At 46.8% G+C, this 144,179-nt stretch overlaps 1 protein-coding gene across 1 annotated transcript; it reads left to right on the top strand.

Moving 5' to 3' along the window:
* The first annotated feature begins 16,248 nt into the window (after positions 1–16,248).
* Positions 16,249–117,908, top strand: LOC142803770 (uncharacterized). The gene is made up of 8 exons (XM_075889731.1): positions 16,249–16,408; positions 23,926–24,006; positions 32,814–32,864; positions 37,566–37,616; positions 57,917–57,967; positions 85,946–86,010; positions 97,231–97,308; positions 117,577–117,908. Exons 1-8 carry the CDS (start codon positions 16,327–16,329, stop codon positions 117,847–117,849), a joined length of 732 nt encoding a protein of 243 aa, XP_075745846.1. The 5' UTR covers positions 16,249–16,326; the 3' UTR covers positions 117,850–117,908.
* The last annotated feature ends 26,271 nt before the right edge of the window (positions 117,909–144,179 follow it).

The raw sequence follows: 144,179 nt of genomic DNA on the forward strand, positions 1-144,179 counted from the left end.
ACGTCCCAAAACCACCGCTATGAATATGAGAGACGCCGTAGTGGAGGGCTCCGGAAATTTCGACCACCTGGGGCTCTTTAACGTGCACTCAAATCTGAGCACACGGGCCTACAACATTTCGGCCTTCATCGCCGTATGTTTCCGTAAGATAAAATATGGCTTCTGTAAGGTAACATGTGCAATTATCGGAACGGCATACGGAACGTTTCAATGGGATACTAGAAATAAAATAATCTGTCTATAATAGGCCTAGCGTGTATGTATTGAACAGGTTTTGTGGTAACGTGCCTCTAATATAGTGAAAACCCCACTACTCTCCTCTGGCACACCGAACGGTATGAGCAAAGACTAGCAACGAATGAGCATTTTCATACCATCAGCTCAGCAGTTAAACCAGCTTTCGTGACATTGAGTGAAGCTGCCTATTTATATTACCTTATTGCTTTGTCATTAATTCAGACAAGTTCTAAGCTGAGTGCACCTGCATATAGATAATCCGGAATACAGAAAGCTGTTGCTAGAGCAACAGTAAAATATTTTCCTGGGCAACAAGTAGGCCCCCAACACGAAAACAGCCCGCTTTTCTTTTTCCCTCGAAAAAAGTTTCACACACACTCTATTTCTAGCCAGCGGCTAAGTGAGAACTTCCAAGCGTTGAAGCGTATTTTCACTTGAGACTACTGAGTTTCACCGTTAAAATAGCCGCAAGACCAATACAATTTCAAGTGGAAAATATAATTGAAAACGAAGAGTACAATTTCATTTTGCGGTGCATCTTTATTTTTGTATGTTAATACAAGACACCATACACTGAGAGCTAGCAAACATAGCGAACAGCATCTGAAACACGTAATACAAGGATTAGCCTATATACAGCTGCAATGAACTACCACGCGCACCACCCCGCTTTGGGGGAGAGAAGTTGCTACACGACAGTAAAGGTTATTTTGAATGAACCCAAGTTACGCTTAATTTTTTGCGGTTGCTGCCAAAAACAGTCAAAACTACCTAGTAAGTTTGTGTCAGAATAGAAGTTCAATATACTGTCTTAAACCATCAAGCCAATCTCATATGTTCGTCGTGATGGTATTCTAAAAAAGTCAATTTGGTGCGAAGTAGACACCGACGGCAATCATGCGCAAATCTTTGATGTGACGCTTTATACCACAACGCTTTGCGATCCGAATTACCTCGTGCATTCTGAACAATATCGGCTTTCATAACTACAGCTCGTTTACTCATTGCTTATTTATTCGACATTTAGAGTCCATCTCCCTGGAGCAGCAACACATCGAATTTCCCTATCGTGATTTCTTTCACATATTCAACAACAAAAAATATCGCGACTTTGTATGTGACCTAAGCTGAGGTATAATCCGCTGCTCTGCAATCAGCCCAAATTCCTTTGTTAGACTTTTGAGAAACCATCGCAAATGTCAAAACTAATGTCAAGGCATCAAAACTGACAAAACCTAGCGAGAAATAAGCGAAACAAAGCATAGGAGAGATTATTTGTGGTCTTTTGACTGTGTTGCAATCGTTCTCACTTAAACTGAAGGAAAATAATGTTTACGAAAATCATCCTTTCCATCGGTGGGATTCCAACCCACAGTTTTGGAATTGGAAGGTTGTTGGTCCCACCGGCACAAAATGGAATTTTTGTACACTACGATTTCTTTCAAATTAGGCAGTATTGATGACAACACAGTGAAAAACCACATATATTGTTACTTATGATATTTTCTTCTGAATGGTTGTTCGGTTTTAATGTGTTTGATACAGAGAAACGAATCCATCTAACAGTTTCCTAACTTTTGTACTGTAAACGTCCGGTTAGTTGCAAATTTATATATTAAAATTGCTTAATCTAGATGCTCTACTATAAGAAGTTTCCCGAACGAAAGCATATGTTTTTGGTGCAGCGACGAACGTCTAAGCTTGGTGCTCCTACTTTTGCATAACTTCGTCATTTTCGGCAATATTTCAAATGAAACCACGTGGCCTAAATTAAAATTTTGCTTCCTAGAATTTTTCATCTCATTGTAACAAACTTTCCTTTTTCTATTTAAACAGCTGCAGAAAGGAAAAGGCATGCAACCGAATAAAAACAGCAATGGAGCCACAGGAACGTGTGTGGATGGAAAATGCATTACAACATAATTTTGAAACTGTAATGCTTCATACAGGCATTGGTAGCCTAATCCATTACTACGAATGCCAAATTTCATGTACGACAATTTTTCTGAAAAGGAGAAGCTAGAAATATAGAATGAATGATTACTGCTGATTACGAAATAAATTAAAATAAATGAGGGTGGCTCCTACAACAAAAAGGCCATAAATTGTCTGGCGCTATTTATGAAACTTGGCATGTGCTGCAACTCACATCAGCAGTACGTATTTTTGCGAGCTCTTGAAACTCTACTTTAGATAATGATATAGTGTAATGGGCATCACACAGAGTACAACCTATCAATCCAAATACAAGCGCTGATTGTCCTGAAAATACTACGTCGACTTGTCTATGCTATATTACCTAGGCGAAAGCATGTTGCACGAAAGCTTGCGCAGACTTGAAGTGTCGTCTTCACTGAAGTAAGTATGGCAAAGCAGAGGTTGCTTCGTGAAAAAGAGTGAAAGACCATCTGAAGTCATAAAAATTGACGTGTTCTTAGAAAATGACTGCATATGAGTTTATTTGCTAAATATCTGCTCTGTCAAATTGAAATTACGGTGCATGAGAATCGAAGGACGATGGCTATTGTATCTCGTCAACGTTTATCAGTGAAATGTGCTTCTGGGGATGTGAGTGCACGCCTAAGAAGATCGTAGTAGCAGGAAAAAAAAACAAAGATTCACGAAACAAGTGTCAGTTCAAACATTCGGCACCATTTTCATGGATCATATGTCACGAGCTAATGAAAGCTAATGCCTATAAGCTATTCGAATAAAACGCATCAATGACAGATTTTTATGGTTGTCACATCAGCCGCTGCAATAAAGCGCGTTGCAACTGCTCGGGAACATGTTAGCGATGGCGATGCAGTTGCTATACTTGCTTACGCCACCGAAAAATGCTCGTAAGTGGATTCACGAAGCAAATGTTTGCTAAGAACAGCATGGCTAAAAGAAAGTCTTAAGAGTGGTCCGGACCACTCTTAGGGAACAATTTGGCTATTTAGAACTTGCTGCCACGGCAGTATACTTTGGTGCCCTGGCTGGTTTTGAGTTAATTCACGCCCATGTAAGGCTGCCTGATGACTGCTGGTGCGTTTTCATTTATTTCGGCGTTTTGAGTTTCGTGTGTTGTTTCCTTTGTACGCAATGTACGGTATTGGCAACCACCGTCATCCAACAAGTTCGAAGTCGCAGTAATTGAACAATCCTATTGGTCGTCAATGGCGTAAAGTTAGCATGTAAAGATTTGTGGTTGGATGAAAACTGATGTGCTACGTGAATGGTCGGTGCATTCGAATGCGGTACAACATATGATCAACCTTATTAGTTATGTTGTTGTGTTGCACCCCATCTCATCCAATTAAAAGTACGAATTGAGATCCTTGCCTCATTTGTGGAAGTTGCCGCCAAGGAGATTGATAGGAGCACATTCCTTGCTATTGAAAATCTAATTGGAAATCAAAATGAGAGGAACTTTTCAGTTAGTGGTTCATAAAGCTTGTGCTCTGATGTATTTCGATTGGCTCTAACTGTCCAGTGGGTGCGATCTCTAAAATACAGCTGTCGATGCGCTTTGGGACGATCTGGAACTGCGCGTACTTTGTAAACCGAAGCGTATTAGGGGTGTGCCTGATTACGCAGGAAACTACAAACAAATCGAGCATTTTCACCTTCACTGTTCAAAAACCGATATGGACCGTGATAATATGGTAAGCAGTCGAGATAAAATGACCTTAGTAACTGTAAATGACACCGTAAATATGCAAACCCTCATGATTCTGAAACGAACGTTGGCCGAATTTGTCCCTGCGACAATTACCAGCAGTTTCACTTGGCGCACGAATATCATTCAAAGGTAGAGCGAGCCACTGACATGTATTTTGTACGACGCAGCGTCCACTTGACTTGGGAATAATTGCGTTGCGAAGGTGAATCTCCCGTCGAATGCTCTGATCGAAGCACACAACAAACGCGAGCAGACGATGGCTTGGCCGACAGGCGCAGCTTGTGATTGGTTGTAAAGCAATACCCTCAACATCAGCTCACTCCGTGAGGTTGCCAAAACGCTTCTTTCATCTGACACATCTATAGGGTTCATCATATCATGCCCCTCGCACATTAAAGCAAATTTAATGACAAGATTCAGTTTGGCAATGAAAACATTGTTGCCAGACTTGAAAAGTCAGTGTTGCCAAACTGCCGCCAAACTTGGCGGAAAAATTTGCTCCTGTAGTTGTGACTTCTCCATTAGGGTTTGGTGTCGTCCGCGGTGCATTTCGCGAGTGCATGAGCGCAGCCGGCTGTTTTAATTAATGGAATGAACCGCGCCTTGCAGACGCTGGGACGCGTTCTCTCGCTGTGTGTGCTGCTGTGCAATAAAGAAGCCGTTTTAATTAGCGTAATGAGCCATGCCTTGCAGAAGTATGGGCGCGTTACCTTGCTGTGTGCGCAGCTGTGCAATTAGGAGACCGCGTCTCAGTATTAGGGACGATGGGGAAAACTGATAGAGTCGCAGCAGGTGGTGCGTTGCCCTCCGCCCCCCCCCCTAGCTTGGGGAAGCGAAGCGTCCCCGTCGTGGCGCACCGACCGCTGTGAAAAAAAAAGTGGGGGGGGGGGGCAGTGCAACACCTGCTGCGACTCTATCCAGTTTTCCCCGTCGTCTTTAACACTGAGATGCGATCTCTTAATTGCACAACTGCAGACACAGCAAGAGAACGCACCCAAATTCTGCAAGGTGGGTTTTATTCCGTTAATAAAAACGGCCAGCGCCGCTCATGCACTCGCGAACAAGTTCATCGCACACGCACTCGCGAAATGCACGGTGGACGAGACGTCATTGCTTCCCTAACTCAGAGACACAATCTCTTCATTGCACGGAAGCACACACAGCTGCAAGGCGCAGTTCAATTCGTTAATTAAAACGGCCAGCGTCGATTGCCGGGTTCGGCAAGGGTCGCTCATGCACTCGCGAAATGCACCGCGGACGACACCAAACGCTCACAGAGCAGTCACAACTACAGGGATAACTTTCTTTGTCAAATTTGGCGACAATCTGGCAACAGCCATCGTGAAGTCTGGCAACGAGCTTATGCAACGCCAAACGGAACCTTGCCATTTAGTGGCAAGGTGAAAATGCGCAAGTACTTTCTAAGAGCTATTTTACAGTTTTTCCTTACTCCATGTTTTCTTACGTGCTGCGCAGCTGTCGAAAACAACATGGCGTGTAAGCAGCATGTCGGTTAATGCGAATTTGAAGAATCACCTCTCGCTCGAGAGTTACTTCAGCATTAGACTAAATGTGTTGTGGTTACCGCTGCTTTTTCGGAGCTACTAGGCGGTGTGAGAATCAGTGGCAGTGTATTGGTGTACGGTAACGCGTAGCAAAGCCTGTGCTCGGTGGGTTTATCAATCAATATCAGCGCCTGTGCATCAACGACAACACTCGAGAAGGCTGTAATGTGTGTTTGTGCACTGGTAACAGTTCGGTCGCTTCACTTTCCAGTCTCTCAGTTGGGTGCTGTGCGACATTTCAGATTTACAGTGTTTTGGCACGTTACTTGAGTGACCCCAGGTACGTACGGACACGTATGAACTACGCACAGTGTTCGGTTCTTGCTTCGCCACTGGTTAGCCCGTACACTTCTATTTTCTTGGAGCAATCTAGTGTTCGGGAGTGAAACGATGTTCGTTGTGAACGGTGGTGCTGCGTTGACGTAGCCAAGACTTGTGGAGAGGCTGTGCTCATGTGACCGAAAATTGAAAGACAGCGTTGATAACTGTTTTGCCCTGCAAAAATGCGGCGGTAGAGCTTGACTCTTTTGTTTGTTAACTCGTCACTTCTCCTTTTTGTGAAACCATAGCCCAAGCGCCGTGACGTGGCGAACCGTAGCTGCGAGATGCTACATTCTGTTGTAAATCGTGTTACTTTGGCAGCACGCCTAGACAGGTCTTCGGTAAGAACTTGAGAGTTATATGTGCCAGCGAGAGCCCGTGAACGTCAAGCTTCCCTCCGTTCCGTAGACAGAGCCCGTATTTCACCGGTGCCTTGCTTTGGATAAAGTTGTAGGCCAGTACCGGCTAACTACAGGTTTTAAAGTTCGTCTGTCTATTGTTTATAACGGCTCTAGAGCCTTGGCAACAGTGGCTCGTAGCCAGTTCCCACACTTTAGCAATGAACGTGCACACCTGGCCAGCCTCCAATGCTATGTCATCGGCAGCTTCGAGTCTGCAGATGTTCTTTGCCTGTTGGCCCCAGAGCACACTTGGTCCCTGATGACACTGAAGGCTACTAAATGCTGCCATTGGTGAGTTGACCTTGCGGAACTAAATTTGTTGTTATTCACGTAGTACTATAACGTGTTCAGATTTTTCAGCTCAGTAGACGTCATGTTTTCCTATGTGAAGTTTAATCATGAAAAATTTACTACTACTGTTATATACTACTACTCTTATACACGCAATATATTATAAAGAGGGTGGCAAGTACATCAACAGTTTTTGTGGTTTTATATAGGCGAGCTCTTGTTTGATTATTAAGACGGGCCTGTCTATTTACCACTTATGATAGTTGGAACGTTAATGAGAATGTGTTTTCCAGGAGCCAGGTGGCACTTGAGGAATTCATGTTATTTTGAAAAATTAGTTCCATAGACGATTACCGCTGTAGTAGCACTATACTTCACTAGGACATATATACTGCGGTATGTAAATCCTACATGGGGCTTCAGTTTGTTTCAAAATGATTATAGCAGATTTGATCATTTTGACGAAGTGATAGCTAGGTTTGTCACATAAGTTTTACAAGGGGGTGTTTTTAATGATTGTTTTTAAATATCTCGTTTTATGTCCTTCACGGATCGCAGAGGTTAGTTTGTTAAGGTTCTGTGATGTATCGATTGTACGCACTCACATTTCAAGCCTCCTCATGACCTGAAGCTCCTGTACAAAAATGTGAAGGACACGTGCTCCCTAAATATGCAAGCCTATGTCACTGCTGGGACTGTTATCATTCAGTGGACCTGGAAGTTGCCTGGAAGCATGCATGAAAGCCTCATCTGGAAGGACTGTGATCTGCCTGGTAGCTTCGAGGGCACAAAACTGCCTAACGGCTGGTTGCTAGGTTAGTTTTCTTTTAAATACGTATGATTAAGTAAACACCACTTACTGTGCACAAATTGAAAACTAAAGCATTGTTGCTTGCAGTGGATACCTGTATTATTCTCACACATAATGCTTATTCAACATTATTAGCAGTAAATTGTGAGGTAACTGATAATGTTGAAAGTGGAAAGCCTGCAGCTTATGAATGCAACTCCAATCATCCGAGGCTGAAAACTCGTGCTTTTGAACGAGCAAAAATCTTTGATTCCTCATTGAGCTCTCGAGCTTGAGACTCGCTCTGTGGATCAAGTGCTTTGGAGGGAAACAGCAAGTGGGTTAAAATCGCCTGGCTGTTCAAAACTAGCAAGGAGAAAGACCTATTGAACAAGCCTCAGACGACATAGGACCAGTAACTGCATCTTTTACTTCGTGCAGCTTTTTCTCTCTCAGTGCTGTGGCATGTCGTGTTTCAGCCGAACGTGTTCACCACGATTGCATAGTGATATATTTTTTGTACAAATTGTACCTTAACTAAGTATACATTGTTGATCTCTAAAGGTGACACTCGGTGTGTCTCAAAGTCATGGCTCCTCATCTCCCTGTTTGTGGCTTGCCTACTTCAACAGCAGTGCGATGCAGCCAGCACCCATGCAAGCAAGCTAAGTGATGGAGTTCTCCTTTGGTGTTCTGCGCAGGACACAGCATATGCACCCGGCAAGACACTGACATTATTAATAATAGTAAGCGTTGGTGGCCCCTGTAGGAGCCCGTTCTGTTTATTGTGTATGATTATTCCCCCCAATAAAGTGCACTTTTGAAATCTTTTCTTCGTTTTGAATAACAGATGCGACTACAAGCACACTAATAATCCACAAGTGCTCTGTGTCTTCAAGACTGCCCATTCGCTTCTCTATGCTGTATTATGAGCTGGCTATGCTAGGTAGCTTTCAAGTTATGAACATTAGCTGTTGTCTTGTAACGCAATCTAACTTGCATTCCCTAGTGAACCTATTTGTGGTCGGCTTTTCGCAGCAAGTGTAAAGTCGAAGTAGAAGATACTTTATTGGCTTATTATGCCTGGCAATAGTTTCATGCCTTCATCTATAACATTGTAGTTTTGTTCTTGTATCATAATAAAATATATTTTCAGTCTTCACTGTTTGCGTGTGTGTTGAGACTTCTTTTCTTATTATTATTTCTGCATACTTGTCATCGGGAGTGTGGCAGCTTGGGCTAGTTTGTATGACATGACGATAGTTATAGCGCGAGAACAGAATGACGACAGAAAGTGTCCTTCTTGTCTCTGTGTCGTCATTCTGTTCTCGCGCTATAACTATCGTCTTGTCATCGGCTTCTGAAAATACATCTGAAAATATTAGCACATATTTAACAACTGTTTCATCATTGATGAATAAGTTTGGCAATGAGTTGGCTGAATTTCTTTCTAGTTCTTTTTCTTCTTAGCCGTTATACACTTCAAATTGTTTTTACTGCATCGAAATAAACTTAACCTTACACAAACTATGTGCATTTGAAGAAGTTGTTTCATTTGCCAACGTACAGTCATGAGCGAAAAATTGGGTGACATGGAACCAACAAGCTAATATTAGTTTAGAGCATAGTAACTCTACATGGCATAGTTTGTACACATTGCGTTGGTCGAATAGGTCGATTTCAAAATATCACTTTTAATCAAAATAAGTAAGCTATCACCCATAGTAGTATATGTGTGTGATATTTGTGCATAATATAATACCGGTATACTATTAAGGTGACAAGCCTAGTCAAGCGGAATGCACGAATTTCCTCCATGCACCTTTCATCTGTACTGGAACTGTTGTTAATAAAAGTAAGCCTTAGTCTGAAATTTATTGTAGTAACCAAAAGAAAAGTATCTCTATATGACACAAATAAAATTGTCATTGTTCTGTTCCGCTCTGGACAATAGGAGATCCTCTGAGCAGAACTCAATTAGCTGCTATAGTTTATTTTAACCACTGACAGCTATATTACAACAAAGCGCTCATTACACTAAAGAAGACACAAAATAATCACACTGTTTGTATCTTCTCTAATTGTCCGTGCTCTTTTGCCTTTCTGGATGTAATTATACTTACCAAATTAGCATGAAAACGTATCTCGACAAAGGCAGTTAGCTTGGTCGCAAGCAATTAGCTCACTGCATGTCTAGATTTTCTTCAAAACATCGTGATGACTGATCGCTGGTCGAATATCCAAACACGTGAAAAGTAACATACCAGGTATGATATTGGTGTTTTAGCACTGGGCACTTTTGCGATAGCAGAGAATGGAGGGGGAATTTATGAATCCTGAATTATGTAATTTATGAAGGAGCATGGAACAGTAATTTTGGGTCAAAAGGAGAGTGAAAGAAGAGAGCGCGAAAGCCACCTTCTCAAGAAACTAGTACCCGTCACCACGCATAATCTCAGGTCGGGCAACCTCTTCAAAAAGTGCTCGGTGACACTGCGAATCGAACCCAGTACCTCCTATATTGTAGCTAAGCGCTGTAACCGCTCGTCCACTGCAGAAGGGCTTGCAGTCACCCTATTGCTTATATATCGTCAATGCTTCGAATGACTTAAAATGCACAATGTCCGGTGAAACTTGGTCAAAAATATAAAAAATAATTATAACGGGTTCGCCCAAGGTTACTAGAAGACAGACACCACCACGTGTGGCTGTATATCCGTGCACTATTTATCTTGTACATTACTGCCATGACGTTGGGATAGCCGGCTCTAACGTAGCCTACCTTCCCATAGTTTCCCAAATATAAATAAAAAAGAAGAAAAATATTAGTTTATGACAACGCTAATCAACTATTATGAATTAACTGTCACTAGTTTCACTTTCTTTGGATGAATACTCAGCTTGTTTCTATTAGAGTTATTTAGGGAAGATTTCGCTCATTAACTCACAACTCTCCTCATTAGCATTGATTCTCACATCTAAAGACAGTCACACTTCATCTCGCTTTCTGTGTTGCGGTCGCTCCCATAAAACGCGTACTTCACTTTTTTATACTTTTCAAGCATCCGGAGGTGCTTTGCGGAAACCTTCCCTGATTTCTACTGGGCCAGAAAATTGTCGTTATTATCTATCAATTTCAGGCTATCGTGGAGACGAAACGAGAGTCTCTCCGTCTCTTTTTTCGTTCTTCTCGCACGTGTGATTACGTCTCGACTTCAAGACACGTATACACGTCCCTTGCTTTGTTTGCTCTCTCAAACAACGCTGGACGAAATATTTGCACCATGTTTTGTGAAAAGCATTAGCACTGAAACACCTCCCAATGAGTCTCTTTCGTTTTACGTAGACACATATCTAAGCGTAAGCGTATGCACGTCCTCGCAGTCCGGCTTTATAGAAATGCTGCGGTGCATGGAACCTGCTAAATTCCGCCCATAATTTCATTTGATTACTGCTGTTCTATATATCTGCACAATTCGTACACAGGTACGAAAGTCACTCCTATGTTTTGTAACAGGAATATTGTAAGAAAGGCTACCTTTTACGTGTAGTTACCAAACACCATTACGTTCACCAAAATACCGTGCTCATTTACACCAGATTAGTTGAGTAGCAACGCACCTTCATTCAAATGTAAGGTAACTGGTCGCGTGATACAGGGGAAGACAATTTAAGCATATTTTGAAACGTGGCATGCATCGCTTTATGCGTGGTTTCAATGATGTGGTGCACCTGGGGTGTTGTTTACTTGTACTTTGCGAGATAGTGCATGGATAATTGCTTAAGGCCATCGACCAATTTCTTTTTCAGCTACAGTCATCGATGAAACGCGAGTGCTTCGCTTTGCACAGCACACCAAGACGTCTATTACAACGTACGCTGTACACCAAGACATCTAATATCCCGTAAGTGCCGTATATAGTAGTCGCTCGCGGAACTGAATCTTAGATGCAGTAAATCATTGGCTATTATCGTATACTTTCGATGCTAGAAGCTTTGCGTGCTACCTTGATAATATAGGCACATACTTCTTTCTTTCCTTGTTGTTTCATCGGCTATCGTGTGTCCTCCTCACCCACTTAAGTGCCGAATAAGGTAAATTTGTACCCGCGCTATAGTAATTCCTCGAGATAAGAGAATTCTTGGCTAAGAAAATGCATAGCCAGGAGAAAGCTTTGTGAATTCGGCCACTGTTTATTGTTATTTTTCCAATTTTTATTCTGTCTTAAGAAGCGCACTTATACCCAACTTATCGCCAATCTCGCCCGCTGGCGAAGTATTCCCCCAAAACTTGGGCTCAAGTGAGGTGCCGTATTCGGTGGCAGTATTACATTCGATTAGCCATCTTCCCATCCCAGATGCGAGCGCGTCCACTGCGGGAATGTGTTGCGCCCTAGCTCATATTCTATATTCGCGGCAGGTGGGAACTATGACTCACTCACTGCCCCTGATTGCCTCAAAATTTTAAAGGTAAACTAAAATCTAAGTAATATCCTATTGCGAAAAAACATCATACTGAATATTATAATTTATTGATTTGCATTTTTCAGCGCAGCTGCTAGGTGTCCTCATCACGATCAGTGCACAAAGAAGCACAAAGAAAAACACAAGACAGTACACGACACAAGTGGTGTCTAACAACCGAAAGTTTATTGCAAGAAACCTGCCATATATATGCGAACAAGAAGGCATAAAAAAATATTGACAACCACTAACAAGCACGTAATGAAATACAAGAAGGCATAAAAAATATTGACCACCACCAACAAGCACGTAATCAAATATTCCGTAAGTGTCCGATGCTGCGTTGAGCTGCATTGCCGTTATTGGCGTACCTGTGATAGAGTGAACGAGGACGAAGGAGAGAGAAACAAAGACAGCCCCAAAAAGTTTTCTTCTATGAAGGCCAGTGAGCCGCTCTTTTAGTGTCTGAAATACCTCCTTCTTGCTCACGACTCTTTGCACAGTGGAACGCATGCCTCTCGGGCACGAGAAATATAGTTGACCCTGCGAGATCTTATACAGATGAGAAAACTTGAGTCGGACGAAGCGGCACTACAGCGCAACATACTACAGCGCAGCGTTTGCGTCAGCCAGAGGAGGAAAAAATTGGCTAGGCCAGGTTCACCACGTTGCGTTCACATGAAAACCGAGCACCCTGCAGCGTATCCCACTCGCGCCACACCACGTTGTCTTAGTATGCACATCAGTTCAGCTTATCGCGAAATCAAAACACCTAAGCCACTGCTCTCAGAATTCGTAATCGTTGACGTTTCACAGCACATACTCCAATCTACCTCCTAATGAATTCCCACTCTCTCTATCTCAGCAGCTAATAGTAATAATTGGATAATCGAAGATCCTAATATCCGGGTGCCAGAGATGTTCCATTTTCAATAAGGATAATCAGCTCTCAGACTCGAAGCATATGGGCCATTTGTTATCACTTGTATCCAATACGAGAAATCAAATATAATTTTCGCGTTGCAACCGGAACTGAGAAAGTAAGCCGGCTCGTGCACCTTCGTAGTGCCTTTAACGAAAGTGATGTTAAGCAGCAATACGTAGTATGGTTAGACTAATTGGTGTTTGTTGCCCAGTCGAGAAGCGAGTACAAATGGGTGCACCACGTTTAAAGTTGGATAAGCAATACACGGTGCGTGACAAGTCTAAAGCACACACGACCGCTGAAAGAGATAGCCGGACATGTTTTCTTACAGATATAAGATTTTCTGTTCACAAATTTGTGCGCTATTCATGAACAGATGGATGGCAGTTTTTACCTTTGACCAAATCTTCTTCCATCTTGCGACCATCAGCAGAATCGATTTGCCATTTATGAAATATGTATCCGCTTGGACAACCTAGCTCTGTGCAGTAACAAAGGCCGAGCTGAGCATGAAGAAAACTTGTGCACTTCATGACACAGCAGCTGCTAGCTCTGTCAAAGGTGTCATTGGGCAATCGTTTACCGCTACTTGACACGTTCCATCAAATATTTCTCGCTTGCGACTCTTTGGGTATAAGGAGTGCATGCTGATATGCATGAGAACGTATGTTTTCTGCCTCCTTCTTCCTTTCTCTTTTTTTTTCAACAGCGAAGACGTTCTTACTCGGTGTAAAATGAATGTCGTGACCCAACACTGTCATCATGAACTGGCTCGAGCTTTCTTCCTATTATTTTAATCGTGGGCTTTGGCTCCAGAACGCGCGCATCCATTTGTGAAGCGTATAGCAGGGAGGTCCGAAATTCAGACAAAGAAAGTAAGAGAGAAAGTAAAGAAAAGAAAGGAGGCAAGACACTGGTGAAAGGCATTCACTCGTGGAGGCGGGATTCGAACGTGCGCTTCCACGAACAGAAGGCAATCGACATAACCACTCGGCCATCTGGGCTAGCATGCAAAACATAGTGTACAGACACTCGTACAATATCATAAAGCAAAGGGGTAGAAAAGGTAGGTGAGGGGGAGGAGGAGAGGAGAAGAGGAGAAAGTTGAGCATATTAAAAAAATCAGAAAGTGAAATATACAGAGAAAAAGCGGGAGAGAGAGAAAAATAAAAAATCAACGAAGACAAAAGTTGAGAACAGACAGAGAGAAGCATTCGATAGAGGCGGAAATGCTGTATGCCCATGTGCTCAGATTTGGGTGCACGTTAGAGAACCCCAGGTGGTCGAAATTTCCGGAGTCCTTCACTACGGCGTCTCTCATAATCATGTGGTGTGTTTGGGACGTTGAACCCTACATACCAATGAATCAGACAGAAAGAAGCAAGGAAAAGAAAGAAAAACGGGAAGAAAATAGGAAAGAAAAAACTAAACGGAAACAACAAAACACAAGCCTAGTTACAACGTACCAATGTCTACGTACAACATGGCAAAACATAACAATATTCAGTAATAGCAACCACCCACGTTAGCTTAAAGACTTGAAGATCAACCACTTCGCTGTGCCAAGATTTTCGCGACCATTGCATACTTTTATAATTTTTCTTCTTATCGTTCTTTCTCTAGCTTAAGCTAGCCAGCCTCGTACAACCTTATTAGCCACTGTGCCTCTTCCTTAGCCTTTGTCTTGTTCTTTCTCTCGCTGCATCAAAGGCAACGCGATAGCCTCGCGTCGTACAGGAGAACTGGAGAAAGTGCCCATAAAAGTATGACATATAGCGTGTTCTGCAGGAAAACTTACAATATTATAAACAATGGTTTTCATTGCCCATTGACTTCTGTTATATGGGCATTCAATTGTCAAATTTGGTCACTTCTACGTACAACATCCACTCCCAAAGTTGGAATGAATGAATAAATTTTATTTAAAGTCCGGCAGTTTTTTTCGGGAATGGCGGGAGGAACAGGTATTACCCACTGTCTTGTATCACCCTCTGTCAATGACGATATTTAGCTAAATCATTTGAACAGTTTGAAGCCCATCATCGATGTAATGTAGACTAGAAAAAAATGTTTAGTTAAAGAGATGTTCCTATAAGAACTGCGGGAATAGACAATCTACATTAAGAAGATTGACTTAAAGCGAAATTATATGCCGCGCGCGTATTATGAAGGCTGCAGAATAAACCCCCGATAACAAACTAATTATTCGTTTTTAATATTTTAGATGATGACTATTGCGATTCTAAGAAAGAAGTTCACATTACGCGGCACATATTTTCTTGGACTTCACTATCATGCTTTCCACATCCTTCACTTCAAACCAACCCGTGAATATCTGCTCCTGCCTTTGACTTCCAAGCATCCATCCCGAAAGAATGATCATTGTGACACATCGAAATCTCCGAAGATAAACAGCGCGAAAAGCACGGCCACAAAAAATAAAACAGGACACGGGCTATGGATGGTTGTTTATCGTGGCCGTGTTTTAGGGGCGAAGCTTCTTAGAGTGTGGGTCTGTCCATCCTCCGTAGGTGTATGTAACCACTAGTGGCACATACCCGTTCTAAAACGCGTATCTGCCACAGGGGATGCGAGTAGAGAGATGGCGGTTCTTGTAGTGTTCACTAGATGGACGCATGGATGGATGGACCGACAGACTAGCAGACGGACGAGCGGATGGATGGACGCGCGGAGTGGATATGTGCCACAGGGGATGCGAGATTCGAGGTGGCGGTACATGGAGTGTTCACTAAATGGACGCACGGATGGACGGACAGACAGACTAGAAGACGGACGAACAGATGGAGGGACGCACGGACGTATGGATGCACGAACAGATGGACGGACTGATGGATAGACACACGCACGGAGAGAGAAACAGACGGACGCACGGACAGACGCATGTACAAACAGATGGACGCACGGATGGTCGCACGGATGGTCGCGCGGACGGACGGAAGTAAGAATGAACGGACGGATGGAAGCACGGATGGGCTGACGGACGCTTCGCCTCACTCATAATAATTCACTCCGTGGATAGGCCGTGATTTTTTTTGCATTTGTTTTTTGCGCTGCGTCATTTCGGTGTCAGTAACCTACTTACCCAGTGAACTACACTAATAAAAAATATCAGTGCAAAAGCGAGTAAGGAACTTGCTTGTCTGCTTAGTTTTATGTACAGTGTTGCTGTTTTTTCAGCCTACCCTATCAGTGACGCTTTAAAGTCTCGTCGTAAGTGCGACAATTAATTTAGTTCGTAGAAGTGCAAGCCAATGTTTATTCACAATCACGACGTCATAAGGGCTAAACAACCTACATGCACCTTTTCCCGTGCACTAAAGCTACTTACATTTTGATTTTTTACGGACGTTGGCCTAATCAACATCTGATGCGCTAAAATGCCATTAGAAGAAGTTTTTCTTCCAGTAGTTTGACATTTCCGGAACGAACAGTCTTGAAATGTTGCAAATGCACATTAAGACCAAAGCTATCCGTATTGAGACAGGCTGTCAGCTATGGTTATGAAAATACGTCACTCCTTCACCTTCAAAGATCCTAGCCAATCACCGTTGTCGGCCTTTTCTGAAGCAATGTATAGGGGCTGAAAACTGAACAGAATTCACTCAGATTTGTTGGGATACCAGTAGTAGGAGTCGCAAGTCACCATGATCAAACACTGGTCGCGAACGCTTTGGTTGTTGGCTTTGTGCGCGGTATTGTGTGCGACATTGACGGCTGCCAGACCAGGTAAGCTATAATCTACTGAAAGACTGACTCTAAGCAGAACTATATGCATAATATTTCATCAAAAGATCAATTTCGATACATAGCTGTTCGTATAGATATGAACATGCTGAAGCTATTTTCTCTCACATTAATGACGAACAAGTTGCGTACCAACTCTATGCGGCTTAGAATAACATGAATTTATTACACCATCTTAAACTTTCGATAATGTTAATAAAGAGGCATATCGCATCGATATAATCTATTTTTATGTAACTTTCACACGTAATAGATAAAATATATGGATGAGTAGAACAGGCGACAGTGCCACACTTGTGTTTTTTTTTCTTTTGGATTCTAGGTATAAGAGCTATATCACTGATGTGAATAGATTAAACGTTCTTTACTTTATTGTTATTAATAATGGTTAGAGTATAACGAAATAGAATCAAGAGAGCCGACACATACCACCAACTTATTGTTGCTAATAGAAACGTGTGAAAAATGTATTGTGCAAGAATGACGTTAACTATATGTGGGGTGGCCCAGCGAACTTGAATGGAGCTATATAATCGAATGAAAAAGCTCTTAATGCATACCACAGGACCTACAGCGCATCTTTCTAGAGGCTACCTTAAGCGATCTGGAAAAATTTGGGGTTACCAATGTTCTAGCAATCAGGAGACATAATAATGTTTGCAGTCGTAATTACGTTATTTTGCACGTGAAATGTTGTGTCATGTACAAGCCACTGCGTGGCCTCAGTGGTTACGCTGCTCGGCGATTGACCTAAAAAGTGCGTGTTCGAGCATTTTGATGGAGCATAAATACCCGAGCCCTGTACACCATGCGATACCACTGTACTTCAACAAACTCATGTGACTAATTTATCAGAAGCCCCCCGCTACGCTACCTTTCATAGCATCCCTGCACTTTGGAACGTTCAGCCCGATAAACGAAACTGTTCATGACATTCGAAAGCATCACGCACACAATTTGCAGCAGGGACGTAAGCAGAAGGTGTCTCAGTCAGAGCATTCCTAAAGATTCTCGGCACACAATTTTCGAGATCCACTTTCAGACCCATTTTCTTTTCCAGTCGTACTCTTTTGTAAACACCACAGTAAACGAAACAAGTAGTCCTTTGTTTTTTTTAAGAAAAACAATTACCAGGATAATGTTTGCGCGCAGGCCCACATGCTTTTTATCTCTTTGCTGGTGAGATGTAACACCCCCTAAAGGTATTCATGGCTTTGCTGTTGCTTTCCAAAGTCAAGCATGCCTCCTCAATACCTTTTGAACATTTCACAGTGATGGCCCCAACCACGAACAAATTAGCGAAGTGAGTGCGCGGCTGCATGCTAATAAAAGTTGTTATGAAATAAAGAACTTACCTGCAATCTAGCTAATGTGCAATCAGCAGAAACAGGAGAGCTACGATTCTCCTGTGCTGTTTGTTCTTGTGGTTTTCTGCGATGTTTTGTTACTTTCGATAGATGTATCACGTTATCATTCTTCACGTTAGATACGCATTCGAAAGGGTGCGTAACAGCTCTTGTCTTGTCCTTGCTTTATCCGTGCCTGATATAGTGACTTTAAGGCCCATTCATGCTCGAAACGCTCTACCCCACGACCAAGGCAGTTACGCCATCTATGGGTGTGTTTGCAAAGTGAAGCATGATATGCAACGCGGACATCATCTGTCGTCAGGCCCACTTCATGCAGAACCACTTCATATATAGAGCTGACTGTGCTCTCTGGCTTAGCTGGCAACCTCAAGGCAGTTGCTCCGCTATTCGTTACTACTATACGAGTAAAGCGTGGAAAGCCCAAGCGTGGAAAAATTAAGGCAGCTTCGTTCTAGTGGCGCTGAGCCTGAAGGAAGGGTGGAGCTAAATCACCTGCTTTCCTTCGATTAAGTTTCCTTTTCTTGTTTTCTCTCTGTTTATCTCGTCTTTTCTTTGTTTATTGCCATTAATTTCTTTCTCTCTTTTATTATATCAATCTTTTTATTTCTTCACTTTCATTCTTTCTCTTTTTTCGATTGCTTCTTGTTTTCTATCTTTTTCGATTGTTTCTTATTTCTCTTACTGCCTTTTTTTCTCTCTTGTCTCCCTGTAACATTCTTTTTATGTATCATATGGTGGTTTTGGGACGTTAAACCCCACATATCAATCTTTTTATGCATTGTTTTACGAAGTTTCCTCACCCCTCAGCATCAATTCATTCCCACCACCTTGCTATATTTTACTATACTGCCACGTTCCATTTCCCAAGTTTTTGTTATCGTCCCAAAACACCACAGGATTCTCAGCGCAAACCGCGCCTGCAGTTTTCGAGAAGGTTCCGGACTGTAGTAGATCATTTCGATAAGATCACGCCCACTGTGCGAACGGTACAGATTGTTCTGGAACCTACGCCACCGCCAGCGATAACGCTAGAACATTCGACGGCAAGAGTATAAATGCCGACGCGCTTCGCCGCTTGTCAGTTGTTGATCGAAGGCCGACGCTCCGTTCGCCGCTATCAGTCCGAGACTGCAATCTGTGCGAGACTGCTGCTGTAATTGGACTTTCCATTCACCGGGCACAGGTTCGCCCAAATAAACAGTTAAATCCCAACACGAAGTCTCCTGTCTTCGGCCACGTCACGACCACGTGACAATACAAATCAATGCTACGCCCTGCTAGCGTGACTAAATTGGCGAGTAGTTACAACGCTCGCTTTCGTATCTGCGTTCGCGGGTTTTGAATCGTTCCTCACCAAAGTCTTTTTTTTTTCGTTATGATTTTAACACGAAAGCTTTATATTGGAGTCGACCAAGACTTCACTGACATTTAAGCCCCAGATAGGATGTCACTAAAATGGACACTAAGGAGTAACACAAAACACTGCAAGAAAAAGCGCTGTCATCGGGAACCGCACCCACGATCTCTCAGCCCGCAACGGCAGGTGCTATAGGCTCTTCATGAACCTACTAGGTGGTGTTGGATTTATCAGTTCAGCTACCGGCACAGATGCACAAGGATCTACAAATGCGCCTTCTATCTCTCACCCGTTCTCTCTCACTCGGTGCTAGTACACTGTAACAATTCTCTTGGCTCGTGGGGTGGAGTGGTGCCGCCATCTGGGATCGCTGAAGTGAAGTACAGCGTCATGACACGAGCGGGCGCTGATAGGAAGCGAGTCGGTGACGGTGCAAATAGTGTGCCTCGATGCATGCATAGAAGAGCACCCATAAATGCATTCAAGGCAACCAAGATGCAGTTAGGGTATCGCCATACCAGAGAGAAATAGTGGCCGCGTTAGCATCGAGGTTGTGTTATGTACGCAGTTACGTTTGCCTTTCGCTTCGAGTTTGCAAGTGACGGCTCTCTGTCGAAGCAGTGCCACTTCCACATGTATGAATGCTGTTGCACCACCGCCTACTGCTTCAAATGCAATATCAACGCCAAATTAAAATGCTACACTAAGTGCCGTAGAAAGGCAACTATGTCGATGGGTGAATGTCTTGCTTTAGTGGAGCAAAACACACGTCAGCGGAAAGCCTTGTCGCATTCACGGCGCAAGCTACGAACTTCTGACTCCTGTGTGGTTGAAGCGCTGTGTAGTAGTTTACACAGGATCCCAGGCGTATATAGAATAATTTATTAGCAAACAAAGAGTCCACACATCGCTGTTTTTCTCTTCAGTTTACAACGCTTTGAAGGAGTGCACATCGAGTACCAGTGTCCATTACGCGCTTGTTTATGGATGCTATCTTTGCTCGGGATACTCGACAGGCTGAGACAAGGTATATGTAAACAGCTCCAGCTATTTAGAGGGTTCAATCATTTTGGGCGTTAGTCATGAGTATAAAGATGAGCCAGAAAGAGTAAACGAGCGTTAATCCATGCCAACCCTGCTATAGCTGTCAAATACCCATGGGAATCGTACTAACTCGCGTGTATGTCACTTCACCATAAACAATCAACAACTTCTGTGGAGAGAAGCTTTGCTTTCATATGATACCAATTGGAGTAACAGAGCGGTAGGACTTGTCTTTTTTTTTCTGTGTTACTTTCTATTTCTTCATTTATCTCTCACGCCCACAGCTTCTTTATCGCTCTCTCGGTATTTGCTCTCTCGCCGCTCAGAATTATTGCATACCACGCTGGAAAAATCAGCGCACGTGTTTAGGAAGTGAGAAGATGAAGGTGGGGATGAAGAGAAAGACGAGGCTGAAGACACTCCTCTGGCGAGCGCGGCTCTTTCGCCTGCTGAGTTAGCACTGTTATCTGTGGTTGGCCCGGCAACACTAAAATTCTCAAAATACAATGAAAAACGCAAATAGCCCAATATAGGGGCTTAACACGTAGCCTAACAAGTAGCCCAAAACGTAGCCCAGCATGTAGTGGTCTCGTATGTGGTTAACAATTGACTAATAATTTGGCAATGATGCAATAGTATAACAATGCTGAAGCAGCGGCGACGCATCATCAGCACTGATCCAAATAATTAGCCATTTCATAATTGATTTCTACCAAAAAAGGGATTATTAATAATTGCAAAATATACTAATTTGCACAATTGGCTGGTTATAGCGAAGCAACGCTGGCGTTGCCATCGTTTTTAGCTTTACAAGCCACTCACACCGTTCCATTTATGCTGGCAGCTAAACCCCATGCAAATGTTGGAGTAACTTCAGTATAGCTCCGAATTAACATTTCTCTGAATGCACCAGGTCCTTCGTTTTGGGACATCAGTGCAGGGCATAAGAAGAAGTGCGGTAGAAGTGCTTAAGAGGAGGAACATTCGTCGGGCTTCCACTTCTTTAAACACCACTGTCTTAATACTCCGTTCAGCTCACAGATACCGATGCGATATAGTGTCGCATATTTACGATGTCCACTGTCAATCGGTTTCTCATAAACTCATAGGCACGCTCCACTGGCTTCACCAGCTTTAAGGCTACTCTATGTGCACATTCCCCAGAAGGAGTAAAAAACTTTGTATTCAGCTTTGCACCGATGGCTCGACAGTGACTGGTGAATCAAAAGGGGGGTGATCGTAGCAAGTGCCTAAAGCTACGAATTTAAATTTTTCACGGGATTATGTCAATGGCTATGGAGCATTACGGCACTCTGCAGTGCAACTCAAATGGACCATTTAGAACACCCTGCAGTGTCTGTCATCAGCAATTATGTCGCGAGCGCAAGACCAAATTGAATTAGTAGGAAGATGGAGGTGTCGGGATTTAAATGATACAAGGCAAGTTGTAGCTTCCGAGTCGCTTCCAGGCAACTCTGGCTACCAAGAACCAACACAGCGGCAAAAATTCACTCACTGTTTGACATCACCATGTCACACATGTGATGGGATTTTCGCCCGGTTTTTCATCACGCCCGTTTTCAATATCCGCGTCCGACATTTAGAATACCTTCCGGTTCATTCCGATCCGAGACAACCCTCCTCTGCCACTTGTGGCTTGACAAACAGCCTTGCTTATTGAGTCGCAATAGCAGGCGGCGCAGCCTGAGATCAGCGGGCAACGGAGATAACCATTTTACATCCCATTTGTCATTGCCCACGATACAGTTACCAGGGACAGTCCGTCCCAACAAGGTAAACGCGCCTCGATGACCAGCCCCTTTCCAAGAAGTGAGTTTTGGAATGCCTGAACGTTCGAGCTACACACAAGAAAGCGAGAAAGGCAATGCTGAACTTTCTGCGGTTTATGTGCATTTACGCAGTGGTGCACTCTGTTGATGCTATGGCTGAGGATGATTAATTACGGTTGAGTGCTTTGTATTAGACGGGCTTTTAAACCACGCACTCATGCCACAATTACCATGAACTGACGCCTGGTATACAATACTACATTTTTGAGAAGCATTACTACATCTTTCAGCGAGACTCTTCACCCAACATGAAGCCTGTATAAGTATTTCTCCAGAAGCAATTTCAGCCAATGTCGCTGCTTTGCATGGCCCGGAAGAATACCTGAGTTCGATTGCTACTTGAACCACTGATTTTCATTCCTTACACCCGTGAGAATTTTTCGTTCTTCTACAATGTCACAGACGTGGACGGCGAAATTTCTGCGAAACGATTTTTTTATTTTTTAGTGTTGAAGCACTGTCATGCCCCAGCAGCCAAACATTTGCTTTGAAGTTAAGGTCGAAAGTATTCGTAAAAAATTAGGACCTTGAAACAAATGAATATTTTATGCATGTAGAGTATTTTGCTACCAAAAACATTTCGAACACTTTAGCTCTACCAAAGTGCGAAACATTACGGGGCGAGTTTCTCTTGCCATAACATTTCAAGTTGAATGGCCTTTTTTCTCAGTATTGTGCGCTTAATTTAAATGTGCCCAATGAAAGTGCAAGGTACTACGGTGGTACACATTACCACTCAGCATCCTTCAAATTCAATCGTTTAGGTTTACAAGATCCAAACAACAGTTTTAAACATTTATCATGGTTCATTCCAACATGAGAATTGATTCGACGTCTCAAACAGTAATTATTGAGGGCAACGCAAATGGTAGCCTGCTTGGTAGTACTTTAGCGAATGTTTGGTAGTGAGCAGTACACAAAGTAACCAGTCTGCAGCTGTCGATGCGAATAAGTTTTTTTTGTCAGTGTATATTATAAGTGATACTTTGTGGCATTTTTAAATGATTCCCAGTTGCGCATGCGAGCGAAAAAAAATATTGTTCCACTATGGTACGGGCAACGCGAATATTATTAGCGTTAAGCGACTTCTAAGACCATAATTCTGATGGGTACCAATATGTATTGATGCATGTTGCAAATTGTGGTGTTTTGTAGTACTCTTGTTTTCTGTAAGAAATTGATGAAGGGTATCCAGATTTAAAATATGAACAAAAGTCTTGAGTACTAAGCATAGTAGTGGTTTAGCCACTTTTTAAACCGCGCCTCAAGTACTGTCACGTACTGATTATTTCGTCACTGGTAATTGGCCCATGGCGAGCTCTATCACTTGTTGAAGGGCCTTACCACTAATAATAATAATACATTCATCGTCAGTTAAAGGGGTCTTAAATGACAAAAACTGCCTTACGAGGTAGTTATTCTGTTTCAGAACAGGCCCTAAGCAAATCTTTTGTACAAACGAAGACCACTGCGAATAAAGATCTTGTATAAATCTGCCTTTTCTATTGATGCATTCATCGAGTAAGGCTTAACGTCGAAGTTGCTCAGAATTCAGCTACCATTAGCGTATTGCGTATTGGGAGACAGAAAATTATGTGAGCCAATAACATTAAAAAGTGTGCTGGTATAACGTGGCACGAGAGGGCACAGGACTTGGCTGAATGGCTGAAGAAGAGAGAGGGCTTTGTCTTACAGCTGATTATTCTATTTTTGAACACGGATTCTTTTGTCGCGTATTACATCATAGCAATTGAATGCACGTTTAGTATTGACAGTTTCGCCTCCACGAAAAATAGGTTTTCACATTCAAATTCATGTGAGATAAGACGATATCTAGCAGCATATTGTTTTAAATTTTTTTCTAAAAACTTCATACAGATTCCCAACTGCAATCGGAAGAGGAAAATAGTTCCCACGAGGAAAGCCACTCCGACGAACATTCCAAAGAGGGAACGACTGGTATGTCACCTGAAGAGCTCCTCGCTGCTACGTGCGCGCGAGCAGTAAACGCTTCTTTACTAACATTCGATGCACTCAGCTTCTAGAGTGCTCATGTGGCCTTACATTTAGAACTACCAGTTTACACGCTAATAATATATTGATATGAGAACTACCTAGTGTCACACAACAGTTCACGAGAAGTGCTGCGTAGCGAACCAGATGCTGATATCTGATTAACCTACTGGCTTTCCTCTTCATCTCTCTCTCTCTCTCTCTCTTTCTCTCTCTCTCTCGCACTATACATTAGCTTGGATTCACAATTTAAATCACCCATGAATACAATGGTATACGATCACCGTCTACAAAAACGGTCAAACCTTCAAAAAAAAAATAGAGCACCTTGGTGGATAACTTATGGTATGTACGTTTATAAGGCACCGGTGTAAATCCTATACCATAAAAACTGATTCCATGAATCCACGCTGTCACAATGTGAATATATGTGAACCTAATGAAGGGCACTTACCTTCGGTGAAAATAAAATGCTCTTTCAAGGACGGTTTCACTGAATTTTGCGGCATTAAATACCTATTACGAACAGCACCATAGAAGTTTGTGCTCATCGGGGAAATTCTGACATCACGAAATTTAACACCAAGTCACAGCATGAATGCACATATAATGTACAGATCACGAATTTCTCGCCGCGCGCTTAGGCAGGCGTTTACACAGGGATAGTTAACCGCTGATGGGCCACTCGATTGAACCAAGCAGAACGAACAGTCTGCTTATGACATCGAATACGGACATACTTGAAGTGTTCACAAGCTTTTTCAGTTTAAGTCAACACCCTCGAAACGTCTCAACAAAGCCGGACAGACCCAATAAATCCCAACGCAAAGCATGCATGCTCAGTGGGAGGACACACAGCTGAGTACCTGCCCGAGAACCAGCTTTGGGTAGTGCGGCTGGCCGAAGGTGCACCAGGACTCGAGGTCTGGCCATCACCTCAAGATAAGGAGCTCAAGTAGCAGTATTTCCAGGTAGCAGTAGGTTTAGTCCCCAACCTAGCAATTGTGAATGAGAACCACGCCATTTTTTTTAAATCCTGGCGACACTTTCTTCCAATAATACTCGTTGTTGGGCTAGTTGGTGCATTGCTTCAGATGAAAAAATTTCCGGCCAATAAAATAACGCACACAGGAAACGAAGAAGGAGACAGGAAAGAGGCCAGACTACCAACTGTTTATTCACATATGCGTGGCTCAAGTATATATACTCATACGGTCACATGGTGAAGCTAAGTGCTCTTTAAAAAATAACCAAAAATTGCCCAAAGTAAAAAACTGACTCATAATCATTCAAAGCTTTCTTCGCTCTACTAATCGCTACAGATTACAAACAAGATTCTAGGAACGTGTTTTCCTTCCTGCGCAGTGTCACGGAGCTATCGCTGCAGCATGCTTCACCACTCTTTGCAATATGAAAAGCTTCCAAAATTTCCCGTGCCAATTTTTCATGGCTTTTGCCTAAAATCTTGATTTCGTTCAGCAGTGGCTTACAATTGCACTGTTTACAATGAAGGGCTAGATTGGAGCCTGTGCCTTTCTCAAGTGATTTGAAATGTTCCCAGGCCCTAAAATTCACACAACGCCCTGTTTGGCCTATGTATAACATCCCGCACGTCAATGGAATTGCATACACCACGCCAACAACACACTTCACAAAAACCTTCCCATGCTTCGCCTCACACTGAAACTTCTTCTTTTTCCCGATGCGTGCACACAAACCACCCAATTTCCTTGGTGCGGAAAATACCACGGACACTCCAAACCTGAACGCCACTTTTTTCAAGCCATGCGCTACACGGTGCGTATAGGGCAACACCTGTGGTATCCTCTGCTCTGGACCTGTCTGTTTGGTTTTCTTTTTTCCTTTCATTTTTTGTAGTAACGTTTCAGCAACAGCTGACAAAACAGAACTGGGAAAGCCAGCGTTTTTTAGTCTCTCTATCTCTCTATTTTTTCATCTGAAGCAATGCACCAACTAGCCCAACAACGAGTATTATTGAAATATCTTTCTCATACAGTGGGCCCTTTTCAATGTTCCTATCTTCAGGGTGCTCAAGTACACGTCCTCATCGGTCAAATTGCCACAGCTATATGCCGTGCAAGGTGTTACTCCTATTACCTACGAAATGGTCTGGTGCCACCAGAAATCGTGGCCTTTTTCGGAATGGCTACACCGTCTAGTGGACACGTTAAGCGTATCTGCCGGATCATGAAGTCTGAATTATGGAGGCAGGTTAGACTACTCTACGATTGGATTCGGGTGCTGTGCTGTGCTAGCGACGCGGCATGGATTGTTGAAGAAAAAATGAGGACCTTCAGGCGAATAGCAACACAGAACACCGAGTTCCTGTGGCAAGGAATCCTTCCGTTCTTGCCGAGGAAGGCTAGAAAGGCGACCACGAAACCTTGCAGTCTTGTTCTCCTGGACGGAGCGTCTGTTCCCGAGGGTGTTGCTGCCGTTTTGCAGAAAGGCCCGAAGTACAGCGTGCCGCCTACGATCCAAGCGCACGATCTACTCGCGTTAAACAGGAAGTTGGCTTATAAAGCTGGAGATGACAGTGAGCGGTGTCTGTTGGACGGTGTTGACAGCATCATGAAAACTGCGCGGAAAAGGGACCTTCTACCAAAAGATAGCACACGGCATGTCGTCTCCTACTTCGAAAGGAACAACCTTCGACTACTACAAGGAGATAAAGAAGGCGGATTCGTGGTGATGTCTGCGACAATGTACAAGGAAAAGGCCACTGAAGCTTTATCGAAGAACTTTGTACAGGTGAGCAGCAAAACTTGCAGAGTGAAGACTAAAGCGATAGCTATGTGCAACGGGATGCAGCTTCCTAGGTTAGCCAGTGACATCAGGAAATGCAAGAAAGGAACTTTGGACGTATTCTTCGTGGTGAAGACACACAAGCCACACATGCCATTCAGGTGTATCGTCAGTGAACGCGGTACTTGGTTACAACAAGTTAGCTCTTTTTTATTTGACCACTTGCGGGGGCTCGAGTTGCGGGACCCATTCTTAACAAAGAATTCGACAGATGTCATTGCTTTTCTAAAAAAGAAGCAGAAGGAAATAGGTTTTTTATTTTCTATTGATGTCGAGGATTTGTTCTACTCTGTACCGCATACAGAGCTGTTTAAGTCTGTCCGAGAGTGCATTGAGTGTAATGGAACTGTTGCATTTCAAAATTCTGTGGGCATTAGTGTGGACAAGTTTATGTCGCTCCTCGAGTTTTACCTTCGGGCGACGGTTGTTTCCTTTGACTCAGGCTTGTTTGTTCAAAAGAAAGGGATATGCATTGGATCTTGCGTTGCCCCTGTGCTGTGTAATATTTTTTTATCTTCCATTGACCGGGATTTAGAATCCACGTTTGACAAAGGCACTGTCCTGCAAATTTTTAGATACGTGGATGACTTTTTGGTAGTTTTAGCAGCTGATTTTAATCTGACTTATGACAACACCGTACAAAGCGTATTATGCTACTTTAAAAACCTAGGGAAAGGCCTGAGTTTTACGCATGAGGTGCCGCTGAACAATAGCCTCCAATTTTTAGACATAAACATTAGATGTTGTGATGGAAACGTGTGTTGGATGTATTCGCCAAGAGCAAAGAAAGAGCTGTTACCGTATAACTCTTCACACTCTAAAACGGTAAAGAGGGCCATCGGTTCTCTTTGCCTTGAATCTGCCCTGACAAAGTCATGTGAGCACATGCTTGAGACGAGCTTCACCGCCCAGATAGAGAGACTAAAAAACGCTGGCTTTCCCAGTTCTGTTTTGTCAGCTGTTGCTGAAACGTTACTACAAAAAATGAAAGGAAAAAAGAAAACCAAACAGACAGGTCCAGAGCAGAGGATACCACAGGTGTTGCCCTATACGCACCGTGTAGCGCATGGCTTGAAAAAAGTGGCGTTCAGGTTTGGAGTGTCCGTGGTATTTTCCGCACCAAGGAAATTGGGTGGTTTGTGTGCACGCATCGGGAAAAAGAAGAAGTTTCAGTGTGAGGCGAAGCATGGGAAGGTTTTTGTGAAGTGTGTTTTTGGCGTGGTGTATGCAATTCCATTGACGTGCGGGATGTTATACATAGGCCAAACAGGGCGTTGTGTGAATTTTAGGGCCTGGGAACATTTCAAATCACTTGAGAAAGGCACAGGCTCCAATCTAGCCCTTCATTGTAAACAGTGCAATTGTAAGCCACTGCTGAACGAAATCAAGATTTTAGGCAAAAGCCATGAAAAATTGGCACGGGAAATTTTGGAAGCTTTTCATATTGCAAAGAGTGGTGAAGCATGCTGCAGCGATAGCTCCGTGACACTGCGCAGGAAGGAAAACACGTTCCTAGAATCTTGTTTGTAATCTGTAGCGATTAGTAGAGCGAAGAAAGCTTTGAATGATTATGAGTCAGTTTTTTACTTTGGGCAATTTTTGGTTATTTTTTAAAGAGCACTTAGCTTCACCATGTGACCGTATGAGTATATATACTTGAGCCACGCATATGTGAATAAACAGTTGGTAGTCTGGCCTCTTTCCTGTCTCCTTCTTCGTTTCCTGTGTGCGTTATTTTATTGGCCGGAAATTTTTTCATCTGAAGACACTTTCTTAGCGGGGTCAAAAACGCTGTCGATCGGTGGTCGAGCCTCCTCCCTGCAAATGACGACATATACTCAAGTGATCGAGCCATATAGCCATATTAAAGTCTTTTGGCTGATTCGGGCATCATGAGCAACACAGTTACTGCGCCCCTCCCCCCCCCCTATGAAGGCGGCCACAAGGCTGCTCACCCACTAAAGATCTCGCTGAATCTATCCCTGCCCTGCTTAGCTTCCAGCAAGTTCGTTGGGATGAGAGAAGAGAGGAGGCAATCACAGCGTGCGACGATCTTTGTAACTTCATTTGTAATTAACGAAATCAAAAAAATTTGCTATGGTCGATAGTGAGGCCATTCGATGTTTACATAGAAAATAGAAAATGTTGTCCTTTTAGGTACGCGGCCGTTTCGACACGCCGTTTTTGCTCCTTTTCGTAGCAAATTTGCGACGCTTCACACGTGGCACGCTCCAAGAATCATTTGAATCAGCAGGCTTGTGGCAAAATATAGCTGAATTACCGACATTTTGATGTTAATAAACAGCGGATATGCTTGCGAAAAAATAAAACACGTTGAAACTATTAAATTTTCCGCATTAGCAGGTGCCTAATTAAACTTCCTTCCCAGCAGTAAGTTGCTACTTTCCTCTGGATAGTAAACGTGAAGCGTGTTTGTACCGCTAACACACTCACATTTTTTTGGTGTTTAGTATCGCGTCTAGGGATATCACGTTGGAAATGTATGCCCACGACGTTTGGTCACCTAGCTACAGTTTGCATTGTTCTCACTTCGCGCAAAACAGTTGTCCTGAGGGACACAGGGCAACCCTCACTTAGTGTTGCCTGCTTCTAATTGTGAGACTGAGGTAATAGTCGGGCACTGGCGTTATCGCTCTCAATGACTTGATTATCCCCTCCACTGTTTAGTTTCGTTATCAAATCGTGTATGGCATTGGAGGAGCGTATGTGTATAATTAGCTGTACGGTTAGGCTTCCACGCCTAGTGCCCGTGGCTTCTTTTCAATCGTGTGCGTACGTCATCAGCAGGATCAAAAAATCAGCGCGTGCACTACGGAAACACAATGCGAGAAGGATACAGTACGAGCACACGAGCACAGACGTACGATTGTCGTCGTCTTGTGTCTGTGTCATGCTCGCACTAATTTTCCACGTGCACGCACCGGTTTCAACTCGCCCACGTCTATCTTAATACAATGTGACATCATCAGGCATAACAGCGTGCAATAAAATACTGCGTTTCAAAAGCTGAAACTTATAGCGCTGCACACAAGCTACGGAAGACCTGGAACCACTTGTGACGTTCACAAAATTGGAGAATGTTAGAGCTTTGCCATCAAGAGCGGAACGCGTTAACATAATCAGGCGCCATTCCCGTTGCCTCCTCTTTGTCTTGCTTCAATTCGCGACTTTGTGGCCACCTCAACAATGCCGCTAGGGATGACTATTGTGTGCGGGTGGAATTGATCGTCGGCAATTCTTCTGTAGTATCGTTTGCAAGTTCAGTCGCGAAGTATCAATACATCATATTTCATCATTCAATGGGGTATGGATACGTATACTAAGCATACTTAGGGCTATTCATACGCGTATTTACGTAGATTTACTGTGAAACGGGCTCTTGAACGGTGCGCCGCGTTAGATTGTCCCACCTAGATTACAAATATTCGCAAACGAGTAAAGGTAGGAAATAAAAAAAATATTCTGATTTTAAATCCTCAAAGAACCGAGTATTTTCAGCACACACAATGTTGTTTTTTTTCTTGCAATAAACAGATTGCACAAGTTAATTCTATCAAACATTGAGACATTATGGCCAGACGAGCACTAGGCAGAACACTTTAGGCTAGACATGGGTTCTTTTCAGTAGCGTAGGCTTGGCTCACATGTATGCCATGGAACGCCAACGTATATTATAGTGCCTCTCTAAGCCTAATATTCAACAACCCTTAAGTTAGCGAATATGAATTAGCAGCTGGTGCTCGATTGTCTCGGCCAAACCAGCATTAGCATTGCTGGTCAACGAGTCCACAAATACAGACACAGAAGCGGTTCTTATGCAGGAAGGCCGGTGAAGCAGTCATGTGCCCCGCCGGTCTCGCTGTGCCGGCTTCTTGCCGCCACCGTCTCTGGGTTTAGTTTACAAGGAGCACAGCTTCTTGCAAGCCCAGCGGTGGGTGCCCATGGGTGTCATGTCCATGGCGTATTACGGAGTTTTGTAGACATATGTATATTAAAAACGATGAGACCACTCGCAGGCACAGGTTTTTCACCATGCTCGTAAATCACTCGCTTTGCACTGCCAGCCGTTTCGGATGATTCGTATTTGCATTCACCTTCGCGCTGTAGATGTTTGTCGACAATTGGCGCATGGAGAGAAAGCACCGATTTATCTGTACTTTAATATCTTTTATTATATTTATTATATTTATTTTCTGAGAAACAAATTTTGTGCGACGTTTTTTTTTTCTCTTGCGCCGGCGAAGCACTCACACTAGCTGCCGGCCGGGCTTGGTGGCAACGGCGTAAGAAGCTATACTTGGTATATCACTTCGAGGTTGCGGCCATTGACTTTGCGGGAACATGACTGCCGATGAACAGCTTACTTTTATTAGCGTTGTCAGTGTCCATCGCACTTCTTCCTTATTTGGCACATCTAAATGAGCTATCCGCTCTGTCTGGCCTGGGACAGCACTTATTTGGGCCAATCCGAGCCAGCAGCTCGATAGGAAGGAAACGTTATGGAGCTCCTTCGCTCGCTGCTCTTGTGCAAGTTGAATTTGCCTCTCCTAACAGCTTCGATTCTCTCAATCGTGCTTCGCTTTAACTCTGACGTGCAATCAATATAACTACACGGCCGAGCAGTGCAGCGTGGCAGAAGGTGATCGGCACCCAGTTACCCTCCCCGTTGGTTTCTTCATTCATGCAGCGTTTCCGCACGACGTTCACTGTCACGCATTTACTCCCATCTGGAAGAACGGTTTGTCCATTAGTTCAGTGACTGCTGTAAGTCTAACTTTGATCAATTTTCGGCCTAGATATAGTACAAAGGGCCACTTAGTATTTTCGAACTTTATTGATTTATAGTTCCGCGGGACAAAACGCAGCCTCAAATTCTGGCCCAGTTCGTTCGTACATCAAAGCTGGTTTCAAGTTTCTCAGGTATAGATATTACTATTTCAATCTCACAATACTTAGAAGAAAACAACCATACATCACCTGCGCACGCTAATAGTTTTCCGTCGTCACCGTTAATGATAAAGCCTTGAGATATGCTGGAATGAATCACACTCCAGTGACAGTGGTGGCCACGGACAGCTTTTTTTTACAAAATATTCAGTCAACACCAGCAGTGGCCGGTATTAAAAACAAATCACACAATAATTCTTGTACTGTTTTGGCGCTTTAAATTCAAAGGAATCAAAGCAGGAAAGCTAAAGGAAAGAAAATAATGTAGGTCCGACCACATCACTTGTACAGTTCTGGTGATTTATTTCAATGGAGTCAAAGTAGGCAAGTTCAAGGAAATAAAATAATGCATATCCGACCGGACCAAGCGTCAGTACTGTGTCCATTTATATAAGACTGTCAGTTGATCTCATGCAAATGAGAAAATTATTCTGGTGTCGTAGGGGCAATAGGAATATTCGTTTTCGTTGAGCGACTTCTAAGATTGCAAGAGTGTTTGACACCATGAAGTATCGAAATTTCAAAATTTAGCTGTTTTAAAATACTTTAGAAACAACCATGCGGTCAAAGATACACAAAAAAATTAGTCCGTAGCGGTCGACATGACGAAATTGATCGCTGTAACAGTATCTTGCAACTGACACAGTATGGGTTTTAATAGAGTACAGAAAGGGGTTTCGTGGTAATATGTCGGCGAAAAAAAGGTCGAGTAGTAATGGGCAAAATAACCATTTACAGGTTTTTATAGAATATTGCCTAAAACACCATTAGGTCCTGGCGTTTTCGACAAAACTAATTGGCCAAGTGCGACCTCTGTCGTATGGTATCATACGTCTAAGGTGTATATTTGTTATTAGAAACTTCGTGTATAAAAACTCGGCATCTCACCCTGAAATTTAAACTGGTCATAAAGGTCTGTTATTATAATTAGTTAAAAATTTTTGATAATTTTTTTACAGGTTCTTCGAGCGAACCCCACGATTCAAGTAGTCAGCAAGACGATTCCAATGGTAAGCCAGCCGACAAACAATTCCTCAATTCAAGCCTACACAAGTTCGCAATTCTGGTCCGTCAAAATTGAGAACTTGAGTTCTCATTTTTCCCACCATGTTCGGAAATACCGCTTTCGGAATGAAATTGCCAATCAGCCTGACAACAATGCATTGACCTGACAGTGAAAAAGGCTCGCGTTTTCGCTGGCAGTTTTTAAGAAACGAGAAGCCCAGAAGGATACCTGCTCATAAAGTCATGTCTGAGTGCAACCTTAAGCATGTGTATACCAAAGCAAAATTACTGATAGTTCCTGTGTGAAGAAGTCTCTGAGCAGTTCAGCTTTCCTATCACTACTGCTAAAACTAGCATGGTCTATTAGTCTGCTTAAACTATTGAAGTAGCCAGTGAACAAGATGTTACGATAGTTATTTAGCGAAAGAATAAAAGATTTAGTAAAATTGGTAGGACAGGGTGCATCATTGTAAGCACATACGCTGATTTGGCGCGTATGTGCTGACATAGGCAGCGTTGGCCACCCGATGAATGCAAATAATAAATTTCATGGTCCCAGCAGGAATCGAACCGTTAGCCTTGTGGTGTTAGTCTAAATCTGATCAATTTTTGGCTTAGATATGCAACAAAGGACCACTTAGTATTTTCGAACTTTATTGATTTAATGTTCCGCGGGACAAAATGCAGCCCTAAATTCTGGTCCAGTTTGTTCGTACATCAAAGATGGTTTCAAGTTTCTCAGGTATAGATATTACTATTTTAATCTCACAATACTTAGAAGAAAACAACCATACATCACCTGCACACGCTAATAGTTTTCCGTCGTCACCGTTAATGTTAAAGCCTTGAGATATGCTGGAATGAATCACACTCCAGCGACAGTGGCTACAATGGACAACTTTTTTTCTACAAAATATTCAGTCAACGCCAGCAGTGGCCGGTAATAAAAGTAAATCACACAATATTTCTTGTGCAGTTTTGGTGCTTTAAATTCAATGGAGTCAAAGTAGGAAAGCTCAAGGAAAGAAAATAGTGTAGGTCCGACCAGATCACTTGTACAGTTTTGGTGATTTAAATTGAATGGACTGAAAGTAGGCAAATTCAAGGAAATGAAATAATGCATGTCCGACCGGATCACACGTCATTGCTATATCCATTTATATATGGCTGTCAGTTGATCTCATGCAAATGAGTAAATTATTCTGGTGTCGTAGGGGCAATAGGACTATTAGTTTTCGTTGAGCGACTTCTCAGATCGCAAGAGTGTTTGACACCAAAAAGTATTGACATTTCAAAATTTAGCTGTTTGAAAATACTTGAGAAATAACCATGCGGTCTACGATATTGCCACGTTCCATTCCTCAAGCTTCGTTATCGCCCAATACACTACACAATTCTCAGCGCAAACCGCGCCTGCAGTTTTTCAAAAGCTTCGGGACTGTAGTAGATCTTTCGATACGATCACGCCCACTCCGCGAACTGTACAGATTATTCTGGAACACTCGTCACCGCCAGCGATAACGCTAGAACATTCGATGGCAAGAGTATATATGCCGACGCACTTCACCGCTTGTCAGTAGTTGATCGACGGCCGACGCTCCGTTCACAGCTATCTGTGCAAGACTGCTACTGTAATCGGACTTTCCGTTTAGCGGGCACAGGTTCGCCCAAATAAACAGTTAAATCCCAACATAAAGCCTCCTGTCTTCGGCCACGTCACGACCCCGCGACATCTGGTGGAGGTGCTGGGTACACGGCTTGACGGGGGCGTGCAGTGCATGAACGAAGCAGCACCTCCATCAGATGTCACGTAGAGCTCTTGTTCCTGGGGCACGTCATTAGCAATTCTGGAGTTCGCCCTGATCCACGGAAAACAGCCGCCATCGCCGACTTCCCGCCGCCCACTGACAAGAAGGCGGTGCGCCAATTTCTGGGCCTTTGCGCCAACTATAGGCGGTTCGTGAAAAACTTCGCCCGCATCGCCAATCCACTCACTAACCTTACCAAGGCCGACATAGTGTTCAAGTGGGAAACACCGCAGGAACACGCTTGCCAGAAGCTTAAACATCACCTCCAGACGCCTCCGTTACTTGCCCATTTCGACGAATTCGCCGAAACAAATACATACTGACGCAAGCAGCGTAGGTATAGGCGCCGTTCTTGTGCAGAGGGCTGATGGACCTGAAAGGGTTATTAGTCACGCAAGCCGGTCGCCATCCAAAGCAGAAGCCAATGATTCAACAACAGAAAAGGAGTACCTCGCCATCATCTGGGCTACGTCAAAATATCGCCCCTACCTCTACGGCGGGCCCTTTAATGTTGTCAGCGACCACCACGCTTTGTGTTGGCTAGCTACCTTGAAGAGCCTTTCAGGTTGTCTCGCACGATAAAGCCTGAGACATTTAGAATATGACATTACCGTCATTTAAAAGTCCCGCAAGAAACACTCCGACGCTGACTTTCTCTCTCGTGCGCCTGTCGACCAACCATCTCCCGACGACCCGGATGACGACTACTTCTTGGGAACGATAGCTGCCGACGACTTCGCTGAACGACAGCAGGCTGACCCGGAACTTAAGGCCCTAATAGAATACCTCGAAGGCAGGACCACTGAAGTCCCGAAGGTATTCAAGCGCGCACTGGCGTCGTTCTTCCTGCGAAATGGTCTTCTCCAAAAGAAAAACTTCTCACCGCTCCGAGCCATGTACCTCCTTGTGGTGCCTTCAGCTCTGCGGCCAGAACTCCTGCAGACCCTGCACGACGACCCACGGCACGGCACCTCGGTGTTTCCCGCATGCTCGCGAGGATACAAGAAAGGTACTACTAGCCACGTCTTACCAACGACGTCACTCGTTATGTGAGGACATGCCGGGATTGTCAGCGACGCAAGACACCACCGACAAGGCCAGCGAGACTTCTGCAGCCAATTGAACCACCTCGCCGACCATTCCATCAGATTGGTATGGACCTTCTGGGGCCGTTCCTGACGTCGGCTTTCGTAAACAAGTGAATCGTGGTAGCTACCGACTACCTCACCCGCTACGCCGAGACAAAAGCCCTGCCCAATGGCAGTGCATCCGATGTAGCTAAGTTCTTCATCAAAAATATCGTCCTACGTCACGGCGCCCCGGAGGTCCTCACCACTGACAGAGGAACGGCATTTACTGCTGACCTAACTCAAGCAATTATGGCATACAGCCAGACAAACCACCGCCGGATGACAGCGTACCACCCACAGACCAACGGCCTCACCGAGCGGCTAAACAAGACGATCGCCGGCATGCTGGCAATGTACGTCGATGTCGAATACAAGACGTGGAACGCCATTCTCCCGTACGTGACCTTCACATACAACACGGCGGTGCAGGAGACGACGCAGATATCTCCATACAAATTGGTCTGCGGAAGGAGCCCAGCAACGACGCTCGATGCCATGTTACCCAACGTCACCGACGAAGAAAACCTCGATGTGAGTGAGTACCTTCCACGCGCCGAAGAAGCCCGACAACTCGCGCGTCTCCGTATCAAGAATCAACAGACCACCGACAGCCGCCGTTGCAATCTTCGACGACGCTTCGTGGAATACCAGCCTGGTGAACGTGTTTGGTATGGACGCCAATACGCCGACGTGGACTCGGTGAAAAGCTTCTGCGACGGTACTTCGGACCGTACAGGGTGGTTCGACGTCTCGACCCACTTGATTACGAGGTTGTCCCCGACCGCATCACAAACTCTCAGCGACGCCGATCGCGACCAGAAGTCGTCCATGTCGCGTGCCTCAAGCCGTTTCATGCGCGTTAACAAACTGAAACAAAGTTTTTTTTTTATTATTGCTGTACTGTAATTTATTCATTGCACTTTCTTGCATAATTTTTGTACCTTTATATTTAGTTAAAGCATCGGGACGATGCCTTTTTTCAGAGGAGGCAATGCCACGTTTCATTTTTCAAACTTTGTTATTGCTCCAATACATTACACAATTCTCAGCGCAAACCGCACCTGCAGTTTTTGAGAAGCTTCGGGACTGTAGTAGATCATTTCGATAAGATCACGCCCACTCCGCGAACTGTACAGATTATTCTGGAACACTCGTCACCGCCAGCGATAACGCTAGAACATTCGATGGCAAGAGTATATATGCCGAGGCACTTCACCGCTTGTCAGTAGTTGATCGACGGCCGACGCTCCGTTCACTGCTATCAGTTCAAGACTGCTACTGTAATCTGACTTTCCCTTTACCGGGCACCGGTTCGCCCAAACAAACAGTTGAATCCCAACATAAAGTCACCTGTCTTCGGCCACGTCACGACCCCGTGAAAATATACAAATAAATTAGTCTATAGCGGTCGACATGACGAAATTTATCGCTGCAACAGTATTTTGCAACTGACACAGTATGGGTTCTAATAAGGTCGAGAAAGGGATTTCGTGGTAATATATCGGCGAAAAAATGTCGAGTTGTATTGGGAAAAATAAATATTTACAGGCTTTTATAAAATATTGCCTAAAACACTGTTAGGTCCTGGCGTTTTCGACATCACTAATTGGCCAAGTACGACCTCTGTCGTATGGTATCATAAGTCTAAGGAGTATATTTGTTATTAGAAACTTCATGTATAAAAACTCGGCATCTCACCCTGAAATTTAAACTGGTCATAAAGATGTGTTATTATATTTTGTTAAAAATTTTTGAAACTTTTTTACAGGTTCTTCAAGCCAAACCGAAGAGACAAGTAGTCAGCAAGACAATTCCAATGGTAAGCCAGCCGACAAACGATTCCTCAATTCAAGGCGTACACAAGTTCCGAAATTCTGGTCCGTCAAAATTGAGAACTTGGGTTGTCATTCTTCCCACCGCGTTCGGAAATACTGCTTTCGGAATGAAATTGCCAATCAGCCTGACAACAATTCATTGGCCTGACAATGAAAAAGGCTCGCGTTTTCGCTGACAGTTTTTAGGAAACGAGAAGCCCAGAAGGATAGCTGCTCATAAAGTCATGTCTGAGTGCAACCTTAAGCATGTGTATACCAAAGCGAAATTACTGATAGTTCCTGTGTGAAGAAGTCTCTGAGCAGTTCAACTTTCCTATCACTACTGCTAAAACTAGCATGGTCTATTAGTCTGCTTAAACTATTCAAGTAGCCAGTGAACAAGATGTTACGATAGTTATTTAGCGAAAGAGTCAAAGATTTAGTAAAATTGGTAGGACGGTGTGCATCATTGTAAGCTCTTACGCTGATTTGGCGCGTATGTGCTGACATAGGCAGCGTTGGCTACCCGATGAATGCAAATAATAAATTTCATGATCCCAGCAGAAATCGAACCCAAACATTCTATGTGGCAGTCAGGCATTCTACCACAGAGCTACGCCAGGTCTCGAAGCTACTTTTCAAATAGACGCTAATCTTCGTGAAACTTCAATAGTGGTTGCAGTGCTGCCTAGTGTTGGGACTCCGGGTCCTGCCGGTCTCGTTTTCGGTAGCTGGCCCCGTCGCAGGATTCATCGTCCAACAATTCAGCGAGAAGAATCGCCCGAACGAACGACAGAGATTTATTTACATGTGGAGAAGTGGTCAACTGATCCAAAGAGAGAAGAGTGATAGTGATACAAAACGTCTTCGGCATTTTATAGCGCCACGTTGTTGACACTGGGCGCCTTGTCCGCATCGTCAGCCAATACGGTGTCCCCGGCACCTCGGCCACGAGGGAGGGGGAAACACCTCTCACAACACATGGAGTGGCACAACCTAACACGATGTCCATATATGGTCCCGGCACCCTAAAATGTTACCAAACATGGTCACGAACACACAGCAGATTCCGGAGTTCTCCCGGCGAGAGGAGGAGCCTGAATGGGGAGGTGGGGGTGGACGACACCGTCGGTCAAGAACCGGTTCTCCCCCAAACTCGTCTTGCTCGGTTCCCTAGGGCCGGTCGTAACAGTCTCTCGCGCGGGGGGGTGAAGATCTCGATGGGCTGAGGTTTGCAGCCACTGTCCAGAGAGATCAGCGCCGGCAGTCGGTTTGGTGACGACCGTCTTTGATGAAGTAGAGGGCAACACCTGCTTCATTGTGGGCTCAACAGACATCACATACGCACATGAAAACACAACTACTCAGCCGGTGAGCGCCGGACAATTCCGCTAAACTCCACCAGGCAATTTTCCCCTTTAACTGATATTAAAGGAAATACACAATTTATTCAAAATGTTACTCACACTTTAAGGTGACACAAAACAACAACACTGGAAGCACACCGAACCCGAAACCCTGGATAGCCGTGTCTTCAACGTTTTCAAACAAGTACACCTAAAGGAGTAAAAAAACAATCACTAGCTCTTGTCTAGGTCAGGAAAAAAAATGCCAGAGTTCTCGAGACATCCTCTCGCGTCAGGGGCATCGACTTAAGCCATCAGCGTTGCCATGGAGTACACCCTTTTTGTAGCGTATTTCAAACGTATATTGTTGCAAAACGAGGCTCCAACGCAGCAGGCGGCCGTTCAAAGAGGACATGGTCTGTAGCCAGGCGAGAGGACAGTGGTCCACTTCCACAATGAACTTGCTTCCGGCAATATAACGAGCCAGTTTCTGGACTGCCCAAACCAAGCACACACATTCCTTTTCGCTAGCGCTGTAAACCTGCTCGCGAAGGGTGAGTTTCCGGCTAACATAGAGGACGGGATGCTCTTGATCCCCCTAATCCCTTTGACTAAGAACTGCCCCATGCCTCTATCACTAGCGTCGCATTGGACTATGAAAGGCCTCGAGTAGTCCGGTGAACTAAGCAAAGGTTGGCTCGACAAGGCCGCTTTCAAAATGCGGAAAGCCTTTTCTTTCTCCTCATCCTAGTCGGCCATTTGGGGCTCGGTCTTGCGCAACGCGTCAGTAAGAGTGCTGGCAATGTCGGAATATCTAGGGATGTACTTACGATAGTAACCAGCTATTTCAAGAAAAGCCCGAATATCGGTTTTCGTTCGGGGCTGGGGAAAGTCTCGGATAGCTGCCACGTTCATTTCAGAAGGACGGCGATGCCCTCGACCGATAACATGCCCGAGACAGAGTACCTCTGCTTGTGCTAGCTGACACTTGGGCGCCTTTACCATTAAACCTGCTTCGCGTAGGCGTGTCAGTACTGCTCTCAAATGCGCCAAGTGTTCTGGCCAGGACGAGGAAAACACGGCGACGTCGTCCAAGTAAGGCAATGCGAAGTCCTCTTGACCCCGCAAAACCTTATCCATTAAGTTTGAAAACAGTAAGGCGCGTTCTTTAGGCCGAAACTCAACACTTTAGGGCGGAATGTCCCCAATGGTGAGATAAATGCAGCATACCGGCTCGCCCTCTCGGTGAGCGGCACCTGCCAGTAACCTCTCACTAGGTCTAGCGTTGAGAAAAATTGCGCGCTGCTCCCCCTCTCGACGCGTTCCTCAATGTGGGGAATTGGGTATGTCTGATCCTTGGTGATGAGGTTTAACTTACGATAGTCTACGCAAGGACGCGGATCTTTGCCGGGTACCTCCACAAGAATTAACGGGGAAGTGTAATCACTTTCACACGGCTCAATCACGCCCAATTCCAGCATCCTGTTAACCTCGGCTTTTATTAGCTCAAGCCGGCGAGGTGACACCCGATACATCTTAGATCTTACCGGTTCCGACGAGGTAAGCTCTATGTCATGAGTGAGGACGGATGTCCGGCCTGGCTCGCTTACAAATCTGTCCTGAAACTCGGTCAAAAGACCACGCAATTCCTGCTTCTGCTTCATTGTCAGCTGTGACTTTGATACTAAATCCTCAACTCTTTTCTCGATCGGGACTTCGTCCGATTCGGGAGCTAATTCAGGAATTTCTGCCGGAACCTCTTCCGGAATATTTAAAGTCATGTTCACGATGGCTTCCCTCTCTTTATAGGGTTTGAGTAAGTTGCTATGATACACCTGGTGTACCTTACGACTTCCTGGTAATTTTACCACATAGTTGGTGTCAGACAATTTTCGAGTAACCTCGGCCGGGCCGACCCATTGCACTTCAAGCTTATTCTTTTGGGAGGGCCTCAACAACATGACCCTGTCTCCTACAGCAAAGTGTCGTGCTTTAGCTGTCCGAACGTAGTAAAGCTTTGCCTTCTGCTGTGCTTTGGTCATCGCACTCTCGGTCAGTTCTTGGGCTTTTGTTAGACGATCCAATAAGGTGAGGACATATTCCACTACTACAGGATCATCACCCTGACCTTCCCACGACTCTCTCAGCCTACGAAGAGGAGACCGCAGTCTGCGGCCGTAAACAAGTTCCGCTGGCGTAAACCCTGTTGTCTCATGTGGTGCAGTTCTTAGTGCAAACATCGTTGCAGGTAAGCACATTTCCCAGTCAGTTTTTCGTTCAAAACATAAGGCGCTTAACACTCGCTTCATTACGGAGTGAAGCTTTTCTATCGAGTTCGACTGCGGATGGTAGACTGAACTATGCAATAATTTCACGCCACACCGCTCTGAAAGGTTGTCGTTAAGGCACTCGTGAAAATGGTGCCCTGGTCTGATTGTATCTCGGCAGGAAAGCCTACCCGGGCAAACACGGACGGAAGTGCGTTCACTACTTCCACGGAACTTAGCTCTTTTAGCGGGACCGCCTCTGGAAATTTAGTAGCTGGGCAGATTAAGGTCAGGATGTGACGGTAGCCTGAAGTTGTCTTGGGCAAAGGACCTACTGTGTCAATTACCAACCGACGAAAGGGCTCCGTGATTACGGGTACCAGCTTCATTGGAAATTTCGCCTTATCTCCCGGCTTACCCACTCGCTGACACACATCGCAAGATTTTACAAACCTCTCTACATCTTTAAAGCATCCAGGCCAGTAGCATTCCTGTAAAAGACGATTTTTCGTCTTCTTTACGCCTAAGTGGCCTGACCATGATTCTCCATGCACCAAACTAAGCAAATCCTGACGATACGCCTGAGGTACGACTACCTGGTCAAACTCTACTCCTCGCCTATCTAGATATTTTCGATGGAGTATGCCGCTCCTCTCCTGGAATCTCACATTTCGTTTGGCGATTCCCTCTTTCGAACTGTCCTGGAATTTCTTAAGCGTCGGGTCCCCCTTTTGTTCGGTTATTAATGAAGCGGGGCTCACCTGCAGCAGCCGACTGAAATTATCCGAAGTTGGCATGACACACAACTCTTTTGTAGTTCCTAGTACCTGGAATGTGTCACCCTCTGTGCTATCCTCTGTACTACCAGGAATCGGCTTGGGAGCAATGGCGTTTTCTATTTGCTCGGTCAACGAGGCGTAATTGACCCCTTCCAATTTGGGAGGAGGTTCAACGTCGCCTTTAGGAATGGTTGCCTCCGCGACTACGGCTTCTGCAGCCTGTTCTCGCACAAGTCGATTTGTTACCGTGGTGTCCCACTCGCAACCAGGCCCGTTGTCGATTTGAGGCTTGTTTGCCTCAGTGAATGTTGCTCTCGCAGCCAGCGCACGTGCCTTCGATCTAGTCAGTGCCTGCACTATGCCTTCTCTCAACGTTAGACCTTTCTCCTTCAGCATTTGATCTGACTTATTTGAAAATAAGTAAGGATACTGAGGGGGTAGATATGGCGATACCGCGGCTTCCGTTTCCAACGTACCAAATGCGCCTTTAAGGACAACTTTAGCTACGGGAAGGCACTGACTGTTTGCTTCTACGGCTTGTCTAATCCAGGCACAGTCTCCTGAATACTGTCCGGACTGAACAAAGGACGGATGAACTACGTCCATAGTGGCTGCGGAGTCTCTAAGAACCCGACACTGCTTGCCGTTCACGGTAAGGTCGTACATATAGGGCTCTAAAAACTTCATGTTCTCGTCGGCTTCATTTATAGATAAAAAGGCCACCTTTTCTTTCGGGCAATGTTTCGCGAAGTGCCCTGTTTCGTGGCAATTGAAACAAGCCGCCGGTTTTTTTGCCTTAAATTTTCTTTTGCTTGCCTCTGCCGACGCCTCATGGTTAGATGCCTTGTTTTCCTCACCCTTTTGTGCGAGACTTGTCGGTTGTTTTCTAAACGGCGCCTTATTCGGTCGTAGGAATTTTTCCCCTTTTGGCTCGCTGCTTGCCCCGAGCGCGCGGCGCGTAACGAATTCTTCAGTGAGCTCTGCGGCTTTTGTTACGGTGTTCACGTCTGGTCTATCCTGCACCCAGAACCTCACCTTTTCTGGTAACCTTTGATAGAATTGTTCCAGACCGATACACTCGAGCACCTTGTCATGATTCCCATACGCCTTTGCCTCTTTCAGCCACTCCCCCATGTTGGCCATTAACTTGTAAGCAAACTCCGGGTATGAATCATTGCTCTCTTTTACGGCGTTGCGAAATTTTTGTCTGAAACCTTCCGCTGACAACCTGTATTTCTTGAGAAGGCTCGACTTTACCTCACTGTACTCGTCAGCCTCCTCTTTCGTGAGGCGCGCGATTACTTCTGAGGCCTCCCCCGGAAGTAGGGACAACAAGCGTTGAGGCCATGTATCCTGGCTGAAACCTTGCCTTTCACAAGTTCTCTCAAAGTTTACGAGGAACAGCCCAATGTCCTCCCCTAGCTTGTACGATCTCATTAGGTCCGTCATTTTGAACCTGACCCGCTCTGCTGTACCGGATGCCTCGCTGCCTCCTGCTCTACTATTATGGCTAATCTCTAGCTCGAGGCGCTTCATTTCAAGCTCGTGCTTTCACATCTTATCTGCCTCGGCTTCTGTGGCCTCGGCCGCGGCCGCCTTTCTTTCGGCCTCTGCCGCTTGCCTCTCCTAAATCTCCTCGACACATTCTGACAGCTCGTCATCCTCCGCCCACAATGCGAGAATCGCCTCTATCAGCTCTGCCTTTCTTTGAGAGTCCGACACCTCCAGATTCAACTCCCTTGCAAGTAGCAACAACATGGACTTTCGCAGGGATTTCAGATTCATGGCTGCCTCCAGTACCGCTGTCTCTGTTCCACAAAGATTCCTGTCCTGCAACTAATTAACCTTGACGGCAACGACAGCTCTAGGTTCCTGCCTTGCCTCAAGTTTTCCGTTAACTTAGTCTACAAATAAAGCTTCAAAAAGCTCTTATACGGAATCCTGCCCTGCCACTGTTAACCTTGACGCCATTGACAGAAAGAGCTTAACCAAGCTATCACACAATTTCTGCCTGACGCAAGTTACCTGTTAACCCAATGACCAAGACAGCCCCTCTCTACCAGCTTTTACTTAACACATAGAGTAAATGCCTGGTAAAATTTAACAGAGAAAGCCGGCACTCACCCAGTTCGCAGTCATGTCTCCGGCGTCGTGCCTCTCAGAAGTGCCGTTCGATTCCTTTTGGAAGTCGATGAGCTCGTGTCATCCTTCTCCTGTCGTCCCGTTGTTGAACTTCGGGCTCACTCCGTCCAGTGGTCGCTTTCGGGGTTATCGGCATCCCACCGCTGCCATCCAGTTGTTGTGACTCCGGGTCCTGCCGGTCTCGTTTTCGGTAGCTGGCCCCGTCGCAGGATTCATCGTCTAACAATTCAGCGAGAAGAAGCGCCCGAACGAACGACAGAGATTTATTTACATGTGGAGAAGTGGTCAACTGATCCAAAGAGAGAAGAGTGATAGTGATACAAAACGTCTTCGGCATTTTATAGCGCCACGTTGTTGACACTGGGCGCCTTGTCCGCATCGTCAGCCAATACGGTGTCCCCGGCACCTCGGCCACGAGGGAGGGGGAAACACCTCTCACAACACATGGAGTGGCACAACCTAACACGATGTCCATATATGGTCCCGGCGCCCTAAAATGTTACCAAACATGGTCACGAACGCACAGCAGATTCCGGAGTTCTCCCGGCGAGAGTAGGAGCCTGAATGGGGAGGTGGGGGTGGACGACACCGTCGGTCAAGAACCGGTTCTCCCCCAAACTCGTCTTGCTTGGTTCCCTAGGGCCGGTCATAACACTAGCCAATTTTATAAACGTCAATATGTACTGCTTTCATACAGCAATCACGTCGGGTTAACGTCAATTGTGGTGAGGTGCCATGTGCTGAAATTGATTTAAGTAGCAGTGCCAAGGGCCAGCATCTTTGTGGGTATCAGCGTTTCATATCAGCTTCTGGTGTTGCTAAAACACATTTCCAGCTGAAATCTTTGTGCAAGTGGAAAACTGGTTATATAAACATCTCCAACTCTTCAACATATGTCTCTGCGTGCTACATTTGTACATATATTTAGCATGATTTCATGACGTGTCGCTCAAAAAAAATGGCAGCATATCCACGGAATAAATGATGGGGAGTGGGGCGAAGCATTCGTCCGTCCATTCTTTCTTGCTTCCGTCCGTTCCTGCGTACGTCTGTGTAACCGTCCATGCGTCCATCCACCCGTCCGTGCGTGCATCTGTTCATGCGTTCGTCCCTGCGTTCGTCCATGCATCCGCGCCTGCGTCCGTTCATGCGTCTATCCATGCATCTGTCTGTGTGTCCGTTCGTCCATCTATTCAGCACTCCAAGTACCACCATCTCGCATCTTTTCATCATATATTCTCCATATAGAAGCACCGCCATCCAAAGGAACATTTCAAGGACTAAACGGGAGGTGGCACATGCACACTTTCTTACGGCTTGCGCTTCGGGTTTACTTGCCACCTTTAACCACCTCGAGTTTATGGTATATACTAGTTCACTGTATTCATAGCTATGCGGCCCCACGCTCGCTAAACCTTTCTAAAACCAAGGAGGTTACACCCAGCGAGTATAACGTAGCAACCCTTTCTTGTCAGATCGTGCTCAATGTACATGCCAATAGCTGCTAATGGGGATTACAGCGTGCGCGTTACCTAAAGGCCGAATGCTCCTGTTTCTCATTCCCCCTTAGCAGCCATTAACATGTGCATTGAGCACTATCTTTTATTGTTCAACAGCGCATAGAAGAAATCTCTCACCGGAACCACCTTGGAGGTCAAAATCGTAGCGATCGCTATTTCGGGTATGTGCCACTGGTGGTTACGTACTACGAGGGACGCACAAGCCACGAGAGACTTCCGAGAGGAAGACGAAGAGGAAGTGATCCTGTTGACGTCCCTGCGTGTTCCACGTCAGGGACGTCCTCCTCGTCTAGCCATGGCGCCATCGACGTCGTGGACGCCTTCGAAGGCGCAGGCCTTCGACGTTGTCGTCCCTGCGGGGACTAGTCCAGAGACCGTCGTAGACGCGACGGCCTCAATAGTTGGCCTCTCAGAGGTACACTGCGTTAAGCACATGGGACGCATGAACTTCCAAGTAACTGTCGAGAGCATGGCTTCCATGACTCTCATCGTCGATGCTGGCTACCTGACCATCGGTGGCGAGCGTACACTGTCGTTCCCGTCGGCCCGCAGGTAACTAACGTCGCCTGCCTGTTTTTACCAGCCTTCGTCTCCAACGAGGTACTCGTCCAGGCTCTGTCCCCATACGGCAAGGTATTGACTGTGACCGCTGGCGTCATGAGCGCAAGACGCGGAGTTCTCACAGGCACACGCTATGTCCGGATGGAAATGAGTCCCACAAATCGCGTCCCCAACTATCTTCGCGTTTCTGTTCATCGAGCCACCTTCGACTACCGCGGTCTGCAACTTGTTTGTCGTCGGTGTGGCTCTAGTGGTAATTATCGAGCACAGTGCACAGCACCATTCTGTGGTCGCTGTGGTGTGCACGGACACGAAAGCGAAGGTTGCGACCGCCCCTGCCGACGTTGTGGAGATAACCACCCTACCACCATCTGCCCTGTGTGTCGTTCATATTCTAATGCCACTGCGGGGACCTTTCCTGCTCTACCGTCCGTGTCATTAACGGCAAGAGATGAACCAGAACCTGGAGCTGTACTAGAAGAACGCCAGAATCCGATTCGGAGAGCTCCATTAAACGATGAAGTAGTGTGCAGCTTGGCCAACCCGAGCGCGCCACGTCTGCGAATATCAGCGATAGAAACAGCCACCGCGATTGACCTCGCGTCTGTCCCAGGCAAACATGTCGTGCCATGTTCGACGTCGGCGCAAGCCGAGAAAGAAACGCCGGTAGACACCGAGGCACCAGACTCATCGTTAAACTTACCAGCTAAGTGCCCAGAAGACGCCGACGTTGCGAGATCTACGGGCGCTGGTGTCTCGTCAGGAACAGAATTGAAACCGAATGAGCAAAGCCGATTGGATCATTCCGAAAGCCAGACTCGTGACTTCCTTGAACAAGTAGCAAGACGCCATGGGAGTTCTTTACTGACGTGTCTCGACAAGCAATCCGTGATCAAGGTCGTTGGAGGCGGCGACAACGTTAACGCTACAGCCCTACCACCATCTGATTCGTCAGACAGCAGCTTCAACCTCGAAGTCGACAGTAGCATCGGACTCTCTTCTAGCCCAGACGGATGTGACGTGGAAACGCAAGCCCCGCGAGAGGTCAAGCGTGCTCACAAGTCTGGCACCAGCTCGGACGGCACCCAAGATAGCCGCTCCGAGTTCCAGCAACCGAAGAAACTTCGACCCTCTTCTAGAGGGTCGAATTGTGCTATGTAGTGTACGTACTCCAGTTCCCCCGGACAGATCCGCGGGGTATATCGAATCGAAAAACACGACCAGGTCAGTCACCCATCTTTTTTTCAATATGGCTGACACCCTGAAAATCCTTTCTTTAAATGTTCAAGGGTTCCGTAACCCAGTAAAGCAAGCCGAGGTTATCAGCATAGCCCGCGCAGAACATTGTGATATTCTGTGTTTACAAAAAACAAATTTTTTCACCATTGGCCACGTTCGTGCATTCAAATGCGCATTTAATTTAGACTGTTATTTTTCCTTCGCGACATCTCGCTTCTCTGGAGTTGGAATTATTTTTAACCGTGCTCTTCTGCGCAATCATGTTTTCTATGACGGGTTCGGATGGGTATTGGCTTTTGACTGCGTCCTATCATCCTTCAAGCTGCGTGTTTTGTGTATTTATGGGCCAGCTCAAGCAGCGTAGTCTAACGATTTTTTCCGTGACCTGGACGTGTATTTTCTAGACGGTCGTCATGTCACACTCACTGGAGACTTTAATTGTGTATTATACACGCGAGCTGGCGTGCAAGGTGTCACAGAACGAGCGCTAAAAAAGAGCGCGCCGCCAAATCCTTGCGACAACGGGCGGCAGAAACGCCGCGAGGTAAAAAGAGAAAAAAAAAGAAAGCAAACATCGAGGGCTCCCGGGCGCGCGCTCTCCCCGCAGAAGCACGGCTTCGCAGACGAACCTCCTCACCCCACATCGGCGGCCCAGCAAGCCCGCGATTTTTCCAGAAAGAAGTGGGCGGGGCCATACCGAGTTGACTCACCGGCCGGAGAGGGCATTCAACTGTCTCGCCCTCTTCCCAGCTTTCGCCGCGTATCGCGCCGACGAAATGACCAGAAATTTCTGGAAGGTGGCGCGGAAGGTATTTAATCGAGCGGCCGAGACGACAGAACAGGAGGAGACGGAAGTTAACGCCAGAGCGCGTAGGGATTCCGCCGTGTAGTCGGCGAAGGTTCTGCCCGTAGTGACAGAACAGGAGGAGACGGAAGTGAGCGCCAGAGTGCGTAGAGAGTCCGCCGTGTGGTCGGCGAAGTTTTTGGTCCGTAGGGACGGCTCGAGCTACAGGCAAGAGCGTGGGTTTACCGCTATCGAGCGAAGACGCGGGCAACAGCTGCGTGTGTGAAGCCGACGGTTTTCCGGCGAAGAAGTTGAAGTTTGAAGAGTGGCCAATTGAAGACGGGAGGTTTCCTGGGAGAGAACTTCGAGAGCTGCGGAACGACAACAACGCTGGACTTTGAGTGAGTGATTCTCGGAAGAGTATCATTCAGACTTTTGTTCCAAGGACTTTGGACTGAATAGGTTTTATATCTCTTTAGTCTTTAAGTGTCTTGGTTGTTCAATGCATGCGACTGCATTGTAGTGCGTATTGTTGTCTGTGTCCGTTGTTTCAAGTGTGGTTGATTGTACTGTGTAGTACATTGTCTGTTTGGTGACGTATTGTATGTAACTATTGTGGAGTGTGCATACGTGTGTATTGTTTTTGATCTGTCGTTAATGAGAATATAATTTTGTTTGTTTATCAACTCTCGGCTCTGTCTTGTTCTTTGGGCCACAGCCGGCGTCCGCTGGCGCACCAATAAGGACCACTTCTAAATTGTCCACGCTTTCGTGGTGCGGTTCGGGGGTCCGATACTTCGGCTCTTAGAATTAGCCCGGCGATCGCCTCCCTAATAAAGGGGACAGGTGTGACAATTAATCTGGCGTCCGCGACAGGACCTTTTGGTGCACAGTGTGTCCAAAGTAGTGAGAAAGAGCCTCGAGTTGTTGATAGTGCTATCAGAACGATTTTGTGGGTTGTTCAGTGTTCTCGTTAACGAGTGCAGGGGAGTGTTCCGATAGACTGATCTAGGCAGATACTTTTTGCACGCGGCAAGGTTTTATTTGCGAGACACCATGGATCTCGAAAAGTTAGTTGCTCTTGGTGAAAAGATGGGTCTTTCTGGCGCCGAACTACGGAAGTGGGTCACCCAGAGGGAAAAAGAAGAAAAAGCAGCCGAGCTGGAAAAAGAGAGGTTGGCGGTCGAAAGAGCCAAAGCGGAAAAAGAAGCTGAGTTGGAGAGAGAGAAGTTGGCCGCTGAAAGGGCGAGAGAAGAAAGAGAAGCAAAGGAGCGACAGCTGAAAGAAGAAAGAGAGGCAAAAGAGCGACAGCTGAAGGAAGAACGAGAGCAGCAATTGAAGTTGGAGCTGGAGCGAGAAAAGTTGGCAGCCGAAAGGGCGAGAGAAGAAAGAGAGGCAAAAGAGCGCCAGCTGAAAGAAGAAAGAGAGGAAAGGGAGCGGCAGCGGCAGCACGAGATGGAACTCGAGCGGCTCCGTTTGCAACAGCGAAGTGAAACTCCCGTCCAAGCTAGAGTTGAAAGCAGCGAACGCGAGGATCATGGCTTCCGCTTGAACCCAAGCAAGTTGCTCGTGGCGTTTGATGAAAGGAAGGACGACCTTGACGCGTACCTTCACCGATTTGAGACGATTGCGAGGAGCCAGAATTGGCCCGAACAGCAATGGGCAACTGCTTTGAGTACTTGCTTGAGTGGTGAAGCGCTCAGTGTGTACGGTAGGCTGACGCCGACCGATGCAGCCAACTACGCAAAGGTGAAGGCTGCTTTGTTGAAGCGATTTAGATTCACTGTGGAAGGATTCCGGGACAGATTTCGGACAGGAAAGCCAGCTGATGGTGAGACGGCTACGCAGTATGCCGCCCGACTTTGTCATTATTTCGACAGATGGATTGAACTTTCAGGGATAGCCCAGGAGTACAATGAACTTAGAGAGCTCCTAATTAGAGAACAATTTCTTACTAGTTGCCACCCAAGCCTGTCGCTGTATTTGAAGGAGAGGAAGGCAGAGTCATTTGAAGGAATGCTTGAATTGGCTGATCAATTCTTAGAAGCGCAAGGAGGAACTAATTTGGCCAAGGTCAAGAAGGATTGTCCCGATGATTCGAAGAAATTGGCTCCTGAAGAAAAGAAGCGTGCACCAGAGAGCATGCAGCGATGTTTTCTGTGTAACCGAGTGGGTCATCGCGCGAAAAACTGTCGAACGATCTTTACGAGCCCTACGGTAGTAAAATGTTTTAAGTGTGGTCAGACTGGGCACAAAGCAGACGCTTGTCGGAACGGAGTGAGTCAAACTCACCAGGTATCTTGTGTGCAAGCGGCACCGAAATCTGATAATAATGCCGTCACTGATGGATTCGTAGAGTTGAAGAATGGGGAGAAAATTCCTATTGTCGGTGCTGTAATGTCAAAACAGCCAACCGGTGTTACGAAAGGAATGCCAACGCTTCCTGGAAAGATTGCAGGCAAGAAGATTACGGTTCTAAGAGACACCGGTAGCTCCACGGTTATCGTGAGGAGAAATTTGGTACGGGAAAGAGAGTTGACAGGCAGAACGAAACCGGTTTGCCTAATTGACCGTACGGTCCGGATGCTTCCCGAAGCAGAAATTGAGGTTGAAACCCCGTACTTCAGCGGGAAGGTTACTGCGTTATGCATGACGACCCCCCTGTATGACCTTGTCATCGGAAACATCGACGGGGCGCGAGGGCCAAGTGATCCAGAATGTTTGGGAGAAGACCCGAAGATAGAGCCCTCGCCAACACAGCGGCCGCGAGATACAGTGGAGGAGCATCCAGTGACGGGTCTCACTAGAGCCCAAGGAGAAGCTGCAGCGCAAGAGACAGCGAAGGAGAAGACGATCGTGTCGAATAAGTTCACAGGCCGAGCAACTGGACGTACGTCGGCACGACCTCAACCGACCGACAGTGTAAAGGAGACGGAGTTGGCCAGCCGGGCAAAATGTAGAGGCATGATCAAGCGGGTAAATAAACAGACAGGACCCGTCGAATGTAATGACGCGTTAACGGTGTCGGAAGTGACAACGATGGCTGAGACGCCGCCTCAGATACCGTCGTTGGAAAGGGCTCGCCGGAAAAGAACGTGGAAGCACAAGAAGAGATCGAGCGAGCACCGCAAAAAGGGGCGCAAGCGCTGTTCGAAGCGTTCAGGATAAGTGCTGAGGTCGAATCAGAATGTGTTTGGCAGTGTTGAGTGCCATATGTTGTGTTAACGTTGTGTTATCCTGTGTCACAAGTGTCGAAGTGTTGTGCTGTGATGTGATGTATAGTATTGTACCTTTGTTGTACTGAGAGAACTTTGTACATTTGTATTATTGGGAATATGTGGTGGAGTGTTGTACTCATGTGCTTGTGGTTGTGTTTTCACGTGTTGTTTAATTGAATTACAATGTACAATTGTATTGCGTGATATATTGTGAATGTGACGTGTCACGAGCGACGGATTGTGTTACAGTCTGTGAGAATGTGTGGTGACTGTTCGCGCTCGTTTGTGTGGTTTTGAATATTATGAGATAATATTCTTAAAGTGGGGGGCAGTGTCACAGAACGAGCGCTAAAAAAGAGCGCGCCGCCAAATCCTTGCGACAACGGGCGGCAGAAACGCCGCGAGGTAAAAAGAGAAAAAAAAAGAAAGCAAACATCGAGGGCTCCCGGGCGCGCGCTCTCCCCGCAGAAGCACGGCTTCGCAGACGAACCTCCTCACCCCACATCGGCGGCCCAGCAAGCCCGCGATTTTTCCAGAAAGAAGTGGGCGGGGCCATACCGAGTTGACTCACCGGCCGGAGAGGGCATTCCAACTGTCTCGCCCTCTTCCCAGCTTTCGCCGCGTATCGCGCCGACGAAATGACCAGAAATTTCTGGAAGGTGGCGCGGAAGGTATTTAATCGAGCGGCCGAGACGACAGAACAGGAGGAGACGGAAGTTAACGCCAGAGCGCGTAGGGATTCCGCCGTGTAGTCGGCGAAGGTTCTGCCCGTAGTGACAGAACAGGAGGAGACGGAAGTGAGCGCCAGAGTGCGTAGAGAGTCCGCCGTGTGGTCGGCGAAGTTTTTGGTCCGTAGGGACGGCTCGAGCTACAGGCAAGAGCGTGGGTTTACCGCTATCGAGCGAAGACGCGGGCAACAGCTGCGTGTGTGAAGCCGACGGTTTTCCGGCGAAGAAGTTGAAGTTTGAAGAGTGGCCAATTGAAGACGGGAGGTTTCCTGGGAGAGAACTTCGAGAGCTGCGGAACGACAACAACGCTGGACTTTGAGTGAGTGATTCTCGGAAGAGTATCATTCAGACTTTTGTTCCAAGGACTTTGGACTGAATAGGTTTTATATCTCTTTAGTCTTTAAGTGTCTTGGTTGTTCAATGCATGCGACTGCATTGTAGTGCGTATTGTTGTCTGTGTCCGTTGTTTCAAGTGTGGTTGATTGTACTGTGTAGTACATTGTCTGTTTGGTGACGTATTGTATGTAACTATTGTGGAGTGTGCATACGTGTGTATTGTTTTTGATCTGTCGTTAATGAGAATATAATTTTGTTTGTTTATCAACTCTCGGCTCTGTCTTGTTCTTTGGGCCACAGCCGGCGTCCGCTGGCGCACCAATAAGGACCACTTCTAAATTGTCCACGCTTTCGTGGTGCGGTTCGGGGGTCCGATACTTCGGCTCTTGGAATTAGCCCGGCGATCGCCTCCCTAATAAAGGGGACAGGTGTGACACAAGGTCCTGGCTGGGGTCGCTCTGATTGGAACGCGCGAGAGCTGCGTCACCTAGTGCAACATTTCTCTTTAATAGATATGTACAGACTAGTGCATGGACCACAGTATGCCTGGACTTGGCGGCGTAGCACGTCGTCTAGTCGTTTGAATCGTTTCTATGCGCCGAGCTCGCTAGCTTCTTACGTATCGCACTCTGATGTAGTAACATTACCATCATCGCCTGTTTATATATCAGACCACCAACCAGTGACGCTCGAGGCTCACTTTCCCTTTTCATCAGCAGTGAAACCTTGGCGTCTTGACATCCGCATTCTGCACGACGCGCGTACATGCTGCAGTTTATCTAGAAGCTTGCGTGCCTCTCTTTTGGGGTGCGGTCCGGAGGTGTGGGACGCGCTCAAGACACAGTGGCGTTTACACTGCTCAGTAGCAGGGCCGGCCCTTAGACGCCGTACGTCCGAAGAACTAGCAGACACTGCCACAAAGCTGCATATTGCTCTTCGGGTTGATCGACTAACGCCCTTGATGCGCGCATGGCAGCGAGAGTTAAGGGGTCGTTTTCAACACCTCATTGCAGTTTCATCATTGACGGCGGCTGCTTGGCGTTGCAGACGTAATCCATGTGCTCACCCTGAGGTTCTACGCTTTGTGAAAAGCTCGCTTCTCAACCCGTCGAGTCGACTAGGCACTCCGGCGGCCAGATTCTTACACACTGTGTTGCCGCCGACACGTGATCAATCAGTATTCCTAGCCAACATGGCTCATAGGACAATGTCATCACATCGCGGCACCACCGAGACAGCCACAATGTTAAGTAGGCTACCTCAAATTTCATCTGAAGTAGCTGAACAACTGTGCACAAGTCCTTCAGCTGACGAAGTGAAAGAGGCACTGTCTTCCATGAAGCGTGGCTCGGCCCCCGGGCCGGATGGGTTGCCTGTTGAGTTTTATTTAACGTTTTGGGACGTCATTGGTGCTCTTTTCACCTCTGTTATTTGCCGCTGTTTCGAGAACTTTGCTTTTCTTGATAGCTTTCGCGATGGTCGAATTGTTTTAATACCTAAACATGACCCATCGTCAGTTCACCCAGAGGAGTGGCGACCAATAACGCTCCTCAACGTTGATTATAAAACATTCGCGGCAGTTATCACTCGGCGTTTGAGAAGCCTGATGCCCTCCTTAATAGGTCATCATCAGGCGTGCTCTATTCCTGGAAGAGAAATTCACAGTCTTTCCCTTGTTACGCGCGATATAGTTGCGTACACGTTAACAAGATCAGCTCGGGGACTCCTGGTTTCACTTGACTAGGAAAAAGCATTCGATCGCCTCGAATATAGCTTTATATTTAGCGTAATGGCAGCATTTGGCTTGTCACAAAACTTCGTTGAGCTTCTCAGAAACGCATACCGAAATATACGCAGCACGTTGTTTCTTGATGGTTTAGAGAGTGCGCCATTTCCGGTTACCCGTGGTGATCGCCAGGGGTGTCCTTTATTCCCTGCACTTTTTGTACTCAGCCTTGAACCATTTCTTCAATCGCTGATCGTTACGTTAAAGGCCTTCCTCTTCCAGGTAGTGGTACCGTGACAGTGACAGCATTAAGTGATGACATCCCGTTGTATTTGAAGAATGAGGACAGTTTATCCCGTAGCCTACGACTTTTTACAACGTATGGCACGATTTCAGGTGCTGCGTTAAATTTTTCCAAATGTCGATATTTATTCATTAGTTCCCCAGACGCATGTCTAAGTTCCTTTTTCAGTCTTCAAAAAAGTGACTCTATTCGCATTCTGGGGCTTGATTATACTTGCTACGGCATATCAGCTTCCTTGTTGAATTCAGTAGTCGAAGATGTAAAATGACACGTCCGGGAAGCACAAGAGTATGATTTACCAATGCTCGAAAGAAGGTATTTAGCGCAGACGGTGTTTTGCGGCCGTGCATGGTACATATCTCATGTCTTACAGCCCCCATTACGAATCACCAGGTCGTTGCAATCCCTCATTGGCTCCTTTTTCTGGTCGGGTGGAACAGAGCTGGTTTGCCGAGCAGCTCTTGGGCAACCGAGAAACTGCGGTGGATTCGCATTCCCATTCGTCTCTGTTCGCTGCCAGCTGCTTGCCCTACGATTCTTACTTCGATTGTTGCATGGTGATCAGTGCCCCGCGCGTGATCTTGCCTGTTATTTCTTAGGCACCAAGTTACGCTATTTACTACCAGATGCACAGCTTAATTCTGCACCGCAAACACTTGACGTGCCTGCATTTTACTCAACGGCAGTAGCATTTTATCGACACGCGCAGCAGGTTTGTCCCGATGTGGACGTTCTTGAAAGCCGCATTGTAGATACAATGGCGGCTCTTTTGCTTCCTCTGGTTCCTCCAGCCCGTCTAGCACGATCGAGACATGTCTTGTGGAGCGCGATAACGGCATCGTTTTTGCCTGGTCACCTCCGTGACTTTATGTGGCGTTTTGGATGGAGAGTACTCCCAACACGGGACAGGCTGGAGAGGTGGGGCATGGTCCCATCTTCTACTTCTCCTAACTGCCCGTTATAGGAGTCTAACCAGCATATACTGCAGCAATGTGTCATTGCAAAGGTGTTTTGGAAGTCAGTTAACACTAGTTTTCGTGGCCTAGGTGTTAATCGCTTTGTAACATCTGGTCGCTGCTCGCTTAGTCTCTTCGCACGCCTTCTAATAGCTGCGGGAGCTTTTTGTTTATGGCGTAATAGGCGCGAAGCTGTTGCGGCAGGTCATCGTCATCGTGCTCTTTTTCCGATTCTGGAACGCCTCTACTCTGAACTCTTATCGTTTCTGTCGGAGGAATTGTTCTTCCTTGGGGAGGAAGAATTTCTGCGACAATGGTCGTGCCGCTTTTTTTCCGTAGTTGACAGACGCGTTCGATTAGTCTTCCATCTGGCCTGGTTCCTATAGCCAGGTCACCTGTCAATGTCTGATTGGTGCATGTAATCAGTATGTGTTTACTATTTTTATGTGTTTGTGTATGTCCCATATGGGTGCGAGCTCTTCTATATATGCACTTCATTCTAACGCTGTAAGTTATGTAACCTTTATGAATATTGATACTAGTTGTACATATTTTCTAACATTTTCACCAAGTCTTGTAAATTCTGCACATATATCATCATGCATGTACATTGTCCATATTGTGATTAGTGCATTTATGTAGTGTGTGTATAGTTATTAGTACAATGGACTATGGACATCCTATGGACTTGGACGCTTTTGTTTAAATGTGTAATGTATGTTGTGCTTAGTCTTTTGTTTGTTATTGAGCCTGTTATACAGACGCTTGTCCCTTAGCTTTGTTGCGTCCCATGAGAGAATAAACTTTTTCTAAACCATAAGGAGCTTCGCCCCTAAAATGCAACACGGTCACCTCCCCTCCGCGTGCTTCGCATGAAGTTGATTCCCAGGTACGTGGGATCTGCTGAATGTTTTTTTTTTGTTTTTAACAGTGAAGCTATTTAAGGCAGTCGCAATTTGGACAGGCAATCTTATGCGGCCTTTCATGTATGTGCTACTTAAAACGAGTGGATCCCACAAACCACCACTGGTTTAGTAAAATAAAGAAGGCAACAGTTTGCACTACACGAAGAAACAGGTATGTGCAACCGAAATATGGTGGCCTATCAGAAAAGTAGCGTCACCATAAACGGGTGTGTGCCACAGGAATCGGGTTTATCCCACTACTCATCACTGGTAAATGAACAAAACAACAGTTAGCCCATCATTAAGGAGCGGGAAAGGCTGTGTCAGCGCTGAGAAGACGCCGAAGCAATGGAAGACCTACGCCGACGACAGACTGCCCGCCCGTAGATCAATGAGAGGTGCAAACGCTGGGTCTCAGCCCAAGTTTCGTTCTCGTAAGTTTAAACATAGGTGTCGTGTCTGCAGCTGTATGAGATGTGTGAATGCTATTGATTGATTTATATGTGGGGTTTAACGCCCCAAAACCACCATTTGATTATGAGAGACGCCGTAGCGGAGGGCTCTGGAAATTTCGACCACCTGGGGTTCTTTAACGTGCACCCAAATCTGAGCACACGGGCCTACAACATTTCCGCCTCCATCGGAAATGCAGCCGCCGCAGCCGGGATGGTGTGCGAATGCTAGGTTCCACAGCGAGTTTGTTTGGTGTTATGACATCTGTGTTGTGGTTTAGCTCTTGCTTCTCTGCGCTGAGAGTCAACGTAAAAATGAGCAAGCATGATGTAGCTAGGGTAAAGCAACGACGAAGAAGCAACCTAAAAAGAATACTTCTCATCTATCTACCTAAAGCATGAGAACAACCTTCAAGCGTCCAGGTTATTCTCCGTAATCGTCCACTATTGCATTTTCAAGCCTTGTGCTTCTTGGTGCAAGCTTTGTAGTAAGCATCTAATGTTGCAGCTTACTGCATTACTTTGTAAAAAGCTTCTAATAGTGAAATTTGATCTTGTTAAAACAGGCACTAACGTCAAAGCTGGGAGTTCACAAATTATTAATCATTATTTTTTTTTCAAAACTATTTAGGCAGATGTGGAAAGGAACAAGTGTAGCCATCTCGTGCTTGGCATGTCATCGTTGTCTTTTTCAGTTCGGATTACTGTCTCACATACTGGCGTGCTGAAATTTCGTTTGTGTTATGTCCGACGGCCATATTCAGCAAAGTGTGGGACAGAGTGGGCTATTGTGTTTGGTTATTCATCACGGAAGGCTTGAGGTCTGGGTTACTCGGACTCGAAATTACAACTATGGCGTTATTGAACATGGCCACCTCGATAGCGTATATACTAATATAATATCATACTTCTAAGGCATATAATTGTTATTGGAAATTTCGTGTAAAAATTTAGGCATCTTACCCTCAAATTTATATTGGTAATAGTGGTATGTTACTATCATGCATTTGTTCAAAATTTCCGTGAAAAAAATTTTTTACAGATTCTTCAAGCACAACCCCAGAGACAAACGATACGGATGACACAACCATTGGTAAGCCAGCCGACATACAATTGCTCAATTCAAGGCGTACACAAGCTCTCCAATTTTTGTCAGCCAAAATCAAGAAACGCGTTTCCGTTGTTCACACCACGCTCAGAAATTCGATGAAATGTAATTGCCAATCTACCCGACAGCAATGCACTAATCTGCCAATGAAAAAAGGTTCGGGTTGCCGTGACAGTTTCTAAGAAACAACAGGTGTTGATGCATAGCTGCGCTTTACGTCATGTCTGAGTGCTAACCTAAGCATGTGTATACCTAAGAAAACTTAATCACTGTTCCTGTGTCATGGAGCCTCTGAGCAGTTAAGCCTTCTTATCACTACTGCTAAAGCCAGACTAGTTGCTTGGTTTGCTTAAACAATTGTTGTACCCCGTAAAAATAAGTATCTAGCAAAGCACAGAAAGATGATTTGAAATCGGTAGGACTGAATGCATCAATGTAAGAACGTACGCTAATTAGGTGCTACGATTTCGAGTCCCGTAATCATCGCCTTTTTAATCACTAGCCTCAACTTTGCCGCAAGAAAAAGAACGTTTCTGCGCGTAAAACGGGCCGTTTGACAGTAGTCAACAGAGGTCATGCGAATACGCTTTTTTTTTTCAATAAAAGACTTTCCATCCATCGTACAGAACGTGTACTACAAATACCGCTGTAAAGTGCCCACTACACCGTGATTATTTGTTTTGCGAATCAGTGAAGGGCCCCGTAAAACCATGCGCGAACCTACGCAGCTGCTCATTTCGTTAATCGTTCTGCTGCTGATGATAGGTAAATATTCCTTAGCGCTGTGTAATGGGTGGGCCTTCAAACCGGCGACTCATTGCTCAATTCACATGTTTTGGCCTCTCGCTTGACTCTAGGCTTCTGTGACACAATAGTTTATGCATACAGGTGACTCCGTTTATATGTATACATGGCACTCACTAGAGCTCTGCACGGGCTCAGGCCTAGGTTGGGCCCGTGTTAAGCCCGGCTCTCATATACAGAGTGTATCAAAAATGTCTCCAATATGATTTAGCAATTAGAGAAAGGAGGCATCTGAACTCTAAAAACTATGGAGGGTATGGCAGAATTAAAAAGACCAACATACCCTTCAGAGTGTTCTTTTACTTCTCGGAAAGCATCAAAGAGTTTCACTCTGTGTGAAATAAGAGAGCGAAACAGCTATTTATTCTACCTCTCTTTGAGAGAGTAGAATGTCCATATACTCATGGTAATAAGGGCTGCAGCGTGAGCACGAATGTGCTAGAAGAAACAGACAAAAGTCGAGGCACGGAAAGTAAAGAGGACAACACGAGCGCTCTCCATATACTCCTCAGGCACGAGAGAGTTGAACCGGGGTATACTCCTGCTCTTGATTGCTTTTAGATGCGTCGGCATCTACTAGGTAGAGCTCCACAAGTGATGAGCACTACCTAGTAACCACATATGTGTGCAGTAAAACGTACTGCATTGGTTCGTTGAGGCGAGACGATTAACAAAACAAAATGGCAGCATATCCACGGAGTGAATGATGGAGAGTGGGGCGAAGCATTCGTCCGTCCATGCGTCTGTCTGTGTGACCGTCCATGCGTCTGTTCGTGCACCCGTCCCTGCGTTCGTCCATGCATCCGCCCCTGCGTCCATTCATGCGTCGATCCATGCATCTGTCTGTGTGTCCGTTCGTCCATCTATTCAACACTCCAAGTCCCAACATCTCGCATCCTTTTATCATATATTCCCTATATAGAAGCACCTCCATTCAGTGGACATTCCAAAGACTAAACGAGAGGTGGCACACGCACACTTTCTTACGGCTTGCGCTTCGGGTCTACTTCCCACCTTCAACCACCTTGAGTTCATGGTATATACTAGTTCACTGTATTCATGGCAATGCGGCCCAATGCTCGCTAAACCTTTCTAAAACCAAGGAGGTTACGCCCAGCGAGTATAACGTAGCAACCTTTTCCTGTCAGATAGTGCTTAATGTACATGCCAGTGGCTGTTAATGTGAAATGAGAGGCAGGAGGATTCAGCTTTTAATTTCTTACAGCTTGCGCTTCATATCTGCTTCCCCCCTTTAACCACCTCGAATTCATTCATGGTATATACTAGTTCATTGTATTCATGGCCCTGAGGCTCAACGCTCGCTAAACCTTCCTAAAACTAAGGACGTTACACCCAGCCAGTATATTGTAGCAACCTTTTCTTGACTGATAGTGCTCAATGCACATGTCAATGGCTGCTAATGGGGATCGCAGCGTGCGCGTTGACTAAAAGCCGAATGTTCCTGTCTCTCATTCTCCATTAGCCGCCATTGGCATGTACATTGAGCACTTTTTTTATTGTTAAACGACGCACAGAATAAATCTCTCACCGGCACCACCTTGGAGGTCAAATGTTATACCTATTTCGAGTATGGGCCACTGGTGGTTACGTACTATGAGGGACGCACAAGCCACGCCATAAGGAGTGCATAATCAGTGCTAATCCATAGGGTCTTAAACGTTGCAGTAGTCTCGGGACGGCTTTCAGCTCTCCCATAGTAGAGTACCAAGTACTCTAAATCGTCAACAACTTTTCCTAAAACCAAGGAGCTTCGCCCCTAAAACAACGTTTGCAGCACGCCAGTGAATTTGAGCGCACTGGGGGGCACTTTAAATCTTCATATAAACGTTTTTATCTTCGTATATGTCTAGTAAAATAAGCGAAGACTATTTCATTCCATCGGTCACCATCGAAACTCAACACAAACGGATATTACATTATCCATAAATTCTTATTCATGTTTCTCGGTACGACCTTTGCACACGGGCGATGGTGCCGCAAGCTTAGGGTTTGGTACGGCTACGGTGAAATATTGTAGCTTTAATCATGGAACGTGAACAAGAATGACCAGAGACATGTGCAAGGGGGTGAAAAAAAAACTGAACTGTGTAGTGTACACTTCAGAAGCGCGGTGTTTCATACGCGAAAATGACTAACCACTTAGCGAGTCAGTGCAAATGACGTTCATAGAATTGGTCGCGCTAATCTTTCATTTTCTACTGTGAAAAACGTGTTGAATAGACCTTCTGCTTTCACGAAGCAGAAAACGAACACAGTGAACACGTTAACTACAGTCAGTCAAACTCAAATAGACGCTTTTAAACAAGAAAATGCAGACATATCACCAACATGATTTATGGCATAAAGAAATAAACAACAATCTCACGGCTTTCAAAGTTGTGTACTGGTCAGCTTGTCGTGCTCGCAACTTGCAGTGCATCTCGAGGTCGGAAATTCAAATCCGACTCGGTCCGTGTTTTCATTTTTTTTTTAGCGTCACGATTCACTTTTTTTTTCGTAGTGCTCGTATTTAGCCATCCTTACAATCATTGCGCGCGGAAATTCGTCAAAAACAATCAAAAAGCCCGGTTTCCGCTCAATTTCCGCTATTTTTTTTTTTCTTGAAGTGTACTACTACTCTCTTGGGTGCAGTTATGCTACTCTGCTTGCGGCAGCGTTATGTTACTCTGTTGAGTGGGAGTGCTTTGACCCGTTCTGGCAGATAGATGCACTGTACTCTGCCTCAACAACAGGTGATTTACTCTAGAAAAGAAAGTGAAATATGGGACATGAAAGTACTCGCCCAAAGAGAGTGCACAGCACTCTTTTAATTTTTAGAGTGTGCAGAGTTCTCTTTACGTTGGCAAAAGGCCATCGTCAAATGTGTGAAATATTATTTATAGCAGTAAATAAGAAAATTTAAACAATGAACGTTTACCACAATTCAAAACACTTAACTTTACAATGAGGGCGTTTTTTTAAGTGAATGTTAGATGCGCCGTTTGGCGCGTCGATATCAGTTTCACCAGCTAAATTAGCCAGTAATCAATACTCCGCGTTGTTCACCAGAGGCCACCTTTCCCAAATTTCAAGGTGGCTACAGACTATTCCTTGTGTAATGAAGAAGTAGTGGGTCATGCAAAGCTCCGCAACCACATCGTTGGTGCTAAGCACGAGACGCTCGGCCCGGACGTTGTCGCTGTTTTCGCTGGCTAGGTCTGCGATCCTACCTGGTTTCAAATAACAGTTCTGGTGGTCCCAGTTCTTTCTTATGTTTGATTGAGGTGCTGGGTATCCTTGCAATCCTGGAGTTGCGAAGCCGGACTCGACCTGCTGCCATGACCACTGCATCTGCCACAAGCCCTCTACCTATGGCTCCCCAGGCCATTGTGTGCTCCGGTGCGGTTCGTCAGCTGGACCCTCCCATATTCAGCGGCACTGACGTTCACGACGTCGATTACTGGCTGCCTACCTACGAACTCGTGAGTGCCTTGAACAAATGGGACGAAGCCACGAGACTGGCCACCGTTGGCATTTACCTCAGTGGCATTGCCCACTTGTGGCTACGGAACCATGAAACCGACGTTCTAACCAGGACAGCATTCAAGACAAAGTTTAGTGAAGTCTTCAGTCGTCCTGTTGTCCACAAATTTCGTGCGGAGCAACGCCGTCACTGAAGATCACAACTACCTGGTGAGAATTTCACCAGTTGCATAGATGACGTCATTGACTTGTGCAAACGCTTCGATGCGAACGTTGCTGAGGTGGACCGCACCAAGCATATTTTTAAGGGTATTGACGAGGACGTATTCCGGATGCTGATTTCAAAAAGTCCTGCTACAGTCGCCCAAGTTCTCGAGCTCTGCCAAAGCCATGATGAGCTCCGCCAGCAAGGTCTCGTCACCTGCCGTGCTGTCCCACATCAAGAATCAATGTCCGGCTTAACTCCCTCGCAAGATCCCGTCCTTCTCTCGCAGATCAAAGATTCTGTGCGCGAAGAAGTTGCCCGCCAACTCTCGCTCATCTCCGGCCTACCGAAGCGCAGTTCGCCGCTTAGCCCTACACTACGGACTATTATACAAAACCAAATGTCTGAGGTCCTTCCTCCGCAGCTGGTGCCACCAGTCAATGCACCATTGACGTACGCCGAAGCAGAAGCACGTCCTCGACCACAGACGTTCCGAGAGCCGCCTCTACTGTCTGCTCCTGTTTATACCGCCCAGCCGCCACGACCTCCAGTCCACCGAGTCCCTAATCCATGACGTACTGCCAACAACCGACCAATCTGCTTTTCGTGTGGTCTACCCGGACACGTCGAAAGTCTGTGCTACCGCCGCCCACCCCACTCAAATGAAAACCAACGTCCATATGAGTACGACCACACCTACACTCCCTACACACCATAGCCCGAAATGCACGCTCCTCGACCAAGCAACCGACCAGCTTCTGATCGCCGATCTCCTTGCTTCTCCACGTCGTCTCTCGCCCTCCCCGATGCCCCAACGCCCCCCTACAATCGACGCGGAAAACTAAATGACGCAGTTTCCGAGGCAAGAACTGCGTCCTCGTCGCAAAGCCCAAGCCCTTTTCGTTCACCGCTGAATGTAATAATGCCGTTCTTGAAGGTGTGCCCATACTTGCCCTTATTGATACCAGTGCCGCCATTTCTGTCATCACCGAAAAAATTTGCCGTTCAATTCGAAAAGCGACAACGCCTTACTTGGATTCGTGTCTTCATACTGCCACTGCACAGCCTGTGCAGCCCGTGGCCGTGTGTACCTACCGCCAGACTTGTAATTCAAGGAGTGTCCTATACAGTGCATTTCGTAGTACTCTCGCACTGATCTCATGACATCAATTTAGGTTTAGATTTTCTCTCCCATCACCAAGCCGCCATTGATTGCACCCGCGCCGAAGTCGTCTTTTGTCCTCTTGGTGATGCTCTGCCTGCGGACTATCGCCCTTCCTACGCGAAGTTAGTCATTAGTGACGACACTCATATCCCTCCACGTGATACTGTCTTCGCACCTGTGTCGTGTTCCGCTATCGTCGACGCTACCGCATTCTTCACACCTTCCGCTGGTTAAGGTGATCGGTTGCTGACCCGCAGGTGGCGGGATCGAATCCCGGCTGTGGCGGTTGCATTTCCGAAGGAGGCGGAAATGTTGTAGGCCCGTGTACTCAGATATGGGTGCATGTCATAGAACCCCAGGTGGTCGAAATTCCCGGAGCCCTCCACTACGGCGTCTCTCATATACATATGGTGGTTTTGGGACGTTAAACCCCACAAATAAATCAATCAACACCTTTCGCTGCTTTCGTTCATCGTCACCTATCACCGCTCCCAACCGTGGTGGTGCGACCAACGTGCCTGTGGGGAGTCCGTTCTCACGATTACGCTGCTTCTGGGAGAATGTATCGGCTCAATAGAATCATTCGAAGCCATCGCTACATTTGACATTCCTGATGGATCATCGGAAGTCAGCGCTATCTCCTGTAGTTCCGTGAATGGCCCTTCCACTGCCGACATTTTCAACCGTGTCATCCACGAAGGCCTAAACCCACAACAGAGGTGTCAGCTTTTGAGCCTCCTTGACAAGTTTCAGCCATCTTTTGACAGTCATGGTGCTACTTTAGGTCGAACATCTACTGTATGCCACGAGATCGACACAGGTAATCACCCACCACTACGGCAGCGACCGTACAGCGTTTCGCCGACTGAACGCCGTGTCATCGATGAACAAGTCGGTGATATGCTAAAGCGCGGCGTCGTTCAACTATGAAACAGTCCTTGGGTGTCGCCGGATGTTTTAGTTAAAAAGAAGGATGGCACAATACGCTTTTGCGTAGATTATTGTCGTCTTAACAAAATAACACGAAAGGATGTTTATCCTTTGCCTCGGATCAATGACGCCCTCGACTCTTTACAAGGCGCAGAGTTCTTTTCTTCCCTTGATATACGCTCTGGGTATTGGCAAGTGCCCATGAATCTGGATGATAGGCCAAAAACTGCATTTGTTACACCAGACGGCTTATACGAATTTAACATGATGCCATTCAGCCTTCGCAATGCGCCGGCCGCATTTGAGCGCATGATGGACACTATTTTACGAGGCCTCAAATGGAACACGTGTTTGTGCTACTTATATGATGTGGTGGTATTCTCGCCCGATTTCCCCACACACTTTCGTCGCTTGGAACTGGTTCTACGCTGCCTCTCTGCAGCAAATCTCCAACTCACACTTGAAGAGTTGTCACTTTGGAGTACGCAAGCTGACCGTTCTCGGACACGTCGTGTCGAAGGATGGCGTTCTTCCTGACCCCGCTAAGCTAGGGGCTGTTCGCGAGTTCCCGAGGCCCGCGTCTCTCAAGGAGCTGCGTAGTTTCATTGGGCTTTGCTCATACTTCCTGCGCTTCGTACGGGATTTCACCTCAATCATGGCACCTCTGACAGACCTACTTCAGGGAGACCGCAATCTATCTGCGTGGTCTCCAGCCTGCGACAGTGCCTTTGCGAAGCTCCATGAACTGCTTACAACACCACACATACTGCGTCATTTCGATTCAAGCGCTCCCACAGAAATCCACACAGATGCTAGCGGTGTCGGTCTTTGCGCTGTACTCGCCCAACGAAAGCCTAGGAAGAACTTTCATTTGCCCATTTGATTCAAGCAGCTGTTTCGACTGGTTAGAAAGTTAGCTGCTTTGTTTTTATAATTACTGCAGTAATGAATGTTTGCACATATCTGAAGATGCTTTCTTCCAATGTGAAGGGAAAGCCGCAGGTAGCGCCACGATGCCTTTTCTGTCATTTTGAAATAATTTTAGACACATTTCTTGAAAAAGCCTGTATATAGATATAATGACATGTCTACGTCAATATATATATATATATATATATATATATATATATATATATATATATATATATATATATATATATATATATATATATATATATATATATATATATTGTTGCGAATGTATTTACTACTTTAGAGTAGAAAAGTACTCCAGCAGTCAAGATGGCAGCCGTTGTGTATTTCGAACAGCCCAAAAACGTCGTCGTCTTCTTCTTCGCACCGCCCGCATAGCTGCATAGCCGCGAACCCGCAACATCGACCTCCGGCGGCGAAAAGCGCCGACCCGGCGCTTGTTAGCAGGTGTTGGACGAGATGTACGGCTTGAGGCGAGCGACGTGGACGATGTCGGAAGATGTGGAAGGTATCGAAGGGTTTAGAGGTGCTATTTCATAGGTAACATCAGTTACCTGCCGTAGCACACGATAAGGTCCGGAATACTTGGGTAGAAGCTTTTCAGCCAGACCAACATGTCGCGACGGAGTCCACAGAAGAACGAGGTCACCTGGACTAAAGTGGACGTCCCGATGGTGGCTGTCATAGCTACGTTTCTGACGGAGCTGCGAGTCCGAAAGGCGCTGGTGGGCAATCTGGCGGGCTTTCTCCGCGGTGCTAATAGCGCGGCGAGCATATGCTGTGGACAGGTCGGTAGGGTTGGGTACAAGCGTGTCGAACGGCAATGTCGGGTCTCTTCCATACAAAAGGTAAAAGGGAGAATATCCAGCAGTGTCGTGGCGTGAGCTATTGTAAGCGAAAGTGACAAAGGGTAGCGCAATGTCCCAGTCACGATGATCCGTCGACACGTACATGGCGAGCATGTCAGTGAGTGTGCGATTCAGACGTTCTGTGAGGCCGTTTGTTTGAGGATGGTAGGCCGTCGTAAGCTTGTGCTTGGTTGCACAAGAACGAAGTAGATCGTCAATTACCTTAGATAAAAAGTAGCGACCGCGATCGGTGACCAGTTGACGAGGAGCACCATGATGTAAGATGACGTCTTGAATCAAAAAGTCGGCGACATCTGTAGCGCAGCTGCTTGGAAGAGGTCTCGTAATTGCGAAACGGGTCGAGTAATCTATGGCGACGGCGACCCACCTGTTACCGTCGGTAGAAAGAGGGAAAGGGCCCAGCAGGTCGAGGCCGACACGATAGAAAGGCTCGGCAGGTACGTCGATCGGTTGAAGGAGCCCGGCGGGGTGTACCGCTGGCCTTTTGCGGCGTTGGCACGACTCACAAGACCTAACATAACGTTGTACAGAACGGTAGAGGCCGGGCCAGAAAAAGCGTCGGCGGACACGGTCGTACGTTCTGGCAACACCAAGGTGGCCAGCCGTTGGTACATCATGTAGTTGCTGAAGTACGGTCGAGTGCAAATGAGTGGGTATTACGAGTAGTAGTTCGTTTCCCACATGGTGCATGTTGCGGCGGTATAAAATGCCGTCTATGACAACGAACATGCGAAGCGAACTGTCTGTACAGCCTGTGTTCAGGCGGTCGATTAGCTCGCGTAGGGACGCGTCACGCCGTTGCTCACATCCTATGTTGCCGAAAGCAGAGAGCGAGGAAATACAGATGGACGCGTCGTCGGTTACTAGATCTGGAGCGTCAACGGGGTACCGAGAGAGGCAGTCGGCGTCTTGGTGTAAACGGCCAGACTTGTAAACCACTGTGTATGTGAATTCCTGGAGGCGCAGAGCCCAACGAGCAAGGCGCCCCGTTGGATCTTTGAGGGCTGAAAGCCAGCATAGAGCGTGATGGTCAGTGGTAACTGTGAAAGGCCGGCCATATAAATAGGGGCGGAATTTACCAACTGCCCATACAAGCGCCAGGCACTCGCGTTCCGTAATAGAGTAATTGCGTTCGGCAGGAGAAAGGAGCCGGCTGGCATACGCAAGAACTCGATCGTGACCGGATTGACGCTGGGCTAAAACCGCGCCAATACCGTAGCCACTAGCATCAGTGCGGACCTCGGTTGGAGCAGACGGGTCGAAGTGGGCGAGAATCGGTGGCGTGGTCAGAAGTGTTATGAGCTGGGAAAAGGCCGTGCCTTGATCAGGACCCCACTCAAATGGTACATCTTTCTTCAAAAGATCAGTGAGGGGGCGTGCGACCTCTGCGAAGTTTCTGACAAATCGTCGGAAATATGAGCATAGGCCCACAAAACTTCGAACGTCCTTGACACAAGTCGGTACAGGAAAATCCAGGACAGCTCGGACTTTGTCGGGATCGGGGCGGATGCCGGAGGAGTCAACGAGATGCCCTAGAATAGTAACTTGGCGATGCCCAAAATGGCATTTCGAGGAATTAAGTTGGAGCCCAGCCTCTCGAAATACTGAAAGAATTGAGGAAAGGCGCTCGAGGTGAGACTTAAAGGTTGGGGCAAACACAATCACGTCGTCCAGATAACACAGGCAGATAGACCATTTAAAGCTGCGCAAAAGCGTGTCCATCATCCGCTCGAACGTTGCCGGCGCATTGCACAAGCCAAACGGCATTACCTTGAATTGGTAGAGACCGTCAGGCGTTACAAAGGCGGTCTTCTCCCGGTCGAGGTCGTCCACGGCGATCTGCCAGTAACCGGAGCGTAAGTCTATCGAAGAAAAATAGGTTGCACCATGAAGGCAGTCCAGGGCATCATCAATACGAGGAAGCGGGTAGACATCCCTTTTGGTGACCTTGTTTAAATGCCGATAGTCCACGCAGAAACGCCAGGTATTGTCCTTCTTTTTAACTAAGACTACAGGGGACGCCCACGGACTCGATGAGGGCTCTATGATGCCTTTTGTGAGCATCTTATTCACCTCCTGTTGGATAACTTGGCGTTCTGATGGTGACACTCGATAGGGACGCCTGTGAATTGGGGCTGCATCACCGGTATTAATGCGATGTTTGACTTGCGATGTTTGACTTATGGGCCTACCGTCAAAGTCAAATATGTCCGAATAGCTCGTGAGAAGATCAGTGAGGTCTTTGACCTGAGACGGCAAGAGGTCTGAGGCAATCATCTTAGTTACATTGTTGAGCCGTGTAGATTTGGCTGCGTCGGTGCTATGCGGGTTCGGCGAGGCGACTGTGGCCAGTTCACGTGACACTGATGAGATCTGGCACTCGTGTGACGGTGAAAGAGTGGCGAGAACAATGCCTTGTGGTAGGATTTGAGGGCTGAGTCCGAAGTTCAGAAGAGGAAGGCACGTCTTGTTCGCTGTGACAGTTAATATGGTGTACGGGGAGGAAACGTTGCGGGCCAATAAAACACCGGGAGAGGGAAAGACCACGTAATCCCCATCCGGAACACTGGGATATGGTTCGACTGTGACACAAGTTAGGGCTTGGGGTGGGAGGCGAACAAACTCAGCGCACGAAAGCTTGTTCTGTACCATCTTCGACTCTTCGGTGGCCGCAGGCAAGTCAAGTTGCACGACGCCGGCTGAGCAGTCAATTACAGCGGAGTGGTCGGACAAAAAATCGAGTCCAAGGATGACGTCATGTGGACAGTGAGCGAGAACATGGAATAGAACGGACGTCTGGCGGTCGGCGAATCTCACACGCGCGGTGCACATTCCGAGCACAGCCGGGGTCGCTCCACTAGCGACACGTACAAATAGGGACTCTGGCGGCGTAAGGACCTTGTTTAATCGTGCACGGAGGTCAGAGCTCAGAATTGAAATATGTGCGCCGGTGTCAATAAGGGCAGTAACAGGAAGGCCATCCACTTCTACATCAAGCAGGTTCTTGTCCGTAGTCAAGGTCAGCAGAGGGTTTTCAGGTCGGGAGTCCAATGCAGCGTCACCTCCGGGAGCTGCATTGCTCAGTTTTCCGAAGAAGGGCGTCCACTAGGGTGGGGCGACGAATAGCGGCGGTGCTGAGGTGACCTGGAGCGACGGTCATGCGGGGACGGCGAACGGCTGGACCGGCGGACTGGTGTCGCAGGAGTGCCATTGTACGGTCCATCGTCACGAGCGCTGTACTGCAGGGGCCGGTGGTTGTCGTCACGTCGATAGCCAGGAAACGACCGAGGTGGATACGTGCGGAAACGACAGTAGCGGGAGATGTGTCCTACACCATGACAATGAAAACATATAGGCTTGTCGTCCTGTGTCCTCCACTGAGCAGGATCACGATAGCGGCGGAATCTTTCTGGTGCAGGAGAAGGCGCTATGGTACTGACCCGAGGTTCCGTCAACGAACACACAGGCTGCAGCCCAACGTTTGCCAGCTCCTCTCTCACGACCTGTTGGATCAACGAGATCGTTGGTCGATCATCAGATGGGCGGGTCAGAAAAGACGGAGACGCGGCCTCGATTTCTCTACGAACGATGCGAACCACACTTTCGTTGTTATGTGGTTGACTGCATGGCGGCTGAAGGTCCTCGCAAGATGACGTAGCGGCCGTGTTCGGAAGTCGCAAGAAATTCTTGGCGACCCGGCGACTCTTCAGCTCTTCGAATCGGCGGCACTCTTTGATGATGTCATCAATGGTGGAACAGTCTTTGGAAACCAGTATGTTAAAAGCATCATCTGCAATGCCTTTAAGTAAATGGCTTACTTTGTCTTCCTCGGACATGTTGGGGTCGGCACGATGGCAAAGGGCGAGAACGTCAAGGATGTAGGTGACATATGATTCGGTCGTAGTTTGTGCCCGACCAGAGAGTTCTTTAGAAGCGGCCCGCTGGCGTCCGACGGCCTTACCAAACAGGTCACGAAGCTTCTGTTTGCAAGTATCCCAGCTGGTTATGTCCGCTTCATGAGCCTCGAACCACGCGCCAGCTGTTCCGCAGAGATAGAAGCCAACGTTGGCGAGCATCATCGTAGGGTCCCACCGGTACACTGCTGCAAACCGCTCGAACTTCGGAATCCAGTCGTCAACGTCAACATGGTCGGTGCCGCAGAAGTTGCCAGGGTCGCGCGGTTGCGTCAATACGACCGGCTGTACAGGCTGCGCCGGAGTCGCGGCTGAAACAGGAGCGGCAGAATTGGTTTCTGTTGCCATGGTCGGGCAGTCGAGAACACGTCCGCTTCGAAGTTCCGTCTTGCGTCGTACCCAGCACCTCCACCAAAATGTTGCGAATGTATTTACTACTTTAGAGTAGAAAAGTACTCCAGCAGTCAAGATGGCAGCCGTTGTGTATTTCGAACAGCCCAAAAACGTCGTCGTCTTCTTCTTCGCACCGCCCGCATAGCTGCATAGCCGCGAACCCGCAACAATATATATATATATTGGCTTTGTTGTTTTCTGTAGTTTAACATCCAGAGTTGACCCGGGTTACGTAAGGTGCCGTAGTGAAGTGTTTCAGTTAATTTAGACCACCTGAAGCGCATTAGCACGTACAAAAGTAAGAAAGTGCTAGACGTGTAGCATTTTGCTTCGTCAGTATATGCTACATGTAATTTCAAGCAACTCACAATATAAGTTTTCTCCATTATATTTAGTGAAAGATGCACTTGCATACCGTAAACAAAGGTTTGCCAGTTGGCACTGCTTCGACAGCAACGATACACCACTAACGTTATATAGTGTATTCAAGATGTGGCCGCTTGTATTTAGCGGAAATTTGCGAGCATGCATATACGCTCGCATTCCCGCCACGCCTTCTTCCGCCTGCGTGCTTCGTAGACTCGTCAACACGACTCGCGAGTAATGAATATCTCCAGAGCAGCTGTGGGTGCACTTTAAGTGCGAGGTGTGCAGTCACTCTTATCCAAGACGCACCAATTGATGCAAATGGTGCGTTTTTTTTTGTGTGTTAGCAAGGCAGTTCAAAACATTTAGCACTTTGCAATCACCCGAAAATGTTTAGTATTTAACTGGAATACCCATCGTAGAAAATAAATTATGACTTATTTTTACGGCTTTTCCGTGTTTTTCGTATTTCCACATGACTTCATAAGCGGCCTCATTTGTCTAAGCGCAAATGTTTTCATGGCGCCCGAATACGTGGAAGCACTCCAACAGATGAAGTAATAGTTCTATATAAGGAAGGTCATGATTATGATAATTTTTTAGTGCTGTATCTTTTCAAAGAGGGATGCGAGGGGTGTATAAGGCATGGGTGTATTGGAAGTTTTCACAAACTAAATGCCCGATGGCTCCTGTGGCATCCCGAGTCCAGGAATTCTTCATCCCTTCAGATTTCTTCTCTCAAAATCTGCCGTTTTTTGGATAATAACGGATAAGTAACAGACATAAAAACTGGAGACATGATCCCCTATTTTTCAAAAAAATTATAGTATACATGTTGCACTCACTTAGTTTATCTTCCTCCGTGAAAACTGTTCAGCGTATACGAGGCGGAGCTCAAACACGAGGAAACAAGCAAGCCCTGTCTAACAAGTGAAGTTTATTGAAAAAATTTTCAACCACCTTGACAATTTGAAATCAGGCCACAGAAATCACCTCTGATCAAAGAAGTCATACAACTTACGTAATTCACAATCTCAAAGGCAAACAGACGGTTCAGATATGCAATCTTCTCCTGCATCTTGAAAGAAGTATGATTCCGAGAGTTCCCGTTTACCTTTTATCTCTATGTTTTTACACGATGACAGTGTCATCGAAGAACGGTCTACATCCACACCCCCTCCAATATGCCCAATGTGTCGCGAGATGTGACGCCGGCCTTCCCTTTAAGGTGCTATTGTGAGGTCGGAGTCTTTCATTGGAGCATTTACCCAACTGGCTTATACACACTCTGGGGGGGGGGGGGTGAGGTTTATCCTATAAACCACACTAACAGAGCGGGAAGCCGGGGGGTTTCCCTGCTTAACGGTTAAATTCACACTCTACGTTGCTATAGCCTTGTTCTCAATCGCATCACAGGATTTTTCAACATTGCTTCGAAGATAACACAAACCCGATGTCCCGTTTCGTTAGATTGTGTCCGAACGTCTCACTTGGCAACACGTAGTATCCGGCTTCAAAGTTTTGTGAACCTAGGCTCATAATTTGGATCATTCATCAGAAACTTCGCAGGTATTGCACACCCCCTCAATGATCTCCACAAAAAAGATGCGCCATTTGTGTGAGGTCCTGACAAAGCCACTGTTTTTTTTTTTTTGGCTCATAACACTGATCACCCCACCACCGATTGTCGCCCACATCGAGTTCCTACAGAGGCCCGCACTGACGCTACTGGCTGTATTGGCGTGGTGTTAGCCCAGCGTAAATACGGTGATGATCGAGTTCTTGCGTATTCCAACCAGCTTCTTTCCACTGCCAAACGCAATTACTCTATTACTGAATTCTAGTCTGCCGCTTGTATGGGTAGTTGGTGAATCCAGCTTTTGATATGGCTGACTTTCGCCGTTACTACATATCATCATGCTCTATTTCAGCTTTCAGCACTCAAGGATTTGACAGGGCGTCCAGCTTGATGGGCTCTACACCCCCAGAAACTCACGTAAACTGTGGTCTGTAAGTCCGGCCGTTTACAGCAGGACACCGACTGCCTCTCTCGCTTCCTCGTCGACGCTCCAGATCTAGTAATGGCCAACACGTTTATTTGTAGTTCCTCGTTTTGTGCTTTCGGCAACATGGGCGTTGAGCAACAGTGAGAGGCGTCTCTACGAACTCTAATTAACCGCCTGAATACTGAGTCCTCGGACAGATCACTTCCGATGTTCGTCACCAGAGAAGAAAACCTGCACCGCCAGTACATGCACCCCGTCAGACAGGAAGTACTACTCATAGTAGCCTTTATTCTGCGCTTGACCGTACTTCAGCAACTACATGATGTGCCAACTGCTGGTCACCAAGGTGCTGCCAAAACGTTCAACTGTGCCTCCCGACGCTTTTTTTCGGCCTTGCGTGTACCAGTTCGCAGAACGACATGCTGTTTCTTGCAAGTTGTGCCGACGCTGCAAAAGGCCAGCTGTACACATCGCCGGGCCCTGTGATGCACGTTTACTGTTTATTAAATTGTTGCTCGGAGGGAAAGCCTCGGAGCTAAGAAATGATCAAGCCGTTTAAGGTGTGAAAAGAAAAGTAGAAACTTTAAGCCTAGTTGACAAAAAAAAGATGAAGTTGCGATGTACAGACACCAAGTCTGAGCACACAAGCTGAAACTTGTCCTAAAAGTTGTCCAGCTAGAATGTTTATAAAAATCAACAGTCACCGGTGGCGTTGATGGTGGCGGTGGCTTGGTGGGTTGAGGCAGCGGACACTGGCGATGTCTCAGCAGCTGGAGTCACACGCTGACCAGCACGGCGACGCTTGGCAGAAGACGAGGTAGCCCTTGCCTTAGCGAGAACTGCGACCGCTTGCAAATGCTGGCTCGTTTCGAGCAGCTGATCACCACGCGGGAGGTCCCGCCCTCCACGGGTGGTTCGGGATTGGAGTCGAAGCCCGGACACCTGGGATGTGACCTTGAACAGTCATGGCTGGAACGAACACCTGGGACGTGACCTTGAACTGTCACGGCCGGAACTCTGGAAGGCCGCATACCTCCGAGTACACCATGGGCAGCTGGAGCGGCCTGGCCTTGCCTGACTTCACGCGGTCAGGTCCAGAACCCGACACCGCAGTTGCGCGACACCCAGGATCTGCACTCCAGCCAGCTCGATCTCGTTCTGCCCCCGACTGGTCTTCCTCTTCGTCGCTCTTGTGCATTGGCAGTCCCTCTTTCGCGCAAACTTCCTCTTCCTTTTGGCGGGCTGCAGTTTCATGCGTGACGCTTCGCGCCAACGTCATCATCGTCTTTCCGCCGCTCAAAAGAGAAGCACCGCTGCCGTCGCCTCTGAGCACGTTGTACATAACAACACGGTGCCGCCACACGTCACAAACACCACCACGTCACTATACTACACTACAATAGGTGTATAGTGGTGTAGTATTTCTGCACGAAAACTGCTGCTCAGTTCTTAGATGAAGTAGCTCAAAACACACACACACACACCAGGCCGAAAACCAAATATGTCCAGATGAATTATGTCGGCGGTTTACTGCATTGAGACGTAATCTCACCATGCTTAAATAGTTGCACCAGTGTATATAGTCACTGAACTCGGCTCACGTAATCCACCCCGAAATTTTCAGACCCCTTGATGTGCTCTACATGGAATTCACATTCCTGCAAGGCCAAACTCAATCTCAAGACTCTGCTGTTGAGGCGTTTTGCCAGCGACAAATATTGCAAGGGTTGATGATCGGTCTGATCTACAAAAGGGATTCCGTATAAGTATATATGAAACTTTTCTATAGCCCACACAAGAGCTAAACACTCACGCTCTATGGCCGAGTATTTATGTTCTCGAGGTAATAACTGTCGGCTAGCGTATGAGACTGGGTGTAACACTGAGTCATGATCTTGCATAAGGACTGCGCCTATGCATGTATCGGAAGCATCACTGCGTAGTATGAAGGGTCGTTTTACATCCGGAGCCTTGACAATCGATACTTGGGTGAGCGCCTTCTTGAGGATTTCGAAGGCGGCTTCCCTCTCGCTTTTCCAGCGAACCTTGTTGCTTTCTCTTTTATTGGTCATTTCGGTTAGGGGATGAGCCTTCTCCGTGTAATGGGGTATCAAATCACGATAATACCCTATAAGACCAAGGAAAGAGCGAAGTTGCTTCTTGGTCTCAGGTCGTGGAGCTTTTGCTATCTTCGAAATCGTGTCTTCTACCGGTTGAATTAGTCCACCTGCAAGTCTATGGCCAAGGAAAACTACAGACTTCACGCCAACTTCACACTTTTGGGGCTTGATCGTCAGTCCAGCCTCGTGCATCCTCCTCTATTGGTTCCGCAGGGTTTCCGTGTGTTCTTGTCATGTCGTAGTGGCGATGAGCACGTCATCGATGTAGTGTACGACATTTGGTATGCCCTGTAGAAGGCGTCCCATTAATCGAGTAAAAACAGCAGACGCCGTTTTGATCCCAAACGGCATATACAAGAAATGATAATGTCCTGATTGAGTGGGAAATGCGGTTTTTGGTTTGAAACTCTTGTCCAGAGGCACCTGCCAGTATCCTTTAGTGAGGTGGAACTTTGAAAAGAACTTTTTAGTTCCGATCTCCGCAAATATGACATCCGTTCTTGGGATTGGTTCCGCGTCGGAAATCAAGACATCGTTAATCCGACGGAAATCGATGCAAGCGCTGTAGCTTTTATCGGGTTTCTTAACCAGCACCAACTGTGAATTGTATGGAGAGTTGGACCGTTCACTCACTCCAAGCTTGAGCATAGCTTGCGCCTCTTTCTCAATGACTTCTTTCATGGAAAAAGGCAGCGGATACTGTTGAGTGTGGATGGGCTCAGAGGTGGCCAATTCCAGACGGCATTCCAACAAATTTGTTTTTCCCGGTATTTCAGAAAAGACGTCTTCGAGACTTGCCAAGATCTCGCGAAGTTCGTTACGCTGGTTTTATTGGAGGTCTCGGTCAGGCTTAACTGCTTCTATACCAGAGCTCGCAGTAGCCTTGAAAGTAGGTATTGGCGTATCGGTCACTTCCTCCTCTGCTACAATAAGGTTGCCAACCGTGATGCGTTTTCAGGTTGACGCTCTTCATAACGCTTCAACATATTGATATGAAAGAGCTTAGTATTTTGGCCCATGTCCAACCAGTCATCCAAATTTCCTTTCTTTCCCGTGACCATAAAGGGTCCCTTCCACTGCATCAGTAGCTTGTTTTCTGTACTTGGAAGCAGTATGAGGGCTCGATCCCCTATGTTCAGTCGACGGGTTTTACTTCCTTGGTCATAATACTTCTTCTGGGTCGCTTTGGCACGTGACAAGCTCTCTTGTGCCAACAATATGGTCTTTTCTAAACAATCTCTGAGGTCTAAGACATACGCATACGTGGTCTTTACTTCTTCGCATATATGATCTCCTGTGCAGAACTCTTTTAGTATGCTTAGCGGTCCTCGAACATGTCTGCCATACAACAACTCGAATGGCGAGAAGCCCATACTGGTCTGTGGTACTTCGCGGTACGCAAAGAGCAGAGCTGCCAATAATCAATCCCATGACTTGGGTTCGATCCTCTTGACTCAATTCCCGCAGCATTGGCTTCAACGTAACATGAAATCGCTCCACCAAACCATTACACATTTGATGGTAAGGCTTCGATCTAAGTTGCTTAATGGACAACAAATCATTCACTTCTCTTATTAGCTCAGATATAAAAAATGACGCCTGATCACACAGTATCTCGTTAGGGAACCCAATGCGAATAAACATTTCGATCAATCCCTCGGCGACAGTAGCGGAATCAACCGATGGCAGAGCTACCGCGTCTGGGTATCGAGTAGCGAAGTCTACCATAGTCAGTATGTAGCGGTTCCCCCTATGCAATGTGGGCTTTAAAGGTCCCATGATGTCCACCACCACTCTTTCAAAAGGAGTGTCAATTAACGTCATGCGACCAAGTGGGGCCTTTCCAACCTTGCTCTTAGGATAGGTCCGCTGGCATATGTCGCAAGTTCGTACATATCTTTTCACTGCCTCCTGAATACCAGGCCAGTAGAATGCGCCTAAAACTCGGTAGATAGTCCTTAAGATTCCCTGATGTCCCGACATCAATGTTTCGTGAGCCAAAGCCAACACTTGACCGCGCAGTTTTTGGGGTAGTACCACTTGTTGAATCAATTTGTCTGAGGGTCCTCGGTAACAACGGTATAGAATTCCCTTTTATATCTTGAAAGAGTGCGTTGCACACTTTCCTCTGAACACTTGACCCACTTTCTTTCTACATGAATCTAAAGTTCTGTCTTCTTTTTGAGCTTTGCTCACATCCTCTCTGGTCAAATTCAATGTCTTCATGTCGACCTTAGATGATGTCGACCATTCTTGGCCCTTGACACCACTCACCACAAAATCCAGTGATTCTTCTTCCTTCGTTCCTCTCCCACATGACCATTCTGATTTCGACTTACTTTAAGAAATTCTCTCTTTCCAGTTTTCGTCGGGATTTTGGACTTCCCTTGCTCCTGGAACATTGCCAAAGCTTACATCGTACAAATGCCTTGTCATGCATTTGACCACTGAAATACCCGAAAAATAGAGTGACTGGATTTCAACCTTTGCCTCCGGAACGGCAATGCTACAGCCATCGGCGAGAAACAACGTATCAGTAGTACATGTTAGAGCTTCATCTGGCATCAGATCTAGACGGACTACTAGCGTATTGCTTCCCGTGTCTCGCAGCACTGACACTGTCTGGCCAAACACTATGCCCTGCAAAACCGACATCTCCTGAGTCACAGCTTTTGGGCGAGTTCTCACCACGCTAGCAACATTTCTCTCTGGTTCATTGGATGGTGGATCGGTACGCTCAGTGGGGTCCTCTTAAGGAGACAGCAAACAAGATGTTTTTTATAGAGCCATCTCTTTTTGTACAGACCTTCGTATCGTGCCCTAGCTTATGAAAATATCCACAGTAAAGTTGTTTAAGCTTGGTTCGGCAATCCAAGGACCTGTGAACATCTTTTCCACATACAAAACACGTTATGGTCGTTTTCCCAGATAAGCCTCCCCTCTTCCCCGTGATACTACTATTATCCGTTCTCTCACGAAACAGGAGCAAGTTGGGCTGTCGTTGTGCCTCTAAAAAATCATCGGTGACTTCTGCTATGTCTTCAAGCTTGCTCTGCTTCTTTTCCCGAAGAAACAACGTTAACCGTTGATGGCAGTTCAAAAATTGCTCCGACACAATTAGATTACGAAGCGCCAAGTACTCTTTGTTTGTCTTTGACATTTCTACCCACCGATCAAAGAAACTCGAAAGCCTAGCTGCGTATTGTTTTCTGGTCTCGCCATCTTGGGGCTTGCTCTGGTGGAACTTCTCCCGGTAGCCCTCTGCCGTAAACCGAAATCGTTGAAGCAAAGCTACCTTCGCCTTATCATAGTCGAGTGAATCTTCGGGAGACAACCGTCCAAAGACATTCAAGACCTCCCCCCTGAAACATAAGCTTAAGGCTGTGGCCCACTTTTCTTTCGGCCACTCCTGTCTGGTGGCGACGTTCTCGAACCTCTTTAGGTAGGCATACAAGTCGTCCCGGTTTTCATTAAATACTGGAATTAGGCTGTGATGGTTCATGTTGCAAAAAGCATTCCCTCCAGATCCACGTTCAGGCGTTCTCGTCTCGCTACGATTGCCTCCCGATTTGGCTACTTTCAGCTGCAATTGCAAATTTCTCTCCCTTCTTTCTTCCAGCTCTAGCAACTCCTTTCTTGCCTCACGTTCTGCAGCTCACTCATCTCATGCCCGTGCCTCCTGCTCATCTGACCAAGCCCTCAGCTCTTCACCTTCGCGCCCCATACGCTGGGCTAAAGTCACTAGATCTCTTGCGCTTGCCATTCTTAATCCGCCTACCGCTACTGCTAACGGCTTCGTCCTGTCGTAGCAGACGCCAATTTGTGATAAAGGTTTACTGTTTAATAAACTGTTGCTCGGAGGGAAAGCCTCGGAGCTAAGAATTCCGAAGCCGTTTAAGGTGTGAAAAGAAAAGTAGAAACTTTAAGCCTAATTAACAAAAAAAGATGAAGTTGCGATGTACAGACACCGAGTCTAAGCAGACAAACTGAAACTTGTCCTAAAAGTTGTCCAGCTAGAATGTTTATAAAAATCAACAGTCACCGGTGGCGTTGATGGTGGCGGTGGCTTGGTGGGTTGAGGCAGCGGACACTGGCGATGTCTCAGCAGCTGGAGTCACACGCTGACCAGCACGGCGACGCTTGGCAGAAGACGAGGTAGCCCTTGCCTTAGCGAGAACTGCGACCGCTTGCAAATGCTGGCTCGTTTCGAGCAGCTGATCACCACGCGGGAGGTCCCGCCCTCCACGGGTGGTTCGGGATTGGAGTCGAAGCCCGGACACCTGGGATGTGACCTTGAACAGTCATGGCTGGAACGAACACCTGGGACGTGACCTTGAACAGTCACGGCCGGAACTCTGGAAGGCCGCATACCTCCGAGTACACCATGGGCAGCTGGAGCGGCCTGGCCTTGCCTGACTTCACGCGGTCAGGTCCAGAACCCGACACCGCAGTTGCGCGACACCCAGGATCTGCACTCCAGCCAGCTCGATCTCGTTCTGCCCCCGACTGGTCTTCCTCTTCGTCGCTCTTGTGCATTGGCAGTCCCTCTTTCGCGCAAACTTCCTCTTCCTTTTGACGAGCCACAGTTTCATGCATGACGTTTTGCGCCAACGTCATCATCGTCTTTCCGCCGCTCAAGAGAGAAGCACCGCTGCCGTCGCCTCCGAGCACGTTGTACATAAAAACACGGTGCCACCACACTTCACAAACACCACCACGTCACTATACTACACCACAGGCCCCTTCAACCTATTGACATACCGCTGAGCCTTTTTTGTGTGTGTGTGGCAGGTTCAACCTTCTGTGTATCTGCTTACCAACAACGGTAACAGGTGTGTCATCGCCACTACAGTATATTCAACCCGTTTTGTCATTAGAACACGAAAGTTCTTTATGCCAAGATCCACCAAAATTTCAATGATGGTCCCGGAAATTACGTCGGAAAAATACGCACGATCAGAAAACAAAGAAAAAAATTGCCCGAAGCTTCCCTCGGGGGAACACTGAGGAGGATGCGGAGCATATAATTGGTTAACGGGGTGTTAAAGTGCGACTTACTTGGGTCGATGGCTAAATTGGTTAACGTGGTTGTGAAATGGGGTGTTAAATTGCGACTTACTTGGGTCGATGGCTAAATTGGTTAACGTGGTTGTAGGAGGGGGTGTTAAATGAGTGAACACGTACACACGTATGCGAAAGGGCGGCGCTGGTCGAAGGGACGTCGATCATTGTGTTTGTGGATTCGTTGGCATTCATTTCACGGCGACTTCGGACGTCGACGCGCCGTACAAACCAACGGACGAGCGGCAACTGAGCGAGCGAGCGCCGACCTTGAGTATATATATAGCGCGACGGCGCATGCGCTGTCAGCTGTCGAATGTTCTCGAAGGAGAAGCGCGCGCGCGGCACAGATGGCGACGGCGCGACGGCGCATGCGCTGTCAGCTGTCGAATGTTCTCGAAGGAGAAGCGCGCGCGGCACATATGGTGGGCGACGGCGCGACGGCGCATGCGCGCGCGTCAGCTGTCGAATGTTCAAGAAGCGGTGCGGACGGCGCACTACAAGGCGCGAGTATAAGATGCTTCCGCATCTAAAAACTTCCGCCAATGCGAATCTAACCCACGACTTTTCGATCCGTGACAACAGGGGCCGGGCACTCTTCCCGCGCCAACCCACGTTCATATACTCTGGAAAGATTCGCAACGCGCCTTTTATATCTAACACTGTAATTTCGCAGTGCTCCTGGTAAAGTACTGCACGATGGCTGTGACATCCACAATTATTCTGCAGAGCATTGTTTCTACGTGTCCGTGTCATCAGGCGCGTTTCCAATAAATGAAGTGTGATTCGGTCACTGCGTTAACACAACGCCAGGTAGCTGCATTAGCTCTGGTGCCGTGCTCGTTCATAGCATCTATTCATACGAAAAAAAGCTCTGCGTCATCTGGCTGTAACTCTGCATTCTCCTATTACGGTCGCCCCATGAAAAATCATGGCCGGCCATCTGAGTAACACGATGCGCGTCATTCCTTTCCAGTCAGGCAATGGCGTTTAACAGGTCGCGAGTCGGCGACCTTAGCCCAAATTCAGCATCACTGCAGTTACGGCACTCCTGGCTGTGGCATTGCTTTCTCTGATTCTGCTCTCACCGTTAAAGGGGCTCTGAAATACTTCTTCAAGTAACCATACAATGAGTTCACTGGAAGAGCTTATTTCTTCACGAATTGAACACCGCAAGAATTGTGAGAATTCGTTCAGTGCGAATGGAGTTACGAAGGTTTGTCGCATGCTGCAATTGCATTCTCACTTCTCTCGTCCCGACGAAAGCACTGGAAGTTAAGCAGGGATGAATGGAAAGGGCAAACAAAAACGTCATGCCCACCTAGTGACCTTGAGCACTTTTTCATTTTTTTTCTTCGAATGCGCGGTTTTTGTCAGTGTGATCGCGCGCACACGCGTGAACAAGTAGCGGCCTCCCACGGCGATCTCTGTAAGGAGCAAACGCATCATGTTCAAATTAGCCGATGCCTGATAGATAGGCTTCCTACGTATGATTTTTGGTCATAATCCGTGATTTGTCGTGAGAAGCGAAACCTATTTTTAGCTTGCTTTAATAATTTATTGTGAATTTCAGGCCACGTGCTGCGCTATAATATTTGGCTCGCGTGTTGTCGGGAGCCTCTACTACCGATCGGCAGCGCTTTCTGACCATGCTAAAAAAGTGTTGCAGAGCCCCTTTAACTACTGCAGCTACCAGAAGCATCTGCAACAGCAAGGGTTTGTTCAATGCTTGATCATGGACTTAACTCGTTGGAATGGAGATGTATCAATAACCGTCAACATGGGTGCTTTCTCGTTGATTGGTGTTATAAAATACATCAAGATACAGCGTTTAAGCTCTCTTACACCCATCTACAGTAAACATTCTATGACTTCTGTAATGGCAAGTTTCAGTTTCTTGTTATACCTATTCTGATGACAGAGGTATCAACCATTTTTTTAGACTAGACGTCATCTTACATTCTGGCGCTCCTGGCCAACTTATCACGGTCCCGAGTTACGCATGAAGTCACTACTTTTAGGGGTGAAGCCCTTTACCCCATGGGTCGTATGTCCCATGTCGTCATAGTGATCGTAGTCGTAGTATCCAGTTGCATTGAATTGCATGTCAATGAAAACGGTGTCAGCATATCAACGGAGTGCATGATGATTAGTGGGGTGAAGCGTCTCTCAGTCCGTTCGTGCTTCCATGCATCCATCCGTGCATCCATCCGTCCGTCCATGCGTCCATCTGTGTGACAGTCCGTCCGTTTGTCTGTCCATTCATGCGTCTGTCCGTCCTTGCACTTATATGCTCCCCTTCCCCCGAGCAGGGTAGCCTACCATGGGCTCAACCCTGGTTTACCTTTTTCCCTTTCTCCTTATGTTCTCTCTTTCTCACTATGATTTTTTTCGTCCAAGGTAATACATGAACTACTTTATTCTGGTGCAATCAAAAACGAGTTTCCGATGGCCTATTATTCCCAAACGAACGGCCTCACAGAACCTTTGAATCGAACGTTTACTGATATGCTCGTCATGTATATCTCGTCTTATGATATCCACTGGGACATTGCGTTACCCTTTGTCACTTTTCCTTACAACAGCTCGCGCCATGACACTGCTGGATATTCTCCTTTTTTTTTACTTCTGGTAGACATACAACGTGTTTTAAACTGGCCCTGCAACACTTGTTCATGTACCCATGGAATGAATTCATTGAAGGAGCTTATTGTCTCACCTTGCGAAAACGTTTTCAGAATCCGTCCAGTTACAAAGATTTGTCGCACGATGCAATCGCATTCTCTCTTCCATCGTCTGATGAAAGCGCTGGAAGCTAAGCAGGAAGGGATGGCGCTGGTGAAGAAATGCCAGTCGCAACCTCCCACGGCGGCTCCAGTAACAAACGAGCACGCCATGCAGAAATCCGCATATGGCTGATATTGAGCCTGGGGCGTATGAAGTTTTAGCCTGCGAGTCATTTGTCGGGAGAAGAGTGGTTTTAGCCAAATTTGAGAATTAATTGTAAATTCTAGGCCATGTCCACTGCTACAATATTGAGCCCACCGATTCTCGGGAGCCTCGACAACAAATCGGCAGCATTTTCTGCGGGGCCACATCAAATGGCCAACAGAAGCGGGTTATTGATATTAACAACGTTTATAAAAGAAAAAAAAGTTGCGCATTTATTTTTACGTCTGAACTGCTCTAAAAAAGGGCCATCATCCTAACACGTACACATTTCATTTATTGCGTAGTGCAATAAATTGTTATACGCGATAGCATTAAAGAGCTCGTTTCGCCGTAAATCCGGTGGCGGCGTCGTAGTCGATGTCGGCATCAGCGTGGCAGTCGTTGGTTGCTCGTGAAATATTATCAGCTGGTGAATGACAGAAAAATTGAGAATGACGCAAATAGAATGGGTAATAAAAAACGAGCTCTTAATAAGGATTGAACCCCAGACGTCTCAGTAGCAAGCAAGCGTTTAGCCACATAGCCACGCATTCTCTTGGAAATAATGCATAAATAACTTTCTCTGCTTGGAAATCCAGTGAAAATTGCATTCATGCTTAACGAACACAGGCTTCGCAATACAATATGTAGTATTGCTGTATTATTGCGTGTTACTAACATGCGTTGCCATCGGGCGACAAAACATATGATTATAACAACGACTTTGTGGTTTGAAGCTGGTAAGACATTACAAAAGGCGTACTCTTTATTGCACGTACTCCCTGAAACTACGTAGTGGATGCATAGCAATCTCGAACAGGGCAATTTAGAACGCATAACTACTTGTTCTTTAAAGTATGCTACCCATTACACATAATGTGGTCATATGCAAAAGCTCTGCTGACACAAGCCACTGCTAACTTTATGGATTACATTGTGCTAATCCACAATTAAAACTTCTCGAGTAACATCATACAATAAAAAGTGTGCACTCAGTGGTTCAAGTACTCAATAAATACAGAATATCGCTATCATGTTCAGCTCCTAAAAGAAGTGCTTAAGGGTTGCCCAATTTTTTAATAAATTTGTGCTCTAATCATATGTGTCAATAACATAACATAACTTTATGGTGCCAAAGAAATTAGCTACAGATCAATGCTACCAAAGCCATCTTCATGGTATTTTATTCTCCACTGACTTCCCTAAACATACAACCTTTCCTTCACATCGGCAATAAGGTCATAAACATTTCTAGTGAAGGACGATTTCTTTACGTCATCTTAGATACTGAACTAAAACTTCATAAACATGTCACTTCACTCGTTAAAAATTCGCATTTGGGGTCAATGTTATTGTCAAGAGGTGTACGTATTTTCCACTTCATTTCGTGCATTCTTCGAATTTTGCCTACATTCACAGTCATATTTCGTTTTGTGCATCATCTTGGACCAACACTTCACGCACATTGAACGATTTCAGCGACTACCGAACCAAGCGCTTAGGCTATTAACATTTAGCCTATTTTATTTGTCCTGTAATCAAGCGCTTAGACTAATAACAGTTAGACCATTTTATTCGTCCTGTAGCTAATTGCTTTCAAAGCTTAACATACTATCACTTAGAAAATTATTTTGCCACAGACTATGAATAGTTGCCTATAGGCTCACCGTCATCATCCCTTACCTATTAGCATTATTACCCGGTTTTCCCAGAGAATCAGTCTTTCTTCACTAGCCGTTAGAACAAACTACGGCAAGTTCACAACCTTGTTTACTAGCAAGCTATTTGGAATTCATTGCCCTGCGGATAAGTCATCGTAAAATATTCATATTATCTCCTTGTGTGGCAAAAAAAACTTTTTTCGGGAATTCATCGATTCACCCGAATTTTGTAGTCAACTATTATTAGCTCTCAACAGTTCAGTGTTAGTTTCATATCTACATTTTTCTTGTACAACTTTTACCACTGATACTAAAACTAGTTGCATTTGTCGAATAGACTTTATTATTCTTGTTTTGTTTTCGTTATATAACCTGCTACTGATCGTTTTCATGTCTAATTTTTTCAGTAGTATTACCATCATGTTATGCATTGATTGTATTGCTAATGCTAAACTAGTTAGTGAATGCTCACAAATTTGAATCTTTTCCTGTACTTTTCTGTAATTGCCCCACTCATGTCGCCATGACAGGTCCCTCTGTCGGTTTCTCAAAAAAGTTAGGACCTCTTCCTGAATTATTTTAACCATGTGACAAAACTCAAATACGTAAAGAAATGACTTGACTACTATACACAAGATTTTACACGTGTTAAAAGCAACAATGTTTCAATATATTCATTATGCTAACGGCATCATTTTTAGGTGCAGTTATCTTTCTGTTTCTTTGTGCCCATGTTTACTGAGGGTATATTTATGTTATGTTTTTCAGTAATCTATCTTATTAATTTCTTGTTGTGCTACTCGAAATATACTTGGTTTACTATTTACACGCATGCTACCAGAAACGTATGTGAATGCTGCCTTGTGTGCGGGCCCCTAGGCACTTTCATGCTTCATTTTCGCCGCTTTTCGCCAGGGGTCTCAATGACTACTACGTTGTAACTAAGCTTTCTTAATTTGTCTTGAAATACAGAAGTATTTTCATTCTCCTTTTTATATTGAACGTTTTAATCACGATTAAAAGCGATAAATTGCTTGGCTGAGCCCTCAAAGTTATAGAAACGGCATTGAAACTGCCACCTCTCTTACGTGCTGCATTTGCTTGGTATGGTTGCATTTCCAGAAACAGAAGTACCAAACGGACCACCCATTGAAACAAATCCGGATTGCAATGCGACTGACAAAGACGTAAGTATAAAATAATGCAACCCCCACATCATTGTTCTTAGTCGTACCTGACATTCGTTTGCTACTGACAGTGAAAGAAGCATCCGTATCTCACAGAGTGAGGTTATACTGCAGGCGACTTCGTATACACAGGATCGCTAGTGTGCCACTCGGTTTCGCTAGTGTGCCACTCGGGATCGCTAGTGTGCCACTCGCTAGTGTGCCACCTGAGAAGGCAGGCGATAGGCTGGACTTGGAAAGCGTCTGGGGTCCCAGCAGGTGGATGAGCGAAATGTGCCGTCGACGGCGTAGAGACGCGTAGGGCATCCGCGTAGGAAAGTGTGGGAGGTTCGGCTTGCAATGTTGGTGAGGAATGAACGAACAGCCTAATTTTGTCACGAATGACGTCCGTAAGAGAAGCGCTACTGGGAGGGGACGCTGCATGAGATTTCCGAAGTTTTTCGCGTACAACCTGCCGTATGAGTTCTGTGAGGACTTCCCTGTTATCACCTCCTGGTACAAGCGAGCACGCAGCGGAAATGGGCGTCTGACGCTCATACTGTCACAATCGCTGCCGAAGCATGCGCTCCATAATTGTGGCCTCACGTATGAACTCCGACATAGTCATAGGAGGGTTGCGCACAAGGCCCGCGAAAAGTTGCTCTTTTACTGCTCGCATTAGTAGGCGCACCTTCTTGTCTTCTGGCATGTGGGGGTCAGCACATCGAAACAATCGCGACATCTCTTCGCCAAACATGGCGACGCTCTCGTTCGGCATTTGAAACCACGAAGAAAGTGCCTGTTCCGCTCTCTCTTTCAGTGCGGGGTTACTGAACGCCTCGCGAAGCTGCCGATGGGATTCCTGCCAACTTGTGAATGAAGTTTCTTCGTTCTCGTGCCACACTCTTGCCGCGTCTAAGAAGGAGATGTAGACGTTCTTCAACTTAAGGCGATTGTCCCAGTCATTGATGGCAGTGACCCGGTCGAAATGGTCAAGCCAGTCTTCGACATCCTCATCTGCATCGCCATAGAATGGGTTGGGTGTGCGAGGCGGGTTGATGACACAGGGTACGCTAGCGAATGGGTCATGCTCGGTATGGGTTGCGGACGTGGCAAACATTGTCCTCCCGGAACTTGCCAAGGGGCCGTACTGTGGTAGTAGTCCTTGAAGGTAGTGGCTGCTTTAATGAATATCAGCAGACCCTGGTGCACTGGCGGTGGTTGCTTCTGGTTCAGGACCAGCAGGCATAAAACGTTTCAGTACAGTACCCCGCACCTCCACCAGTCTGTCGCGAGAGGAAACGATAGACAGGAACTCGAAGTGGACGACTGTTTACTAAGCCACAGCAGCCATTCACTTCTTCGCTCTCCTCTTCTACCACGAACACAGCGTGGCAATATAAACACACGCGTTTTCTCGCTTTCTATTTTGGTCGAAGTGCAGTTATTGTAACTAAGAATAACACAGCACTCTCGGCCATAGCAGTCTGATGCCATGGTCACCAAGCTGCCATTTTTTCGCTCATCAATGAGGGTCGCCCTCACTGCTCAGGTACACTGTGGTGGTGTTATCAATCACTGTAAAGTCGCGCACACGTCCGCTGTGTCGGCGTACTTAGTGTACACACCAACATCCGTTGTGGCACGGACATGTCGGTAAGGTTAGGCAGGTGCACAGATAAGAGCAATGGCAATGGGATTGGCCTTTCTCATCCATGGCCCTCTTTTGCGGGAGGTCCACAAGAATGGTTTCGCGGCTCACCTCACAGACTTCTGCGATGAGTCGATCAGCGATAACACTGCATTCGCAGAATAGTGCGTGTGTTTAATTCATTGTGTATGTTATACTGGCGTTGTATTGTGTATTATTGGGCATGACTACTTATAAGTTTAGGCTGGTGAGTTTGCGTTTACCTAAATGTGTCTGATGAATTACCATGCATTCGTTGTACAACGGCGTGTACTGAGTATCTTTTTTTTTCTTCAAGAGCGGCACTGGCGCCCAATGTGGGCTCTTGCAACCCAGGACGACAGTCTAAATTGGTTTGGGGCAAACTTTTTTCGAGCCAGATTAGAATATTTCTACAGGTATATCTTGATCGCTAGCGTCGGCGGCGTAGTTTTTGTCAGCGAGCAGAACAGTGTCTTGCGTGTCTGAACTTGTCGACACACTGGGACTTTTTTGTTCACAAAGTGCTTTTTTTAACCTCATTGGGTTTATTGTATGAGAATCGTGCGGTCCACCTCATGGTAAATGCCTTGTATCGAAGATCCCGGAAATATTAAGCAAATCCAAAATGGCTGAGTACGAAAGCCTTGAGAGGTGCATTGTCTGAGTTTTTTTTCTTTGTTATTGGCTAATTTTATCTCATTGGTGGGGAGTCGCTGCTTAGGCAAGCAGGAGGCCTGGGGCCATGGGTGTCGAGCCGGCTCGCATTTCGGCACGGCTCTTCCATTTCTACAATGCTAGGGATGACGGGTACCGGTCAGTCTTTAAGCTCATACACGCTGCTGACCTAGTAGGGACACCTCACATTGCTGATGTCTCCACTCGGCCCCTTAATCGGCGCCTATTGTGGGTGCTGGTTTGATGCCATTTGTTGTTGGGCTATACGCTAGGCAGAGCAGGGAATCGCACTTGGGACCCAACCCGTCGTACGGTGGCGTTGAGATCAGGCACTTCACTGCGCTTTTTCAAGCTTGCGTTGTTCGAACTAGGAAAAGCGACTTATATTCACTTGAATTTAACGTATAATTTACCGCTCATATCTGTTAGCCTTACTGATCATCCAAACATTTCGTCGATGCGCATAGCTCGATTTCATTGTACTACTGCGCAGTTCAGTTGGAAGCGTTTTGGTCGATATGTGGTGTTTAACGTCCCAAAACTACCACATGGTTATGAGAGACGACGTAGTGGAGGGCTCCGGAAATTTCAACCACTTGGGGTTCTTTGGCGTGCACCCAAATCTGAGCACACGGGCCTACAACATTTTCGCCTCCATCGGAAATGCAGCCGCTGCAGCCGGGACTCGATCCTGCGACATGCGGGTCAGCAGCAGAGTACCTTAGCCACTAGACCACCGCGGCGGGGCGTACAATTAGGAATACATAACCTAAGTCTGTCTGTCTGGCTGCTTACGTTTTGGTGCTCTCGTAGTCACCCCCTTAACTTGCTGTGAAACAAAATTAGCATGAAAGAGTAAGATGATTTGACGAATATAACGTGCTGTGCAAGACTATAATATTGTCAAAATCCCGTTGCGTACATCGTCAAACACTTCCCACCAGACAGTGCCGCATATCCACGGGCGGGTATGTGCCGCTGATATGATGGTGTGAGGGTATGAACCGAGGAACGACGAGAACACACATGGGCAATTTTAATGCACCAGCGTTAATAAATACCTGACATCGGTAGCGTCAACCCTATGAATGCAAAGAATAAGTGTCAGGGTCTCAGCTGGAATCAAACCTAAGCATTCTGCGTTGAAATGAAGCATTATACCACAGAGCTACGCCAGGTCTCGGAACTGCTTTTTTAATAGACGATAATCTTAGTGAAACGTCAGTATACTGGTTGCAGTGCTGCCTGTCGAATTTCATAAACATTACATATGTACTCCTTTGATTCAGCGTCACGTCGGGTTAACGTCAATTGTGGTTAGGTGCCATGCGCTGAAGTTGATTTATGTAGCAGTGTCCAGGGCCAGCATCCTCGCGTGCATCAGCGCTTCATACCAGGTTCTGGCATTGCTAATACGCATGTTCCTGTTGGCATCATTGCGCAAGTGCAAACAATTGGTTATATAAGCATCTGCAACTCTTTAACATATGTCTGTGCGTGCGACATTTGTGCATATATTTAGCGTCATTTCATGACGTGTGGTCAATAAAAAAATTCTGACATGCTCCCCTTTCTTCTGCATGCTTCACATAACGTCGATTCTCAATGTACATGGGCTCAACCAATTTTTCTTTTTATACTGGAATATCTTTATTTAAGGTTAGGGAGAGGGACGTTAGCGTGCTATCATTATTTGTGAGGTCGTTTTCAATGATGGTGGACGTGCGTTTGTTGGGTCGTCATAGTGTGCTCGCCACCTTGTGAGCGAGGTTAGGCGGACGCATGGAGAAGAGCAATGACTCTAATTCGGACTTGGTATTACTCTTTGTGAAGGGGTCTTAGGGGCGAAGCTCCTTAAGCCGTGGATTGTGCATCCGTGATGTATGTAGTAGTCGTAGTCGTCGTCGTAGTAGTAGTAGGTAGCCACTGGCCAGACTATAGAGGAGTGGCACGCGCGCTCTATTTTGAATTGAGGAGGAAATCAGCGCGCGTTAATCATAAACAAAAAGATAGTTGTTGTTATGTAATAACCCACAGAGACGAGTATCGGCGACTTAATTTTCAATAACGTTTGCCTTGAATTTGATGCATACTAAAAAAATGGCCCACTATCTGCATGTTACACTTCAAATGTCGTCGAAAGACGATAGTCTTGCGTCTGGAGAGAGTGAACAAAACGTTTATTTGATATTCTGCACAAGAAAATCGGTCAATGGTATTCTGGATGTGCTGCGTTGGAGTGTCTCGAGCATGCAGCGGGGTTGAACGAGCGCATCAAGACATGAGCTCTATCTGACAGTTACCCTGGAAAACGAAGCGCGTGCGTGCGTGCCAGTCTCTGGGGTGATAAGGTGTAGAACGCAAGGAGACAGGTAGCTGCCACCACTGTGGCATCTTAGCAAAGCGTTGTAAACACTTGCTGATTTGTGCAAGCGTTGCAAGATCAGCGCAGCGTGATAAACGCTACGGTTCTTAGAATTACTGGAGGCGCTGCGAGCGCGTGACGAAGCAAGACGAGGGGCGCATGGGCTCCGTCAATTTTCGGCTGGAGCCACGGCTGAATCATCTGCGCTCCACGAAGCTCGACGTCGATCGACGCAGCAAATCATCTGTACCCCATTGAATTCAAGTTTGACCCAGCGGGTCCACGTTTCAAGTTTTTATGGTGGACGTTGACCCGGCCACGAGGGCGACGCTGGAACCTGGTGACTTGGAATGCCGACGGCATCGCACCGGTTATTCGAGGTAACATGGCAGCCACCGCATCTCACCTGCGGTGTTACGATCCCGAAGGCATGGCCTGGACTACAGTTCCATTCTCTCAAGACGGCAACTCCGCTGTTCCGAGGTTTCGGCACCAATCGTTGAATGAAATGGTCGCGTGTCGCGCGTCCGTTCAAGCAAATACAGCGGCGTCCACGCCATCCCGGCCTCCGGAACACCAGCCGGAAGGACACAGCCTCCAGTATTGTGCGCTGCACGAGGCAAAGGCACGGGGGCTTGTCCTCTTCTCCTCAGCAGCTATTATGACCTGGAGGCCTCTCCTAATTCCAAAACCACGCCCAGACGATTTCGTCGTCGTGCTCAAGCCACGCGAACATGTGTCGCTGCACCAAGACTTCCTGAAAACCGCTACGGAGCCGCCTTTACGGGCTACCTCGGACCCACGTTGGCGAAGTCGGTCACGGTTGTGCCGTCTCATGAACAACACCTCGTGTTGTTCCACAACCTGAACCCGGTGGCAGCGAATCTGCTTCTCGGGGAATTCTCGGTTAACACTGAGCGTGGGGTGATCCCGCTCTATGGATACCTCCGACAAGACGGCCGCGATGTGTGCCTTGGCTTCATCGTCGTCAGCAACTCAGACACCACTGAATCGCTTCGAGGACAAGTGCAATGGAGAGCAGGCAACATCGTCGAGGTGAGGAAAATCAGATCCTCTGACAAGGCTCGGGTCACCTTCACCGGGAAGGTGAAACCGCGTTTTGTACATTATGAGAACATGCTTATTCCTGTGCGAAAATATCACCGGACTATTCCAGCCTGCGCTTGTGTGGATCCGTCGGTCATCGTGCGGATGCATGTCCCAACACGCAGCCCAACACGTGCGTACACTGCGGCCAAGAGCCTCCGCTTGTGGAGGGTGTGCGGGCTGCTCACGAGTGCGTTCCGCGGTCCTCAGTATGTGAGAGGCACGGCGAAATTCCGTACCGACAAGGTGATCGCCCTGAGGGTAGCTAAGAACAACTGCCATCTAGGCCTCCCCGGTAAGCCAACAAGCCGGGACGACAACAACACTGCGAAGCCAGCACTATCTGCTGGCAAGTACGGTGTTGGGACTCCGGGTCCTGCCGGTCTCGTTTTCGGTAGCTGGCCCCGTCGCAGGATCCATCGTCCAACAATTCAGCGAGAAGAAGCGCCCGAACAAACAACAGAGATTTATTTACATGTGGAGAAGTGGTCAACTGACCCAAAGAGAGAAGAGTGCGTGTGATACAAAACGTCTTCGGCATTTTATAGCGCCGCGCCGTTGACACTGGGCGCCCCGTCCGCATCGTCAGCCAATACGGTGTCTCCGGCACCTCAACCACGAGAGAGGGGGAAACACACCTCACAACACATGGAGTGGCCCAACCTAACACGAGGTCCATATATGGTCACGGCGCCCTAAAATGTTACCAAACATGGTCACGAACGCACAGCAGACCCCGGAGCTCTCCCGGCGAGGAGGAACCCGAATGGGGAGGTGGGGTGGCCGCCACCGTCGGTCAAGAACCGGTTCTCCCCCAAACTCTTCCTGCTTGGCACCCCAGGGCCGGTCGTAACAACGGCAAGAGGCCGCCAACGTAGCCGCCACCCCAAGGAGACAACATAAAACTGTCGACGACGCCACAACGCGGCGATACGAGGACCTGGGCCAACGTTGAAAAGCATGGAACGCAGGTGAGCGGTACGGGCAGGGCCGCTCCACCTTCCCTTCACCCCCACCCTGCGGCACGGACTGCCGAGCAAACTGAGGTAGCAGCTCTCGAGAGTTAAATAGAGATGTTGCTCAAAAAATAGCGCTCCTAGAATCTAAATCAAAAGAGCTAACCAGTTCGTCCTCATACGCAACTGAGGCTATGGAGACTGAGCCCACGGCCCCGACTGTAGCACTGAGAGTAGAAGCTGCACTTGAGGCTCGTGTAGAGGCGCAAATGGACGTTCATCTGGGTGCCTTAGAAAAATATGTTTTCGGGGCCATGACCTCGGCTATCGCCAAAATGACCGAAATTATCCCCACAATCATCATTCAACACTTAGCACAGTCGTCGCGCAGCGTCCGACGATACGGTGGTTTTATTAAAGGCGTGTCAGGCCGCTCTCCTTAAACCTCGCGTCGCACCATAGAAAATGATGTAAATGACGATGACAGCTACACCCTTACAGCAATTGAGGGCGCCACCCTCGCCGCGAGTGCTGGCTCCACAGCTGCGTCCCTACAACCACTTCTTAACTAGAATGACCATGGCGGGCAACCCTCAATCAAGTTAGACGCTCTCCATGTTACAATTCGGCCACCTCCACTCAAATTACTCATTGTAATTGCCGGGTATCGCGTTCTCACGCCAAGCGGGCTCACCTCCGGCTTCTCCTATTGAATCTCGCTTCACTTCCCGCAGTGGTCGCCCTTCAGGATCCAGGGAGTGGCGCTAGCCTTCCAAATTATTCCACGTTCCAGCAGGACCCCTCTTCCTGTATGTTCGTGCACAAAAATTATACAGCCAACCAAGTAGATTTGGAACTTAATACTGAATATTTATATGCGATGGTCACCCTCCTCCCGCTCAGGAAATGAGACGCACCATTACACATACTCAACATATACTGTTCTCCAAAACGTACATATGTTACTTTCGCAACATTCTTCAGTCGTGCCCTGAACACTGCGGGCACGGATCCCCTTGTGATCTGGGTGATTTCAACGCTCACAGCATACTCTGAGGGTGCGTGATGAGAAGGGTGGTCGCAAGCTGGCGGAACTTACGTCCACGCTCGGCCTAACTCTTCACACTGACCCTGCATATCCAACCCGAACGGATATGCTCCGTGAATCGAGACACGTGTCCGGACCTTACCTTCACCAAAAACATTAGACTCGCAGACTTGGCTGAACAGAAATGAAGCAGTCCTTGGGAACACTTACAAAGGTTCAATGTTCGAAACCATCTAATACTATCTTCAGCTGATTACAGTCCGGAGGAAAATATAAATACACGAACAGTTCTGAAAGGTAGTAAGTCACATGAGGTACTTTTTGCATTTCTTCTATACAAAGTGCATTACAGTACTAGTGCACTTTCATTCATTCTGTGCATAAATGTGGTGACTTTCTCTTCCTACTGTCGTGTCATCGTGCAGCTGATTTGAAATCATGTGCTTCTCACAAGGTGTTCCGTAATCTGTCCAGCTGTGAACAAAACGCGTGTTATATTATGGTGAACTGTAAAACGATGGAGAAGCGCCATTGTATGCCTATAGCTATGAGTATTAGAATGAACTATAAACTAAGAATGTGTGTGTTAGAATGCCCCCAAACAACGTATGTGCTACTGAGCGTGGCAGAGAAGCAGAACAAGCGAGAAGTGGAATAGCAGGCAATACTAGCAGCACTTAATCATGCAATTTTTTTTTCGATCACCACAGCAACGCACGTTCGACTTTCTATCTTGTACATGAATGGAAATGAGACCGCTGACAGCTGAATGCGTCAGCGTCGCTGGTACCCGAGACGAAGTCACATCACACTGCTACCAACCACCGCACGCTTGTTATTAGGTTGGCAACACATGAAAACGATTAGCACCGGAGCCAAGGAATGTTTCAGCGTCATACAATTCGTGAATACACCTATATAAGTACGTGCGATTTCACATCACCGAAATTTGGTGGCTAGTGCGAGGTTCGCTTTCAGCGATGATGAATACCGATGTTGAAAACAAACATAGTGCAGATAAAAACTCCTCTGTATGCACTACGCAATGTTTCGGGCGTTGTATATGGTTTTCATGTTGTTACGGAAACTACCATAGATTTTATTCAGCCGAAGTTCCTCGAATGTGCTCGTTCATACGAACCAGAGGGTAGAGGCCTACGCTGGATGCAGATGACACCGCTCTGAATTAATCCGCGGTAGGCGAGGGCTCATGCTCAAAGCTTCGAACCTCCGAAGTCTGTTTACACTCGTTTTAAGCACAGAAAATCACAGATATGCACAAAAACACTGACATGCTCCAGTATTCTGTGCGATGTTATCGCTCAGTCGACGATCGCACTCGGGACCGGCACAAGCATAGCCGGCCGGCATGCGCTGGATTTGTCGGCGTCGCTCAAACTCGGCACGAAACCGCGTCACGCTGGTAGCACTCGCAGTCGTTCGTCGTGTCGTTGTCGTTCTAGATTACGAAGCGGTCATCCAGGCACATTTGTAGTAGTTTCCGTGCTTGCTTCCAGCACTCGGCCGTGCCTTCGAAGTGGCGGCCATTAGGCATAACATTCGGAGGCATCGCGGCCTCTGGTTGGTTGGCACGCAGCTCCTGGTTGGTTGGCACAGCTGTACGCGTGGTGACGTAGCGAACGCGTGGCAAAAATATCAAGCCCGGCTTGATCCCTCGCGCCTCCTCACGAGGCCCCTCCGACGCCGACGCCGAGAGGCGCATTTGACGCTTTTGACGCGTAGACGCGAGCATACGTGCGCTCGTGGTTGGCACTTAAGAGAGCGTGCGTGTGCCGCCCCTCTAGTCCGGCCGTGCCACCGCTCGTTTAGTCCTTGGAGTGTGCGCTGGATAGCTGTAATTCTATATGATTAGTATATGAAGGAAATATGTGATATGGCGGTACTTGGAGTGTTCACTAGATGAACGGATGGACAAACAGACAGATAGATGCACGGACGAAAGCAGGGACGAACAGACGGACGAATGGACGCACGGATTGACGGATGAACAGATGAACGGACGCATGAAAGGGCGAATGAACACACAAACGGGTGCATGGACGAATGCACGGACGGGCGGACACAGGGACGGACAGACGGATGGACGCATGGACGGTGGCACAGACGTATGCATGGGCGAACGGAAACAAAAACGAACGGACGGACGGAGGCGCGAACCAACTGACGGACGCTTCGCCCCACTCATCATCATGCACTACGTGAAGTGCATATGCTGTGTATTTTAATATTTAGTAAGCTGGTCACAGATTTCTTTCAAGGTGGTGGCTGTTTGAGATGAAGCAATGAATTAACTGACCTGTGAAGCTGATTGTTAAAAATTGGCACAGCCCACGTACAGTGGGAATCACTTATGTGCGAAGCACGAGGGAGAAAGGTTGATATATCACTTTAAAATTAGCACAGCGTTAGGAGGCGGATGCAAATTATGGTGCACATGACTTCCATGTCATGATTATCATGTTTAAAGCCCCGCCGCGGTGGTCTAGTAGCTAAAGTACTCGGCTGCTCACCCGCCTGTGGCGGGATCGAATCCCGGCTGCAGCGGCTGCATTTCCGATGCAGGCGGAAAGGTTCTAGGCCCGTGTGCTCAGATGTGTGTGCAGGTTAAAGAACCCCAGGTGGTCGAAATTTACGGAGCCCTCCACTACAACGTCTCTCATAATCATACGGCGGTTTTGGGACATCACATCCCACATATCAATAAAATCAATCAATTCACGTCCCGCGATACCACAATTGGTACGTGTGAAGCTAGCCAAACGGCCACGAGTGCATCATGAGCGTGCCATGTAGCCATGTTCATACATGACATGCATCTCATGATTATCGTGTTAGGGTCTGTCGCTTATGTTTGCCACGCAGTCATGTCATACTATACCTGTTTTGCAACATGACATGTGTACAAAACCACCGCAAAAGCAGCAAGGCCATGAAATGTAAATCATGACATTCATGACATCCGTATCATGATTTTCATGTTATGACCAATCAGTCACGATCGTCATACAGTCATGTTATGCCATGCCAATATTGGTATCGATACCGTTATCAAAATGGCCAGGACAGAAAAGTCGTAGGCTTCTAGATAGATAGATAGATAGATAGATAGATAGATAGATAGATAGATAGATAGATAGATAGATAGATAGATAGATAGATAGATAGATAGATAGATAGATAGATAGATAGATAGATAGATAGATAGATAGATAGATAGATAGATAGATAGATAGATAGATAGATAGATAGATAGATAGATAGATAGATAGATAGATAGATAGATAGATAGATAGATAGATAGATAGATACGCTCAAAGCCGCCGAAGTTCGCTAAAAAACGCTTCGCATTTGAAAAACTCCCATAATGTGTATTGATTCAGTTTTCTTAATCTTCCAGAGCTACATCTACCGGAATTGCACAGGCGTGTGTGGAGGTGATGAGGCAATAATAGAACCGAACGGAAAGCCATGTTGGGTAAGTTTTTATTACAATAACAATTATATGGACCCTCGTGCCGGTTTTTTCACCGTCATCCTGATGTCCTGCATGTGCATGTATATACGGAAAAATAGAGTATAACGCACGTTGGTTTTGTATGGCATATTTGCTGACATTTGAGCTGGTGGAGCAGCTTTTGTCGAATAGTTGTATTTTAACGAAGGCTGCTCCACCAGCCCAAACATCAGCAAATATGCTGACGTTTAATATATATATATATATATATATATATATATATATATATATATATATATATATATATATATATATATATATATATACGCTTTTAGAACAGGAACAACGGAAGCGTTTATTTCGACATTATCGGCCAGCGTCTAGCCTTTGTTAGGAATTAGGGTATTTGATGTTCACCCTCACATTTATAATATTTCGTGCGAAAAACTGAGAGCGAGAAAGCGGTAAATACAGGAAAAAAATTGGCAGAACTCGCGTACTGTGGGAATCGATGATATGCTAAGCCCGAATGAGGAAGGAAGGTTGATATGTCACTTTAAAATTAGCGCAACGTTACGAGGTGGGCGTAGATTATGCCGTACATGACTTCAATGCCATGATTTTTATGTTTGGATGTGTCATCTACCTCCATCACCTGTTCACGCCACGTAATACCAAATTTAGTATATGTAGAGCTAGCGAAATGACCGTGAGCGCGCTATGAGGGCTGCAGGTAGTCATGTTTTACGTAACACGCGTACCATGATTATCATGCATGTTTGGACGTGTCATTTACCTTCGTTATTTATTAACGTCACGTGATGCGAAATTTCATATACGTGGAGATAGCGAAACGGTTACGAGCACGCTATGAGCGTAGCATGTATCATGTTTCAAATGACATGCATATCAACGTTATTGCGTATAGATGTGTCATTTACTTTCATCGTCTATTCACGTCACCTTATACCAAATTCGGTATATGTGGAGATAGCGAAACGGCCACGTGCACACTGTGAACACAGCATATAGTCATTTTACATGACGCGCATGTCATGATTACCATGTTTGGGCATGTCACGTACCTTCATCATCGATTCACGCCCCGTAATACCAAATTTGGTACGTGAAGCTAGCGAAACGACTATGAGCGCATCATGAGCGTGGCGAGTAGTGATAAGTAGTAATAACAGGAAAATCATGACAAGCATGCCATGAGTCTCATGTTAAGGTCTGTCACTTATGTTCGCTACGAAATGACGTCATAAGATACCAGTTTTGTAAACTGTCCTGTGAATGAAACCACCGCAAAAGCAGCAAGGCCGTGAAATGTTTTTCATGAAATGATTTTCATGTTATGACTAGTAAATCATACTCGTCATACAATCCTGTTATGCCATACCAAGTTTGGTATCGATACCATTATCAAGACGGCCAGGAGAGCTAAAGTCACAGATAGATAGATAGATAGATAGATAGATAGATAGATAGATAGATAGATAGATAGATAGATAGATAGATAGATAGATAGATAGATAGATAGATAGATAGATAGCCTCAATATCGTGGAAGTTCGCTAAAAATGCTTCACATTTAAAAACAAAGAAAAGAAAAAGGAAATAAAACTTCTTCATGGGTCACTGCGCTATGCGAGTGGCGTTGTGACTGCTTATTGTCTTAGAAGCATTGTGTTGAGTGAAATTCGCCAGACTTTGGCCGACAATAAGCGATTATATATATATATATATATATATATATATATATATATATATATATATATATATATATATATATATATATATATATATATATATATATATATATATATATATATATATATATATATATTGCGACGTGCTCCTTTCCACGCCTTCAGTAGGCCTGAAAGACGTGGCCTAAAACAGTTACCTCCGAGGCACAGAACCGACTCAAGGGTCATCCCAACTAACGATGCAGATGAAGAACACTGGGTGATGATGGTTTCATACAGGTGATGAAGAAGCGTGCTTTAAATGCCCACACTAATTCTCCACGCATGAGAGCGGCCATCCTGGCCACAACTTATACATGCGAAGGCTTCATAAGCGAGACATGCACTCTCTCGGTACCGCGAAAACGCCGGAGCAAACACAGGTTCAACGCGATAATTAACGGGTGAGGTCTGCTCTAAGACTGTGTATGGGCCGAGGAACCGAAACTGAAATTTGTTGCACAAGCCAGGAGTGCGAACTGGTGTCCGGAGTAGCACCTCGTCGCCCGGTTTGAAGGTCACAGTGAGGTGGGATGCGTCATACAGATTTTTACGGGCTTGTTGTCCCTCCTTAGTGTTGTGTCTGGCGAGCTGGCGACAGTGATGGAGGCGGGACACATATTGTTCACAGGAGGATGCCGATGGTGGAACCGGGGCTGTCAAGAACGAGACGTCCAGAAAGAAAGATGGTGATCAGCCGTAGACAAAGTAGAATGGCGAGTAGCTAGTTCTGCGTTGTACAGTAGTAATATGAGCGAACGCAACGAACTTCAAAATTGTGTCCCCGTTGGTGTGGTATGGCTCAACGTACATGGCTATCACGTCGGACAGAGTGCGATTAAAGCACTGAGGGAGCACGCTGATTTGGGAGTGATAGCTGGAGGTTGTCTTGTGGCTGGTGCTGGAGGCTTTAAGCGATTCCTCCACAATTTGCGAAATAAAAGCTTTTCCACGGTCACTCAAGATGACACGAGGAGCACCGTGACGCCAGACGAAGGCTTCAAGCATAAATGTAGTCACGTCAGAAGCGGAGGCCGACTTCACGCAGGACGTTGCAGCGTAACGTGTGAAGTGGTCGACAGCTGTCACTATCAATCGATGGCCACTAGGAGTCGTGGGAAGGAGACCATATAGATCAATGGCAACGACTTCAAATGGTGCCCACGAAGATGGAATTTATTGATTGATATGTGGGGTTTTACGTCCCAAAAACACAATTTGATTATGAGAGACGCTGTAGTGGAGGGCTGCAGAAATTTCGACCACCTGTGGTTCTTTAACGTGCACCCAAATTTGAGCACACGGGTCGACAACATTTCCGCCTCCATCGGAAATGCAGCTGCCGCAGCCGGGATTCGATCCCACGATTTGCGGGTCAGCAGCCGAGTACCTTGGCCACTAGACCACCGCAGTGGGGCGGACATGGAAGTGGTTGCAGCTCTCCGGATTGAGGTGATTTTAGAAGCTTTCGGTACTGACAAAGGTTGCAGGAGGCGACGTACTTTGCTACGCTGGCGGACATTCTTGGCCAGTAGAAATGACCTTTAATGTGATCGTACGTTTTCTGGAAACCAAAGTGACCAGCAGTCAGGTCGTTGTGGTAGGCCTTAAGAATATCGGCTTGAAGAGAGCGAGGCAAAACGGGTGCCCAGCGTTGACCATCTGGGTGATACATGTAATAGTAAAGAACGCGGTTATCGAGCTTGAAATGCCTGAGCTGTCGCCGAAGGTGGGCGTTAGACGGTTGTGATTTCCCCTGAAGGCGATCTGTGATGCGTCTACACTAAGCGTCAGCGAGTTGATGCGTTATGATGAAGCCGTGGTCGCCAGGAGGGATCTTGTCAATGGCGGCTAAGGACGAAACAGGTGTGGAAGAACTATCCGAGCGTTCATCGCTGAAGTTAGTAGCGGAAGCAGTGGACGGTGCCGTAGGAGGTTGGTGGCGGAGGTTGCTCCTTGATTACCCGTTCCTGCTCACCCGCTTTACCTCCTGGAGCTTCGCTCAAGTCACCCTTAGGGCTACGTGTACACCAGCATGCAGCAGGACGAACCCTCAGGAGCTTCTCTCTTTACCCCTCCGGCCACGACTGCCGCAGCTACTCACTCTTGGATCGTCAGTGGACCCCCTCGCGAGCCCACTCTATTTGCTGGACACTGAAATGAGGACTTGGACGACTGGCTACACCAGTATGACATATTGAACACAGCGAACCGTTGGTACAGTCTGCACAAGCTCCGCCACGTCTCCTTTTGCCTTACTGGCGTGGTGAAGACTTGGTTCTTTTAACCACCAGATCAACTTTCCCAACTGGAACGTCTTCAAAGAACATCTCCGAATAGTCTTCGCTACTCCGGCAGTTAGAGCTAGTCTGGAGAAAAGAACACTTGATGGTCGCAAACAACTAGGAGAGTCGTATACTTCGTATATTGATGATGTTCTCTCTCTCTGTCGACGCATCAACGCCTCCATGACAGAGACAAAGTCCGCCATCTGCTCAAAGCTATAGAGCAGGTCGCCTTCAATGCTTTGGTCGTAAAGGATCCAAGTACTCTTGCTGACATTGTAGCTATGTGCTAGTGCCTGGACGAGCTCAAATCCGCATGGCTGCAACTGTACAACTCTCCTGCAGCCATCCCTGACAACCCTACTGCCTACCCTTCATTAGGAGCCATTATCCACATCATGATACGAGAGGAACTGCAGTCGCTTGGGTTTCCAGTGCGCCAGTTTTCTTCTGACACCCCCAGTACAAATTTACAGGACGTCGTCAAGGAGGAGTTGGTGGCTATGACTCCGAGGCACAGGACTGATTCAATGATCATCCCCCAATGATCAGGATGAAGAACACTAGGTGATGATGGTTTTGTACAAATGATGAAGAGTGCTTTTGGCGCGCGGGGAGCTTTGGCGAGGTAGAGAAAGAGAGGCAGAATAAGAACAGCCTGCCGGCAGCAAGAGCGTTGTCTTTTAGTTTTGTCTAATTCATTGCAATGGCACAGCTGACGAAGAAGTCCTACGTCCCGGTTTCGTCGTCCAGGACACCCGCCAACGTGTATCCACGGTAAGCGCAGCTTTAGGACGGCTTGCAGGCCTCCTCGGCAGCTGTTCATTTTCCACCACTGCCAACACCGTTCGCAAACGGCGTGTCAAGGCCTCCTCGGCATTTCCAGTCCACATTACCGGTACCAGTTCACTACAGGCGACGCCGTCCACGCGTCTTTAGTTATGGATTCTGCCATGAGCACAGGAACCACCACTTACTGCACGAACCCCGCCCGTGGTCGATTGGGCACCCCTACCGACAGGGGCGCAGAGTTCAGGTGTGTCCTCACGCAACTGTCCCAACAGCTACAACGTTTGGCGTCGGTGAGCTGCGGGGTACAGCCATCTGCCTTACCATATACCGCTCTTTTGGAAATACCGGAGTTTCAGGGCTTCCAGGGCGACGCCAATTCATGGGTGGCAACTGTCGATGCAGTCGGTTCTCGTCATGCCTGGCCCGATGGTCACAAATGGTAGGTGGCCATCGATCATCTTCAGGGTGGTGCCAAGGCATAGCATAGGTACAAGGGCATGAAGCACCGGTCCTGGCGGAATCGGAGCACCACGTTCATCGCTGTTTGCGGCCGGGTGCAGGGCACACGTGTGGTCAACCCCACAAACACCGACCACAAGGCTCAGGGTCACCTCTTCGAGCCCGCAGCTAGAGACGGCAACTCATCCTCAGGCAGCTAGGAATCCTGTCATCACACGAGCACTGTACTCGGCTTCCTCTCTCAGCCAGTGTAGAAAAAGGAGCTCCCGCTAACTTTCCCTGACCTAACCGACGACGTGTTAGCACTACACGCATGACATCGACCCACTGAAAACCGATCGCGGCAGCTACCAACGGTGCAGGTCCGCGTCGATGGAATGGGTGAGCTCACGGGCTCACGGCTGTGGTGCAAACAGGAGCTCCACGTTCTGCTCTGCATGAATGATACGCCCTAGTCACCATCCAGCATTGGTATGATGCACCCTTGTGTGGCCTCGGTGGGAACGCGTGGTCTCTCGGTTCGCTTCGGTTGGAGATATACCAAATCCGTAAGCAAGTTCGTTCCCGCCGTTCCAGTGTTTGATTACTTGCTCGCAAACATGATTTTGGGAGCTGACCACCTCTTGTCTCGTGAAGCTCCGCTCATCATTGACGGCGGTGAGGTAAAGCTCCGCTTTTGACTACGAGTGTTCTCTTGGCCTCAAACTACCCAGAAGGAAGAACGGCACCACAGATGTCCAGTAACGAGAGCAATCTCAGTGAGCAGCCGGAAGCACACATGTCAACTTCAAGGCAGTCATTGGTCGAGTGTGCAAGTTCCATCGATGCGTTCCAAGCAGAGAGAGCCATCATCGGCCGTTCCGGCAACATGGTGTCCGATCTTGCCGATGATGACAAGTACGCCATTCTGAATAGCGGCGCACCACCTGAACGGCATGCAGACCACCACGAAGCCATTCGTTTGACCATAAACATCACCCCTGATTGTTCGCGCCATGACCAGTTTGGTCACAGGAAGATCGATGATTCCCATTGCCTGTGCGCACTCACTCTTATCCTGTGTTGTGCAAGCATTTGCCGGCTCGGCACGCAAGTGCGCATACAGACCACACACCCCAAACTCATACGGCATCATTATCTACTCGGCAAGCAACGACCAGTTCATCACACGTACTCTCACCCACCAGATCTTCAAACCGAGTAGCAGTGACGTAAATACAGACGACCGAGGCACAGCCAGTTTCGTCTCCTTGAGTCGCCATAGACCTAAGTGCGAGTAAATGCCATGCCCATCATCGACAGCGACACTGTGACCGACCGAGGCAACGATTCCACTCAGAGCGTGCCACGTCACAGCGTGGCCGCGTCCGGCCGCGGCGAAACAACCAGTGCCGCCCACCGGAGCCATCTTTCAAAAACTTCCGGATGAGGTTCAAGCGTGGCCGAGCCCAGCCACTCCGGAACAGCCAGTGCAACCCACCAGACACATTCTCGACAGTCCGCGCACTCACAGTCATGGCCAAGTGCGAGGACGAAGAATGGGACCAGGGCGTCGGGTGCGCGGGGAGCTTGGGCGAGGTAGAAAATACGAGGCAGTATAAGAACAGCCGGCCCGCAGCAAGGGTTTTGATTCTTAATTCTGTCTGAATCATTGCTATATATATATTGTAGACATTCATTAAGGACATCTACTTTCTTCACATATGTTCATCATCATGAGTGGTCGTCATTTTCCTCTCTCTGCTGGGGGAACTTGGCTTGCCTGGGTTCTGTTCCTTAGGTGTGCTCACTTCATCGTGTCTTCTGGGCCTAGTAAAGGTTGGATTCACCATTGCATCACAAGTGGTACAGTGTGCTCTGTGATCTTCCGTCTTCTCCTAGCCCACTCTACCTCCTAGAGCTCCGCTCAGGTCATCGTCTGTGCCAGGTATCCAATAACATGCCTCAGGACGAGCCAACCGGCTCTTTTACGTCTACATCCATGGCCCCGGCTACCACGGCCTATCCATCGTGGATTATCACCGCGCACCAGCGTGAGCCGCCCACGTTTGCCGGACTTCGAGGTGAAGATGTGGAGGATTGGTTGGACCAGTTCAATCGAGTGAGTTCCACAAACAACTTGGATGATCCCACCAAGCTTCGCCGTGTTTCTTTTTACCTAACAGGCGTAGCGAAAAATGGCTTTTCAATCATGAAACGGACATCACGGACTGGACACATTTCAAGCAACAGCTTTGCCAAATTTTCGGCACCCCGGTGGTTCGTTCGGCTTTCGCCAAGAAGACACTGGATGCTCGCAAGCAACAATGCGGCGAGTCTTACACCTCGTACATAGAGGATGTGCTTGTTCTCTGTCACCGTTTCAGTACGTCCATGTCTGAATCATAGAGAGTTCGTCATCTATTGAAAGAGATCGGCATGGTCCCGTTCAATGCCTTGGTATTACAAAACCCGACCACAGTCGCTGACGTTGTTGCCACGTGCCAACACCTAGAGGAACTTGAGTCCCAATGGTTACAGCCGGGCAGCGCTGAAAACACCACCACGACCAATGCCTCAATGCGTGCTATGATCCGGGCTATTATACGGGGAGAGCTGCAATCTTTTGGCCTCTCAATGACACCGAGTCCACCTCCCCCCTCCAACACTGCTTTGCGCGATGTTATCAAAGAGGAGTTGGCGTCGATGACCGGGCCAGCGTATGTAGACTCTCCGGTATCTCGACTCCAGCCGACGTATGCACAAGTCCTCGATGGTTCACCACCCGACGTACAACCGATGCCCACACACTCTACGCCTGTCCCACTGGCTTCGATAACTCCGAGTGCACCTAGCCAGCCCTTTCGCCCACCATGGCGGCCACGTCGTCAGATCTGTTATTACTGCGGCTATCGGGGCCACATTGCACGCTTCTGTCGGAAATGTCAGCAGGACGAGTGCCGGGGATTCGACACCTACAGGCGGGATGATGGGACAAGCGGGTCCGCTTTCCAACGTCATCCTTATGATCCGCCGCTACGTCGCTCACCGTCTCCCACTGCGACATCCGAGCCAACCCTTTCTTACCGCTCTACTAGACGCCACTCACCATCACCCCTCCACCACTCCACGTCTCCATTGTGACCTGTCTCGCAATTCACCAACCAATACCCGGAAAACTAACCTCTGCAGCTTTTGGAGGAAAAGCTGCATCGAACGAAAAGGCAGATATTCCTTCAGTGCGTTCATATAATACGATAGCTGTTTTAATAGAAGGTCTGTACGTGGACGCTTTAGTAGACACTGGTGATTGTTTGTCGGTGATTGATTGTTCCTTGTGCTCACGTCTGCGAAAAGGCACCACCCCTTATGATCGACGTACGCTGCTCGCTGCTCAAGGGGGCGTCATTAGACCTGCCGCTATGTGCACCACTCGTGTTTTCATAGCTGCCATTCTCCAATTTGCGCAATTTGAAGTGCGGAGTTCGTGTGCCCACCAGCTCATATTAGGCTGGAATTTTCTGTCTACGGCAAACGCTTTCATTTGCTGTCGAAAAAATGTTCATATGATAGAAACTAACTATGCCCTTTATGCGGATGACAAGCCCGTGCGCTTTCTCGCTGCGGAAGATAACGAGCTACCACCTGGTCATCAGCGAATAGTTACCATCGCTTCTAACGTGATCGACTCTGGTGACGTGTTTGTCCAACCATCTGCACGCTGTCTCGCAAGAAGCATAGCCGTCGCTTCAGGTCTAGCACGGTTCGACAATGCCTCCGGACTTCTCTACGCTTCAAAACAGACGTCTGAAAAAATTCTCATTTCTAAAGGCACCGCAATGGCTTGCATTACCGAATTCCAACCTGTCCATGTTGTCCCGCTTATGCCAGCGCGTTTTGACCTTCCTTCTATTGGACGTTGACCAAGCATTTCTGTTTTTGCTGCGACTATTAGTCCAGAGCTGACCTCTTCACAGACTGATAAGTTGATTGCCTTGCTACATAAGCATAGGAGATTGTTTGATGCCCATTCCTCATCTCTGGGATAGACGTCGTTTATCACGCGTCGTATCCAGACCGATGGCACTTCCATCGTACGCCGTCGAACATATCGCATCTCTTCGTCCGAGCGTGAGGTCATGGAGAAAAATGTAGCCGGTATGCTAGAATGGAACATTATACGTCCCTCCGTGAGTCCTTTCTCATCCCCTCTTGTTTTAATAAGAAAAAAAAGATGGCTCCGTGCGATTTTGCGTGGACTACAGGTCACTTAACAAGTTTTCCCACAAGGATGTTTACCCCTGCCACGCATAGACGATGCTTTGGATTCACTGCAGGGTGTCGACTACTTCTCAAGCCTAGACCTGCGTTCGGGTTACAGACAGTTACCCATGCACGAGGATATAAAAGAAAAGACAGTGTTAAAAACACCATATGGGCTGTATGAATTCAATGTCATGCCATTCGGCCTTTGCACTGCTCCAGCAACATTCGAGCGGATGATCGTACGAGTTCCTTGTGCTATTTAGACGATATCGTTATTTTCTCGTCAACCTTCCCTCAGCGCTTGAAACGACTGGACGAAATTCTCGCGTGCCTTGCAAACGCAGGCCTTCAGCTAAACACCAAGAAGTGCTGTTTTGCGAGCAAGACAATTAAAGTGTTAGGTGGTAGTCGTCCCGTAAGCAAGGACGGTAGTCGTCCCGATCCAGACAAGATTTCTGTTGTTTAACACTTCCCGCGTCCTGAAAAAGCCAAAGATTTGCGCAGTTTCCTCGACCTCGCTACTTATTTTCCCCTATTCATTCGAGACTTCGCCTCAATAGCTTCACCATTGCACAAGTTGCTCAGATCAGGCATCGCCTTTGTGTGCTCTCCGGAATGTGAAGCAGCATTTGCCCAACTGAAGTGTGCACTCACATCCAAACCAGTCCTCTGTCATTTTGACAAAACCGTGCCTACGCTCCTGCATACAGACACTAGTGGTCAAGGCATCGAATAATTCTCCAATGGCGAGACGAATCTTCACGTGAGAAGGTCGTCGCATACGCGAGCCGTGCTCTGACCCCTGCCGAAAACAATTATACCATCACCGAACAGGAGTGCCTAGTGCTCGTATGGTCAATACAAAATTTTCGACTTATCTCCACGTCCACCACTTTACTGTGGTTACGGACCATCACGCCTTGTGCTGGCTCTCGACAATCAAGAACTTGTCCGATCGCCTTGGTCACTGGATTCTTCGCTTACAAGAATACGACTTCACTATTACATACAAGTCGGGAAACAAGCATCAAGAAGCCGATGCACTTTCGCGTTACGTGCTCTCTTCGGAGCCACTTAACAAATCTGCCACTGCTGCACTCGAGGAGCTTTCGGCCGTCTCTTCCCAACATGTTTCGTCCTTAGCTACTGTGGACCCATCTTCTCCACGCGAGTGTGGTTTGTTGGTATCCCAGCAACGTGCTGACCCTTACTGTCGCCGCATCATGGACCGTCTTGACTGGACTTGCCGGCCCCCTAACGCCCATCTTTGCCGACAGCTGACGCAATTCAAGCTCGACAACCACCATCATATCTACCACCCTGATGGTCAACGCTGGGTGCCCATTCTACCTCGCTCTCTTCAGGCTCAAGTCCTCAAAACAAATCACGACGACATGTCTGCTGGACACATGGGCTTCCAGAAAATGTATGACTGCATAAGATGTCACTACTACTGGCCGGGCTTGTCCAGCAGTGTCAAGAAGTACGTTGCCTTATGCGCCCTTTGTTAGCATCGCAAGCTACCTACATCAACTTGAAGTGGACAATTACAACCGCTCCCGTGTCTGCTGCAACCATTTGAGGTAGTTGGCGTTGACCTGTATGGTCCGCTTCTGATGAATGTCACGGGCAATCGATGAACAGTTACAGCTGTCGACCACCTGACCCACTACGCCGAAACAGCTCCCGTGCCTTCTGCATCCGCTTCGGAAGTGGTTGTCTTCATCCTTCGAGCAATAATCACTCGTCACGGAGCTCCTCATGTAATCCTGAGTGACCATGGAAGAGTATTTCTTTCAAAACTCGTCGAAGAAGTGCTCAAGGCATCCGGCACTACACACAAAACAAGTTCCAGTTACCATCCTCAGATGAACGGGCTGACAGAGCTCTTTCATCGCACACTGTCAGATATGACAGCCATGTATATTGAACCGGACCCCAGAAAACTGGGACACCATTGTGCCATTTGTCACTTTCCTATAATACCTCTGTACAGCGCCCAACCGGTTACTCGCCGTTCTGCCTCGTCCACGGTCGCTGCCCCTCTTTTTCCCTCGATGTTTCGTTCTTCTCTGTGCCTGTTAAACTATGTTCATCCTCAAGTGAAGAATACATGTCTCGTCCACTTCATTGCCGCCAGCTGGCTTGCGTTAGCACCGAAGCCAAGCAACAGGATCGCAAACTTGAATATTATGCCTCTCATCGCGCCGTGTCCTTCAGGCCTGGCGACGAAGTCCTCCTTCTTACACCAATTCGCCCTCCTGGCCTGTGCGAGAAGTTTCAATTACGCTTCATTGGCTCCTACACTGCCAGGCAGCAGAAATAGTCCACGTATCCCGCATGAAACCTTTCACACGGCGTTCTTCTTTGCTTTAAACTGCGGCTAAGAACTTTTCACGGGGGGGGGGGGGGGGGGGGAGCTAGTGTAGGTATTCATTAAGCACATCTACCTTTTTCTCACATGTTCATCATCATGAGTGGTCGTCATCTTCATCTGCTGTGGCAACTTGGCTTGCCTTGGTTCTGTACCTTCGGTGTGGCCACTTCATAATGTCTTCGGAGCCTAGTAAAGGTTACCTTCACCATTGCAGCGCAATAATATATATATATATATATATATATATATATATGTGTGTGTGTGTGTGTGTGTGTGTGTGTGTGTGTGTGTGTGTGTGTGTGTGTGTGTGTGTGTGTGTGTGTGTGTGTGTGTGTGTGTGTGTGTGTGTGTGTGTGTGTGTGTGTGTGTGTGTGGCAGAGGAAGAGAGCGTAGACAACACAGCACGCTGTGTTGGTGGCAGAGGAAGAGAGCGTAGAAGTGTGTGACTGCTGTGGACGAGTAAACAGTCGTTCACCTCGAGTGCTTCGTTTCTTTCATGACAGACTGGTGGAGGTGCAGGATACTGCAACGTCTTATATGTGGTGGTCCTGTACCAGAAGCAACCAACGCCAGTACACTAGAGTTTGCTGATATCCATCGAAGGAGCCGCCGCCTTCAAGGACTACCACCACAGTATGGCCCCTTGGAAACTTCAATGAGGACAATGCTTGCCACATCCGCAAATCAAACCGAGTATGGCCCTTCGCTGGCGTACGCTGTGTCATCAACACGCCTCGAACCCCTAACCTATTCCACGGCGATGCTGGTGAAGATTCGGAATATTGGCTCGGCTATGTTGACCGGGTCGCGGCCATTAACGACTTCGACAATCGCCGTAAGTTGAGGAACGTCTGCATCACCATTTTAGACATAGCAAGAGTGTGGTACAAGAACCACGAATCTTCATTCGCGAGTTGGCCAAGATCGCATCGGCAGCTTCGCAGGGCCTTCAGTAAACCCGCCTGGAAAGAGAGAGCAAAGCAGGCACTTTTTTGTGGTTTCAAATGCCGAACGAGAGCGTCACCATATTTGTCGAGAATACGCTTTGATTGTTTCAACGGGCTGAAACCCACATGCTAAAAGAAAGTGCGCCTGTTATTGCAAGGCGTAAGAGAGCAGCTTTTTAAGGGCCTTGTGCGCAACCCTCCTACGACGGTGTCGGACTTCATACGTCAGGCCCGACTTAACGAGCGCATGCTTTGGCAGTGGTTGTCGCAGTATGAACACCAAACCGCCTTGTCCGCTGAGTGTTCACTTGTTCTAGGGCGTGATGCAAGGCAAGAAGGTTCTCAGAGAACTGATACGGTATGTTGTACGCGAAGAACTCCAGAAATCTCATGCAGTGTCCCTTCCGAGTAACGCTTCTCTTCCGACGCCGTTCGGAACAAAATCAGGCAGTTCATTCATGCCTTACCAACATCGCCAGCCGTAAATCCTACGTTTTCCTATGTGAATGTCCTGCGCGTCTCTACACCATCAACGGCACGTTTGGTTCATCCACCTGCTGGGGCTCATCGACGTTTTCCAAGCTCAGTCCATTATTCAACTTTGCAGGCCCATTTTCATCCTGGCCCATGGAAGTCCACCGTCTGGCGTGCACCCGACAATCGTCGTTTGTGCTACCATCGTGCTGAGGTTGGATACATGTACCACGACATTTACTACCAACGAATAGGCCTACATGGATTCCACGTTGATGTGCGTTATTCACGCAACGGTGAGCGCCCAGCAGAAATTGAGGAATACTTCTAACGTAGTCATCACGCTCCTGCCCTACCACGACGACAGTCACGGTCGCCTTCACCCCGTCCGTCCGCATCAACACACCACGCCCGACAAGCCTTTGGGTTCCTCGGTGTCAGTGGCGCAAGCCTACACCAAAGAAACTAAAAACGGTGACCTCCGGAGGTGAGGGCACTGGCAAGAGAATCGAGAAATACCCTCCGGCGCTGTCTCAAGACACATCGTTACAGCCTGCTTCTGAAACCACGTCCGCTGCTATTACCGGTTCCATCGACTGTTACCCGGTGACTGCCCTTGTCGACACCGGAGCTGATTACTCGGCGATGAGTGCTTCATTGCCCCCCCTCCCCGTCTACACAAGGTGCTGATTCGATTGATTGATATGTGGGGTTTAACGTCCCGAAATCACAATATGATTATGAGAGACGTCGCAGTGGAGGGCTCCAGAAATTTCAACCATCTAGGCTTCTTTACCGTGCACCCAAATCTGAGCACATGGGCCTAAGATATTTCCGCCTCCATCTGAAATGCAGCTGCCGAAGCCGGGATTCGATCCCGTGACATGCGGCTCAGCAGCCGAGTTACACAAGGTGCTGACAACGTGGAACGGCCCACAACTAAGCACCGCTGGAGGGCACCTCGTATCACTTTTAGGAAGCTGTACCGCTAGACTTGAGATTTATGCGTCGTAATTTGTGGCATCATTCATTGTACTGCCCAACTGCCCTCGGTCAGTCACTTTGGGCATGAAAATCTCTTCAAGGGTGTGGAGCAGTAATTATTTTGCGTGATTTGTTCGTCAGTTTCACTGTGTTTTTCCAGACTCGCACAGCGAGAAAAAACATCGTCACATGGCCTTACGCGTAGTTGACAATGCCTCGAAGTAGTATCATCGTTCTTCTTGAGTGTCCTCAGGGACAGACAATAACGGGCACCACCGAAAGTAACCTCACGTTATTGTTTAATCGGGAAGTCGACATCGCTTGAAGTCTCGTTCAACTCCGACATGGTCAGACAACGCTTTTACTTACGAACTTCAGTCGTGAATACCGGCATTTTACGAAACGCACCATTATAGCTTACTTGGAGGCATTGGATGATTTGGACGCTTTCCCTTTGGTTACGACGATCTCGGCTAAGAACAGCTGTGGTACCGACGTGTCTAGTCACCTCAACGTTAATCGCCATTTAGAACAACACAACAAAGCAAGGCTTCTTAGTCTCCTGTCATCCTTTATGGACTGTTTTGTCACATGGTCAAAAGTCTGACAGACCTCTCTAACGAAGCACAGAATGGTCACAGAGCCAAACGCCCAACCCGTGCACGCCAACACGCTTACCGCGTGTCGCTGAAAAAACAGGATGCCATTTGTTATCAAGTGAAACGAATGCTCGACGACGACGTAATTCAATCATCGACAAGTCCTTGGGCGTCACCAGTTGTGTTGGTCAAAAAGAAAGATGATTGCTTATGATAGATTTGGGTGCACGTTAAAGAACCCCAGGTGGTCGAAATTTCCGGAGCCCTCCACTACGGCGTCTCTCATAATCATATGTTGGTTTCGGGACGTTAAACCCCACATATCAATCAATCAATCAATCGATTGCTTATGATATTTTGTAGACTACCGGAAACTGAACAAGATAACAAAAAAGACGTATATCTTTTTCCTCGCATCGATGACTCCTTGGGTCACCTGCGCCACGTGGTGTCTGTTACTTCTCCTTCATAAATTTCCGTAGCGGATATTGGCAGAATAATGTAAATAAACGGGACCGAGGAAAAACAGCGTTTATAACACCTGACGGTCTCTATGAATTTAAGTTCTCCCTTCTGGCCCATTCTGCGCTCCAGCCACATTCCAACGAATCAATGACACAATTATGTGTGACCTCAAGTGGCACACGTGTTTAGTGTATTTAGACGACGTACCAGTTTTTCTAAGACCTTCTAACAGCAAATTGAGCAACTCCAAGCTGTTCTTCTGGCTATACGTATGACCAGGCTGTCTTTGAAATGGGAAAAGTGTTATTTTGAGCATGAGAAATTCATATTTCTTGGCAATATTGTCAGCAGAAGCGGTGTTCATTCTGACCCTGAGCAGCCTACGACAGTTGCTTTGTTTCCGATACCGAAGACAAACCATGATGTACGCCACTTTCTGGGCCTTTGTGCTTATTACCGCCGCTTTATGCCGAATTTTTCTATAATCACCGACCGTCTACAACAACTAGTCAAGGATGACTTCATCTTTCGTGTGGGGTCCAGAACAATCCGATGCTTTACGCCACCTTCAACAACGCCTACAAACGCCACCGATCCTTGGCCACTTCGACACCGAAGCAGACATAGAAGTCCGCTCTTATGCGAATAACCTTGGCTTCGGAGCTATTCTCGTACAATATCAAAATGGCGTTGAACGCGTCATTGGCTACGATAGCCGCACAGTGTCATCTGCGGAGGAAAACTATACTCGACGACTCAAAACGAATGCCTGGCGGTTGTATGGACTATTACGAAATTCAGGTCATACCTGTATGAACGCCTCTTCCGAACCGTCAGTGACCACCACTCTCTCTGCTGGCTGGCGAATCTGAAAGCTACTTCGGGCCGTCTCACGCGCTGAAGCCGTCACTTACAAGAATATGATCTAACGATAGTTCACAAGTCTGACCAGAAACACACAGACGCCGGCTGTCTTTTTCGCGCACTCATCGAGATCACTGCAGAAGACAAGGATGAAGACTTCAGCTACCTTGCTGTTCTGGCATCATTAAACACGCCTGAGCATCAACGCGAGGACTTAGCACTGCAACCACTGATCGAATACTTTGAGCGATGACTCGCACAACACCCACATCAGTTTGCGCGTGAATTAGCATGTTTCTGTCTACACCAAGGCATCATCTTCCTTCTACGAAACTTTCCTTCTACGAAAACTGTTTTCGTCTTAGTTGTTTCTGTTACTCTCCGTGACAAAATTTTGCATGCTTGCCAGGACTAGCCATCTTCAGGGCATCTTGGCTTCGCGCGTACTTCGGCGGGGATCAAGAACAAATACTAGCGGTGGTACCTTACAAAAACCGTCAGGCAATGCTTCAAGACTTGCGCAGCTTGCCAACGCCGCAAAAGTCCACCGATAAAACTAGCCGGTCTGCTTCAGCCTGTACGACGCCATCACGCACCTTTTGAAAAGGTCGGGATGGATTTACTCGGCCCACTTCCGCAGTCCTAAGCTGGTAACCACTGGATTGTTGTTGCCACTTCTACAAGACGAGATACTGTAAAACACAAGCCGCCCAGTGAGCAACTGCTTCCGATGTGGCTAACTTATTCATCAAGAATACCATTCTCTGCCACGGAGCCCCACTGTCGTCATCACAGATCGTGGTACTGCATTCACGGCACAGTTGCTCCGAAATATCCTATTGCTGATTGGTACGAGAAACTGAACAGCAACTGCCTACCATCCGCAGACCAAAGGCTTAACTGAACACCTTTAAAAAAACGATTGCTGATATGCTCTCAATGTATGTCGCCAAGGATCACAAGAATTGGGACGAAACCCTACGGTATATCACATTTGCCTAGAATACGGATCTTCAGGAAACCACCGACTTTGGCCCTTTTCGTCTGGTTTACGGGCGTGCGCTACGTCACTACTATGCTTGACACCATGCTGCAGCCAACTATGCCAGATATGCTTACCCTGGATGCTGATGAATTTCTTATCACTATGCTAGGCACATGCTGCAACCAACTCTGGCGGACATGCCTACCCCGGATGCTGATGTATTTGTTAGGCGTGCCGAAGAAGCCCGGCAGCTTGGGCACCTTCGCAATTTATCGTAGAAAAATCAAGATGTTCGCTGAAACAACACCCATCACACAGCTGTAACATACGAAACGGGTTACTATAGTCCGAGTTTGGAATCCCATACGTCAACGTGGGCGCTTAGACAAATTGTTACGTCGGTACTTCGCACCCCACCGAGTTCTTCATCGTCTCGGTGAATTGAACTACGAAGTTGTCCCAGCAGACACTTCACACTGTTCTCGTAGACCACGCTCCTCGGATGTGACTCACGTCTCAAGGATGAAGCCGTACCATTCTCGTTGGCTGAAAGTCACGAACTTTGTTATGTGGAACTTGCCTTGAAGAATATTGTACATATCTTTTTCGTGTATTTTTATCTCGCTCTTGTGCTCCTCAAGGGACATAAAATATTTTGGCTACTTTTCACTGTTTTTTCGGAACCGCGGCATTCATGGGATGTTTCTTTTTGTTTGGGGAGAAGGGGTAATGCCACGCTTAGTTGATGGCAGAAGAGAGCGTAGAAGTGTGTGGTTGCTAGGGACGAGTAAATAATCGTTCGCCTCGAGTTCCTTTCGTGACACAATATATATATATATATATATATATATATATATATATATATATATATATATATATATATATATATATAAATAAATATATATATATATATAGATAGATATGACAACTGCCAGGCTCCACACTTCATCAGGCTTCACAGCGTTAGTGTAAATCTGCCTATTTACTTTTGATTAATTTTTTTTTCTTTATTGCCAACTTTCATGGCACCAGGCGAGCGTACACTATGGTGATCATGAATGTCGTATTGCTACTGCAAGACAAGCTTTCAGGCTTGAATAAATCTTGAGTGCACGTGCCCCACAGAAATCAAATAATTGCATTAGGTTACAAGTACCCCGGTCTTGCTGCAGTATCGCCAGCACGTGTTAGTGGCAATAGATTCAATGGGGACCTGCAATATTTTTCTGAGTTTTAATGAAATAGTCCCGCTACAGCACGTAGCACTTCACGAGTCAGGTGCCGCAGAAGTTTTTAAAATCCATCCAGCACGAGCAGAGTAACATGATTTAGGCGCACGCTTCTAGCCCTTTCTCTCCTCTCTCATCAGTAAGACAACTAATAGCTACGTAAGAAGAGTAATAACACGGGGACAAGAAGATTCTGCCTTTCGTCAGCGCACGTCATGAGGATGAGGAAATAGTTTTTTTTTTTTGCGAATTTGGGGCGTACTTTTAATGTGATCGCAAGCAAGCGCATGGGCAGGTGCTGCCATCCCGTAACATCCATGATAACTCGGCATCTAACTATGCTCAAATCGGCCAATGGTGGTTGCTTTGGGTATATGATGCAATAATTTGGATATATTGACACCTTTGCAGAGAGAAAGAGGAATCCACTTTAAGCCGATTTTAAGAATTAATTATAAATTGCGGGCCACGGCGCGTGCTGCTCTATAATGCTTGGCTACCCTGTTCTCGGGAGTCTCGACTGCCGATCAATACTGTTTTCTGACCAAGCACACAAAGTGTATCAGTATACTATTACATGGGCACCCACAACGCATCAGTCAAGCGAGGATAAAAGTTGGTGCAAGGGTGACTTTACACACACCCCTTCACCCAATCCCTGGTCAGAACCCTTATTCCGAACTACTAGGCGAAATTGTTCTACACGTGTATACTGCTAATACGAACCTTGCGTCAATGAACTTTACATTTCTATCTCCGAATTTCCTCCACCTGCATTCCTCAATATATAGGCTGTTTCAAGAAATTTGTTCAAAAATATTTAAAAACGAATATTTGCTTTCTGTCTTTGTATTTATTTTTTAGCTGCAGCCATCTTAAAATTGCCGCTGACATGAATTACATTTGTTTAAAGAAGTATTTTTATTTAGCGTATGACGGCCCACAAGAACTAAGAAATAATGTGCTCAGGACAAGCAGTGTGGTATTATTCTACTTCAGCTTGACTGAGTGGTTCAAAATTTTTATTTCACGTGCACGCACAGTGGTCATGATTTACATAGTATGGGGACGTGTGCAAAGCCACTAGATGCTGTGAGCTATGCGTATAGCCAGATTCGCCGAGGAACCTTGTTGATCTGTGTTGCACCTAAACTCGAGTTTGTTATTTTGAAAGGCCCTGCAGCACTTTTTTTTTCAAGTAGCATTAGAATGGATTATTTAAAGGAGCCTATTGCCTCCGGAATCCACCGTCGCAAAAAACCTTTATGAGTTTGTGCAGCACTAGCGGAGTAACAAAGATTTGTCGCACGCTGCTATTGCATTCTCTTTTCTCTCGTCGCGATGAAAGCGCTGAAAGCTCAGCAGGGAGGGATGGCACAGGGAAAAAAGATGTGCACCTGAGATCCTTCTGAACCTTTTTTGTGTTGTTTTTTTTTCGTTCTCTGATTACATGGCTCTTCAGTGTGATCGCGCACGCATGCGAGGACAAGTCGAGGTCTCCCGCGGCGGATCCTGTAACGACCAAGCGCGCCATGCTGCAATCAGCCAATGGCTGATACAACCGCTGTGATGAGTTATTTTTTAGCTTCTTCCGTCATTTTTCAAAAGACGAGAAAGCTATTATTAGGTGACTTTGAATACCTATTCTAATTTTTAGGGCACGTGCTAAGCTATATTATTTCGCTGACGTGTTCTCAGGAGCCTCTATTACCGATTAGCAGCGTTTGCAGACCATGCTCAAAAAGTGTTCTGAGCCCCCTTAACACTTCCATCATGCTAATATAGCCTTGACTCTAATTTGCCTTTCTTCCTTTTTTCTCTTTTTTAAATGTAGTTAACCTTGCCAGGTAGCCTGACTGCTTCCTTAAGGAGTCGCTCAGACCAAGCTCAAGGCACTATCGGAGTTTGTGTGGAGGGAGAATGCAAACCAAATAACAACGGGTCTGTAAGTGGCACCACAGTAGGTCCTGGAGGAAGCCCTGAAGAAGACACCGAAGAAAGTCTCGCAAAATGCCTGAAGAAGCTTTTGAAGAGTCTTTTGAAGATGGTGATGAAGACGGTTCAGAAAAACATGCTCAAAGAGATGCCAAAGACGAGCCAAGAGTAGGTCCTGAACCCTATGCTTATTCAAACGCTCAGAATAAAGACCTATGGTAATAAACGTAATCTGCCGCCTCATTAATTTTTATTCTAGTGTGTGAGTTTTTACCAGTTTACCTATAGCTGAATTAGGCTTAAGAAAGCAGCAAAACAAATCCCCTGTAGAAATCTTTACGAAAATTAGACGACAATGAAACAAAAAAAATCATTAAAATATGTTAACGATTCCAGAATACAGAACAATGGCCAACTTGATGTAATTACGAAAGAAGGACAATGAAGCCAACACATAATAAAAGCACTCTCTGATGCTTTACAAAAAATTATTTGTAGGTATTAACTCCAGTTGAGCAGGGATTGAGGATCGTATGGGCGTGTAGAAAACCTTACCAAGTTCCTGAGCTGCACTAATTTTTTTTCTCTCGGAAGTGAACAAAGAAAAAAGAACTTGCTGTCAATAGAAGCCAAACATGACAACTTTGTACAACTCAACCGATGCTACACCAGTAATGCTTCGACAAACGTTGTTCTCCTGTCTATTTTGTTTGGTATTTTTGTTCGTGTAATTCCAGGCGTGTCAGCCAGCGCCACACGTTGTCAGAGTGAAGAAAGTTGAACATTCTGATTTGCCTGCTAGCGTCACGTAGTGTCTGGACATTTTATAAACTGGCTGGGGCACGATAACCCTAGAAATTGAGTGATAAGCCGACAGTAGATTCGATGAGTGGGTATGATTTAATTTATGCAAGGGTCTGCCGTCTCAATATTTTACTTTAAAAATGTAACAGAAAACATGCAAATACCACCCTTTTTAGCCATAAAATGCACGGAATCACTTTTAGACACGAGTTCAACAACGCTGAATATTGCCAGTTTTCACAGTATTGGTAGAACTATTATGTTTCCGCGCTCCACCACACCCAAAACTGACAAAAGAGGATTGACGATTGATTGATTGATATGTGGGGTTTATTGTCTCAAAACCACCATATGATTATGAGAGACGCCGTAGTGGAGGGCTCCGGAAATTTCGACCACCTGGGGTTCTTTAACGTGCACCCAAATCTGAGCACACGGGCCTACAACATTTCCGCCTCCATCGGAAACTGACAAAAGAGGAAAGCGTAATACTGAGACGGATGCAAAGCAGCACATCCACACATGGGGCCCCAATGCACCGTCTCTACCCAACGAGATATAGCTCTATGTGCCCGCTTTGCAACGTACCGGACACCCTGGCGCACTTGCTTCTTGCATGTCAGTGTATTGCCAGGCGTAATCTGAAACAACACACGACTGATAACGAAGGAGGACGAACGAACGAAGACCTAACCGAAACGTGGGAGGCGAAGCTCGCCCTCGGGGACCTGGAATACCAGGAATGGAATGGTGGGTCATCATTTTAGACCCACCATTACCTCTGTCTCAAATCGCATCTGATAGCCTGCATCGCTCCCTGCTCAGATATACTCCTTTTTCGATTTTCGGCTTTCTTTCTATATATTTTTTTCAGCCCAAAATTACGTTGTGTTTGAAAAACCATAAGCCTTTTAGTTGAGATCCTGCCGCCCGGTTCTTGGCCGATCCCCCTTTGTGGGTGTGCGCCAGAGTATCAAAGATCATCATCATCATCCTCCTCCTGCGGGTCGAGAAGTAATTTTCGAATCTGAATAAATCCGTGACATACCAAATTATTCGGGTTTGGAAAAACCTGCTGTCTGGTCGGCTCCCGAAATCATGGTATATTTATTAGTGTCCATTTTCTTGTTGATTTTTTTCTCAATCTCTGAATCTTTGTTTCCTTTTTTTACTATACTGTCTTAGTTCTACAACTTTTCTTCCTTTTTGGTTGTAAGCAATAGTGCAGTTATCGTTCATATGAGACTATATGTTCTCTTGGCCAACCCCCAGAGTGGGTATGAGCCATAAATTCTAGGCTATGAACAAAGAAACAAACAAATCCCCCTGAGTGGGCAAGAGCCATAGTGAAGACATCATCACCATCATCATCATCATCATCATCACCGATGGCGGAGTAAACCGCGCTGCGTTTCGGAACCGCGTCTCAGAGTGAAACATATACGGGTGACCCCGGCTATGAACGCGACCTTCCGTGGAGCAGCATGAGAATCTCCACGGCCTCAAGCCTGGTACCGCTGCCACTGCATCCGGCCAAGTACCCGCTTCAGACATTGTTGGAGGTACTACTACCTTAAAGCTACGGCGATCCCTCCTTATGGTTCATTCAAGTCAAGGACAAGTTCCGCATTCATCGCATCACATCAGAAGTTCGCAAGCATGAGCTAATCATTGAAGAGTTGCCGCCACAGGCATTGGCTGAAATACGCGACATCCTCATGGGTACGCCTGGTGAAACTTATTATACGATAGTCAAACAGACTCTTTTAGATGCGGAGCATCTAATACTCGAGGCTTGTAGTGCGGCGCCGTCCGCAAGCTTCCTCCTCCTTCTTCCACCGTCTGTGCATCCCTTCCTCCTCTACACACCGCGTGCGCTTCTCCTCTTCACGAACATTCGCTAGCTGTATAATGTAGCGCGCATGCGCCGTCACGCTTCGAGAACATCGGCAGCTGACGCGCGCGCATGCGCCGTCGCGCTTCGAGAACATCGGCAGCTGACGCGCGCGCATGCGCCGTTGCGCTTCTCCCCATTCTCGAACATTCGACAGCTGACAGTGCATGCGCCGTCGCGCTGTATATATACTCAAGGTCGGTGCTCGCTCGCTCAGTTGCCGCTCGTCGGTTGGTTTGTACGGCGCGTCGACGTCCGAGGTCGCAATGATCGACGTCCCTTCGACCAGCGCCGGCCAAAGTGGCATCTAAAAGCCATCGTGCTCAAAGTTCGTCGCAATAAATAAACACCGCCCTTTCGCATACGTGTCGTACGTGTTCACTCACTTAACACCCCTCCTACAACCACGTTAATCAATTTAGCCAGCGACCCAAGTAAGTCGCAATTTAACACCCTATTTCACAACCACGTTAACCAATTTAGCCATCGACCCAAGTAAGTCTCACTTTAACACCCCGTTAACCAATTATATGCTCCGCATCCTCCTCAGTGTTCCCCCGAGGGAAGCTGCGGGCAATTTTTTTCACCGACTCGTTCCGCCTAAGCATCAGCGCAATCAGCAACTCCTGTGCAACGCCCCGCCGCGGTGGTCTAGTGGCTAAGGTACTCGGCTGCTGAGCCGCAGGTGGCGGGATCGAACCCCGGCTGCGGCGGCTGCATTTCCGATGGAAGCGAAAATGTTGTAGGTCCATGTGCTCAGATTTGGGTGCATGTTAAAGAACCCCAGGTAGTCAAAATTGCCGGAGCCCTCCTCTACGGTGTCTCTCATATTCATATGGTGGTTTTGGGACGTTAAACCCCACATATCTATCAATCAACTCATATGCAACGAAAAGCTCGGCGACCGCCGCCCCACACAAGTTCTACGTCACCTGCAACACCTGCTCCGAGCACGCTGGAGACCAGCCAGCCTGCTCGGAAACATCCATACTACGTGAGTTGTTTTTACAGCGTCTTCCACCTACCGTTCGAATGGCTCTTGTCTCATCTCAGGATAAGACTCGGTCAAAGCTGGCAGAAATGGCCGATCGCATGATGGACGTTGCTCCGACAGTCATTAACGCCACCCGCACTTTTCCGATTATCGAAGCAGATTCCCTTCGAGAAACGGTAAATGATCTCACAGCTGAAGTCGCCAACTTACGCCTGCAATTACTGAGCATTTGATTGATTGATTTGTGGGGTTTAACGTCCCAAAACCACCATATGATTATGAGAGACGCCGTAGTGGAGGGCTCCAGAAATTTCGACCATCTGGGGTTCTTTAACGTGCACCCAAATCTGAGTACACAGGCCTACAACTTTTCCGCCTCCATAGGAAATGCAGCCGCCACAGCCGGGATTCGAACCCACGACCTGCGGGTCAGCAGCCGAGTACCATAGCCACTAGACCACCATGGCGGGGCAATTACTGAGCATTCGCAACTTAAATAACCAGCCTCCTTCACGCCGACTATCTATCACATCGCCTGCTCAGCAACGGCCACTCCACCAGCCCTAGCACCGCTTTTCATCGCAGACGACATGCTATTATCCCCGGCGTTTTCGTGCCGCGGCTCGCAAATGTGTGCCACCCTGCTCATGGCACATGGGAAACGCTCAGGTCAATCGTCAATAACAGCAGCGGGCGATCAAGGCCAATGACAAGCCATCTCTTCCACATCACTGACAGAACCACAGGTTTTCGCTTGCTGGTGTACACTGGAGCAGAAGTCACAGCTTCCGAAGCTGACTGGCGTTTCCGTGAGAAATCAATTCGTTTACAAGCGATCAATTCTTCCATCATTGCAACTTACGGACAGAAGTATCTTACCCTTTATCTAGGTCTCAAGAAAAAAGCTACAATGGTTATTTTGGATTGCAGACGTACGCTACTCAATCTTAGGTGCCAATTTCTTAAGGAATTTTCATATGCTCGTAGATATGAACAGCTGTCGCATGGTCGATAGCTATACCGGTGTATCGGTCGATGGTTTTCTGTCACGCGCTACAGTTCTTAACCTCAGTTTCACAAAACCGCCTACGTCACCATATACAGCTCTGCTCAACGAGTTTCGGGAGATTACTGCGCAGTCTCAAATGAATAATACCCCCAAGCACACAGTGACCCACTGCCCCGTTACCACAGGCCCACCTGTTCACTGCCGCCCTCGCCGACTTGGTCCTAATAAACTTCAAATTGCTCGTAACGAATTCGAGCATATGTTACAGCTGCAGATCATCCGTCCATCATCAAGTTCGTGGTCGTCGGCACTACACATGGTTCCCAAGAAGAAGAATGACTGGTGGCCCCGTGGTTATTATCGGGCTCTGAATGCAGTCACCATTCCAGATCGATACCCGTTACCCAATCAATATTCAGGACTGCACTGCCTTTTTAATCAACACAACAGTATACTCAAAGAATGATTTCGTGAAAGCTTATCAACAGATTCCCATTGAGCCTTTCGACATTTTAAAGACTGCGATGATTTCCCCATTGGGGTTTTATGAGTATTTATGAATGCCTTTCGGTTTTAGAAACGTAGCTCAGACATTTCAGCGTTTTACAGACCAAGTCACATGAGGCTTGCCGTTTTGTTTCGCCTGTACAAACAATCTTCTGGTTGCCAGCAAAGACGCTGAAACACACAAGGTACATCGCTGTGAGTTTTTCACTCGACTGCGAGATTACGACTTGGTCCTCAATATTTAAAAGTGTCAGTTTGGAGTCTCGGAGATAGCATTCCTCCAGCATCAGATCACCAAAGATGGCATCACTGCTCTACCTGACCGGGTTCCAGCCATCATCGACTACCCGCCTTCTAAGTCCACACGTAGTCTGCGACGTTTTCTCGGACTCGTCAATTTTTATTGCCGCTTCATCCCTACATGCCCTACACTGCTTCAGCCTCTGGAGGCACTACTCTCAACTTCAAAAGCCGAGTCAGCTGTACTTCCCTGGTACACGGTCGCGGATCGAGCTTTTGCCCCTGTGAATACCAAACTCGCCCAGGCCACCCTCTTGCACCACCCATCACCCACTGCTCCCGCTAGCTTCATAGTAGACGCTTCTTCAGAAGCAGTTGGAGCTGCTCTTGATCAATGGATCAATGGTGCATAGGCCCCAATTTTCTTATTTTCCTGCAAGTTACGCGGTACTGAGCGTCGATACAGTACTTTCAGGCGGGAGCTCTTCGCGGCCTACCTTGCGGTGAAGCATTTCAGGTGCTTTCTTGAAGGGCGACAATTTGCCATTCTTACTGACCACAAGCCACCTGTTTCGGTTTTACGTTCTTACAGTGCCGCACACACTCCTCGAGAGCTTCAACACCTTGCTTTCATTCCTGAATTCACAACGGACATACGTTATGTAAAGGGCCCCTTTAACAGTGCAGCGGACGCTCTCAGTCGTATTACCATCAATGCCAAGACCGACACCACCGACCTTTCCTTGTCTTCGCCCGCAGAGGCACAGACATTAGATGATGAGCTTCCACGACTCCAATCTTTTACCTCCCTCCGACTGAAACAAGTCAACTTTCCCGACGATGACGTCACTTTTTGGTGCGATGTTTCACTCAATTGCGCTCGTATCTATGATCCTTCACAACTGAATCGTGTTGTTTTTGACACCCTCCACTCAATCTGCCATTCCGGCGTAAGAACTATAGAACACCTGGTCACTGAACGCTATGTCTGGTTACGCATACGCGCTAACATTCGTGACTGGGTTCGCACTTGCACAGCGTGTCAGCGTATGAAGGTTCAATGGCATGTCAAGCCTCCTTGGGGAAAATTTTCTCTCCCTGATGCACGTTTCAACATTACTCATTTGGACATTGTCAGGCCTTTACCTCCATGCCGGGGATATACGTACTTGCTTACGTGTATTGACAGGTACACTAGGTGGCCTGAAGCAGCTCCAATGGCTGAGATCACGGCAAAAATAGTTGCTCGAGCCTTTCTTGCTACTTGGATTAGCAGTGTCGCATACCATCAGTGGTGACTACTGATTGAGACAGATAGTTTGAGTCAGCGCTTTTCACCTCTGTCACAACTCTACTGGGTCGTGCGCGCATTCACACACCTGCGTATCATTCAGCATCAAATGGATTTGTCGAGAGACTCTATCGTCATTTAAAAGCAGCACTCGCCTCACAGCTATAACGCCAAATATTGGGTATCACACCTCCTCATCGAGCTTCTCGTTCTTCGTTCAACAATTCGGCCACAACTTGTCTGCTCTGTAGCCGAGATGGTTTATGGCTGCACACTCCATTTGTATGGGGACCTCGTCAGCCCCGTTACTACACAGAGTGTTCCGGATCCATTTTCTTTCGTCTAGCGTCTGCGGATCTTCATGCAAGACTTGCGCCCATTACGCACTTAAGTGCGCACTAAGAAGGACGTTTTTTTTTCTACTGGCAAATTTACAGGCATCTTCACACGTTTTTGTTCGTGTTGATGCGTCCCGGTCGCCGTGCTCTTCAGCCGCGCTATAATGGTCCTTTCCCAGTCATCAAACGTTTTGAACATCATTTCACAATCCTACTGAATGGGCACGAAGACACAGCATTGGAAGGATCAAGCCAGCACTCATTCTGACAAACTCCGTCATATCAATTTTTTTTTTCAAGTGCTCATCGCCACTTGTCTGCAGGGGGGGGGGGGGGGGGGGGGGCATCTGTGGCTTACTTTTTTTTTCTTCTGGCACGACAAACTTGTGAAATGAACTGGCAGTAGGCAGTCTCCAGAAAAGAAAGAAGAGGTGTTTGGAATGATGGCGGAATGAACCGCACTGTCTTTCGGAACCGCGTTACACAGTTATAACATGGAAGCAGAAAGCGCATGGCCGGGTTGATTGGAGTATCATGGGAGTGGCCTTTGCCCGGCAGTTGGCGTAGTTAGGCTGACGACGACGACGATGATGATAATGATGAGTGATTGATTGATTGATCGATTGATTGATTGATATGTGGGATTTGACGTCCCAAAACCACCATATGACTATGAGAGACGCCGTAGTGGAGGGCTCCTGAAATTTCGACCACCTGGGGTTCTTTGACGTGAACCCAAATCTGAGCACACGGGCCTACATTTCCACCTCCATCAGAAATGCAGCCGCTGCAGCCAGAATTCGATCCCGCGACCTGCGGGTCAGCAGCCGAGTACCTTAGTCACTAGACCACCGCGGCGGGGCATGATGATGATGATGATGATATTGTTGATGATGATAATGATGATGATGATGACCTATGTAATCTAAAGATGTTTGAATAGTATTGAAGCCGAACCGACAGCACAAGAAGTAGAAGAGGAAAGAAGCTGTTAGGCCACGTGCGTTTTTGGAGCTTATATGTTAATAACGCGTATACACCGAGTGTGCAGAATATGCGAGCATGACCCTGTCAGGAGCTGCCATTCTAGGTCAGTGGGCAAAACTTTCGGCAGAAGAGGGGCCTATTCAAATACGAGAGCATCGTTCTCTTAGCAGATGGAACTTTCTGAACCCGCGAAAATCTTGAGTCTGAGTATTTTTTTTTCCAACGCTGCCACTTTTTTCAAAGGTTGTTGGTATAGGTGCCCTTTCACATTTGAAAGAAAGCGAGTGAATGCACCCTTTAGAGATCATAAGCTCCAGTTTTTGTGAAGACAGTGTCACATGTTTAGAATGCATGTACTCTTAGTACGAATAAAAAAACGAATTTTTCGCAAGTATGACTAGCATGCCTTGTCCCTTCTGCTTGAACTGAAACGTTTGACAGAAATTGCAATGGCACTGCATTCTATCGTCAGTGCAGCTACATTGGTTGACAGATTGGTAAATTAAACTTTATACGTAAAAGCTCGTGTACTCAAGACTTTTCCATAACATTTGTAGTCTTGAAAAACGTGTGCGTAGCATTATAAGAAATGACGCAGTATAAATATTTCAGCAAGCTTACCCTAGTGACCTGTTGACAAGGTTATACAATTGTAAGGCATGCTAGATTGCTACTATGACACACCGAACTTTGTTTTCCATGCAGTCAGATCGAATCAGTATTACATCAAGCTATATTCTAAGGTTTTAATGACCGCGTAGGAATAGGTTTATGCCTTCTCGCTATATCGCGTGGATTCATGTTTCATCATCAGAAGCAACTCAACAAAAGCCTCTGCCACCGATTTCTAGTGTTTTATTTATTAAAGCGGTACACACTGTCGTTCGTGAAAGGTTTTCTAGTTTTGTTTCGTTTTGCAAGTTCGTACCCTTTCCTTGCGTGATTTTTGTTGTTGTTGTTGTTGTTGTTTTTCGTGTCTTTCGCACGCGACCACCAACGATGTGGACGTTCCTGTATTGAGGAGACCGCAACGATGGGAACTTTTCTGAGCCGCTGCGAGAGGTCCGCATCATTGCGGTATTCTCAATAAAGGAACGTTATGCAGCGGACGTGCTTTGGTAGCCTACCGCATAGTGACTAAAGCACGTCGCTTACACTTGATAGCGGCCTCTAAACATATGGCCTCAGGAATACTAAGAGCTACCTTTGCGAAATTCACAAATGCTCAGTGGGATACTTATATAGAAATACTTTTTGTTGCCAAATGCCCAGCGACACAGCTTACCTTACAGGCTTTTTAAACTTCCGCATTACAAAAAAAAAGAAAACCTCGCGATGGTATTAATATATGCACCAATTGAAACTATTGTACGCTATCAAATATATGACCCCATGTGAGTATTGTGGCGGCTAGATACTCATTCACTGACTACAATGGTGGTTTTCATGACTTTCAACAAAGAGTAATATACATCATCGACATGTACCTCTGTGGAAATGGATCTTTACAATAATCACAGAGTGCCGCTTTACGTAAAGATATATCAATGTGCATGTGACTTCGGAATGAATAAGATTAAATTACCAGACGATTTGTGCTTGCTTAGATATACAGTAGGGTAACGCGAAGACGGTAAAGTGGTTTTGGACATCTCACTTCAACTAGCAGCTCAGGCTTCAAGAGTATGAATGGATGCGGCAATGCTGCAGCTCTTTAGACTCTCACAACTGCCTCTAAAAGTGGCAGTGGCAACACTTGACCTGCTTTGAAAGAATAAAGAAGGCACCTTTTAAAAGTCCTCCCACGAATCTCAAAATTTTCAAGGGTGCGTCTAGGAGATAGCCGTACGCTCTCTATCTCGTCACAAAAGAACGCTTTACGCGCCTAATAAACTTTTACGACGATTCCACTCTTGCAGAAACGTGACCGATTTTTAAAACGCTGGGCAATAACTTAGACGCTGCTGAAAGCACGTGCCACTCGACAAAATTACGTCGTCAAAACCGCCATCCTTCGCAAACCGCACAACAGCACACAATGGAAAGATACGTCCCCGCAAGCCTTCGCTCCTCACATTGCACTCGGCATAGCAAAGCGCGTCAGCACACACCCTTTTTACGAAACCTCTAAAGATTTCTGAACGGAGTCATTTCGCAAGTGACGCAAGGACCCTGGCAAGCCACAATGCTGTTCGGTTAGCCGCGCGATGCTTCTAGTTCTGTCGGAGGGGGCGACGACTGGTGGCGCGCGATTGTGTAGATGTGTGCTGTAGTTCCGCGTAGCAGAAGTAGGGAGCGAGACTGTCGCGACTGCGCTCGCTCGCTTTATCTTCAATAAACGCGTACTAGGAGTTGCGCTTGCTTGCTTCCGCGCGCGATCCTACACGTAGCTGACAACGAAGGTGGGGGCTATGGAGGACGTGCAAGCGGGCCTGCAATGCTTTTTAAAGGGAAGGAAGATAACAGGCGCTTTCTCACTCTTTTAGAGGCGTTTTGCGCGAAGCTTCTTTGGAGGTTGGCTGAAAGGGTCGATCGAGAAAAGAAGAGGGGGGTGGTCGTCAATGCCCCGTTCGAAAAAGAGTTCGTGTCCAAACCCTTACAGCGGCCGAAGTCGCGCCGAGAATAAGAAAAGGAAGCGATCTCCCTGACAAGAATAAATAACACACAGCCGGTCAATGTGCGAGGGCAGTCTGCGAAGCGGCAGGTCAGAAATAGGACTAAAGGAAGGGGTGGAGGTCGCCAGCCCCATACAGTGGGCCCGAACAACCCCGTTCGGGAACAAGCGAGAGTTTTTACGCTTGAAGAGGCTCCCCCTAGCGGGAGAATGGGAAATTGAATGGAAATACGAGAAATCTGACCGCCTGGACCAGGCCTTTGGCTTTTAGGTACTGCCAATAAGCATTCTTCCGTGGCGGTCTATAGCGGTGCTTGCAGTAGGGTGAAAGGCACGGTTTTTGTGGTCGCTTTTTGCCGTTGTAGATTTGTTTAGTCCAGAAGAACTAACGTTGTTTACTTCTTCTACATGATGCACGGCAAACATTTTCCGAGCGAGTTCATGGTACGTTATACTTTGGCAGACGTAAACGAAATAAAAAAGAAATCGTGAAGAAGAAAGGGGTTGAAGTCTGCCCGCCTGCGCGCTTGCGTTGTCCCCGACGACTTCAGCGCGTCCAATCTAACCCTGGCTCTGTGCATCCGCCATTGTGAATATAAAGTCGTCGCTACTGGACCACCTCCGAAAAGTGCCTGGTATGATTTATTTCTATAGGACCGACTCCCAGCCCTCCCACGCCCGGAACCCCAACTCCGTCATACTAAGTTTTTTTTCTTTCTATAGAGTTATGATTCACGACTCGCCAGAATTCATTTCAGTGCGTTTTGTGTGCGCACACGTCAAGCAAGGAGTACAAAGCAAATATTACAAGGTGCCCCGCAGAGAAATGGACAAGTCGTGCGAGGTGCCCGGGAAGTACAACGACCTCATTGTCCCGTTTTTACCCGTCCCAGCGTGTTCCTTTAACATCACGTGGGTTCGAAGAGAACATTTTTTTTATTTCGGGCATGCACCCGGAAAATAGGACAAAATATGAATTCACCGTGCGCGAGTCATTCTCGACTCGTTTGCCCTTTTACCAGCGCATGCCCTTCATCACAAAGCACGATTATTCACTGCACTGTTTTGTTAGATTTCTATTTCGTGTGCGGGGAAGCAATGTAGTTGGACTTCTTTGACAGCATTTTTGTTGAGTTCAGCAGGGCTGCTATTGTAAATGATATGTTGTAGCTAAATAGAAGCTGTCTGAAAACAGGAATGGATGATTGCCTGATGCTTAGACAAACTTACTTTGTGTAAGCCAGACAGGTGCGAAACGCACGTAAAAAAATAAGGAAGTGAGAACGTGCCCATTCCTTCTCAAGTCACGCTGATATGAAGATTTTGACTGTGGACAGGTGTAACAGAAGACCGTACAGTAGAACATGAACAACATTGTCGCCAGTCAGAACATTTCTCCATAAGGAATCACTTACATCGACGTAGTTTATATGCTACTTCTGCTCAATTCCATCATCTATACTCTCAGTTACACAACAAACACCGTGTGCTGTTTCAATTGGCCGACTAAAAGGCAAGTTTATAACATTCTTCTACTAATGTTTTTTTCTGAGTTGTTGGTGAGTATAGAGGCAGGTTGTTTTTGAGGAACAGCCAAATTACAGCAAAGTGAGGGACGTACATTGAAGTAAAAAGTTACCATGCAATTACCGATCTCCAGTGAAATGTTTGGTGCGTGTCGGAGAATTTCAGTGAGGTGGCCGGCACAACAACAGTGTAACATTTGTTATGTAGCTAGCAGCTAAAGCAAAGTAGAAGCACTGCATCATGAGACTCAAAGTAAGCCCTACAGATCATTTCATTATACGAGTTATGCAGTTGGGAGGATGCAATGACTGATTAGATGCTAGGAGGTTACCTTTTGAAAATGAATTCGTGCGGTAATTTGAGTTACGCTATCACCCATCATCACGCTCAAGCGCTGAAATTATTCGATAAATTCTAACTTCGAAAAACTTTTCAACAATCTTCATATTTCTTGTGTGAACTCACGGCACATTAGCTGTTCTCGTAACATATGTCGCCTATTTTCTACAACGGAAAAGGTTCTGCCTCTCAGCATTCCACGTTTAAAATTGAGGGTAGACTAATTTACATGCATACAGAAGAACCAGAGCAGTCCAGCGGTAATTGCTCTAAAACGCCGGCTAGAAATGTTCAGGGCTTATTTTCAGACGCTGCTTTGTGCTTCAGTTCAGTTTTTCGAAAGTGCCCGCAATGGCATATGTCGCTAGAAGTCAGGATTGAATGCAAATCCGGCATACGAAGGACTAGTAAAAAGCAGTTGAAAAAGCTATATTTAGGCTATACCAACGAGACCACAACATAATTTACCAATGAAGTGCAAGAAAAATTGATAAAGAAGGCAATACTTATATATGTGCTACTTTTCCGCTTATATGCTACCGCCAATGAGTGTCAACAACGTGTAATTCCTACAGAAGTCTCGAAGTATGAGTAAAGAATAGGTGCACGGTATATCAGTGTAGAAAACAGTCACACCGTCTCTTTTTTGTTGGTTGTGTCCTTCTTATGCGCTACTATGTCATGATCAATTCCATGGATTTACACAATGCTATACTCGCGTACGTGAACTCCAGAATAATGTGACGAAAAACACCAAATATGTTGATATACAACGACTTGTATATTTTCTTCGTGAACTCCTCAGACGAAAGCGAAGATAGTGAGCCATTGTTCGCTATTCCTTTGGTAAATAAAACGATCGCTTACATGCTGTCATTACACATGTATGAAATTTATCATTGACAGTACTTAACATTTCCATTGCGCGTGATGATATTCGAAGTCGAATTCTTGTAGTCAACAAGAGAACAGTAAAAAAATGTCAAATATAATAAATACAGCTGCCAGCAGTTTTGCTTTCATTGCCTAAAACGATTTGGTTATTATTGCCATTGCTTTGAAAACAATACCATTTTTTCACTCGTCATGTCCAGCTAGATTATTAGGTTTCTTCATCATGCAAATACTTCATGGTGATAATAGTCCTTGTGTTTATATAGCTGCTGCAATACTAACGCCGTTTGCTTTGCACAAAATGTGTATATATGTGAACTTCTAGAACTGACGTATTACTTTTTCGCGTCCGCATACTTTCCCCCGCATGCTATTGCTTTCCACGATGCAAGTAAAGTTCAGTACAGTCGACATCTGAAAATGGCGTAATTTATTCTTGGAATGAACACGAGAAAGTTCACACCGACAAGTTTGCAAATCGTCTAAAAAAGTTGGCCTGTGTTTTTCTTAAAAGCTGCCCAGTTCAAGAATATTTCCTCGTTTCATATGTAACCATTGCTAGAACTGTAACATTTGCCGGTCTATGGGTTTACATATAATTACATCCAGCTGCACTGTGGTGGCGTTTTTTTTTTTACTTGGACACAAATCTTAAGTAGTTGAACGCCAAAAGGCCACAAAGCACTGTCACTCAGACTCGTCCGAACTTGAGTCTGACGACGTTTGTTTCTCTCTAGTTACGTCACAGAGTGCATCGTCCTCCGTTCCATCTAATGCGCTGCTGATGAAGCATTTGCGGAACGACTTACACACCATCTCTTCCGGGAAATTCTTTCTTAGCCTCTATGTCGCCCCGCCGTGGTGGTCTAGGGGCTAAGGTATACTCGGCTGCTGACCCGCCGATCGCGGCATCAAATCCCGGTTGCGGTGGCTGCATTTCCGATGGAGGCGAGAATGTTGTAGGCCCGTGTGCTCAGATTTGGGTGCACGTTAAAGAACCCCAGGTGGTCTAAATTTCCGGAGCCCTCCACTACGGCGTCTCCCATAATCATATGGTGGTTATGGGACGTTAAACCCCACATATCAATCAATCAATCAAGGTTTACATATGCTTCAATCGGGCGCCGAAAAAATTTGGGGACCCTAAAGCTTGCCCTGTAGGAGTTCACTCCTACAGGGAAAGCTCTCCTATATATATATATATATATATATATATATTGTAACGGATATAACAACCTCACAACCGGGACGTCCTATTTACAAGGTTTAATAAGGGCGAACTTGTGCCCAAAGCCAAAAGAACTACACAGTAGCTGGGAGAAAGCAGCGAACGCTCGTCGTCCTCTTCTTCTCTTCTTTTCCGCTGCTCGGTAGCAGCTCGTGCACAGGCTGGGCCGGCTCGTGCCTTCCGGCGGGCTTCATGAGTCGTAGCGATGCCGTCAGCGTTCCTCTTTTAACAACGTCTGCGTTGTACTGCGCCTTAACAATTCCTCGTGGCATTATCCCCCCTCTCAAGCGGCATCGCCCCGATGCTTGCGATGAGGCTGTTTTTTTTTTTTTTTTGTGTGTGCAAGTTTGTAAAAATGAGGTTGCAGTACGTCAAGGTATTGGGGTGGCTAGGTTTGGAATCGGTCGTAGTACGGTTTCATCCGTACAATGTGTACACGCTCCGTGGGATTGCGTCGCCTCGAATGCATGTGGCCTGCAGGCTTGACTTCGTAGACGAGGTCATTGTGTCGCTGTACGATCTCGTAGGGGCCAAAATACCGTGAAATGAGTTTTTCGGAGAGGCCTCGTCGTCGTACTGGAGTCCATATCCACACTTTGTCGCCAACGTCATATCGCGTGTCAAGTCTTCCTCGGTTGTAGCGGTCGGCATCGATGCGGTGTTGGTGGCGTATTCGGTATCTTGCTAACTGGCGGGCTTCTTCCGCTCTTTGTAGAAAGTCGTCAAGATCGGGGGGGTAGTCATCTTGGTCTATTGGTAACATAGCATCCAGTGTTGTGGTAACAGCACGACCGTAAACTAGTTCAAATGGGGTGATTTTGGTGGTCTCTTGCACAGCCGTATTGTAGGCGAAAGTGACGTATGGTAAAATTTCGTCCCACTTTTTGTGCTCGACATCCACATACATGGATATCATGTCCGCTAAAGTTCTGTTAAGGCGTTCGGTGAGGCCATTGCATTGAGGATGATATGCAGTGGTTTTCCTATGAACAGTGTGAGTCATGTTGAGCAGGCAGTTCAAAAGTTGCGCCGTGAAAGCCGTTCCGCGATCGGTGATTACAACCGTTGGAGCGCCATGTCGCAGGACTATTTTGTGTACGAAGAATTGGGCCACTTCTGCTGCCGTTCCTCGTTCCAAAGAGTCTGTTTCGGCGTATCTAGTTAAATAATCAGTGGCCACAACGATCCATTTCTTGCCGAGTAAAGATGTCGGGAAGGGTCCAAGGAGGTCCATTCCAACTTGGCGGAAAGGCGCTTTCGGTGGATCTATAGGTTGTAGAAGGCCCGCTGGTTTAGAACGTGGTGTTTTTCGTCTTTGGCACTCGCGGCATGTTTTGACGTAGTGTTGCACTGAAGCTAGTAGCTTGGGCCAATAATAATGGAGACTGATCCTTGCAAGCGTTCGCGTCACACCCAAATGTCCAGATGTGGGCTCATCGTGACACGCTCGAAGTATTTCTTGTCGCATAGTTGCTGGAACGACAAGCAGGAACTTTTCGCGGTTGGGCTTGAAGTTTCTCTTGTAGAGAACGTTTCCTCGGAGGCAGAACAATGCGAGGCTTCGAGAAAATATACGGGGTACTTGTACGTCAATTCCTTGCAGGTGTTCGATAAGCGGGAGTAATTCTTTGTCTGTACGTTGGAGTTCGGCTATTTGAGTGGTCTCGACAATTCCTACGAACGGAAAGTCGTCTTCTTCTGATAGTGGTGGTGTGTCTGTAGGAGCCCGTGACAAACAGTCGGCATCGGTATGTTTTTTGCCAGATCGGTATACGACGGTTATATCGTATTCTTGCAGTCTGAGGCTCCACCTTGCTAGTCGTCCAGATGGTTCCTTTATGTTCGCCAGCCAGCAAAGCGCATGGTGATCGCTGACTGCCTTGAATGGTCTACCATATAGGTACGGCCGAAATTTACTGATGGCCCAGACGACGGCAAGGCATTCTTTTTCCGTGGCCGAATAGTTTGTCTCTGCTTTTGTTAGAGTCCGACTGGCATAAGCTATCACTTTTTCTTCACCTTTCTGCCACTGTATTAGAACGCATCCAAGGCCGATGTTACTGGCATCTGTGTGTATTTCCGTGTCGGCTGTCTCATCAAAGTGAGAAAGAATCGGGGGGTTTTCTAACCTCTTTCTCAATTCGTTGAAGGCGCTTTGTTGCTCGTTTTGCCACTGGAAAGGCACATCTTCTCTCGTAAGTCTCGTTAAGGGTTCTGCGATCTTTGAAAAATTTCTCACAAATCGTCTATAGTACGCACATAGACCTAGAAATCTCCGTACTGACTTTTTGTCTGTTGGCACCGGAAACCTTGCGACGGCGGCCGTCTTATCAGGATCAGGGCGAACACCTTGGGCGCTGACGACATGCCCAAGAAAACGAAGCTCTTCGAAAGCTAATCGGCACTTCTCTGGCTTGATTGTCAAATCTGCCGAACGGATTGCCTCTAACACTGACCGAAGGCGCTTGATGTGCTCCTCAAATGTAGCCGCGAAGATGACCACGTCGTCTAGGTACACTAGGCAACACTGCCACTTCAATCCGGAAAGCACAGTGTCCATCATGCGTTGGAACGTTGCCGGCGCACAACAGAGACCAAACGGGAGAGCCTTAAATTCGTAAAGTCCGTCCGGGGTAACAAAAGCAGTCTTTTCGCGATCACGTTCATCAACCTCGATCTGCCAGTATCCACTTTTCAGATCTAGTGATGAGAAGAACTTGGCACACCGAAGTCGATCTAACGTGTCGTCGATGCGTGGAAGGGGATATACATCCCGTTTAGTCACAGCATTCAGTTTCCTGTAGTCGACACAAAACCGTAGCGTGTTATCCTTCTTCTTGACAAGCACCACGGGAGATGACCACGGGCTGTTAGAAGGCTGGATAACATCATCTTCAAGCATTTCTCGTACCTGCTTCTTGATGACTTCCCTTTCCTTAGGGGAAACACGATACGGGTGCTGGCATACCGGCCTGGTTGTCTCGTCCGTTATGATCCTGTGTTTTGTAATGCTCGTGCGCCGTACCTTTGAACTGTTGGAGAAACAGCTGCCAAATTCCCGCACGAGGTCGTATAGCTGTTGACGTTGAATCTCTGAAAGATTAGGATTTACGTATATTGTGTCGCAGGCATCAGATGGAAGTTTCACATTCGGTGACGTCGTTTCAAGACTGCATATTTCTGTCACTTCACAGAACTCATGAAGAAACGCTATTGCCGTCCCTTTTGCGATGTGCTGGAATTCGTTACCGAAATTCGTCAAGAGGATGTCTGTGCACCCGTTTCGCAGCTGGATAATCCCTCGTGCCACACAAACGCCTCTTTTCAAGAAAACATCCACGTTGCTCTCCGCCACACCCTCGTAGTCGCTGAATGCATCATTATGCACGAGAACCATTATACTGCTCCGTGGCGGTACAGTCACATCATCGTCGACGACGCGCAGTGGAGTGGTACATCGTTCATCTGATCGTGCTACCTTTAAAGCTTGCTCCGTCGAAAAGGACACGCTCGACCTCTGTAAATTGATAATCGCACCATTAGCTTGTAGGAAATCCATTCCCAGTATCACTTCCCTCGAGCACACAGGCAGGACGACAAAGTCACCGACGTAAGTGAAGCCCCGTATCATGACCCTTGCGGTACATCGGCCGGAAGGGGTTATGAGGTGACCACCTGCAGTACGTACTTGAGGTCCACCCCATTCGGTCAGAACTTTCTTGAGTCGCTTCGCTAATTCGTAACTTATCACAGAATAATCCGCACCAGTATCGATCAAAGCATTGAGCTCTAGTCCGTCAATCACCAACGGCAAGTCTGAAGTAATTTTCTCTGTACTGCACTCCTTTACCTGGAAACAGTCGTCGTTATCAGGCTCGTACCGCAGTGGAGGATCTTCACATCCCAAGTCGCCAGCGGCCTCGCCTCCACAGGTCGCCCTCTTCAGTTTCCCGGATTTGGGCTAGGCGAACGCTGCCTAGACGTGCTTGGGAAGGGACGTGGGCTAGACGAGCGGTAGCGCATAGGGGATGGTGAGCGTGGTTGATGACGACGAGGCGGGTCAAATTCCCGACGTGAGCATAGGTATTCTTCAATCTCGGAAGGTCTTTCGCCGTTTCGCGGACACGGTGCATTGATGGCGAATCCCCTAAGACCAGCTTGACGATATCGGCAGAATCGGTACAGGTGGCCAGCCTCTCCACAGTGGAAACACAAGGGCCTACGTGTGGCATCTCGCCACACATCGCTCTTCCGTGGCATCATCTCTCTCGCACGAGGTGGAGTGCGTGTTGCCTCTACGATTTCAGGCGGGCTGCGCATTGTCTGCACATAAGTACTTGGTGTCTCGATCGGCGAACAGTGCAGAGTAGGTCGCCTGAGCACCTCGGAGTACGTTACCGCCCGTCGTGTCGCCGGCACATCACTCCGCGGCTCCCGCATGGCCTGTCGAATTTCGTCTCGGACAACTTCAGCAAGAGACAGCTCGGGGGTGACATCAGGTGACTGCAGTTTCCTTAATTCTTCCCTGACAACAGACCGGACGAGCTCGCGCAATGTGTCAAGATTATCCACGACGCCTGCTGAGTAGACTCCTGCGGATGCACCGGCTACGTCGCGGTTGTACTGTCGGGCTCTCTGCTGAAGCGTCGTTTCGATGGTTGTTGCTTCCGACCGAAACTCAGCAACAGTACGGGGCGGATTGCGGATGAGTCCCGCGAACAATTCTTGCTTTACCCCGTGCATGAGGTGGCGCACTTTCTTGTCTTCCGTCATGCCAGGATCAGCTCGCTTGAAAAGGCGGGACATGTCTTCGATGTACATCGCGACAGTTTCGTTCGTTCGTTGAATCCGTGTGCGGAGAGCTGCTTCCGCCTTTTCCCGGCGATCACTGTTGGCGAACGTACTCAGTAGCTGCCGCCGAAACTCTTGCCACGACGTCAGAGATGCCTCGTGGTTTTCGTACCACACTCGTGCAGAGTCTTCCAACGCAATGTAGACGTTACGCAGCTTGCCTTCCTCGTTCCACTGATTTAGATTTCCCACTCTCTCGAAATGCTCTAACCAGTCTTCGGCGTCCTCGTATGGGTCACCATGAAACACCTTTGGGATGACCGGTTGGCTTACGATGAGTTGTGCCGGCGTAACTTGGCTCGTCATGGTGGTGGCGGCGCTTGTCTCCGTCACCGATGCCCTTGATACAGAAGGGAGTGGCCCAAATTCTGGCAACTCTCCTCGGATACGGCGGCTGACTCGTTGGTGCACCGGTGTAAGCTCCACTGGTTGCGGCTGGTCAGTGCTTGGACTTCGCTCTTGCGTGGGGCTCGGAATCATGTACCCAGCACCTCCACCAGAAAATGTAACGGATATAACAACCTCACAACCGGGACGTCCTATTTACAAGGTTTAATAAGGGCGAACTTGTGCCCAAAGCCAAAAGAACTACACAGTAGCTGGGAGAAAGCAGCGAACGCTCGTCGTCCTCTTCTTCTCTTCTTTTCCGCTGCTCGGTAGCAGCTCGTGCACAGGCTGGGCCGGCTCGTGCCTTCCGGCGGGCTTCATGAGTCGTAGCGATGCCGTCAGCGTTCCTCTTTTAACAACGTCTGCGTTGTACTGCGCCTTAACAATTCCTCGTGGCAATATATATATATATATATATATATATATATATATATATATAGTTCATAAAGAACTTTTGAACTTGTTATGCACCTGTGTTTAGAAATAATCACTGCATATTCACGGAGTGAATTACGATTGGTGGGGCGAAGCGCTGGCCAGTCCGTCCGTGCTGTCATCCGCCCATTCGTTCTTGCTTCCGTCCGTCCATGCGACCTTCCATGCGTCCGTTCTTTCGTCTGTTCGTCCGTCCGTGTGTCTGTTTGGGCGGCCGTCCGTCTGTCTGTCTATGCGTCCGTCAGTCCGCAAGTCTATCTGTATGTCCATCCATCCGTCCATCCGTCCGTCCATCCGTCTGTCTATTTAGTGAACACTCCGAGTACAGCCATCTCACTTCTTTTCATCGTGAATTCTTCATGTACATGTGCCACCATACAGCGGACATTCTAAGGACCGCTCTTTCGGGTATGTGCCACCGGTAGCTACATACACCATCGGAGGATGGACAGACCCACACCCTAAGGAGCTTCGCCCCTAAAAGTGTTTTACGACTTAGAGTACTTGGTACTCTACTATGGGAGAGCATGAAGCGTGAAGCGGTCCTGTGGGCCTCACACTTAATGAGGCCGCATCGACACCGATTACGTGGTCTTAAAAAAACAGGCACAGTAGCGTGCATGCCTTTTGTAGTGGGTTACCGGCTTTACACCGCGAAGCTCTAATGATAACCACGTGTTCTTGTGCCAGATTGCAATAGGCACTTGCATCACGTCTTATTTCTGCAATATTTTATGTTGCATAGTGAAGCATGTGTACAGGGCGTATACATGCATAGAAGCATGTATACATTGAGTTTCTCCGGAACATGTCAACATGGTCAATGAAAAGTCATCTTAAAATGAACTACGATAAAAGAAAAGCGGTAGTTTTTCACGCCAAAGGAACAATCATCCCAAACAATCTTACCTTGGTATTGAACAACAGAAACATAGAAAGAGTAATGGAACTAAAGTACTAGGAACGTATTTCGGCAGCACTTTACAATGAGACCAATACGTGCACTTTGTTATAAAAAAACTTAGCCGTATCACAGGCAGGCTTCATAGTAACAGATATCATTTAGGAACACTCGTACAACTAATAATCTATCACTCGCTATTTGCAACGCACATCAAAAACGCGCATCTCGTATGGGGTACTACCACTGAATCAAACCTTAGAAAAACACACTTATTGCAAGAGAAGATAAGATAATACCTATAATAGCAAATGTAACACACCAACATCACACTGACGACCTCTTTAGGCCGTACAGCATCCCTACTACTTTTTCCTTCTACAACCGTTTTCTTATTCGTGTATGGCACTACAATATAAATTCAGGAAATAGCATATTTAACAAAATAGCGTTTGTTAACACAGCAGCTTATACCACCCGTCACAGTGAAGTATGGTCTATACCGCACTCACGAAGAAGTTATGGCATGCAAATGTTGAGAAACAAATTACCCAGATAGCTTAATTCACTCGAAAATGCTGGTTTTACTGCATCAAACATAACGCGGTCTCAATTAGCTTCACTTATTCAGTCACTCACTTAGTGTTTTTTTTTTTCATTTATCAATAAAATATCACTGCCTTTGCGAAGAACGTGCTTCGGCATGTATACAGTTGCGTTGTATAAAAGAGATTGTTTCCTCACGCACACCTTTGTTACTGTTCTGCGCAATATATTGTTTTTAAATGCGAAGTATTTCATAGCGAACTTTGGTGACTTTGAGCGTATCTATCTATTTATCTATCTAGCCGCGTACGCTTGGGTGCTCTCGTGGTCACCCCATTCACTTGGTGTGAACCAAAATTAACATGAGAGGGTAAGATGGTTTGACGAATACGACGTGCTTGTCAAGACATTATTAATGTCCCAATCTCGTCGCGTACGTTGTCAAAGACGTCCCGCCAGACAGTGGCACATACCCACTGGCGGGTATGTGCCACTGGTATGCGGGTATGTGCCACAGGCGATTAACGCTTGGTATCTACCCAGGAACAACAAGAACGCACATGGACAACTTTACCACGCGACTGTTAAGAAATTCCCGACGTCGGTAGCGTCAACCAGACGAGTCCCAGCTGGAATCGAACCCAAGCATTCAGGGTGCCAATGAAGCATTTTACCACAAAGCTACGCCAAGTCTAGGAACTACTTTTTAAGCCCCGCCGCGGTGGTTTAGTGGCTAAGGCACGCGGCTGCTGACCCGCTGGTCGCGGGTTCGAATCCCGGCTGCGGCGGCTGCATTTCCGATGGAGGCGGAAATGTTGTAGGCCCGTGTGCTCAGATTTGCGTGCACGTTAGAGAACCCCAGGTGGTCGAAATTTCCGGAGCTCTCCAGTACGGTGTATCTCATAATCATATGGTGGTTTTGGGACGTTAAACCCCACATATCAATCAATCAACTACTTTTCAAATAGAGGCTAATCTTCATGCAGCGTTAATATTGGCTGCAGTGCTGCCTACCCAATTTTATAAACACTACATATGAACTCTTTTGATACAGCCGTCACGTCGGGTTAGCGTCAGATGTGGTTAGTTTCCATGCACTGAAGTTAATTTATGTAGCAGTGTCCTGGGCCGGCATCTTCGTGAGCATCGGCGCTTCATATCAGCCTCTGGTGTTGCTAATGCGCATGTTCCATGCAGTTGACATTGTTGTGCAAGTGGAAAAAACTGGTTATAAAAACATCTGCCACTCTTCAGCATATGTATGTGCGTGCAACATTTGTAGATTCATGACATGTGGCTTAAGAAAAAAATGTTCATCATGGTCACCTTTCCTCCGAATGCTTCGCATAACTTGGAATCCCAGGTACGTGGGATCTGCCGATTTTTTTGTTGTCAATTTACTTTCACCTGTTTTGTTTAATTGGTAATTATTGATAATGTCATCGTGAATGTAAGCACGGGTTTTGCAAGCTCCAGCAACTGCTGCCATCATAGAGAACGGGTGCCAAGAGCTCCTCAAGTTGCCCAGAGCAGCTTTTTTTTTTGAGCCCCTGCCAATGTACAAGATTTTTACAATTGAAATAAACGAACGAACGAAAGAATGAATGAATGAATGAAGGGCACGTGGGTTTTTAAACCATGTGTCACTTACATTGCATTACAACCATAAGTTGTCTTCAATGTATTCAAAAGCAGACGCATGGCCGTTAACATCCGCTTGCCACGCGAATAACCATGAGTTCGATCCCTACTCTCATATTCAGGATTGTTCTTATTAATTATTTTATTTTCGTCGCTCTCAGTTTTTCGGTCATCCATAAGATGATGATTTTCCTCCCACAACCAACGACGCTGACGCCAGAATTTCTGTGAAACGAACTCTTAAACGCTATCGCGTTAATACGACGAAGTTCAGAACCGCGCCATGCATATATGTCATTAGGAGTGCACAAATTTTACTATTGGCCTAACATTTTTAAGTCAAAAGCCAAGTGGCTGTTTCTTCAACTTTTCGTCTTTGACTTTTACGCGTCTTGTACGTACCTCGTGGTGATTCGGAGAAAAGCCCAAGGCCGCTTTCGGCTGAAAGATTTATTCAACGATAGGTCACACGGTGACTCTGTGAGGCTCAGCTCGTTTTACGACTTCGCGTGGGCACCGTCCGATAATCCCTGCTCGGGTCACACCATCCGTGCACTCTCTAATCCACCTTTGCTCAATACTTCTACCTTTATGCATCTTCGTCTCGAAAAGCTCGCGTAAAGCGGGACAACAAACCACGGTCGGTCAGTAATGGCCGCCATTACGGCTGGGACCCCGTCCGAGAAGAAAGTCCGCACCATGTCGGGCTCCGGGTCAAACACGAAAGCTACCGCTTCTTTGTGCGTGTGAAACCGCAATCGTAACCCAGGGATTAGATGGTAGGCTATGGATTTAGTGATCAGCATCGTCACGAGTGAATGTCTCGTGATTTTTTTTACCTTCCTTTGTTGCAAACGGCTCTTAAACTTGGCTGCATTGATAGGAGGATTAATTTTTACAGCACCAGGTGGCATCCATGGAGTTTCGTGTCGCACACCATGCGTTCTCGTACGGGACGGGATGCGTGGTATAGTCACAATGGGGAGGCTGTCAACAAGAACGCGTCACTGGGCTTCTTTATGTCATTTTGTCAGTTAAACGCTGCAGCGCCCAGTTTTATGCATACTATACGAGTTCATACGAGTTGTAAAACATGCGGACTCATCTCTTTCAAACAGCTGCGTTTTCAGGAGCACGTTTTATTACATTTATTACGCGTCCCATGTGCGACCTGACAAATATGTTCCTTTTTTTTAGTTAAAGCATCCCCTTATCAATTGTCCCTTGTTCCTTTGTCATGATATCAAAGCTGAACTAATAAACTTTTTGTCTGGTCGGGCTGGGACGACGTAACTCGTTATCGACTTTACTTGTGTTCTCCGTGCATCGTTAGACATTAACACCAGGAACACCTGCGTGTAAAATATAGTCTATAGACTACATTTCGCACGCAGCTTTTTGTGCTGCTCTACAGTATACTGCAAAGCAGAACAAAAAACGCTGCTTTTTTTCATTCAAGAACTGATGCAAGAGACATGAGGTTTGCGCGGCCCTCCCACGCAAATGCATTTTGTGCATGTTTTCTTTATTCTTTTTTTTTTGCGTGACGGGTTTTATCACAGCCTGCTTGCGTATACAGTAATATCTTGGTGACGCGAATCTCTCGGAATAACAAAAAAAAATACTCGTATCGTCTGAAATTCGGGTCCCCAGAAAACATACAAAATCAGTATGCAACAAATGAAAGCTGGTGTACGTTTTTATTTATTGCTTCTCGATGTCGTATAAGATCGTGAACAGCACTGAATGATTGCCAGCAAATTTGTAGACGTGAGTGCCATGCTTGTGGTCATACAGCGCAGGCGCGGAACGAGATGCGTTACGATCCTCGACCGCTAAAAGTTCCTTACCAATTTTATTGTTTTTTTTTTCATGGCACCAAAGTACTGCGGGAAAAGCGACCTAATATGCGTTTTGTACATTATTGATTAAGGCCAAAACATTTTAAAACCGCTGCCCTTTGTTGTTATTTTTTTTCGCGCGAGCTTTGCTCAACGTTTAAGTCTCGCGTGCACATCAGAGTTGGTCGATGCGCGCGTTCCCAATAATTGTGCATGTTGACGTAGCGAGGCCTAGTTCCTTCGCCAAAGATATTTCTTCATCAGTCCTCGTCTAGCTTTCACAGGATGCCCGATTGTGAGGACATGGCTTACATCGACGTGACAGACACCTCTAGACACAGTACAAAATTTCTGCGTCGGGAAAAGCAGCACTTGTTGGAGTAAGCAAAAAAAAAAGAAAACGGTGGTGCCAGCGAGCCCTGTAATCTAAACATAATAACACGCAAAAGCGCTTTAGAGCCTACGACATTTGCATGCCCTATTTTTCGAGTCTTCCACGGCAACGCAGGCAGTGCCTGTTCTAATCTTTTTTGTAGCATACGTTAGTATCACACGTCGCGGCTTGGAAAACGGTTTGTGACAAGCAGACTTGATTACAATGCAGGCCAATAAGCATTTTCACAGACTACAGAAAAATTCGTATCACTCAGAAATTCGTACGAGCCGCGATCATATCACCAAAGTTCCAATGCATTAGAAGTCAGAATTTCTTTAATTTGCAACTTTGATATACTCATTTTATTTGTCCCGTACTTTCTTTGCATTCACTTTCGTGAACTATAGGAGCATTGAGCACACCAATAACGGTGTTTTGCACTTCTATATAATACGCATTGGCAGAATAACTTGCCCAGGGATTTCACGAGAGGTTAGTTATTTTGATAATGTTTCAATTTCCTGGTTCAGTAATATCTTACGACCACTCAAACACATGTGTTCTTTTTGTTTTTATCTTTTTTGATTTGTCGTCTTTACTGCAAAGGATCATTGCAAATTATAGAATTATATTTATGCTTTTGATACCCATAATCTGAAGCAATGCACAACGTATTACGTTTCGCTGGCGGCACCTTACGTGAGCTTAAAATAACACTGACGAGCAGGTACTAGGCGCTGTACAAATTTTGGCCTATCTTTCATAAAAGAAATGATGTTATTCGGCTGATTCTTCAACATGTTCGAGCTACATTCGAGGTAGGTTGTATAAACAGCAAAATGTGAAATCTCAGCATGA

This window comes from Rhipicephalus microplus, chromosome 3, assembly GCF_043290135.1.
Source record: "Rhipicephalus microplus isolate Deutch F79 chromosome 3, USDA_Rmic, whole genome shotgun sequence".
Taxonomy (NCBI): Eukaryota; Metazoa; Arthropoda; class Arachnida; order Ixodida; family Ixodidae; genus Rhipicephalus; species Rhipicephalus microplus.

Excerpts from the sequence above, each read along its gene's own strand:
- LOC142803770 (XM_075889731.1), top strand. The coding sequence starts at position 16,327 with ATGATCAAACACTGGTCGCGAACGCTTTGGTTGTTGGCTTTGTGCGCG. Across the intron at positions 32,865-37,565 it reads TCAGCAAGACGATTCCAATG|GTTCTTCAAGCCAAACCGAA; the intron begins GTAAGCCAGCCG and ends ACTTTTTTACAG. Across the intron at positions 57,968-85,945 it reads TACGGATGACACAACCATTG|AAACAGAAGTACCAAACGGA; the intron begins GTAAGCCAGCCG and ends TTGCATTTCCAG.